We start from the raw sequence: 144,179 nt of genomic DNA, 5'->3' as shown, positions 1-144,179 counted from the left end.
AACATCAAGGAGGAAAATAATTTTTTAATTACTGTTGTTTGCTTCAATATGCATAAATTACATGACAAACGAATGCTAATAAATTGAATCTATTTAATTGGAATTTAATCAAATGTTTGTATAAACTGAAACGCCTGTTTGTCCATTACAAGTCGCAGTATTTCACGTCGGAGCGATCATTGTTCTGATTTACTGACGGCTGGGAGGATCCAAGCCAGGCAGACAACCAATCAATAACATCATCATCTGAAGTGACCTCCCTGCTCCTCTGCACGGGAAACCCCTTTATTTCAGAGCTGTCCCTAAAATGGGCTGAACCTCAGGCGCTGAAGCATTTAATATTACACAGAGACAGAATGGTGTGTGTGATGACTGGTTATTTATGGCAACAACATAAAAGACAAGGTTAAAGTGATGTGAAAATCCTTCAAAATAAGAGTTCTTTTATATTTTCTCTCAAAGGCATTTTCTAACTTTAAAACGGCTTTTAGTGAGCGTGAGTCAACATGTGGACAGAGGTTATCGTATCTGGTTTCCTTAAAATAAAAGCGAGGTGCAAGTCACTCCATGAACAAAGCAGAAAAAGATCAATAAATAGTGTTTGTTTGTGCGTGTGGGTGGTTGAGTGTGCCCGTCCGTCTGTGAGAACAAAGAAAGAAGGTCATGAATACAAAAATAAAGACTCCAGATGAAAAAGGCTCCATAATCCTGAAAGTGTAAGTGTCTATGTGATAATAATTTGAGGGTTTTTGCGTAGTACTGAGTTAGCATTTTCTCTAACAAGGGTCTGGCGTCCCCGCAGCCGTCAGTGGGATCCACGCTGGGCCCTTTTCGCAGTAATCAGCCAGACTGTCTTGCTCTAATTGTTTCCAGATTTGTGTGGGAGGTCAGAGCCCCGGAGTGCTGATCCTTGCCAAGTTTATAAACAGAGCAGTGTTTCCAGATGGCCACTGGCTCCAGACTGGCTAGCAGGTTGATTGGGACCAGAATAATAACAGGTGGAGAACAGACAATGAATTCCTTGACACTTTTCACCTCGCACACACTCGCAGACGCAGCGACACTCTCTAAAAACACACACGAACACACTTTCAATATGGCGAGCAGCAGAGACTCCTGACGCCGCCTCTGTGGTTTCAGCTCAGAAACAAGCAGATCTGAGGGTTTAACACCGGCAGGATGTACCGCACATTTTACAGCAGAGCTTGTTTGAAAGTTTTACACATGAGAATAAAATGTCGCAAAAAAATCTAGAAAATGTTGAATTTTGAACATTGGCCCCATTGCAACCGACATGTACCCCAACATTAAAAAATATTGACTGACTCTTGAAAAGATCTTTGAACAGAATAAAGCTGCAGACTTCTCCTTTGTGCTGAGTGATATTTTGACATTTTACAGTGTCTTTTTCCTGACTTGGCCCGCTCCCAGCTTTATGAAACCTTTCCTTCTTGTGGGGAACAAAGTCAGCTGTGAATTGCAAAAGAGCAGATTACAAAATATGAGGCTCCTACAGGAAGCCAGCTGCTTTTTTTTTGTCTGTTATTTTTGGATTTAAGTTTGTGAAATCATTTTGAATCTCGATGCCATCTAATTATTCATGTTTTCACATTCTGTAATTCCTTATATGTGTATTTTTATGCGTGCCTAAAAGCCAAAAAAAACCAATTCCTGGTGAATGTAAAGAAAATAAATGTGTCAGATACAATTTATGTATTATTCAAATATCTTCTGAGTTCTTTTGCTTTAAAAGTTGTCAGCTTTGGAAGAGTTACTGTTGCAAACTTTGTCAAAGCTGAAGGTTCAATGTTTTTCTAAGAATCCACTGTGTTCGCTGCAACACACACACACACACACACACACACAGTAACACTTTGAAAGTGTAGATTTCAGCAGCTCCGGTGAAGACATTCCCACCACCATCACATCATTAGCTCCACCATGTCTCTTAATGCCTCTCTCAAGTTTTTGTTTACAGAATCCAGCCCTTCCAAGGTCTTTGTAATAGCCTGAGAGGGATCTGTGCTCTGGAGAAGGAGGGGGGGAGGCTTTGAGGATGTGTGTGTGTGTCGAGGGAGGGAGGGGAAGGGGAGCTGCCTTTCATCGGTTTTGCTCTGCTACACTTGTTTGGGCCAAGGTTGGCCCCTGTTTTTCAGTAAGCGTACTCCACTCCAGATGTGCGGCGGCTCCAGAGTGGCTGCCATGTACAGTAAATCGGCATCCGAGGGCTCGTCAATCTGTGGGGTAGAGCGCTGCGGTGTCGTCAGCCCCAGCCACTGGTATAAACGGAAATTTGTACTGCTGAGCTCCCATGAGGCCTTGGGGGAGGTGGAGAAGGGAGGAAGGGGTGGTGTTGAAGGGGGAAGAGAAAAGTAGGGGAGGTTCAGGGGAGGATATTTGGAAGTGAGAACTCAAAACTGAAACTGATGAGCAGCGAGGGACAGAGGCTGTTAACGCGCACAAAAGGTGCAGCAAATGTCTGAATGCGCTCGTCCAAAGGGATAATGAGCTCAGTTGGCTCGGCGGCGGGACGGTAAATGAGCAGAAGAAGAATGACGTCGACGTGAGAATAAATGATTACTTTCGCAGGGAGATTTATCCGCTGCTGAAAATGGAGACATGAATGTGGAAGCAGGTCACAGTCAGGGTTTTTCAGCATGCTTCAAATCAAATCATAAAGCTCCAAGTCGATAAAATTATACAAAAGGTTCATAAAACGAGAGAAAAGATGATTCAACAAGCCTTGGAATAAAACAGGCCAACACAAAAAGGTTTTATAGAGCTCCTGCTGGGTCCAAATAGCTCAGGCTGGTGAACAGAAGTGGGAAAAAAACAGCATTTGAATATAGAAAATGCGGATGAATAGCAATACTTCAGCATCATTCAGTTAATATAAATACATGAAGCCTCAGTCATAATAAAGCTCTTTTCAGAGAGGACACAGAGCAGACTCTGGAGTGCCATCAGGGCAGACAGTGTTTCCCCCGCACATTCCTGCCTTTACATTTTCCCATGCTCGGAGCTCAGGCTCTGACTCAGCTCCATTATCACTGGGACCAAGTCATAGGAAAGCTGCTGATGACTTACAGAGAAAAGCCCTCATGTCCAGACTAATGTTTGAGCTCCGTCCTCGCTGTGGTTTCCTCCCATCTGATGTTATTAGAGGTCAGCCATGTTTCTGTCACACTGAGGCATGAGAAAGCTTCAGATAGCGAAGGAATTAAGTGGGTGACTGCTCTTTTCTTTAGTTTGAACCGTCACCTGTTTAAAAGTTTTATTACAACAATCAGTGTGTTCACATGCACTTAGATGACGAGGTTAGGACTTTTTGCTCTGTGTTCTTGAGCTGACCATCGGGAGGAAAAATCCACCAACAGATGATTTAGCATCAAAGTTAAGTGCCCCAAATTTAGACAAATTTCACATCACATGATAAAAAAAGAAAGAACAGTCTCTTAAAACATGACTGGATACATTGAATTACTCTAACTCAGATTGTAGGCTAGACAGACGGCCTTCTGCGGTACCATGATTTGTTAAACATCTTTTATACAGGAAACAATGTGGACATATTTGGGGTCGAGGATTGCAACAACACTGGAGGAAAGTAGGGTGTCCTCATATTATAGCTTATTCCATCCAAGGAAACTAAAAATGAAACAAAAACAAACGAGGATGTATGCATGTTGTAATTGCGTCTGTGTTGTAATCCATCCGTCGGCATGCCCATACCATGACCTTTTCCTCCTCGAAAGACCCGCTGCCCGACCCCCTGTCCCTGGCTTCCTTTGGGATCCCCCACACTCAACTCTGGGTTTCCCCCCCCTCTCGCCCCAGTAACGAGGCGAGGCGTCAGAGGCCTGATTATTTGCACTGACCCAGGTCTGTCTCCTCGGGGCGGCTGCCTCGGCACAGTCGCACTGGATCCCATTGACACGGTGCGAGGGAGAAGAAGGGGGGAAGAAAACAGACCCTGGCTCCAGTCAGGCGGCCCTCGTCGGCAGGTTGATGAATGTCCAGGACTTCACGATCTTTGCCACCCAAGCCAGTGGAGTCAGGCTACAATGAGTTACAGTCTCTTGGTTAGAAAACCCTCCTACCCGCCACCACGGCCGCCACCACCACTGCCCCCCCCCCTCCCCAGCCAGCCCACGAGCCCCACAGTCCCCCCAGAACCCGAGCTGGCCGGCCTCCCTCCCTCCACAAACACTGGAGGTCTATCCTTGACTGCCCCACTCCGCCACCTCCCTCGCCCTTTCAACTCTCGGCCCTGACTGCGTCGATTCTACCCGGTAACACACACTCACACAGGTTCAACCACAGGCTGGCACAGGTCCCGTCAGCATGCCATTTTCATTACACCACTAGCTGCTAATGGCAGGTTGCTGCAGCATCGACACATTCATGAACCTGACACCTGACTGTTGGAAAATATATGCGATAAAGTTGATTACACAACAGTTAGTTAGCCAAGTTATTTGATTGGCCGAAAGGCATTCCATGAGTGCTGATATAGAGTATAACAGCACTGGGACTTTTATATATATAAATACAGATCCATGAACTAATATGAAGCTGATGATCTACAGCTGGTAAAAAGTGTAGACTAACACAAAGTAGCAAGAGCACAGCTAAAGGTTTATGTGTAACCTATGGCAACCACTTAGGCGATGCGTGAGCCAGCTGTGTAGCAACAGCCAGTTTCAGTCAAGCTGCTGAACTAGTTGTGTTGGTGGAGCCAAATTAATAATTATACAAACAAAACTATAAGTATATATATATCGACTATATGCAGGTTGTAGGACTGTTATGTAAATATCACACACAAGAGATTGTTCTGATGCACTGTATATCCACACAGCTGTGATTATCCTCTATAACTGAATTACAGCCGTGCTGATATACAGTATAACAGCACTCCCTCTTGTGTGATATTGCTTTACTATATAGTTTTTCCATCTGTGGAAGCAAATAGAATATGTTCTGTCTTCCTGATGGTGACAGACTCCATTAGCCATCAGCCAAACTACACTAAATAATAAATGTGATAAATATTTTATTGTCTTTCTTTACACCTTACATCACGTCTCCTCGGCTATGTTCCTTGTAAATGTAAAACAGAGGTGAGGTGTGCTTAGAAAGGCCATAAAACTGAACCGAAATGGCAGGAGGAAAACAACAGCATTGTTAAGATCGGCCTCCTGCTGCTGCAGCTAATTGTGCTCCAGTCATGGGCTGTTCGCTGTCACAGCTAGCTGGAGGCAAGTAACTGAATAAGAAGCTCTCGCTCAAGTGTTTCTCTCATGATTTGCGCTCGAATAATGGCGGATGGTAGTGATGATAGTGGTTCTGCAGGAGGATGAATGTAATCACAGGCTTATAAAAACACTGTAGTGTTAGGAGACATTTACTGTCTCATGTGAACACAGTGTGCTAACATGAAGTCTGAGCAGGCTGAAAGGTTACTGATGGGATGGCATCAACAGAAAGACAGACAGCAGGAGTCATGATGAAACTGTACAGAGCCGAAGACAAATATGCCATGCCATTAGAATCGCAATTATTTGTTATTACGGCAAAGCACACTCATTATGTTACCCTACAATTGAGACTGGCAACACTCGTGGTAATTTGATGACGCACAAGTCGTGGTGCTTTTGGCTGCAGAGAGCGAGTCTGAGTGTTTCACACCATTTTTCCATCTCCAGGCCTGAAATCCCAACTGACCCCTTTAATCACAGCAGAATTTTCCCTTTTTAGACTCGTGTGGCCTTCGAACGTTTGTGTAAAGAGAAAACGTCGTATTAATCACACAGAGAAGTAATGAGGTGCCATCATAATTTTTCATTAGCAGGATATTAATTACCATTGAAATATTATTATACATACTAACATAAAAGTTAATGTAGAGTACTTAACAGGAGCACTGAGTCAACACTTGACCAATGTAGGGACACGCTTAAGTGTGTGTTCTGTATGGATGCTAATTCATATTTTGTGTATATTGCATTAACATGGAGACGATTTAATAAATATTGTTGTTTTAAGATTTTCTGGTCACACTTGAATCTGATTTGATTTGAGCTGGGTACTTAACAGCTGTTAAGTATAAGAAATAATGTATAGTGGGCAGAATTACACCTGAATTTCAATTTTAAATTCAATTTTATGATGAAAAACCTTAAAACCATTGCTGTGTGAGGTGCTGCAATCGCACTGACTCAAAACTTATTTTTTTTGTTGCTTTGTCTGTTAACTTTCGATTCTGATAAATGTGTCTAACTATATTTTAATGAACTCTTAAGTTGCCTCAAAGTCGCAGAAGCTTCAGCGCTGTGTTTTGTCGAGTTATTGTTCTGATAAACTGAAACATAATGTTAAACGTGCAAATGTTAGCTAGCAATAGCTCAACTCCCCAGAGAGCTAGGAGCTGTCAGTCACTTAAACATGAAGTTTGGTGACTTAAGCTCAATGATAAGTCTTGACATTTGACTCATTGCATTACATTGACCCACATTTTGAACATATTTTCAGTTAGCTGCTTTGTACTGTTTGCACATCGATTGGTCGATATGTTGCATGTTTTACACACATTACAACTTTTTTTTCATTAAAAAACACCTTTTGCATAGTTTTTAAATATAAATACAATGTTACAATTTCATCTAGCAGACGCTTTTGTCCGACGTACATCTGAGAGTTAATACAACACAAGCAACGATCAAGACAGGAGGGAACAACGTCAGTAAGTGCCAAAAAAAAGCTTCAAGTGCGATCAGACACTGGTCAGGCAGGGTTTTTTTTTAATTGTTGGATTTTATTTTATTTTATTTTTTTTACGAAAATGTAAGTTTTATTTGTAAGTTTCCTGATTTTTATTGGATTTTATTGGATTGAAGTGAAATTCCTTATATACAGAAATCTGCGACTCTGATGATATTTTAAAATATCACACAGGTATTATTCATGTTTTGTAGCCAAGGTAAAATGACAAATCAACAGTATGACATGTACTTCTGAAATGGATTGAACTAGATGTTTAAACTAACATAAAATGGAAGTAATTAAAGCTGCTTTGAGGAACTTTTGGTTCGTGTTGATTTTGGCGCCCCCTGTGGACAAAGCCGTATCCTTACCTCTTTGCTGATTTTGTCCTGTTCGTGCTTAAGTGGTGTTTTTTTAACAAAAAATCTCATCCTGCTTTCTTTAGCAGTCATATGTATCACTCACTTTCAGATTAACAAAGGCAGCGTGCAGTTAATCACTTTGTCTGACTCCTACCCCCCACCAGTCGTTTGAGGCATTAAAAATAACTATATAGATATAATTAGTCTTGACGCTGATGATTCAGTTTGCTTTGGTAGCTCATATAGAGTAATTAGAATTAATTTCAGTACTTTAAGTACTTTAGTTCAGTCCAACACTACAGAGTATGATGTCGCAGTGTCTTGGTTGGAGTGTTTCAGCACATCAGAGAGAAAAGAGTCAAAGGACTTGTAATCAGCTGACACTGTCGCTGTCAAAGGATTCTTTGAGTGGCTTTTCAAAGGAAACACTGTCCGCGAACGGTTCATCCGTCTGTTCCCTTTAAACCACGTCTTACTTCCGTTAAACCCCCCCGCTGGTGCAGGAGACATTCCTCACAGGACGGTTGAATGGCAGCCCTGTTGCAGGTCAGCCTCGGCGGCAGCAACAGGCGATTTACAGGGTCCCTGCTGTGTGGAGCTGTGACCTGGCCTCAGAGCGCTGCTCCCAGGTGACAAATAAAACACTAGCCCTCACAGGAGCGTGACTTCAGGCTCCACAATGCTAATGCAGTACAATGCGTCTAATTGTTGCCTGTTTCGGAGAGGCTAGCAAGATGCTCTGCCAGCCATTCACAGGATTACTGCTAATTGGGAAATAAACGTGTGGTAAAAGAGTCTGGGATGAGGTGGTTAATGTGGAACCTTCTTAATGGACACTTAGAGCTTATTAGCTCCGTTCTCACAAAGCATTGTTTGATCAGAAAGGCTCCTTCATTTTCTCTTTATGGTGTTCCTTTAAATGTGGTGGACTTTCTTAAAATGCACTGATTATTTTCTTTGGCGCCACTAAAACTTCACACAACGTTGCTGCTAAATATCAGTTTAATTATCTTGCCAATTTCACGTCATGCATTGCAGCTTAATTCATACATAGCATGTTTTAGTAATGGTCATGAACAGCTTTAGATATGAACCACAAATCCAGACACCAGCCTGGAACAGAAGCTTATCAGCGATGGCTTCTTTTGATATTAAGTGGAGCTGCTCCGCTGAGAGCAGACGTTATGCACTCACAGACTGTTTGTTAGAGCTTGTACACTAAAATAAACTTGGACTGATCGTACTACCAACACTTGAACATGAATATTTGCCAATATTGCAGGACAAAGCAGCCCATGAATTGTTGTTGTGTAAAACCCTGTTGGGTATTGGTACATTTGGTTTACAGTGATTTACCTTTAATCAAGTAGGTTGCTGGTACTGTATCTTTTCTCTGCCAGCTGTAAATTGGATCTGCATTGATCCTGTTCAAACACATTATGTAGCATAAGAGCTGAAATCCATAAAGTGTTTTTAAATTCATGCATCATTATCTGATCCCTCTGGAGCCTGTGGTTGAAGAAGCTCTCCACAACAAGTCATTAAGAATCATGGACTGTGCAGTTCACACAGCTACTGCTGTCAAAAATCATCTCTTAAAGGAAAAATTTTACAGTTTGGGGAGATTTTATTTTTTTAGTAGAAAAGCAGTGTCAAACCTCTCCTGAATTGTAAAGGGCAGGGGTTTAGACAAAATAACCAACTTTAAATAGAATATTCTTCGTATTTTGACCATGAAATTAAAAGAAGGGTTGGAAATTCTCCCAGTATTTTGTTCACCTTTGACCCTCACCTACTTGCACACGCCGAGAAAAAAAAGGAAAACAACTGAACTTTAAAGATGACCAAACAAAGCTTACCAGCAGCCTGTAGCTGCATCGAGATACAGCCGAGAAAATAAGGAAACAATTATAACAGAACTGGAGAATCTGCCCAAAGTCACCTGTGCAGCGACACTTTGCCTTCCCTTAAAGCGAGTTAAAGTTAAAGCGACAGTGTTTACATGCATAAAATATCAGTTTTTTGGCCCTTATTCCAAAGTAAAAAATATTCCCACAAAGCTGCATACAAGGCGAGTGTAAATGAATACTTCGATAACAGTCCTGTTTACATGCAGCTGCTTTTACTCCAATAAACCCTGGCCTCACAAGCTGTTTGCTTGTTGGGTGTGACCTTTACTTTTTCCCATTAGATGACTTTAGCACTTTGCTGTGTTGTATTAATGTTATGTTGAACTGATATTTATTGCTTGAATACTGATGTTCACTAGTATTAAGCACTAGCTCCAATGCACAGTGCTGAATAGAAACAATAATCGTACCAAACACGCATGTTTTCATGTCGTGTAAACAACCAGAGCAACACTTCCTATCATTGTGCACAGTCACTAGCTTGCTCTCAGTTGGTTAAATGCATTTCCGTCCCCTGTGTTTGCAGGCGCAGTTTCAAATTGCACTTTTTAAAACCCCAGAGAGGACAAACAGACATTGTAACAAACTTAACATTTGTATAGATATTTTATAGCTTGGATAAGGTTCAGTGTGTGGAAAAAATAAAAATGGGACCAAGTGCAACGGGATTAACAAATGTATGTACATGAAGCTTTTGCTCCACTGAAGAGATTATAAATGGCAGCAAACAAAAACATGTCATCTGCGTGGTGCAATGACGAGACTGTAACCTAAATTATAACATGAAACTTCAAACACTTAAAGTGACATATTCAAGACACAGATGTGTAACTTCGATCTTTCACCATATTCATTTTCATTACTCCATGTAGCAACAACTGAAAAATGGATATCGTCATTACTTTTGGTCCAGCACAATGCATTAAATCATTTGGAGTTTATATGATTTATTGCTTTGGGTTCATGTATTTTCAGAGGAAATAGTTTCCAGTCTGATCCAGAATGTAACTTGACCTAAAAATCACTGTCACATATGTAAAAATAGATAATATATAAAACATATTGCCACAATTTTGGAAGCAATACGTCTTGTTGAAATAACACTTTTCTTTTGTGCCCTCGATTTCAAGTCTGTGACATCAAATCAACAGATCTATCAGTCCATCAATAAGACAGATGGTCTATGAAGTGAGACTCACTCCGAAGCATCACACTGGTGTCTAGCTGGTACAATATGGTCTTCTATCGCTTTTTAGGGAGGCGAAAATGTTCCTGAAAGCAAATTTGTTGTAAGTGTTACTTTCTTTGGAAGTCGCTAAATCTCTGTGGGGTAACAACGATACCAGAACTGGCCCAGGACCAAATATGTTGTTGCTCCAGTAGCTGATAAGCCGTGTTCCCATTTACTCTCATTCATTAATCAACAGAAAGTTAAGACATGTTGTTGCAGTCACAGTAGCAAAATTCTCCCATGTTTTAAAATACTTTTTGGCTGCCAAAATGACAAATGACCTGTGTTACATATCAGTCGGTGCACCAGTGGCTCAAATCATTCTGGAGTCTGAAAACACTGATTAGATTGTGCCGATAAACGGTGCCAAAGGGAAATCTGATACAAAGACAACTCGGCTTCTGTGTGAGAAAAGAGTTTCATCATCTGTATTTTAAAATTTTTAACATACCACACTCTGAATCCTGTCGTTTGCTGCTTTTTGCTCTGCAGGAGGTACTTCTTATTTAACTTTTTCTGACCTTTTACTTTCCTAATAAGCTGCGTCTCAGTTTTCCTCCAAAAGGTCACTCCGGCGGTTTTGCATAATTTTGCAAATTGACTACAAGTCCCATGTAATTTACATTCTGCTGACCGTTTTCCAAAGCAAATCGGAGCTAACAGGACTTGAGTGCATTAATGTTGTTTTTGAAAATCAACTTGGAGACGTCTGAAACTTAATCTACCGAGTGAGCATTTGGTTTGCTCTCTCTTCTGTCTGTGTCATGTTATTGTTTCATGGTAATGCAATTGTAAGCATAGGCGGATTTATGAGCCAGTGTGGTGCATTCATGTGCTGTGGGACATCTGAGTCAACTGCTAAACAACAAACTTTGAACTGAAAGTAGCTTCCAATTACATTTTATCCCTTTCACAACGTTCATATTTGCCCTTTGTTTGTCTAAATTCAATTCAGACAAACAAAGCTTATTTTGATTTAAGAAGTCTGGACTACATTATTACACAACACGAATATAAGATAACCCTGACTCATAAATATTGTTCACTGTCACGCATTATCGGAGTTGAATTTCATATTGAGCTGAAATAAGTGGAACCCAATGGCTGCCTGGAGGGGCAGCAGTAGTGTTAGGTTTACATGAAATGTAGTAACTTCACTCAAACATGCTAAAACATGAATAATTTAACATTTAACTTTCAATAAAATCAATAATAATAGACGTTTGATGATTGTGAATTAGTAAAGGATCATGGAAGTGTTTTCATTGCTAAACAACAAAGAGCGTGGTGCCACCGGGGAATTGCAATGGGGGAGCTGGATTGTTGATAGCAGGTGCTAATGACATTTAATATTACTACAGAAAACAAGATTCATATTATCCTGGATATATAACTGAAATGTGCAGTTCTAAATGTAACGCAAAGGACAATCAATTCAGTACACAACTATTGAACAAAAAGTAACAATGATAAAAAACTACCATCCAAATCAAGTTAAAAAAGCATACATGGACTCAAAAAACACTTCAGCTGTAAGAACATACGACTGCACAGTGGCACGGACGACATTTCGCCATAATTTGCTATACCCGCTAAACCTGAACAGCTTTTCTTTTTGTCAGGTGCCATTCCACTTTACCACTAAGCTTGCTAAACAAGTTGTTAGCTTGCTAAACGGGTGTACGTTAGCCTGGCTAATCTTTGCAAGCAGTGCAGCTAGTTAGCGAGATAAACAAGGCGCTAAGTAGAGAACCTTGGTAGCGGCACCTTGGGCAGGGAGCTTGCTCACATCCAGGCAGGCAATTAAATTGCTATCAAGGGCCCTATGGGAATCAAGTTTGCAAGGTGATGTGCAAAAAGGTTGAGGAACAGAGACTGCGCAGGGTCCTTTGTAGTCACAGGGGATGGCGGGACTTCCCGTCTGCGACAGTCTCATTGGCGGCTGACAGGCGTTTAGATAGAGGTTCTTTAGGTTGTTGAAACAGTAACATACAACTCCTACTAGCCAGCAGCTGCCTGCCAGCTCTAGCTAACATTAGCCGGAGTAACACAGCACATGACAGAAGTCGCTTACCTTTAGCTCACGATGCTAACTTACAGTGTTCATGCAGCCTGTTCAGGCAGTCCTTTTCTTCATCTTTCACATCCATCTGTGGCTACACATTGTCTCCACCACGTTAACATTGCTGGAATTATCAATCTGATCGTCGCCGCCAACTTCATCCACTCTCCTTTGTGTCTTAGTGATAGAAATGTAAAGCAGTCCATAAACAGCAAATTAGCTTCAACACAGTGGAACGCACAAACTTGTTTTTCACTGAATCGATCGGAAACTTAACTTATAAATGAAACTGCTGGAGAAAATAATATTATGCTATACATTCAATATGACATGCGACAAAACGAAACAACCAACAAAATCGTACAAGCAGCAAAGGTCAAAGGTCATCATGACTCACATTACTGGAACTTCATAAATGACAATATACGTATGTTACTAATGTATTAAAATTAATTTATTATATTTAGCCATTATAGTTACTACTTACAAATCATTTTTATTAGTCAAAATACTAAATCCACCACTGACAATGAACTTTCAGGCTCATTGTTCTTTCAAACTTTTTGTTCTTAAAAAATTCACTTCGACTTCTCTCTTCTCAAAATATAAAACAGCTCAGGATTATAGTGAAATGTATCAGGAACATTTTATTCTGTTTTGCCTCCCTTAATAATTAGCCAATTTATCATAAAAACAAAGAATAAAACATGAACACTGTTATCTGGGATAATAAATGAACTTTCCTTTGATAATCTCCCAGATGACACTGGCTGTAAAACAGTCCAGAGCAGGCAGTCTGCTGGATCAAATGGGCAGGTTCTCAGCATGCTATCAGCACTGTTAACTCCGGTTGTAAACCAAACCTCCCAGGAGGTCAGAGGTCAAAATGTTTGGGCTTCAGAGAGACGCCATCGCCTGAGCGTGGCCAGGATTTAATATGAAGTCTGACACAAAGTTACTGCCAGTGAATTAGTGACCTTAGCATCCCCCCTCATATACTGTAGGAGGATAACACATAGGAAGTCCAGATGTAGATCAACATGCATTAGACACGGGGTATTATGAGGTTAAACTGTTTAGTTTTATACATGATGAGAAATTATAGTGTTGGTCTTTACTTGCCTGAAGCTTATGTCTACTATTCTGTTGTGTTAACAATGCTAGTGGCATGGCTTTATGGATATTGGTGGGTTGGCAAATAACAAAAAACAACTAGATTTTGTACAGACATTGATGATCTTTAAAGGCCGAATTGTACTGGCTGTTATGATCCTCTGACCTTTACTTTCAACATAAGGTTGATATTTTTGGCATTTGGGGAAATGTCTTAATATTATTGGATGAATTGTCATGACCTTGTGTTTTCATCTCCTTCTCTTTGTCCATAAATTTTAGTTTGTCCATTTCTTTGGTTTATAACTAAATACTAACAAATCTGACATCCCCATCGGCCCCATGTAGAAATTGGTAAACATCAAACCTGCTGCACATTTGCATGTTCCGATTTGCAGTGTGAGCATGTTAGCTAGCTGATTTTTTTAATGCATATGCCAAGACTGCAGCATAAAAGTTAAAGACAAAACACGCCAAAAACAATGAAACACATTAGATATACATTCATGTGTCAAAACCTTAAAACATTAAAATGCCTTCGCACAATTTGTACAAGTCGTTCACCAGTGTACTTATACAAGCTTTAAAATCAGGCAGCAGGACCCTGATGTTAGCTTTTAGCCTAATGTATGGCTCACATAGCAGCTAGCTTGATTCTTAAGCCACTCTTCCACACAGCAGATTTGACTCTACTTGCTTGGAACTGGTCTTTCTCTACTTTAAATCCACAGCAGATTCCTGCTCGCTGTATGCTAGGTTCTTAGCTAAGCCTCATAGAGAGGATGCGTGAAATGGCCATATGCTGCCTATTTTTATTTTTAGTACAACACACACAGACATTAGCTTTAAGTATAACTTATATAATCATGACCGTCAGCTACGCATGCTGAGTTACATATTAAAGACATGTATTTCAGATTTCAGTCTTTGCTAAGTCATCGCCGCAGACTGCTCCAACAAACTACAGAGTTGTAGGCGGGTTATGCAGTGAATGACAATTTTCTCAGACCAATCAGTAGTCTGCAATGATTTTCCTACACCTTTTACTTTTTCCTGAAAAAGTACAAGGTACTAGCTTCTATACAGAACCTTTTCTAATGGACCCCAAAGAAAATAGTTCCCAGTGAGTCAAGTCTAGTTCAGCCAAGGGGTCCTCTGACAACAACGTAATCATATTTAAAACATTATTAAAAACCATCACACGATAATTTTTGTTTATTTTTTTTCGCTGTGTAGTGAAGGGGAAGTCTTCATTTTCACTGATTTATTTAACGTATCATGTTTCATTGCTCTGTTTGGCTACTTGAACAAAAAGAGACATCTGCTATTACTTTACAACAATTCCTACAGAAAATAAGTATATGTACAAAGTGTACTTAGATAAACAAGTAAGATATATTTAGCAAAAAAAACACTCTTTTCTTCTGACCCTTCTCCTTTTGACCAACGGGAAGGAAAGGGTTAATTTCGTCCCTTGCAAAGTCTGATGATGCATTTCCTCTGATGAATAAGAAGCCAGTCAGAGAGGTGACGCTGGATGAATGAACATTATATCACATCAGTAGTGTGGAAATGTGTCTCCTCTGTGAGGTGTGCGTTAGGATTAACCGTGTTCAAACAGACTGGAGCGAGTGTGTCAGGCTGATCTCTGAAGCTGCACTGCAAGCTGTGCTGTGTTGCTCTCAGGCAAACTGAGGTGGAAAGTTAGTCTTTGTTTGCGGGAAACTGTCGATGATCTCACGGAATAACAATGATTTAAAATAGGTCAATTGGATTTTGGTGATGTTATATAGTGTATAAATTACTAGTTACAACTACAAGGCTTATTGTAGCTTCACAGTGACAACAGCTTAAGCAGCAGAGTAAATACCAATGAAGCGGTCATAAACAACATGCCTGAGCTGTTTTATGAATCCGAAGAAAGCAATTTAGACCGCGATAACAATAGATAACAAGCTTGTAACTCATTTTATGAAGTTAAAGGCTCCATTAAGTCAAACAGGAAGTGTTAATTCGGAGCACAATATGTTTTTTTATTGCCCGAGAGATAGAGAGATACTTCCACGATCAAGCTGGTAATGAAAACGCCTTCACACTGTGGTCAAACGACTACTCTTTCCTGTGTAACATCTAATTAAAGGTTACTTAAATGATTTATTTCTTGAAAGAAATTCTCAATAACAGCCAGATAAGAGTCTCAGAGCACCCTCGCCTGCTTCCCTTCTTGCTCTTCATTTGGCATGCGTTTTGGCAGCCGCCTCGATGCATTGCACTCCAGGGTGGTACAGATGATAAAGAGAGAGAGAGGCAGGGAGGGAGAAGGACAAACTTGGAAAGGGGAGGGAGAGGTTTGTTATCAGGAGCTGGGAGCCTTTACCTGATACGTGCACCTGCTGGTTCAGTGTGTTCTCACGGAGGACAAACCCCCCACAATGCTACATCTGGACACACTCTGAACATGGAGGCTAATTACTGGAGTATAACGCTGTTCTTGTCTGGTATCACAGAGATTTGTCCGCACAGCTATATAGAGGCAGGAAGCCTGATGTTCACACACTTGGAGGTCAACCAATCTAAGCATGAGACTTCCAGCCTAAGAGCCTAATAAGCATCCGGCCTGAGACACCAAATATGGAAAATAAATTCATACAGAGATACACGGAAATAATTTGAAAGTTCATGCAGAAACCTTGCACACTGTAGAAAAACTGTTTCACTTGGTTATTGATAACACATTTGTCATCACTGGTGAACCTGGATATTAGCTCTTTAATAGCTTTATTAGCTTTTTATTCACTTTTTAAACATTTATTTTCAAATTCCCTTAAGTTAAAGTGATAATCTCGACGATTTTCATTTAAATAAAAACATGTCACTATCTATCACTATCGCCGAGTGAGGCAACTCAATGGTGATTGAGCCTATGGCTCACTGATAAAAGCCTTTGCATTTGTAGTATTACAGACCGGCTGTCAGTGGCAACTTTCCCATAAAATATCACAAGCGGCGCCAAGTTAGTGACTATGACGTAGGGAAAAGGACAAAATTAAGACAAATGAGAGGCCAAGGGAGGCTTTTTCCTGCCGAAGCCAGCTACTGATCTGGCCAATGATAAGCCAGTGCAGGTAACTGAGAAGCCGGCTATTCATTTGACCAGGGCAGCAAGTCATGCATCTAACATAGCAACCCATTGGATCGGCTACTGGTCAGGCTGGTCATTAGCTTCCGAGGCTGGCGACTAGCACGCCGAAGCTAGCAACCTAATGGATCAGCTAATGGCTAGGCAGGTCATTAGCTTCCGAGGCTGGCGACTAGCACACCCAAGCTAGCAACCCATTGGATCGGCTACTGGTCAGGCTGGTCATTAGCTTCCGAGGCTGGCGACTAGCACGCCGAAGTTAGCAACCTAATGGATCAGCTAATGGCTAGGCAGGTCATTAGCTTCCGAGGCTGGCGACTAGCACGCCGAAGCTAGCAACCTAATGGATCAGCTAATGGCTAGGCAGGTCATTAGCTTCCGAGGCTGGCGACTAGCACACCCAAGCTAGCAACCCATTGGATCGGCTACTGGTCAGGCTGGTCATGAGCTTCCGAGGCTGGCGAATAGCACGCCGAAGCTAGCAACCTAATGGATCGGCTAATGGCTTGGCTGGTCATTAGCTTCCGAGGCTGGCCACTAGCACGACGAAGCTAGCAACCCATTGGATTGGCTACTGGCTAGGCTGGTCATTAGCTTCCATGGCTGGTGACTAGCACGCCGAAGCTAGAAACCCATTGAATCGGCTACTGGTCAGGCTGGTCATTAGCTTCCGAGGCTGGCGACTAGCACGCCGAAGCTAGCAACCTAATGGAACGGCTACTAACTAGGCTGGTCATTAGCTTCTGAGGCTGGCGACTAGCATGCCGAAGCTAGCAACCTAATGGATCGGCTACTGGTCAGGCTGGTCATTAGCTTCTGAGGCTGGCGACTGGCACGCCGAAGCTAGCAACCTAATGGATTGGCTACTGGCTAGGCTGATCATTAGCTTCTGAGGTTGGCGACTAGCACGCCGAAGCTAGCAACCTAATGGATCGGCAACTGGCTAGGCTGGTAGATTCTTTAAATTAGTCTATTTGTAATTAACACAGAAAGTATTTCCGAAAGGAAAGTGACCGTCAGCAAGGAAAATCAAGAGTTACAACTGTTACAGCTGGAGCCAACCGTGGACGTCACACATGCAACACTGTTTGGATATCTGGGAAGTGTGCTACCGAAATTACCTTTTATCGCCATAGGTGCCGCCAAAGAGAAGAGATCTTCGAGATTACCACATTAACCTTAATTTAAAAAATGCTTTTCAAAATAATTTAAACCTGTGTGCTTCTGATTCTACATTTATGCTGCATATCAGACTGAGCCTGCACACAGCAAATAAAAGGTACAAAACAACAACACTTGCCTTTTTGGTTTACTATCAGATTGTCCGTTTCAAGACTAAAACAAGACATTTCCTTTTTTGATGCTCACATTTTTTGGCGCTCACAAAAACAGAAACTTTTTTCCTTTTGTCAGATCGAATGGAATAATTAATGATCTGCTGATAACAGACTGAGTAAAATGAAAGACTGGAAGTGCAAGAAATATGTGAAACCACTACAAGGTAAGTATTTGCTTTGACGTCAACCAGGAGCAAACAGCTAGCCTGGGCAAAGCAATCTAATAAACCAGTAGCTCTAAAGCTCAGTTATTAGCATTAGCATTATCTCTTTGTTTTATCTTTTTCTACTTCTGTTTTTTATTTGTAAACATGTTTATTAGTGAGCTTTAGAGGTGCTGACAGAAGCAGGCTAGATGCTTCCCTCTGTTTTCAATCTTCATGCTAAGCTAAGCTAACTGAGTCCTGGCACTGGCTGCACAATTAGCATACAGACATGAGCGTGGTATCAAGCTTCCTAACTCTTAGCATGTTCGGAAAGTTATTATTTTTATTATTATTATTTAGTTATTTTATCTCATAGTGGACTTAACTTAAAGTCTAGCTCATCATTTCTTCATCTGTCTTAGTATCAAATAATATTTCTGTAGGACTGATTGCCCTCTTGTCCCTCCAGAGCGACTGCGACCGAGATGAGAGCTATTGTATGGAGCGCTAATGCAAACCAGATGTTAAACTTGTGTCCTCAAAATGAATGGGCCTATTGGGAAACCGAGGCGAGTCTCAGGGGACATTCCACTGGAGGCTAAGCTGATTGGTTCATATTGAAACAACATGGCCAAGATAAACTGGGATTTCAAGAAAAGGGGGTCTCTGGACGCTGCAGTCTAAAATAAATCGTTAGGGCTAAAGGAGGAGCTTAGCTCATCCTCTAAGGAAAACAGTGAGTTTTGCAAGTGAGTGACACACATGATGACTGTGGCGCCAGGCAACCTCGGTCTACGGCCCAGTTGTGGGCTGCATGGGAAGTGGAGAGCATCGGGGGCCATGCTTCTTTTGTGCTGATGTCACAAAGCTGCAGGGTATTACTTTTTCCAAATTGTTGTATTTATTTTCCCCTCACAACTCAACTGCTTTTGGCAGCAGGAAACTCGAGCTGAGATGGTTTTGTAAAGACAAAGATTACTGCTGTGATCACAAATTCAAATGCAGCTCATTTGTTTAATCTTGCATAGAGGCATCAAAGGTATCATGTGTGACTGGAGCTCTGCAAACACAGCAACATCTTGATCTGTTTACTTGTTAACACAATTGAGTCCTACTTGGTTCATGGCGCTGGGATAATGTATTGCATAAATATCAGTTTAAATCAATTTAGCTCCTTTGCTTCTTTTGCCAGCTGATTATCGTTTAATTCGGTTTTCATCTGAGAGCCGTATTTTTAAGATTCAAAGATTTATTTGTCACAATAAAACACAGTGTGTGCAGTTAAGTGCTTAATTATCATCTCAATAGATTGTGCACAGGGAAAGTAAATGAGAAAATAGGAGTAGTCTTTCTAACATTTTAAATGGCAGGAGGATATTTCATTGCACTTTTTATAAACAGGGATATTGAATGTCATTGAATCCCATCAGTATCAGCGTATGGTTTAGTCTGTGCTTTCACAACAAAGCTTGTAAAGTGGAAGTCAAGTTGTTTGCACCTCCTGTTTGCAGCACAGAAAGCCTGGCATAAAAAACAAAACTCTCAAGGTCACAGTAGTGGCATTTTAATTACCTCCAGCCAGTCATGGAGGTAATTGCTGGTGCCATGTCCTTCAGATATGTCAGGCTTTACAAAGAAAGATCTAAAAAGAGAAGCACGCTTCCACACAATAGCTGGAAAAAGCAGGAGTGCGGCGGTGCTTTCCTCTGTCAGTGGGCTGGTCGGCCTGTTTTGTAAGCACTTCCATCCTGTGAAAGCCCCTGGTAGACCTCCACCTGCTAGCTCGCTGCTAGCTCGTCTGCTGCAACTTCTCAGGGAGCAGCGAGCCAGCCTCTCCCCCTCATTTCACTGGCGCCAGCGCTCAATGGGCCCTGCACTTTGATTATTTGTGTTAACAGTTAATTTAGCACCACAGACACATGTGCCAAAGCTGGCTTCACTTCCTCATGCATCACCAACAAATGTGACTTTTATGAGTTCCTTTTCACAGGGCCACCCCCCCTCTCGGCTAAGTTCTCACTCTCCGAACCCTCTGCGGACTCCCCACACACATACACACTCACCCCTGCAGACACCATCTCCTCACCTCCTCTCACCTCTCCTCCCCCCTTCTCATTTTCCAACCTCCCGCCTCCTCTCGCTTATTTCGTGGGTTAAGCCTTAATCTCTTCCACATCTTTGCCTGCGAGAGTTATTTCTGGCTCCTCTGTTCCCAGTGTTTGCATTATCAGGAATACATTTTATGTCAATTTATTCGTTTGGTTAAATACCGCAAGAGAGTCGCTCTTTGGGGGATTTGATCTGCAGTTGAAAAGAATGCTTATCCCCCTAAAGAGGGTCCTCTTAACATTTTCTGACAACTTTTTCCATTTGGATCCAAGCTAACGAAAATAACTACTGAGGGGAATTAGAGAAATAACAGTTTCGTAACAGCGGGCTCACTTAAAAAGACATTAAAGGCCACCAAGTATCCACACCTTAATGCAACTCGTGAGAAATGAAGCTTTCATCTACACTCCTGGCCGAGGACGATCACTGAAAAGAATGAAGTGTTCAAGATATTAAGTCAAACCCGAGAACGTGACCCGCACTTTTTCAGTATTAGGCGACACAAGGATATAATCTGCCTTTATGAAAACCTCTAGCCTCAATACCAAGTGGAGCCACAGTCTAGTGGGTAGTGGGAAAGGGAGCTCAAAGGACTTTGTCAATGCCTAGTTAGCTTCGACATTGATACTTGCAGACTGGGAAAGAACAGTGCTGAGGGAGCACAAACTAGCCGCACACCGATGAGCTCATGCCAGGACTATGCAAGCAGAAGGCCACAGGAGCCATGGAAATATTTGGACATCTATTTTGCTCCCCCGCTTGTCTGTAGCGCAATACACTGCATCATCTTTTGTGGTCGAGAGACACGTTTTCAAGTGGCCAGAGGCAGAACCTTAAAAGGATGGTCTTGCAATTTTTTTTATTTTTTTATTGTGCGACTGCATTTCAGCCTCTCAGCAGGAGCAAAATGCGACCGCATCCCGACACCGCAGATTCTTCTTCATTAATTCTCCATCCGTGCCGTGTAGTCTATCACTGCTCCAGCATTGATTCAGGCGCAGTGGTCCATTATAGCACGGTCACTGAAGTGGTCACTGTCTGCTAGTATCCTGAAGCACTGTTATATGTGCTTGCGGAAACATGAGAGAATGTTATGTCATTGGTTTTTGCTTTAACAGGAGCACACAGGGTCCAGGTCTCCACAGTGAAGCAGCTTAGTGAGCTCACAGAGGTGTCAGTACATCTGTCACGTGGATTATAATTCATCTCTTAAGAGGTTCAAGTATTGCTTTAAACTTACAACAGGTAAATTAAATACCCAGCATCCCCCCTTCCATTGAGCATTTATGAGCAGTAATATTAAATGAATAATAAATGCTTTATAACACTATTGTAGTCGTAAACAGCAATAGCAGTTTAGTCCAAACCTGAATATCTTAACTACTTTGCTATGTTGTCTAACAATTCATAGTACCCACAGAATGAAACACACTGACTTTAATGTTCCGCTGACTTTAACTCTGGTGTCTTTGTGAGGTCGACATTTTTGGTTTTGAGTGAAATTGACAATAATTAAATTTAGGCTGCACACCATCATGTCCTCATCTTTTAGCAAGCCACTGGCTCTCCTCTTTGCCCTCATTGGGTAAAAATGTATTAATTGTCTTTTACTCTGTTTCATGACAGAACACAGACAAAATGTCATCCATATAAGCCCCAGCTCAACATTGTGTTTAGAGCCGTTTAATAAACGTCAGCAGCCAAACCCACTCAACTAAAGCTGTGACCACGGTCAACATCTAACTAGCTAAACCTTAGCATGTTTTTACTGCTATATTGTTAGCATACTGGTATTAGGATCAAGCTCAGTGCACTGCACTTCGTAAGCAGCTTCACACAATTGCTAGTATAATTATGAATTATAGGTCTTTTTAATTGTTCAAAGTAATGGTCAACAACAAGCCTATAACTTTTGACAACGGAGCAAACTAGCTGAGTCGCTTAGGCTACCTAAGTAGCGTATAAAGCTATGACTATGATATTTGCAATTTAAACCATTTGACACATTTATACATATATGTTTCATGCTTTTGACAATTTTATATGACTAAAATGAAAGCTGTTACATAGTATCATCACTTTTATTAAAATTGTGTGCATTTAATTGCTTTTAAAGTTATCAAACATTTTAGCTAACAGTAGCTAGCTAAGCAGCTTAGTAGCATAACTTGCCTGACGATAGAAGTTTGATAATTTGATTATGAAAATGACAAATGTTCAGTACAAACTTTAAAGATTACATGTGTAGCTTTAAGATAATCATTTTTAGCTAAATTATGGGGGACTGAACTCTGTTTCTAGACGTTTTTTGACTCAATTATCAAATAGTGTTGGTTCCAGGCATCTAATCATCCTACCTTTTTAGAACTTCTTTATATTAGGTTATAGACCATTTGTTTAAGGTTTATATGTTGTGCAAAAAAGCTAAATAGTGGGGTAAAGATAAGTTGCTGCTGTGAATTCTACTGAAGGCGACCAAACAAGGATATCACCTCTTAAATGAAGAACGGAAGAAAGAAATGTGCGGAAGCCAGACGAAAACTAATCTTCATTCGCATTCCTCTCACATAGGAAGGTGAGAGGATGACAAAGTCTATCCTCGGGGGGAGAAGTCACAGGGGACTGCTCTCAGAGACACTTTGCTGTCCTGGCTTCTGCACACAGCTCCGGGATTCCCTCCTCTTCCTTCCCAGTATTGTCTCACATCCTGCAGGGCCCGGCTCTCCTCTCTGCTGCTGCAATCGCTGCCACAATAGCATCAGCGGGCAGCGGGCACTGAGGGGTGACCAGAGGGACACCAGCAGTCAGCCTGACAGGATGTGACACACTTCTCTCAACAATTAATGAGTACAAAAGGAACCGGGCTGACTCGACATGACAGCTTAGCGTGGCACTTCAGGCCTTAATGGCTTGCTGAGTGGCATCTTCACACCCGGCTCGAACACTCAGAAACAAAAATGGCCAATGATGAAAACACGGAGGAGACTTGCTAGAATGTTTTATTCAACAGGAGGTTGCCGTCTTGAAAAAATGACTCTGTGATAGGATGAGAAAGTGATGAAAAATGTCATGTCTGGTGGTGGAAAGTAGCTACTGCCGTATTCAGTACATTTTTAATGTTGTACTTTTCATTTCAGCTGCAAATAATGTTTTTACTCCAGGGCTTTGGTTACTAGCTCTTGTGCAGCTTAAGATTTTACATACAAACTACACAAGGATATATATGGGTTAATATTAATCTAACAATTAATCTAGAGCCCATTTGGCTGCCTTTAAGTACACTATTTTGCCAATACTTTTGTTCTTCTGCTTTAGTAAAGTCTGACTACTTCTTCTATACTTGCTATACGGTGAATTTCAGCAAAGCCTTTGCCGTAAAAAAAAAAAGCAGCATTACTAATTTCAAAGCAAAAACCATTATTGGTCTGAAAAAACAAATTCAACAAACAAGTATTGATATTCTCGTTCCCCAGTGACGTCTCTGGCTTAAGCAAGTGAGCAAAAGGGCTGATTTTCTTCTTCCTCTGGCGTTTGCAGACTGTGAACAGCAGCTTTCTCAATATTAATAATAATATTACCAATGGCAGCACAGAAAGAGAGGGATTAGTGCTCATACTGCTGAATGAGAAGTCACCGCTTGGCTGGTATACATGTGGGATTTGACTTGACTTTTCTTTAAACACAGCAAATGGGAAGCCAAAAATCTTTTTCATTTAAGAGCAATTAAGTGGATCCCAGAATCACTGGCTCCAGCACGCCGCCGAGGCTTTTTTTCTCCTCCTGGTTTTATTACCCATTTCCTCTCCCTTGCGCCAGCAGAAGGAATGCTCACTTTTCTCTCACAAAGCCACATTTCCAACGCCAGAATCACACAGGGACCACCGTGATTAAGTGCAAGCCAGTGCTTCCCTAAACATGTGAGACATTATAGACCCCCCCTCCTCCTGCTCCTCCAAACACTGGAGAAGTGTTGTGTTCCAACATTTATGTGGAGTAATTAAAAACATCCACCAGTAATTTAATAGTTCTCACCAAGTAGAGACATGAAGTCTACACAGTTTTTTCTCTCTGTATAAATAACCTGGAATGCAGTGAGTACACACACAGACGATTCGGCCCTCTTTTTTTCCTTCTTCTTCCTGCAACATTTTGTAAGAAGCCCTGTTCTGTGTCACTGTGACCCCAGATGAGGTTTTGCAGTTACAAGCGACATGCTGACTTTTGTAAATCTCGTTCCAGATAGCGTGATCTATACATCACACGCTGACAGCACATTCATATCAAAGCTTTCCCATAACTTGAGGCTGACTTTCTGAGAGTCTCATAGTCTAACATCAGTGAGCATAAAAGTGACCTCGAGTATCCGAATGTGGACGGCTCTGCGCAGAGCATGACAATAGCCCAGAGAGGCGGCGGAGCGTCAGCCATGTGGTTTCAATCTGTGTCTCTTTCTCACAGCGACAGACAAGGCCATTCATTTATCTCACTGTAAATGCAGCACTTTAACACTCAGCAGACAGAGTTTTCCAAGCATCCAAAAAACCATCCATGTGGGTGATTAGCTTAAACAAACAGTGATATTGAACCAGGTTTTTTTCTTCTTAATAGATGGATAAAATACGAAAGGGAGAACCACATTCTCTAGCTTATTTAAAAGTTAATGTAGATCAGAGCAACATTTGATTTCAAGCCTGAAGGTGGCTGCTCACTGCCCAGACAACGCCCAACTCACCTCAACATTCTAAAGTTGGCAGTTGCTGGTTCTTTAGAATGTTCCGGAAACCAACTGCCAGACATCAACTGACAGGACGGACTTTTGTTGACTGCTTTTTCTAATTTAAGTTTTTGCTTTATTTTACGTACTGATGGTCCGCACGCAGGGAACGCACTGTCAGAATATTGCGGTTTGTTGGGAAAAGGCGGATATTGGTCTACGACTCCACCAAACCCAACTGGATTATGTTAAACTCCAACAACTCAATCCAACCAACACCAACTGTCGGGTCCGTGTGCACCGACAGTTGGTGTTGGTTGGAGTTGCTTGGCGTTTGTCTGGGCAGTGTGCAGCCACCTGACATGCAAGCTAAATCAACCAGCACGGTCTGATTTTTCTACCAAATCTCTGTTAGTATAATCTACAATGTTTGTTAGAAATACACATAAACTTGCACATGTCAATCTATTTCATACTAACAATATCAAACAACTATATATAATGTGAATGGGGTAACTCAGTAGCTACCAACCTCAGAGTTGCCCCAGCTCTACAGAGCATTTTAGCATCTTTCAGCTCATTGCTTAGATTTGGTTCAACTGGACTCGCTAACCACCCTTCTCAGTGTTGTTTCAAGCACGAGTGTTTAATAAAGCCACTATTTCAGAAAACAAAAAAATCCTATCCAACTCTTCCTGCTAAGCATCCAACAGCAAACAGACACAGTTAGCAAGGAGCTGATGAACATTGCTTAGCATTATTCAGCTAAAGGACGACATGATTCCTTAAGGAGATGCCAAACAGAGCTTAACGAGAGTTGATATTGGACTTAACTTCCCCAGGTGGCCAGAAACTAGATAATAAATGCATCTAAATGCTAATGTTACGGCATCTGACTTTTTGCTAACAGTACACCCGATGAGCTTTATAAAGTAATAACATATTAAGGTCGTATTTACATCTTGTTGCAGATCCACTAAGAAGCCAAGAAATCTGTTAATGCAGGTTTAAAGACAAACATCTCATCACTGAGAACAACCTCGTCACTGGTTTAAACCCACTATCGACCGCAGGGAGCTATCATTGAAGCATATAGCTCTAAATTGCAACTGCAGCATATAATATAGATAACACTAGAGCCGCTAGTATCTCAAAGACAAAGTTTTTTGTGGGATTAATACCAATAAGGGTACTAGTTCCTTAAAGTAACAATCTCAAACTTTTTCATTTAAATAAATGTCTGTTAAGTCACTATCTCTCACCGAATGAGTTAACACAATGGTGATTGAGCCTATGGCCCACTGATGAAAGCCTTTGCATTTGCAGTATATCATATTTTTATGGACTTGGTGTCTGTGGCGACATTCGCGGAAAAAAATCATGCGTTTTCCGTCACCCAGCAGTGGTTGGTCTGCCAGAGAGGGTAGACGGAGCTAAGCGGCTGCTTTTCCAGTCTCTGCAAGATTACCGGGTAAACAGTAAGCTACTATGGCTGAAAAAACAAAGAAAAGATCGATGACTACAGATACAACTTCAAATATCAAAAGAAAAAGAACAAACTCAATGCTCAGATTAAGTCAAAGAGTTTACAAACAAAAAACGAGGAAAATCAAGAGTTAGAACCATGACAAAGGAGCCAGCCATACACGACTGGTTAAATTGGGAAGAGTGCTCTACTAATTATTAGCTATCACCAGTGGGAGCACAAGAGCACAATAATTAAAATCTGTGAGGTTGTATTTTTAAGTTAAGGTTCTGTGATTCCAGCAACTGTATTGATTTAAGTTAAATTATTAGAAATCGCTGCAATTAATGGAACATCATCCTTGATAAAATTTGCATGCAAGTTACAATCATGTGTTTTCGGTATGTTTATCTTATAGTAACTTTATTGATGATGACACAACTACTTATTGAGTGGATTTGTTGGTAGTGTATTGACTTTTCACCGACACTTCTTCATCTTAAACAACTCCGGCATTTCTCAAACACATTTCTGTAGTTGTGTGATTTAATCTCATTTTTAAGTCACCAAACCTAAATTAAACCTTTCGTCACATTTGGTTATGTCTTTAATCTGAAACCACAGATTATACGGGCTCCCTTCTCTGTATCCTCCACATGTGAGTTATGACAAGGACTAGAGGAATGGTAACAAATGGGCTTTCTCAGGAAGACAGACACATTCTCCCTTAAGAGACCATAAAGAAGACAAAGCTTTTTACAGTATCAACAGACGCAAAACGTGACCCTTTGGCCCCGGGGGGGCAAAAGGTGAGCACTCTGGGAGCGACGGCCTGGTTCCAGCAGTCTGCCGGCAGCCGAGACGTATGTCCTCCTCTCCACATTCCTTCCCTTCTTAGATCACTGAACGGCTCTCCCTGGCTTCAGTCCCTTCAAACCCAAAGCAATATAACTCTTTATTTTTGCCCCGATGGCACCTTATAAAGAAACCAAAATAAACCGGGTGGTACAAGTGTAATAAACTCAGTAAGCCCCCAGTGTGAATTCAGCTGGTGCCTTTGTGCAGGTGCTCGAGTTTGAATTTCAGATTAGTCTGATGGGGCTGCAGGTTAAATAGTCAAGTAAGGATTTCCTACTTCCTTTCAAATGAGACTCTCAGAAAAAAGAGAAGTCATCGTGAGCAGAGGTTCAGAGAAGTCTGCTCTGGAAATACATGTGGTGAAGAAAGGGAATAAGCCTGTGTAACCTGGGGCTGTGTCTTTTATATTTGGGGGATGACTGTGCCGCTGAGTGAACTGGCTGCAACACAAGCCACTTCTGATTTCATATTCATGACTTCCGAGGGAGGAGAAGGGGGAAAACAAACAAAACACCAAGCAAAGGAGGAGAGTATGGCTGATGGAAGCTAGACCCATATAGTAACTGTCACATCTAGAAAGTCAGATCGTATCTTGCTCAGACTGAGAAAGAGCGAGGTCATCCTCCGCAGCAAACACTGACTCATCTCTCACACCCACATGCACATGCACACGTTGGAATCAGATAGCTTGCTCGCATTCACAGATTTAATGGCATCATAGTACAAGCACTGCCTCGGCAATCAATCAATGTACACAACCACGATATCCTCATGAGGACACGCAGGGACACCAGCAGAGAGCCTTTGTGACAGCGGCCTACAAAACAGCTTCCCTACAGCAAACTGCAAAAACACGTCACTTTTCTGAAGAATAACGACAGCGTGCACAAATGCAGCCTGAGAGCATCACAGCGGCGCTGCCTTTGCAGACAAGTCATGTCCTCTAAACAGAAGCTACTTCACAGAGACCTGCCATGGACAAGCATGAGGGTAGAGCGCCCTCTAGGGGACAGAGCAGCATTGGTTGGACATGAGGAGCAGTCAAGCAAATGCACATCAAAGCTCACTCTATGCAAATGTGGCTTGAAAATAGAAGTAGTTTAAAAAATGGTGACTTTTGATATGCAAATGTTGCAGATAGTTAATTCATACTATTCAGGGCATGCTTTCTTTCTCTATACAAGTTGCTGTATCACTTGAACTTATGCAAATGTTTAATATATATGCATATAAAGCACTAATGCAAATACAAGATGCCTTTGTGGTTGTGTTTATCTCCAAGTCAGCATTTTTTAGATTATATACAGTATGTTTACGTTTCTTCAGAGGGCATCTTTGAATCACCACTGCAGAGCTCTTGCCGTGCGTCTTACAGGGTGGGTCAACGCGTGCTCAATCCCGCCCCGACACAAGACAAGCTGCTGGGAGTCAGGCTCAGCTGCAGCCAGGGGAGATATATGGAGGTAGAAAACGGCCAGGAGGTCACTAACGTCGAATGTAGAAGCCATCGCAGTTCATCATTTTCAGTTGTGACACAGACAGACAGCCTTGAATGATTTTGAGGACACAGATTTATCACGAGGTGTGGTTGCTTACAAAGAGGTTCCAGCAGCTTTCAAAACATCAATCATTGAAATTATTTCACAATATTGGATCAATGTGACAAAATGGTGAAAAAGTGACATGATCTGATTGATTGGCAGCTGAACCGTCAATTGTCAATCCTTTCAAAATAAGAGGAGCCTCGTCCCAGTAGATACCATGTAAACTGCCCATATTACACTATTAGTCCTCCCTTACAGGCTGCCTACTCTCCAAAGCCATCACTGGATCAGTTTAGTCTTGCTTGTTTTAGGTTAAACAGGGATTGCATTTTTAATACAAAGATGCTTCAGCAATCTAATGTTTAGCAATAAACAATTATTTTAATCAAACAAACTGAGTGCACTAAGATAGATTACACCATCTGCAGTGAATTCCCTTTAAATGCCCATTTGGTTAATTAAACTTTATGAATAATCAAACAGCTGAAAAGCTACAAAAGGTCAGAGTCAGAGGGAACAGTTCCCTCACTTCTCACCACCACACTGGATATCTACAAGCAAATACTGTGCAGCGTTCACAGACTATTCAAGTAGGATAAGTGTAAAACATAAGGCGTGGATTGACAATCAATCATGAGGACTCAGGCGTGTTCCTCTGATTAATATAACACTAAGACTAAACTGCACGGTGGTATTTTGATTAGATCTTTCTAATGAGATGAAAAGTGCACAAGTCACATATCAAATATCTGCAGTGTGGTGTCACCCAGCAGCTTCATTAACCTGGTTTCCATTACAAGGCCCAACAGGGACAGAGAGAGCTTACTCACAACATAACACATGACTCCAGCTTCCAGCTACCAACACAAGTCAGCTGAGGCCCCCTTGTGGTGAGAACTGGGAGCTGCAGGTGTAGTTTGGGGGAGTCGAATAAGACTTGAGGCCTTGGGGTTTTTCGCAGACAGTGATTTTAATTTCAGAAAATCACAAGTTCATACACCTGCCATTTTCACTTGAAGTTAAATGCGAGGGTTTCAGAACAGAACAGGCTTCAACGTCTGTTACATGTCAAAGAGCTGCAGAACAGAAACATATTGGTATCGTGTCAAATACAGATATATATATATATATTTATATATATTTATTAAAAAAAATCTTCTTACCTTGTGACACTACTTTTAGACTACAGCCACAGTTCAATATTTAACAATCTGCATGATATTTCAGAAAACCTGCTAAGTTTGACTAACAACTCAAAAATGTGGCCTCTCTTTGACTAGGTATTAGTTACAGAACATGCCTTCGTACACATCTTGTTGTTTACTTCAGTGATCGATCATTTGAACATAAAACTACAGGGGCTCTGATACAGCCTCTGCGTGGCGTCATGCTTCCTTCTTCAAGCTGGAACAAGTTGAACATAAAAGTCATTGTCAAAGTAACTTTATTAAAGGCGGATAACTGTGATCTTGTAGTCTTGACTATCTACTCAGTGCTTAACTGCAGGGACATTTTCTTTTTCAATGAGCTATGTAATAAGAAAGTCCAATCTTGCTCTTGCAGATGATACTGTTGATGTGCGGAGTGAGCCTCTTGATGATTTTACACAATATTTCTAAGAGTAAGGTTTAAGACAGAGGGTCGAAACAATCCATAACGATTAAGTGCTGTAGGTTTGTCCTTCTGGTGGTTGTGGAAGCTTCATATTTTCTTTGCACAGCATTAGACGCCTTAACTCTTGAAGAACAATTTTAATGCTATAAGAATTCTGCCATTTTGCTAATATTGGTATGCTACGTGAATCCACCTGTGAGAGGAAACAAGAAAAAGACACCAAATCAGTCATTGTGACAGGACCGCTGACAGTGAGTTATTGCATGCATCCCATCCGAGCATCACAAACTGCAGAACAATTTTGGAGTCCTACAAACGACATGAGGCAGAGCAACACTCGTACATAAAGCTGTCAGATTTGTGATGACACTTACCACGCCATTGGAATTATTAATCCCATTCATGCTAATTTTTGTTACAAATCTAACAGTCGGGGCTGACTCGGGGTATCTGGGTCCACATTCCACTTTCAGGCTGTATATCCTGTTCTCATAAATGGTCTGAAAAAACAAGGAGTAAAATCAATGAAAGTATGTGTAATAATTTGTGTATTTTCTGTCTATTTTCCACTGGAATAACAGTCCACATGCTGAGCTGGCTGTGCTTACTCTCGCTGGTCCGATGATCATGCCTGTCCATCGTGTGAGAGTCATGTCTTCGTCATCCTCGAGGCCCCAGCTCACTGTGCCATCGCCTTCGCCCTTCTGCCCCTCTTCAAGCTCCTCCAACAAGCGAAAATTGCGTGGGACTGTAACTCCTTAAATAACATGATCACAATATGAATTACACAGCTTTGAAAGGATGACTGACGGTCAATATTTTTCCTACAGTTGACTGATAATACAATACAGATCCTGAAACCAACTTTAATTGATCTTACAACTACTAAAAACACAACAATAAGCCTTCATTATAACGACATGTGCACCGTTTAAAATCCCCCACAAACACCATCCTTCTACAGTCAAAACTAGAGCTCCGAACTTGTATGAAACGAGTGATATGACAGTCATCAGCAAATGAAAAAGTTCTGACACATTTGAAAAACTGTAGCTCAAATAAATGCTGTGAAATCAATTAGCCTTGAACAAAAAGGAACAAATATTTGCTTTCTTTTTTTCGACATGTACTTCTTCAGTAGGGATCAATGGACTGAGAGCCACAGGGTAGAGTCGTCAGAAAGCACATTGATGGTGCTCTATTCGTGGGATTCGTTAAAAGAAATAAAGAATCGTAAAAGACAATCTTTTTTCCTCTTAACCAGTTGGGGTTTTAAAAGTATAAGGACTTCTTGATCAACACAAATGAAAATCAAATGTTTATATGACAATCTCAAAAAATACCAAATGTGTGATGATACTGTCCGAAAAAGTTTTATGGAAACAAAAATAAAATAGTATGTGTTGTTTTTTTTTGTCATAATATGTCATGAGGTGAATGTCTTGTTTTTGACTGTTAAATGGACAAAACAAGCAACTCAAAATTACAATTTAAAAACTATTTTTTGCTATTCAAGACCAAAAGGTTTATTGATTCATCAACAGAATTACTGGCAGATAAGAAATTATCTTTTGTAAATCACAATGTACAACTATATAACAAGCAGAATATCCCTCTGAAACAATGTCTGACAAAACAAGACTTGTGAGAGATTTAGAAATTAAGACAGCTATTTTTACATCTCGATAGATTAAAAAATGAGGGATAAAAATATAAACTTGCAGACCTAAAATAGTTTTTCATTTTTGCTCTGAAATAGAAAGTGATTTTTCTCTGTTCATCAAAACTGATGCAGATAAACATTTATTTGGAATCATTACTTTTCTATTAAAGATGAATAAGAACCATAAACATGCGCAGCACAGGACTGGGTGAATTGACACAATGGATTGATGAGTCAGAACAACCTGGTCGATCTACTGTGGAACTGAATCTATGTTTAAATCTTTTCCTACAGACATTTACTAAAGTTATCTGTCACTGCTGAACATTGAAGCTCAATAACAAAACTCTGCACTCCTGACAATTCTTTGTAAACAGTCATGAGGTTTATACTGCTGAGTTTTACCAAATAGAACTGGGTACCATCCACACATCTTATGACCGGTGTAACAGCTGACTCAATAACAAGATCACTAAAAGTAGTCAATGTGTCCAGCTACTGGGAAAATGTTCAGACTTTGGCTTTACACAGCCTGACAGGCACTCAGAGGTGTAAATGATGAACCACTTACAGCTCATGACTGGAGGAGTGCTGAAGGTTGAGGGGACAGCACTTAAGTTAAACTGCTTGCTATTCATAATGACGACCCAGAAGACAAATTTACAGAAGGGGAAGTGAAAAGAGCTTTTTTTAAAAACAGGCACTGTGACTGAGACAGAAGAGACGCTGTGAAAACATCAAAATATCCCTGTCATCAAATCATTCATTTCAACTTACAGTCTCAGACAGTGTTTATCACAGTCAGCTACCACAAATCACTTTCAAAAATCAATATTTCACATCTAGTGTGCAATGGCAGCATTGATGAATTGTCTCTAGACTGGTCTATGACCTCACCCATTTTCACAAAAAGGCTTTTGCTGATAAGAAGTTAAAGATTTCCTTCTTAAAATCAAAGTGCAAACATGGCTAAGGGACAAATATACCTAGCTAATTTTAGCTCACCCCAGAGTTTTTGGTATCAGCATATGACAGCTGCCAAGTACCAATAAACCGCAGAACAGAAATGCTTCAGATACTAAGGCTGCACCACACTCATCATTAATCAACTTAATATTTTTTTAAGAGAGACGCAGATTATTTTGTCATCTACTAATCAAATCGATTCAGTGATGGCATATAGAAAGATTAGAAAGGGGAGAAAAATCCTAGAAACTAAAGTAACAATCAATTTTCCTGTTCTGTCTGACCTCCAGTCCAAAAATACAAAGATAATCCGTTAACTGTGATGTAAGAAAGTTACCTGGTTATCACAAATCCTCACTAATGACAAGCTGACTCATTAAATGTGACTTTGAAAAACTACTTATGATGGCAATCAATATATTAAGTTATATAACAATTTACAAATTAAGTGAATACATTTCATTCAGAGATAAGTTGATTATTAAATTTGCTGTTACTGTTGTACTGTAAAATGTCCCAGTCAACACATGGTCTCGGTCACATTTATTTTGAAATGCATAAAAAAAAAAAAACGTACATCAATATTTATCAGACTTTTTGAATTTACAAATAACTATATCAATATGGCCATACAACGTTTTCATCAGTCCGGAAGAGAGTACAATTTCAGTGCAAGCCCAAGCAGATGCACATTTTTAGGAAGTGAATACCTCCAACAAACGGGCCACTGATCTTGTTTGCATACGTTAGTATTGGTTGAAATATGCCTGGTTAGGAGCACTATTATGCATGAAGAAAGTTCAATTACTCAGTATGATCAGGCTCAGCTTCAGTTTGGGCCTCTCATTTATAATGATTACTTTTATTTTATTTTCCTGTATTGTTAGTCATCGCCCTGACCCTGTTCTCTTTTGGTACATTAAAAATAATTATAAAACAACAACGATAACGCTATAGCTATTTTTAAGTCTACCGGACTGTTTTCAGCTCATGTTATTTATGGCACATGTTACTTAAACCTTTCAAGGTTAAAATTAATCACCAGGTCGCGCCATGTAGTCCTAAAGTTTCGATTATGAAGTTTTATGAAGATTATGGTGTGTGATTAAAGGTAAGCAGAATTGGAAAATAATTATATTCGTGTAACAATGTTACTCTTATTAATTTCATTTGTTCTTTTCCACCTATAAGTCAGAGTTTTATTTTGGTAGTTTTAGAAACACGCTTCCTGCTGAGCAATCAGGCAGTCATTGGCTCCGACTATTTACTGAAACAAAGCGTGCCAACTATACCAACGTTTTATCAATCTATTACACTCTCGTCTCACCCTGTAGTATTTGACATCGACTTAATGTAAAAATAACAAGTTATTTTCTGCATAGATTCCTAGATATAAAAAGTAGAAATCCTTTAAAAAAATGACAGTAACGTTAGGGAGTGGAGTGCAACCGAGAGCGGCAGAGGGACGGGTCCCTGTGCTGTAACATTACTGTCACGGTCCTGCTGGTATAATGTGCTGGATTTAGTACAGTCGCTATCCCAACATAGCATTTACCTATATTAAATCATTCAGGTAAAAGACTAGTGTGGGGGGAATCTTGTGCCTGGACAGTCTTCGCAGATATTTTTAGATTTAATTCACTGAAGTGAGTTGCCAGCCGGACACATCGGCACGAGCTGCAGCGCGCGCTGCTGGAATATTCTAGCAGTTAGCACAGCTAGCTGGCACCGTCTGCGGTTGTTTACAATTTCCATATTAACGACCACTTACACACCCCACAAAACATTTACATTGCATTTTAGTACCTATGACGTTTACTTTGCGAATCAGCAAGTAAACACAAACAAAAGCTATGCTTATTACTCGAGCTATTTCAGCTAACTCACGGGGCTAGCTACCGTTATACGCTAGCTTAAGATAGGTTAGCCAACATTTGCTCCATGACATAGATGGCTCCCATGAAGATCACTGCTTTGTCGAGAGAAAACATTTGCGAATAAATGCAGTTCAGAGCTATTCCGTGAACATTTTCAGTGAGCAAATAGACACATTTGCTGATGGAGAAAACAGCACGGCCACAGCCTCGCCTGTACTTTGTGTCGCTATACTTGTTAGTTTTAAAGCACACAAACCTGAGGAGGCCGCCATCTTCTTCAGCCGAGTCCAGAAGCACACAGAGATGTGACGTCACGGCGGTTAAAACCACTGCAGGCTGCTCGGTTCACGCCTCAACTTTGCTTCTATGAATTCAGAGAGACAGTCAATACCACAAATAACATTAACTGACTCTAAGCCCATTGAAAACTGATGTTTCTGTTTAGTATTAACTGCAGCAACTTTAAAGTGAAATAGCAGTTTTTCATGGCATAGCCTGTACACTTTCTGCTTTTACATCACTTCATGTAAACTTTATATCTCTTTTCTTTTAATGGAAATTACACATTTGAACTCTTCTTCCCTTGCTATGGGTGTAGTTGGGTTCAAAGTTCCAATAAGGTAGAGGTCAGCAGCTTTTGAAGTACAACTGTAAGGCATGGATGTACTCAACGGTGCAGGTTTAAGCAGAGAAAACATGCTAATGTGCCTTTCCAGAGTAGAGGAATGTGACAAATCATTTTAAAGTGCATGACCAGTGGAAATAATGTAATAACATGGCCTTCCAGTAGAGAAAGTGTGATAATGTGCCCTCTAGGGTATTTAGTGGAGGGAATGTTGATGTTTATCAGAGTGCTGTTTATGATGCACTTAAATGGAGAAACATGGTGGAGGGCCCTGTCGTGTGTCCTCCCAGGGGAGAAAAGTGAAACAGTTAACTGAGTGAGGGTTCTTATGAGAAAATGATAATTTCATAAACAGTAATTAGAAATGGGTTTTGTAAAAATGAATTACCTTGTACCTAGTAGCTTATCAAGGTTAATGGATTCACTAAGAACTAGCTAGCAGTTAAAAAAGGTACATAACTGTTTGAAACACTTTGTGACTGTAACAAGTGTTTGCTGGAGACCGGAGTACTTATGGAAAATGTCCCAAGAAGGCATTTGGGTTTGAATAAAGGTTAATTGTGACTATAAAAATGGTAACATTGTCATTGTAAGACTGCAGCTGCCAAATGTTGTGGAATTCAGCTGGTGGTGAAAGAAAAGAAGCTTTAAAGTCAACACTTTACTTTTAGATCAAGTTTCATTGGTTTGAGGAAACATGAGGGTCTGGCCATGGCACAGTTGAAAAAAAGGTCAATTCATGGTTTCAACTGGAGATTGTATCTCCCAAAGTCTGGCTTTGTGACTTTAAAAATCACTTGAGGCAAACCGGTGGGATGTTAAGAATATAAACCTCTTATTCCCACCTTTAAGCTCTCAATCTCACTGACCCACTAGAAGGTTCAGAAGTGCAAACTCATGTCGTTGCAACCCTTTGACATCTTTCGAAGTTCCTTTTGAGAAGTGAAACTTTTCTATATTCCTAATATGTTGGCATAATAAGTTATGAAGTATGGTGTAGGTATGAAGACTACATATGTAGCGTCAGCAAAGAGCTAGAACAAACTGGAGCAGAACATGATATACTAAATAAATACTTGTACATTATACTGCCAGAGGGTGCAGTTTAAGTTTATTTCAACAACCTTTGAGACGCTTGTGGGAAAACTTCAACTAAAACTTAGAACTACTGAAAAAAAAGACTATTTCCAGGCAGTTTCAGTGAGCAACATTTTATTTTCTGCTCTATTAACAGGTAGTCAATATAAGCTACAATGACAAGTCAACCCAGCGGAAATAAGTACTCAATTTCCCAGAGTATTTAGACACCACATACAAAAAAACATTCAACTTTGCTTCAACTCAAACAAGAGAACAAACTTTCTGTGATAATGTACAAGTAGAAAGAAAAGAGCCGTTTACATATCATAGAGCACAGAAACAGCAAGAGCATTACTTGATAGGAGGCAACAACCTAATGAAACACAAGCACTTTTAAATATTATCTCTAATAATATCCTGAATGTGTTTTCTTTTCTTCATCACAGGAAGAGTCATGTGGTTATTATTCATCATGTCTTTGTATCCCAGGACATTCAAACATCTAATACACCAAGAAAACATCTGCTGGTTCAATCATACAAACTTTTTTTTTTTTACAGCATGAGAAAATAGGTCGACGCAGGGAAGGACTTAAAATTAAGGTCTGTACATAATTGCAGGGTGTGCCTTAGGCGAGGAGACGAACAGTCTTTCCAGTAACAGTCAAGTAATCCTCGTCGGCAAGAGATCGGAGAGCCTCGTCGAAGAGCTCTTTGGTGATCGCCTGGAAACAAATGAACAAAGGAGAAGTCATTAAAGGAAGTGGGTTGTTATTGATTAACATGCACAATGTATAACTTATTTGTTGTTGAAAAGATTGAGATACTCGCAGAGCTTTTGGTTTGCTTTAATTATATTGTCAACATTGTGGTCATGGTAAATTACAACCTCGTATTTGGTTTAAAAACGTTGTTTTTCTGATGCATGAATCCACATAGCCACAGCTTTAAAGGCTGTCTGCTCTTCCATATTCACTGCCAATATCTGACACACCAATATCTAATGAAGCATTACTGTATCTTACACCAAATTCATAGACTAAATTAATTTTAAACAAGACTAGGTCAAAACCTAGTATGTGGCTGACCGCATCAGGTCAATGTGCGCTTTTGAGGGCAATGTGTTACAAGGACTGTCCTTATGAGGCAGATTAAAACGTGTTTGAAAGCAGGTGTGCGCTGCGGACGTAGGTGAGGACTGCGGAGGAGCAGCCCCGCCTACTGCCCGAACAAAATATCCAGAGCCGTATAGAGAGAGAGTCGCGTCAGTGGAGGTCCAATATGCTCCATGATCCGCCATTGCGATGTCGCAACTCTCTCTCTCTCTCTCTCTCTCTCTCTCTCTCTCTCTACGGCCCGGCCGTCAGCCAAAAATGAAACTGTACCATCTCAGAAATTGAAAATGAAATTTGATCATTTGATCTCTTTTTCTGATACCAAAAGGTAGTCGAATGAAAGTCAAATAGCATATTTACAGTTTCAGACTGTCCTCTGAGGTCATCCAGCAGCTGCTGGTATTTCATGGCAGGTGTCTTTCCCTTTGCCTGGATCAGTTTCCTCAGGGCCTGAGCAACCTCCTCCTTACGCTTGCGGGCGGTGGCACTCATACCTGGAAATAAAACATGAAAACACATTAGGGATCATAATAGATTCATCTTCAGTTTATTTTGATTGCTTGTTTAGGTCAACAGCTTATGTATCCTGTTTCATCCTACTTTGATGTTCACATAAACATCATATAAAGTCCCATTATAATAAGATTTTAGACAGCGCATCCCTTTCAGTATTAATTCTCTCGCATCACATATTTCCTCCATAAAAAGTTTCTATTATTCTAAATGCCTTTCACAGGTAAATATTCAGCGTTACAAACCTGTTGTGAGAATAGAGATGTCAACAAATCCCGTTCTGGGGTCAGTGGCCGACTGTTTGAGGGCCTCTCTGTGCAGCCTCTTGGCCTCCTCCACGTCGATGGTCTCCACTTTCTCAGAGAAGCGCACTTTGGCGTGGGCCTCTGCCAAGCGGATCAGGGACTCCAGCTGTCTGGGGTAGGCGGACACCATCCCACGACCACTGCCTATCTTCCTCATGTCCACATAAGCCTGAGGAACAACATGCACAAAGGTCACCTTTTTATTAAATATTGCGTGGTTGTTTAACCCTAAAATAAACCAATGAGAATCCTTATTTGAAATATTCAACACAAGACAAATATTTTGTGGAAAGTCTTTGACAAACCTCAATGAGGGCCTGGCTGGCCTCCTCACTCAGCCTTGGACTGATGTATGTCCGTGCGTATGCAATGTAGTCCTTCAGCACGGTCATGTCGAGGAACTCCTCCTCTATCTGCTCCTCGCTCTGGTAGTACAGAGACACCAGGTGGTGGGCCAGCCTGCGGTCGTAGGCCTCATCTTGAGGATCCAGCATCAGGAAGATGAGGTCGAACCTGATGGATGACAATGTTTTGTTAGATACAACCTAACGTATTCCTTTTGATAATGAAAGACAGAATCATTCTATATCAGGTGTTTCAGAGCGATTGTTCTGCCTGTATGTGCTCACCTGGACAGAAGGGTGTGAGGCAGCTGAATATTCTCAATCGTGGTCTTTTTGGGGTTCCACTGAGATTCAATGGGGTTAGCAGCAGCCAACACAGCCGTACGAGCGTTCAGCTGGCAAATAATTCCAGCCTGCAAAAAGAGATAAAAGATAAGAATTATCATCTATCATCCTTTTTAAGTTAAACAGGTTTAATCTCCTCATCTGTTTTAACTTGTTGAACCCACCTTTGCAATGGAGAGGGTCTGCTGCTCCATGACCTCGTGCAGCACCGAGCGCGTGCTGTCGCTCATCTTGTCGAACTCGTCGATGCAGCAGATGCCGTTGTCGCTCAGCACCAGAGCTCCGGTCTGCAGGACCAGCTGCCTGGTCTCTGGGTCCTTCATCACATAGGCGGTGAGACCCACAGCGCTGGAGCCCTTTCCCGACGTGTACTGGCCGCGGGGCACCAGGTTGAAGACGTACTGCAGCAGCTGGGACTTGCTGGTGCCGGGGTCTCCGCAGAGCAGGATGTTCACCTCTGCGCGGAAGTTTCCCCGGCCGGTCTGACTGAAGTCCTTACGGGTGCCGCCGAACAGCTGCAGGAGGATGCCCTGGAAACAGAGGGGGGAATAAAAACTATGATAGATAACAACTCTTACAGGCATCATAATGGTAATAATAACACCTGTGCTTTTCCTGCGATGACGAGGTAAAATGTCTGCTGTGAAAATGTCTGTTAATCCAGTGAGCCAGTAGGCATTAAACAGGGCACTGGAATTAGCACACCTACTTACCAACTTTACCTGGTTTCCCTTTTGTAATATAACAAGATATCTGCCATGACAATCAGTGCACATGACTGCCCTAAAAACATTTGTGTTACTAACTGATTTTGCTTCCACACACCTTCTTGATGTCCTCATGCTCATAGATGCTCGGTGCGAGAGCAGAGGAGAGGCGTTCGTAGACGTCTGGTTTGGCTGCCAGTTCCTTCAGGGTCTGCACTCGGTCCTCGGTGAAGAGCTTCTGTTCGGCGTCCTCGTCCATACCGTGCAGACGCTTCTCGTCCGTCTTACGGAAGTGGATGGCATCGATATGAGTTTTGTAAACAGACTTCACGTTGTTCTGACGCGGGTTGACGCGCATGGGCACCGCTCTGTAGACACCTGCAGGGACAATTAGGAAGCTGTTAGGATGTCTAATGAAAAGGGTGAAAACGTGGACCAATTAACTGTCCTTGTAAGTATGAGCTCTAGAATAACTTTGATAATCATTAATTAAAGGGATAGTTCAGTTTGTTTGAAGTGGGGTTAGACAGTTATACGCCTGCACCAATCATTTTTCTGTTGAGGATTAGGCGAAACCAACGCCGAATGATCCAGCTGGACTCTTGCTTGCTAGCCTAGCTTCTGTGCCGGCACTCCTTCCAGTTTCTAAACACCGGGGCCGTGCTGACCAGCATCCACTGTATGTAGTACACTTACTGTTGATAAGTATCTCATTCAACGCCACTTCAAACAAACCGAACTATCCCTTTAAGTTAAACGGCAAAAGACTTGGTGGCCCAGGCTAGGGATGCACCGATACCGATACCAGTATTGGGCGGTATCGGAGCTTAAGTACATGTACTCGTACTCGTAAAACTATGACGAGTACCGCACCCGAATACCACTTTACGGCTTGATGTTAGCCTCCTGTTAGTTAAGCTGGTAGGCGGAGGATCACAGTTGCATCATTATGTCTATTTACTTTGCTAGTCAGAAAGTGAGGAACATCTGATGAAAATGAAACATGTTTTTAAAGTCGTTATGAGAATTGTAATGATATTATTAAGTACTCATATCGGTACTTGGCAAGTACTCAAATGTAAGTACTTCTACTTGGTCTAAAAAGAAGTGGTATCGGTGCATCCCTAGCCCCGGCTTCTCAACTTTGAGGTGTATAGCCATAAAATAATTCAACTATTCTAACAATATAAACTCACCTTTAAAGCAAAATTTTGAAATTCTCATTTTAGCTTTTAAATTCAGTTGTTGAGATCGTGGAAATCTCACCTGTTATGTTGATACGGTCTCCCGGCTGCACCTTATCCACCAGGTCATTATGAGCGTAGACGATAGTTGTGTGAGGCGTCTGTCCAGCCGGCATGTCTTCAGGAGACTCCTGAATTTTAACCTGTTATAAAACAAGATCGATGAATGAACACATTTCATAATCACTACTTAACATATTCCAGCATAAGGTGTCATTGACTGTCACCAATCTGCCCCCGTTACCCGCCCCCCTGAACCCCTCCGACTCTCACCATCTGTTTGTCTGAAAAGACAGAACGATTGTGAACGAGCGCCAGGCTGTGGGTGGTGTTGCAGTGGCGACACACAGCCGGCTCAGCAATGCGCCCGCGATCCACCTCCACACGGGTGCTGAAGGCGCACACCTGGCACTGGAAAAACGCCTCCTGCATCTCAGGGATCAGCTGCGAGGTGCGGATCACCATGCCGCTGATAGTGATCAGCTGATCGATGTCTGTGTGGGCAACACAGAAGGCACACAGCAGCTTTAGCCTGAAGCTGATATCTCACATTTTGCCAAAGCCAGGAACAATATTCACAAAAATCCCACACTAAATATGGGATGGAATATCTGGGTATGGTCGTCCTAATAAGTGTGATTTCACTTTGCAGACATCCGGTGACACGGGGTTCATTAGTGAGTCCACACACCTTCTGGGTTCAGGCTCCTCATGTTCCTGGTTTTCAGGGCGTTGTAGGGGCGGACCTGGATCTGGAACTCCAAGATGGAGTCTGGGAAACGCTCAAAGAACAGCTCGTTGACTGCCATGTCGAAGGTTGGGATGACTTCCTGCAGAGGGAAAAAAATGCTTGTCACTGTCAATAATCCACAGGAGACTTAAAGTATTCTTTAAGGACAACTTTACTTTATCTAAGAATGTATATGAAAAATGTGTCCAAACTGACTTGAAAATACTAATACTAAAAATGGGACATTACCTGTGGGTAACAGATGAGCTGCCTGTAAAGTTCTGCATCGAAGGACTGCACATGCAGACAATTCACACTCAGCACTGGATCACCAACAACGCTGATCTGTGAGACAGAAAGATCAACGTTAGTCGGCTCACATCTCATATTTTCTGTGATGTTTAGACATAAATCATCATTGTATGGTGGCAAGAGTCTGACTTAAGAATAGAGTGGCCTAAAAAGTACCACTTGTAGCCCTTTCCCATGGAAATTAGCGCACTGACGCAGATTTTTTTCAGACCTGTGAAGATCTACTTATAAATGCTGATTGTCTCTTTTCCCATTGCCAGTGGAGTATACTCCTTTCGGCCTCTTTTCTGCTGCGTCACCGTTTGATGTCACACACGCAACCAAAACAGGGTTAGCAAACAGTGAAGCTGTTACGGTGGTTAGGTCTTTATTAGAGCTATTACTCCTTCAGTCTGTGTATCAAACTCCCTGGTCTGAACACAGATTGTAGCCTTTGCCACTAAGCAAAAAAGCCGGGTGTTAGCTGTTTTTTTGACCAGTGGGAAAGCAGCTTTAAACACAATGAATAAAACAAACGAGTACACTACCTCTTCCAGCTTCTGCATGTACAAAGGCTCGTTCAGGTCCAGACCAGCGTTCTCATCTTCGGTGGACGTTGGGTCGATGAATCTCTGAAGGAACCTCTGAAAGCAAAATGAAACAAAGAATGTAAACTCTTCTAAACTAAGAATCACGAATATTTAATAAAGTGTAAATGAAAATTCATACCTGAAACTTCTCCTTGCAATTTCCAACATTGACATCAGTCCCCCAGATCACCAGTCTCTGGCCTGCGTTTGCCTCGCTGGCGACGGTACCGTCAGCAGTTGGCTGCAACATAACAGGAAAAAGTTTGTCAACATCATTTTCTTTACTTTTAGTTTTATGCTAACTGTCTTCTCCGTGTTTATTCAATTACAATAAACGACCGAGACAATCTAAACAACGTAAATATTTTTGACTCCTTCACTGACCGGCTCAGACTGAAGATCAACTTGTTTTGCCTTCCTGACTGACCCCAGATCAGGACGCTGTCTGGCTGGGGTGCCACGCACTCCACTGCGCGGGGTCCCTTCAACCCTGGAGCTGGGGGTCCCGTACATCAGAGGAGAGCTCATGTCCACTTCATTAGGTTGGACTGTAAAAAAGAGACCAAGAAGATAAAAAATGTCAATCAATTGTCAAATCAATTGAATAAAAACAAAATCAAAACAGCCCAAATTCTGCACACTTCACGTGCTCTGTACCTGAGGGACGTGGGCTAGAGAACAGAGAGGTGTCCTGAGGGGCTGCTGGACTGAGGATGTCGGTGGCCGGGGAGGTGGGCATCGGCATGAGGTCCCCAGCGGAGGAGTCCTGGCCTCTGCGCCTCTGAGAGGGAGGGGAGATGGGACCCTCACTGCTGGCTGCAGATACACATGACAAAAATAAGTTATTAACTGTATATACAGACACAGTTGTGGAAACTGTTGAGGATACAGGTTCTTTACATAAGAACACAGAAAAAGTCAATTGAAAGAAAATGAACGTACGTGTGGATGGGTTGGTGGCCCTTCCACGTTTGCGGCCAGGAGTTGATGTTGGGGAAGACATAGTTTCTGGAATATCTAAACATTAAATGGATAAAAGTTAATTAATATGAAGCAAAAAGAAAGGCTGGTATAATATTTACCTACAAGTAACACAAAAACTGCATTTTCTCATGAAGGCTTTTTAACATTACTACTTGTGGATTGACTTCACTTTCTGATGAGGGTTTTATCGAGAAGCCAAAACTTATTTGACAATCTCAAATGTTTCCCTGCCCACCAAGAGCAAAATGGAAACTTTGTTTGCCCTGAGTAACATATCTTTCTTCAACTTTCAGAACCCCCAATTAATGAAGACCCAATCCTGTGAGTAACATCAAAATGAGATATGTTAATACTTTAAATTTAATTCACATCAATGTATTTATTGTATGAATAAAAACATACTATTGTCCAATTATTTGATAATGATTAAGAGTTTGTAGGCTTTGACACCAGTTTTAACAAATACTCTAGTTCACCATTAGGGATTTACTTTGTGTCATATCATAAGTTTTCCATAAGCTGCAATTAGCGGACTCCTGTTTATACTCTCCCCTTTAACACTCATGCTATGAAAAATACCAATAAGTTACAGTTTAAAAGGGAAACTACTGTCTACTGGCATCACTCAGCCAACTAGAAAACTGCCTACCCTTACGAGTTAACAAAACAATAAATTTACAATCAATTATTTGGAATAAAACTTCACTCACGTCTTTTATTCTTACTTCACCGTTACTTATAACGTAACTGTTCAATATTTGGAAGTTTTTGCTACTTTTTAAGGCTTCTGCTCAGTTGACAATAACCACCATTTGACATGTGGCTGCAGAGGAAACAATAAGCTGCTCTTACATGCACTGTTTGACCTAATGTAACGCTAACAAATGATTTTGCTAATAAAATTATTGATGCGCAATCAGCAATAAACGTGTGTTATAACCGAAACATTGAATTAATCAAGCGTATCAATAAGTTAAGAAACCATAAGTTCAGTAAATTAAGTGTATTTTACCTCTTCTTCTGTGTACGTCTGAGTGCTGCAGATCTGGCGCGAAACTGCGGGTGACGTAGATTTCGCGGGGAACTTTGGACCAATAGCAGGCCAGGAGAGAAATTTACCTTCCGGGCGATTGCTTCCGTGCAGAGGGGGGTTCATGTTGGATTTCAGCCGTTGTGACTTTAATTAAACATAATGTCGTGTCTTAATACATTACATCAATATATCAAAACACAACAAAACTACCTATCTTCTCTATAATATTCTTAAAATACAATGTGCCGTCATCCGCGTAGTCTCAACGTTATATATATCCCCTGAGCTGTTTTGGTTTGGTCCGACAGTAAAAGACCTTTTTTTTTCCCTCCCCATGCGATTCTTTATTGAAAAACTTAAAAAATACAATATTAACAGAAACCAATCCTAAGGCTGGGAATCCTTAAATATAAATAAATTGATGAAATAAGTGAGATTAGAATATTAATATTTACACCTAGTATAAATAAATAGGCAAATTACCAAGTTAAATAGTTTTATACTTACTAAATACTGTAAATATTAACAAATTAGTTAAGATGATAAAAGATCAATAATATATATATATAATGATATATATAGGCTTGCATCTCCAATAGTAGTAGTATCATTTTGTCTGTTTGCCTGTTTTAAAAAAGACTCAATTCTCCTTTTTCATCCATCATGAGCGATAATTTAATACTAAAATTATAATAAATGTAATGATAAATGATTAAATTGTATTTCATGACATTGTTAGCCTATGTTATGTTGCATTCCTTTAGCTTTATTTGGTGAAAACTATGTGCTAACAGAGTCACAGGAAGTTTTTTTATTTATTACTTAACCTTTGCTGCAATTGCGTTCATTGACCACCAGGGGGCGCAGTTTTCATTTGAAACGGGCTTAGACAGCGGAAAAATACAACAAACTTCCTAACAGGAAAACACAGGAGCGTTTCCGAGAAGTGTCTGTACATGTGTCCCTTAAGGGGGCTGTTAAATGATAAGATAAATGTACAGATAAGAAACATATTGTGCGTCACCTTACAGTGTCATCGACCACATTCAATTCATCAATGTATCTATCTATCCATCTATCTCTAATATAATATCATTGTATTATTAAGTGTACTAATGTTAATAGAAGTTTTTCTGATATATAAAAAATTCTATAAAAGACATAAAGATACATTTACAACTCTGTCTATAGTAAAATGTAAATTAAGTTAATAATAAAATATTCGTTCTTGCATGTATGTTTAATGTGCAGCAACAGTTTGGCTTGTGTATAGCTCTCACCTGTGTATAGCAGGCATAGTGTATGTTTAAGTTTGCTTGCTTGTGAAACTTGTAATCTTTGTTTAGGTGTGTGTCCGGTTTGGTATCCGTCATGATAGACATGATAAAGATGACATAATGATAATGCTGGTTTTGTTTAATATCCAATGTTAAATAACATAAAAAGCATACATTTATGATAAATAAATACCTGTAAGTTGATTGATCAGTGTTAAAATACTTGTCCAATAACACTGATAACTTTTAATACATTTAAATCAGTTCATTTCCCTTAACCTGAACTGTCAGATATCACCATTCAGCATGTGTGTACTACTATGAATGTAACGAAGGCTTAAAAAGAGGCTATGTTGCTTTTGCTTTAGGTTGTACATTGGACCAGTTTTGGGACGGTCGTTTATAGGCCTGGTGACTGACGGCAAATTAAACCTCAAACATAAATACTTAGTGAAAGGTAAATAAGAAATAGAGAAGTATGTATTGTAAATGCATCACACACTATTTTGTGTATTTCACCACTTTTGAAACCGGTGGTGGAGAGCAACAAACTACATTTCCCCAAATACTATCTTTAAGTTATATTGTAAGCTAATGTACTGGAGTATTTCCAATTGCTACTTTATACTTACATTCTACAACATCTCAGGTGGAGATATCCACTGCATCTATCTTACTTTTCGGATTAAGATTTTTTTTAAAAACAAGGTCAGTTCATGAAATATTATGTATTGCTGTACAGATAATACCTTGCTCTATCCTTTAACGTTATGAATTCAGAGGCTTCTTTTCCTAATGGAGTATTTTTACAGTGTAATATTGCAACTTTTACCTCAGTTATTGATCTAATTACATTAATGGAGCTTGGGAGGGGAGAGAAACTACACATAAATCCCAAACACCAAGAGCCTTAAGTATGTAAACAACTCAGAACCATTCATACAATCGTAGTAAGGAGTGGGTGGCACGAGCAACACGCCCTTCTCTCCTCAAATGGGAAGTTAACGGACACCACGTGACCCCCGTTTTGACTTGACTGGCTCGTGAGAGGGCGGTGCGTGTGACGTCAGCGCGGAGACGATACAAAACACTCCGCGAAAGTACAGATGCCTCAGAGAAGTGACAAGAAGTGATTCAGAGTTTGTGAAATGACAGGACCCCTGACAGTCAACACCCACGGATAAAAAAAGAAGCTTAAGAAGTTTTTTTAAGGCGCCTTCTTTGAACGAAAGCGAAGCCGCTACAGAGTGACTGTGTGCAGAGAGCTGTCACATCTGTGGGTTACACTTTACCAAGTTTATTTCTTTCATAACCCACGTGGACAATTCATCAGGGTTCATGTGTGACATATACAGCCTGGACTCTCATTGCGTGTCTCCACAATGCAACATGAGTTGGGCGATGGAGCCTGCTAACTTCTACGAGAGCAACAAGCTGGGCGGCCCGCAGCAGGGGCTCTGCAAGCCGGGCAGCAGGAGCGACACTGCGGGCGAGGACGGCACCATGATGGAGCTGAGCACCGCTTCTGCAATGTACGACGACGAGAGTGCCATCGACTTCAGCCAGTACATCGAGTCCATGACAGCCGTGCCCAACCTGGAGCTGTGCAACGACGAGCTCTTCCTCGACCTGTTCAACACTGTGAAGCAGGAGAAGGCGGATTTCTACAACATGCAGAGCTCCGTGCTGCCAGGCAGCATGCAGCAGCAGCAGCAGCTGTCAGCCGCATACACAGCGGAGAGGAAGGCGGACAGCGGGTTGGATAAGGGGCCGTACAGTGCTCCTATCAAGCAAGAGTCCGACTGGAGTGACAGCGACATGTCTTCATCCCTGCCTTCCCAGATCGAGACCTGCGCCCAGACCTCTGTCAGCCTCCCCACAGGGCAGCCCACTCCTCCAACCACCCCGGAGCCTGTCTCCAGCGTCAGCTCCGCCAAGTCCTCCCCGAGGAAGATGGGAAGGGAAAAGGGGAAGAAGTCGGTGGACAGGTTCAGCATGGAGTACCGTCAGAGGCGAGAGAGGAATAACATTGCAGTGAGGAAAAGCAGGGACAAAGCTAAGATGCGCAACATGGAGATGCAGCATAAGCTGATTGAACTGAGCTCTGAAAACGACAGACTTCATAAAACTATCGAGCAGCTAACCAGAGAGCTCACCGGCCTCCGAGATTTCTTCAAGCAGATGCCCAACTCGTCCTTTGCGGGCTCCTCGAGTGCAGAGAGCCGGTGACAGATTATTTACTCTGTGGACTGAGTTTCAGGAGACATACCTCAACAGACATTTCGTTTTTTACCATCTGTACCAGATGTATTTTAAGCTTACCATAATGGCACTGGAAAATATATGTTGTTGCTGCCATATTTTTTGTGGGATTTTTCTCCGTATTAAATTATTTTACCACTGCATTTACATGATGTTATTATACCTGATATGGTACATGTTTTATAATTCCAAACTTTGTATAAGAGCCAGAGCATGATCTTTTATATAGTTTGTATGAAACCTTGAAAACATTTTGTTTATGGAATCTATAATAAAATCGCTGAAAAGGTGAAGAAACATTCTGGTCTGTGAGTAGTCTTTGCACATAAAGGTTTTGTTGAGGGAGATTGTTCACAAGAAAGTGCAACAGGAAATAGAGAGTAGAGTCAGCAAAAAATACAGCTTTATTGACAGTGTCAGTAATCTCACACACAGAGGTAGAGTGGTTGGGTGGTTGGTTTTAGACCACTTAGAAAAATGTGTTTACAGCCAAGAGACCTGTTCAAAAAGTCACAACCCATCTATGCACCACGTGGGCTGCTTTGACAGACTGCATGCCACTGGTCTACCCTTGGGCTGTCAACTCCTGCTCTACAGGATCACATATCATTAACACAAACAAGACCTTGTCTTCTTGCAGTCCTGTCGACTTCAGCACAGCCTGAAGCTGTCAGGGAGGCCTTCAGAGGGGGTTTGAGGACAGAGGAGGCTGCAGTGGCTCAGTCCAAGGCCTAGTGTGCAGATCTGTGGAGCCAGCTGAAGCCTGAGGATTGATATCATTAGCCTACTTGTCCTGACGGCAGCTTCAGAGGCAGATTTCTTCCAGGCCGATCCAGAGGGCAGGTTTCCTGGTGACGACTCGGACGTAAGCGGCGAGGGGGCCCACCTCTTTTCCCAGGACATTCTCTACATCGTAACCTAGGAACTGAAACAGACCCAGCATCAAAAAGTCACCTGGCACTGTTTAACTTCTTATTTAGATCTTCCACTTCCTGCACACAAAAACATACTTTTAGATTTTTAACCTGATTATGTTTGAGTGCCCTGACCTTTCACATTGGTCAGCAGTATTTCTGTTTATCTAACAATTTTTTGCTCCTCTAATAATAGCTTTTATGCCTAAACTGTTTGCAAAGATTATGAGAAACTCCACCACCTGCAGGCTGTTGAGGAGATTCATTGAGCTATTCAAGGTGTAAAAACTGCTTAAAAAGAAATAACTAAATCCAGGAGGTGGAGAAGGATTACGTCAGTATTTTGGCAGCAAATTCCTTCAACTGTATCAGTGACCACAGGACTCAGGGATTTAAGTGTTCAATACAGAACAAGCTGACAGGAACAGATGACTGTGCTTTCATGACTTATTGACAGAAGATCAATGCACCGTGTAGTCCAGCCCTTAGTTATGTAACTGTTTGTAAAAGCAAAACCTACCTCATTACCCTGAAGTGCTGTCGTGTTTAGGATGGACATGATTGTCTTTTGCTGCAGCTGTCGGAGACATAAAAAAGGTGCAGAGGCATTAATGACTTTTTAATTTACAAACACAAAAGAAGATCATACTAACATACAGCGCTCGCTCGGTAACAGACCATGGACAGGGTTAAGATATCAGCTGGCTGATAAGAAGAACTGATAAATTTATCAGTTTGACTCACCTAGTTTTCTGATGAAGTAACAGCAGGTTTCCAATAATAAAACTGCTATTATAATGCTGTAATCATTTTTATCCTTTTATTGTGCAGATTATGAATTTGATCATGAGTCTCACTATAGAAGATTACCTAGGGAGCATGGAAACATTCAATATCTATATATTGGTTTATCTTCTTGCTGCTGTCCTTTGTTTCTGCTTAAAGCTACAGATTGACGTTAAGGGAAAACGTTTGGTTGCTTTCTAAGAATAAGATGAATAGATCAACACCACTCTAAAGCCTGCACCATAAATAAAGCTCTAACCAGCACCTGGTTGGCTTATTTTAGCATTAAGACAGGTAACAGGGGGAAACTAGCAATGATTATAACCTCCATATGTAACAAACCATCTGTTTAAATACCATGCTTCTTTTTACAATAGTAGGCACTAACGTTGCCCTTTAAATCATCTACTTTACATACAGTGTGCGTATGATATGGACATGTTATTTCAACGTAACCCTGAACTTTGATACATACTGCACTTTCCATACATCGCTTGCAGTCTGCAGCACGTCTGTCAGTTCTCTATCTGAAAATCAGTGGGTGTGATGTAACTCTTGCTGCAGAGGGTCAAAATAGCAAAAGAAAGCATGCTGGCTTGCATACAGTAAAATGCTTGATGTAGTACGTTTGGCATATTGCATTTGGCAAGCATGCATTGGGACAGACTTTCAAGGGAAAGTAAAAACTATGCATGTATGGGTAAAATATCATCAGTGAGCTTTAGTGGTGCTGGATGGAGGATTTTATGTTCCAAGCTTTGCTTTGGATAGAGCCCGACTAGCTGTCTCCCTATGTTTCCAGTCCTTGTGCTAAGCTAAAATAAGCTAAGTGGCTGCTAGCTTTAGCTTCATATTTCCTGCACAGATCATCTCACATGACTCTGCACTTTTGAAGCCTGATTTGTCATACAGGGGAGTTTAAAACACACTGCACACTGTTTCTCACCTTAACCTTCAAAGTGCAGTTACTTAAAGAAGAACTCAGTAACACTTCAAGTTGAATCTTCATGTCGGGCTTGTCCACCACTGACTTACAAGCAACACAGTGGAAGGTTTGACTGTGGGGAGAAAATAAACACAAGTTAAGATTTCCCATGATGTGTAACATTATGCTGATTAGACTTGAGTACTTACTTTGTTTCTGTGAGCATTTCTAAGTTGTCACTCCCACAGTGACTGCAGGCAGGCCAGGAGTAAGCAGTGCTCTCGTCCACACCAACTATCACCCCTGCACGAGGAAAAGAAGTTGTTAAAAATACTAAACAACTTTAGGAAACATCAATGCACACTGCAGCTTACCACATTGCTTCACACTCTCTAGTGACTATGAGCGTCTTTCTATTATTAATCTTATTTACATGTTGACTGGTAAAATTAAAAGTATTGACGCATAACTGCAAGAAACGCTGATGGTGATCTACACTTTAGGTTTCAAAGTGTGTGAATGTTTGTGACTGGGCGGAGATAAACACGTCCCTTTCATTTTATCTGAGATCAAGTGATAAAAGCAGCAGAATACTCCTTGCCTTCACACCATCTTACTTAACCAGAGCTGCTTCTCTACAAACACAAACACGGGGCCTTCAGTAAGATACTGAATTCAACACTGATAAATCTCTCTCGTAAATTCCGGTCTGAGCCTTTTTTTCACTGGTAATTTCCAGAAGATAGTATTTGCGCATGAGTGCAAAAGATAATAAGATTGTTTTATTTATTTTCAGCCACCTGACTAAACATGATCGACCAGAGGGGCCTGAAACAAGAGCGTTCACAGTGTGATCTTTGCCCTCGAGTGTGACATGCAGTCGACAGATGCAGATTTTTATCTGATCTCAGCCTCTCTTTTCTGCACCACATTTTTATTAGTGGAAATAATCAAAGAAAGCAAAGCAATAATTCAAAGCAAAGACCTTTGATTGATGCTTTAAAGTTGCAAAACAGTTTCGGCACCATTATCAGCTGTGGCACTCATATCTGATGTTAATAATACTGATAATGAGAAAAAGGATCCACACTGACTGAAACTGAGAAGAAACAAAGCAATGTTCCAGCAAACTCAATTTAGTGTACCCTCCCTTGATAGTTAAACCCTTATGGGGAGCAGGCACGTTAATTTCCCTGCGAGCTGACATGGGAATTGAGAAAAATCCAACAAAATTTCATGTGTTTTTCTTTCATAACAATGACAGCCTGAGGACACTGAATAACAAACAGCAGAAAGCGATGCCTTTAAGCCACATCAAGGCCTCTTGCTGAGCTGTAAACTGGTAGATGAAACAAAAACAACAAGTGGTTTTCCTCCCATGAGAAAACACCACATCGGGCATGTTCTGCAGGAATCGTTCAGATGAAAAGAGCTACAGGGAAACCACAGGGCTCAGTGAGAGGGAGGGAAACTGACCTGTGAGAGAGCAGAGGGAGTTGGGCGTGATCTCAGGACTCAGAGGATCCAGTCTCACAGGTTGGGGCGAGGGCTTCGCCCGGGGCTCAGACAACGACTGTGAAAGTAACTCTGGCCTGGCTGAGGACGACTCAAGGTTTCCCTCAGGGTCCTCAGAGCACATCTCCACGACTGACTGCTCCACACACAGGAGAACACCTGGATTTGAAAATAGAAGAATGAAAAAAGAAATGGGCATAAACAATCATCCATAAACCAAGTGATCAGACCCGTTACTTCAGTAAAAGTACCAGTAGAACAATTCAAAAACATTTCTTTCAAAATGAAAGTCCTTTATGCAAAATCCTACAAAGTACAGCCCCCTGATGCAGCATTTTACTTCAACATAGATCATCTCATGACCCCTGAGATTTACCTTGTGGCCCTTTGGACGGGCCCAACCTCTCTGAGAACTTTACGTTACATACGTTATGTTAAAGTTATTTGAAAAAAGAGCTGCTACAACAATGCTTCGGCACACATCAGTATTGAACCTGCGACTACAGTTTTTTTGGCCATTTGGAGGCAGCTTAGCCCTCCTGTCGTGTTCGTTTCTCCCCCCTTACTTTGGTGTTCCCGGTCAAATTTGACCGGTCTGTTTATCTGCTCTTACTTTAACACAAAATCTATCTATGTTGTCTTCCATTTCTGAGACATCCTCCTCTATCTCTGGTCAATCTCCTCTTCAAGTGGTTCAAAAAAAATATTGAGTCTGAAACGTGTTGTCCTTGTAGGAGAATGTGTGGATGTGTGGGTGTGAATGGGGATGTTTTCCATCTGATGGATGAACATAATCTACTCACCCATTCTTTTCCTTTGGCGGTCATTTTTGACTGGGAACACCACAAAGTTACAAAGTTGACTATACTATTCAAAATTCAATGAAAGTGGTGATCAGCAATTTTATATATATATTCTATAAGTTCAAAATGCCTAGTGTGGAGGATATCATAAGACCTTTAGGCAATGAAATGTAAAACACAATATTTATGAGTGATGAAAGTTGTAAATCGGTCAGATTTGACACGAACACGACAGGAGGGTTAAACAAGAAGTGAAAGAAACATTTACAATTAATCGCCTTTTTTCTTGATATGGAAAACTTGCTAACAGGAAGCTGCTTAATTACAGAGGTTACGGAGCAACATAAGCACGATCAAGTACAATATTAGCTCTTTTTTGGCTCCATTTTTGGCTGAAAGCAGCTGCTTGCTCCAGCTGAAAAAAACACGAAGATGGTGTGAATATAACATTGCAGGAGAGCTGAAACTCATTATAAAAGTCTGTAAAGTAAAGTGGAGATGCAGATTAAAGTGAAATTTCTCTGTAGATTCATAACTATAAGCATACAATTATACCGTAACATTGTTTTCACATCATCATTTGCTGTTGATTTGATGTTGGCTGCTGCTATAACACTCAGCCTGCTATAACACTCAATAATCAGGGACGTCATATTGCAGGACTCTTACATTGTTGTATTGGCACTTTTACTGGGTGATAGTAACAATAGCTCTCAAATAAATGTAGTGGAATAAAAAGTACAATATTTTCCTCTGTTGTGTCTTAAAGTTCATGTATAAAGTAGCTGAAATGTAACAACTAAAATACCACAGAATCGTATTGGAGTTAATGTATATATTTACTTAACACCACTGTTAAGGTGATGTGTGCACAAAGCCTTATAGAATAGATGAGACAGTGTTTGGATGGCATGTAAGGTCACAATATAGTTCTACCATGTTCTTTGATGGCATCTCTGAACGACATGCGACAGGTAGCGGGGGAATTTAGAGCTTCGAGGACAGAGGAAGTGAGCACACAGGAAGTGTTCACACACAGAGCCACTGTTCGCCCGCACGGCCTCTCGGGCTGCTCCTCCTGAAGACTGGGGTCTGTCAGCACCAACCAAACCTCACCCTGGCCTACATCAGTGCTCTGAAATAGAAAGAGGCACACAAAGAAGAGAAAATCTGAGACAAAGGCAAATAGACTGACCTAGAAAGAAATAGCTTAAGGAAACATGCAATAAGAAAAGCTTACAAAGCACAGGTTTATTGCAAATTGTCATTTCTGTCTAAAAAAAATGTGCTTTGACTTTGCATTATTCATTAAACAAGCTGCACACAATGCTGGTTACCTGACAGAAACATTAAAAAGTGGATCTGTGTTTGAGTTGTGCGAGCATGTGGCAAAGTCCACCTCTTTGTTCCGGGCAGCTATCTCACCACGGTCAAAGTTTAAAGGTCTCACCAATCAATGGTAAAGAGCGGCTGGGCCTCACACAGATTGTCATACACAGCGATATGAACGCTCTCTCTGCGTCAGAGCGCAATCTTATCAGTTTGTTGGTTTAAATGTTCTGAAAAGGATCTCTACTGATACACAGATTATCAGGTTCTTCTATCTGAACTCAATTAAAGACGTATTTTTTAAAGGAATTAGAAATAGAGGTACCTTCATTATTCTCTTGTATATAACAGATGCAACAAAACTGCAGCGACAGGTTTTCATGTCACTCTGAAAGAGGAAAAAGAAAAACAGGGTTTAGATCAGCCGATTTGAGTTATCAAGATCTGCAGCAATTCTTTACATTTTCTGTTCTGTTCACCTGCAGAATGTCGCGCAATGTGCGATTAGTGTGGGGAAGGTAAAGCGGGGACACAGTCTGCTCCTCGGTGAGTTCAACTGAGCTCTCCTGACCAGACAGCAGGTAGCAGAAACTCGGGGCAGGACCTGCAGGTCGACATTCCTTTAAAGACAACACATGCTCGTCAGATCTTTACACACACAAAGCAACATTCATACCAATGTTTTCTTAATTTGTTTGTGTTTTTCCTGTTTTTGTTATGCTCGATATTTGTGGTGAATTTGTCAGTTTGCCCATATTTCATTTCTTTGCACTGTTCTGTTGTCAAATGCGTAAATATGTAATTTTGTACATTTTACTGTCTATTGTCTTTTTGCAAGTGTCTTATTGTTGCGGTGAGTTATGCTCTCAGAGCCATCACACTTCCCAGCCCTTTAACATAACTGTGTTCACAACTTAACTTAAGACTCTAATTTGGATGTTTGCAGTGATTGTACGTTTATTTCTTATTTCAAAATGGCTGAAAGTTAAAGGTCCCCATAGTCCAAGTCAAAAACTCATCAGGACACCTATAAAGCAACTGCACATAGAAACAATGTTAGGCTTTTTATACCCCTTTCCCACCAAAATTAGCGCGTTGACGCAGGTTTTCAGACACGGGTAGACCTGCTTATAAATGCAGATTGTCTCTTTTCCCATTGCCAGTGGAGTATACTCCTGTCGGTTTTCTGCTGCGTCACCGTCTGACGTCACAAACGCACCAGAGACAGGGTTAGTAAACAGTGAAGATGTTACGGTGGTTAGGTCTTTATTGTGTCTATTACACATTCAGTCTGTGTATCAAACTCGGCGGCAACAAATTTGGAACGATGTTCGAGCGCTGCTTGGTCAGAAACGGGCGTGAATGTGCGTCATAGCATCGCGCCGGTAAGGGGTTGACCCGGGTTTTGTGTTCCCAATGCCGATCGGAGCTGAGGCGATAATTACCCAGGTCTACTGCAGAGTTATTTGACCCGGGTCTGAATGCCAATTGTAACCTTTCCAACTAAGCTAAAAAGCCGGGTGGTAGTGGAGAGGGGCTTTAGTGACCATTGATTACTGTTCTCATCATCGTCAACCAATAAGAGATTGTACGAGGGGTTAAGAACCAGGGACTCATCTTTCTACATTGCTAGCTAGCTATGTAGCAACATTTATGAATAATGGAGACGCACCAATAGCAACAATCATCATGAACATTAACACAGCCCAACATGAAAGTACACAAAACCTGCTCTAAAACTCTAATATGTGTTTGAATGATGAAAACATACGTATACCTATTTCTCTCTGATAGAAATAGGGTGCTAAATAATCCTTTGACATGCTCCAATCTGATTTTTTAGCTAGCTAGCTACAGACAACTTGTTAGTGTTTTCGTCGCATTTTGTTACGACGACTGCTTTCTGTTCCAGTGGGCGTGGCTTTAAGTGTGTGACACGTTGCGCTCGTTCTTTAAGAGCTGAAAGGATTAGAAAATGTATTGACAAGTGGATGAGCAGAAAATGTGCAGAATTTTTTACAATCACTTAATGATAAAAGTAAATATAAGTGATCATTTTCTGCTTCATGTGTTAGTAAATCTCAATTTGCTTAAATGAGGGTCGCAGGATTTGGTCTGACATGACAAGCTACACATACGCTTTAATGGGCATTTGTCACGCAACAAATCCATCAAGAAAATTGGCCAAGAAAGACAATTTAATGAAGAACATAATCATTGGTTGCACCTCTGATACTTATATAAATATAGGAATAATTCCCAGACTGAGTAAGAACTTACAGTCGACATACTGGGTGTGTTTCCATGATCTTTAAGAGGCATCACTGGGGGCCACAGACTGTCTATCAAACTGAAAAGCCTGGAGCGCCTGAGAGTGAGACAAAAAAAGGGGAAAAAAAGGGTAAGAAGGAGGGGGTGCAGAAAAGGGGTGAAAGGAGGAGAAACCACTGAATAAGGCACTTTGAGGGAGAGCTCTCAGAGCCAGTTTCACTTCCACTGAAGCATGAATCTGTTAGGACAGAGCTTGCTTTAACGTCACCTAGCATTGACAGAGAGCATGCTCGGGCTGGCAGAGCAGACACACACAAAAAGTGTTTTTACAAGCAGGTTCTGAGATACTGAAAGGGTGGGAACACAGCTCACACCCCGTGTAAATCACAATATCATTGTGGTGCAAAAAATAACAAGGTTTAGAAAAGCAATTACAAGGGATTTTTACAACAATGTTTATAAAGTACCATCGCCATCTTTCACCACAGTCTTTACCTCAGTGCTGAAAGATCGGAATCCGATCTCAGACAATATGCATCTATGTAGTTTAAGTAACACCAAACTGATACTAGAAGTAACGATTAAATAAACAGAAGGGTAAAAACCCATCTTGCAACTCCAGCAGGACGAGACAAGTCAATCACTTGATTCATTGTCTCTTTTCTGAGAAGTACTTGTTTAGTTTAGGGTGGCCGGTCAGTGTTACTTATTCATCCATGTGCGCTGTCATATCAGCCAGTGGTTAACAACCTGTTAGTCAGCCTGTAATCACAGGGTTTCTTTGTGTGGAACTGGTTCTGCAGCCCATTCAAGCCAAGTGACGCCTGCACGAGGATGAGTAACGACAAAACTAACAGGGCTCATTCAGCGCGGTGCGATACTGAGCTTATGTACTTGTTTAGGAAATGTGACAGCACCTTTTTAAAGAAAGAAAATGGACAAAGCACAGCTACACATTTATAAAGGCTTGAGGTCTTTACCAGAAGGACAATATTGAGAGGAAACACTTCTGGTGTCAAGGTGGCTTTGGATTATTAGTTTATAAACCCAACGCTGCTCACAAACCTTAAGTGATAATCTCGAAGTTCTCAGTTTCGTTCTCTTTGGCGGCACCTTGTGGAGATTAAAGGTGATTGGGGTTACACTTCCCAAACAACCAGACGTCCACGGTTGGCTCCGGTTGTAACTCTTGATTTTCCTCGCTGACGGTCGCTTTCCCTTTTAGACTGTTTGCCTTCATCTGAGCGTCGAATTTTTCTTTGGATTTTCAATTATTTTTGAAGTTGTATCTGTAGTCATCGATCTTTTCTTTGTTTGTTCAGCCATAGTAGATTACTGTTTACTCGCAACACTTGCAGAGACCGGAAAAGCAGCCACGTAGCTCTGCCTACCCTCTCTGGCAGACCAACCACTGCTGGCTGATGGAAAACACATCACTAACTGGACGCCGCTTGAGATTTTTTCAGACACCCAGTCTGTAATAATACTATATACTGCAAATGCAAAGGCTTTCGTCAGTGGGCCATAGGCTCAATCATCACCTAATTCAGCGATAGATAGCAACTTAAAAGGCATTTATTTAAATGAAAATCTTCGAGATTATATCTTTAACTATTTAAAGACTCTCCTTCCTCACTCATATCCTGCACATCTGTACAGTTTTTAATCACACCTGTTGTACATATTTTGTATTATACGTATTGCTTTTTATAATTTTTATTCTTATTGCCTATTTTTTTATCTTATTCTATTTAAGTCTTTTACATATTTTTATTCTCGTTCTGTGTTAATTGTTCTGCACCAAAATCCCCAAAACAAATTCCTTGTATGTGTAAACCTACGTGGCAATAAACCCCGATTCTGATTCTGATTCTTGCTGACAGTGAGAAGAGAAGATTGATACTACTCTTATGTCTGACCACTAAATATGATGCTTCAGTTATTAAAAAGACAACTTAGCTTAGCATACAGCCTAGAAGTCTCTAGCCAGGCGCCTTACAAAGGGAAAGAAATCCATCTACCAGCAAATCTGAGGCTCACCGATTAACACATTACGTCTCGGTAAAAAAAAAAGGTGTAAAAATTACAAACTGTAGTTAAAAAGGGGTTAAATGTCAAACCAGTTGGCTTTCTTGAGTCTTGTTTTCACAGGGAGGTTAATCAGTGAGCTTGAGTTCTTCTGGTTGTAGCATATTTACAGATGTATTTTCAATCTTCTCTTCTAATGCAAGACAAAGTAAATAAGCATATCCCCCAAAATATCAAACTGTTATTTTCTTATTAACTATTTAAGGTAGAGATATTTATGATGATGTTAAGAAGTCCAATATTTACTGATTCTAAGAAACTGAGAGGGGGGGTGAATGCCTTATTTATCCCAACCAGACCCACGTGCTCCTTCCACTTGGGCGTATAAGACAGCCCATGTGCGAGCACTGAAGATAGCCCGTCACAGTCTGACCACAGACAACCTCCAATGACATTATAGGCCGTGGTGGCATTGAAAATACCAAAGATGTAAACATACCCCCAGCCCCCGGTCTCTAAATGTTCCCATGTCAGTTCATCTAACTGCTTCTAATCTGGGATCCTGACTATGGAAACTCACAAGGGACACAGAGCGTGCACCTCGGTATCACCTTACATGTAAACAAAGTTGCACTGCTGGCGGAGCAGCTAATCAAGTTCATATGAGCTGCTCACATTAAAATCTCATTGTATTGTCAGAGTGGGTGTTGATGTTTGAAAAGGGCATTTAAGGATAAAAAATGGGGAATTTACTGCGGTTTACAAAACTGGAAATTCACACATTAGGCACTAAACTATCCATCCACATGTGCTGGATGATTTAGCCTCAACAGCACCAGGCTGCACTTATGCTACTTTCCTAGCATTTCATATGAGGACCTGTCTCTCACAGGCTTTTACCCAGGGCTAAGCAGCGAGATAAGATAACCTTGTTGAAGTTTACCCATGGCTGTGAATTCAAATGCAGGTGAAAAGCTACTCAGGCTCAAAGGGATGGAAGATCGAGTGTGCTGGTCTCACCTTTCCCTTGTGACCCGCTGCACCACTTTAATGCCTCTCAGCACACAGGTGTTCCCCTGCCACATGTGCATGTACTGGTGCAGGCCGTCCTTGCAGGTCAGGAGGTGGAGCTGGACCTCGCTGAACATCCCGTAAGTGTCCTGAACAAGCACACAGAGCCTGGGGAAAACAAAAACAACAAAACAGCACATGATGAGACAAAATTAGACTTAGGTGTGATTCACTGATAACATTTAAATCTTGCTAAATACAACGTGAAAAAAAAAGAGTACGCTTTCCAAGTTTTAACTCCTACCTGTCCAGATTTTTCTGTTGTCTATTGAAATATGAAGAATAAATGTAAAAAAAATTGATATTTACTAAAAATCATTCTCTTTTCTTGTCCTGAAACATATTTTTAATTACTTATCTTGAACTGGAGGGCAGTTACGTAACTGTTTTCAATCAATTGTGATTTCGGGGAACGACGTAACCTCACCCATCATGTAAACACGCACTTGACCGTTAGCATGTGAGTCACAGCAGCCACAGTGATAAAGCACTGTCGGCACCAGTGTCCGATCGCACTTGAAGCTGTTTGTTGGCACTTACTGACTGTCTTGATCGCTGCTTGTGTTGTATTAACTCTCAGATGTACGTCGCTTAGGACAAAAACGTCCGCTAAATGAAATTGTAACATTGTATCATTGATAGAGAGAGGCAGTGGCAACAGTTAGAAAAGCATCAAAGAAGCAGATGTGTGCTTGGCTATCAAATACAAGTTATATTTTATTAGAAACTACTTTTTTTATGAGCGTCCAACATGGGTAAGGTCCCTTTACAGCTCTTTATAGCGCTGTATTTGCTGAGCCACACACCCTTTGAGCATCCTGACTAACACCCTCATGAACAGCACGAATAAGTCACATCACTTCAGAAAAAGACGCTAGTTTTATCAACACCTGGATCTTTTTAAAAGGAGCAAACAAAAGATGTGATTATTTTCAGCCTACAAAGAAAGAAGAGAGGCATTCAGGCACACTGGGTACTTAAAAATCCACTACAATAAATGAGGCAAAAACTAACAAAGACTCTCAATGTTTCTTTTACCTTTAAAAGGCAACATAGGAGTTAATTCATTATGTTTTTAGGATCTTTTTCCTTTGTATGCTGCTTTTGTCCTGGCTGCACCTGTGTCCTATTGATGCTGGGTGTGCACAAGTAAGTAAATCAATGAGCAATTAAGCAACAGATCTAAATAAAGGGGTTGAAAAGACAACTGTAATAACCATTTTTAACCGGAATAGTTGTATTTTTTGTTTGTTTGATTCAAATAAAAACTTTTTTTAAACTACCAATTTATACAATTTGTAGGAATAAACCACCGCTGCTCCGAGTGGCACATGAACTATACACAGTTAAGGCCTTAGCGCTGACATTTGGAAGTGTTAATGCTGGTGGCCGGTTTGACAGGCTGCTGCTGACAGTAAAGACCTTTCGCCTACAAACTTGTGCGGGAGTGAACCGATGTGTAGTCCTGCACTCTGCTGCTCCCAGTGAGCGAGGAGCAGGAACTGCTACAGGCTCCAGTATCTGAACCCGTCAAGCCCAGACACGGCCCTGTACCAGCCCTGAGAGTAAACAGTACAGTTCATATCCCCTGGTTAGACAAGCAACGGCCAGGAAAGCAGAGGAGGAGGAGGAGGTGGAGTAAAAACACAGGGAAGAGGGAGGAGGACTGTCAGCGTGCCCATCATGCATGTGCATGCATGTGCACATCCCAGACATTGGGAAAGTTTGTAGACTGTTTTCAACCACCTGATTGGGCCTATAAATGTCCTCTGTTGGTAAACACCGTGTCTGTCTGTGTTTGTCTTGAGTGACCTGGAAATAGATATCTAAATAACATTCCTGACATTACTTTTGTGGTGTAGGTCAACACTTTACCAAGATTATTCTCAGTTGTTTGCTTTATTCACAACTGAGACCTGAATACGTCTTGTATAAACATAAAAAAATGTTAAACATACAGAGGTGAGATAATGTTGTTTTCTGTAGGTTTTATGTTTAGAAAGCTGTAAACATAAGTGCATAGGTTCAAGATGTAGAGCAAAGTGAACTGAGCTGAAACATCGGATGGTATTTATCAACCCTGGACACTTTGTTTGTCCAAGTCGGAGAAGAAAATGCCCGAGGAGAAATACAATTCCTGAAAGGCAGACATGCTCACATACTTTCAGAGCAGAAAAAGGGCTGCTGGAATGAGTGATAGGCTACCGTCCTACACTGAACCCTGCAAGAAACCCATTTAACCCATTCTACGACTACCTATCACTTATTTTCATTTTAACTGTTGATATTGTTTTCACAGCAGCAACCGGTCCACCTTTTGATAGATGGAACCAGCAAACTTTCTGCATTTCAGCTGACTAAGCAATTAATGATTTAATCTCAAGCCAATTAGGAGTTATTCACAAATAACGATTTTTTTTTGAGCATACATCACAGCACAGCAAGAGTATTAATGAAATTGTTTAGACATGTTTATACATGCTGTATTTTTTCATTCTATTCAATAGTCACAAGTAACGTCAGCTAATGAAACACATGTTAACCTTGAATAAAATAGCATATTATTCTGGGTTTGAATCCTGCTTCAAACATTATACATTAACTTTACATTTACTCAACAACATATATTACATGTGTATAGTCGTTTTTGTGCAAGTCAATGCAAAACATTTGTATTGTCCCTTTAACTATAACTACGGGCACATAAAAACACTGCATACAAATAAAAGTTGGAATACAAAATAATAAAAAATGCATGTTTTGCCTGCTAGTTGTTTTTTACAAAGTGTACGGCTTTGATTTTGCACAACATATCTGTATTCTCTGCAACCTCGGCTCTCCACACAGTGACTACGGAGGGAAAATAAGTTTGTACGGTGGCTGACAAGGGCAATCGCGCTGCAACGGCCTGAACTATTTTCATTAGAAGGAACAGGCTGCAAATTCAGTAACGATGCAAATTCAAAAACACATGCAAAAGTGTAAAGCCCCCTACAGGTCTGAAGCTCTTCTGTTGTGATGACTGGCATCATAACTGAATTTGCAGACTGTCTCTTCTGATGGAAACCGTTTGGGCCGCTGCAGCGCGATTGCCCTTGTCGGGCGCTGGTTTAGCTCAGTTGGTAGAGCAGGCGCACCATGTACAGAGGCTACAGTCCTCGATGCACTGATCGCAGGTTTGACTCCCGATCTGCCGATCATTTGGTGCATGTCATGCCCCACTCCTCTCTTTAGCTGTGCTATATAATAAGAGCAAAAGAAAATGCATTATCGCTGCTCAATATAGAATAAAACAAATAAAATATACTGTATTTTGTACTCAATCCAACTGCTTGACACCTGAAGTACTCTTCAATAAATAACTCAACTAGACTAAATCGATAAATCAATGTACGAATCAACAGACAGCATGTGCACAGCTGCTTAAGTCATGTCTGGTGAGAATTTATAAACACTTTCACTTTTAGTGCTGCTTGTCTGAACTTGAAAAAACCTCATAAGAAATCTGATATGACACTTGACAGATAGAAAAGACAAGGAGTGAAGAGACTCTTGGTGGTACCAGCTTGACAACAACCCCCTCAATCCAGTTCCTCCTTTTAGCGGTTCACAGTCCCACTTCCTCAAACTGCGACCCCTCACCCCCCCAAAAAGAATCTCTGCCATTGGCCAGTTTCAGTCACAGGCCGTTTTCAGGAATTTGTTATTGTGAACCATCACAGAATTCTCAGCAACTCAGGTTTTCTTCCAGGAACTACGATCCACTGAGCCTGTGCAAACACACACACATGCTCCTTCACACACACACACACACACACACACACACACACAGTCACACTGTGTGCGCATGCTAGCCCACGCACATGCACATTACTTGGCAACGCAGTAAGTAAGTGACCCACACATTAAGAATACAGCAGAGAGGCCTCATTGGTAGGGGGCGGACAGGCGGGATTCCTTCCTATGTGTTGTCCACCAATCGGTGCAGGCAGAGTGATAAACATGGTTGTAACTGGATCCTTGCAGCACATTGTGTTCCCTCTGCACTAAGAAAAAAAACAACTAGCCTCTCCTCACTTCCTGCAAACAGTTAATCTTCTTGTTTATTCTAGTGTGGATTTACGGGAAGTTAACATCTTCTTCAGGCATAAATATCATACTGGCGTCTCTCTCCCCTGTGTGTGTGTTAACGCAGAGGCTAAACAACAAAAGGATCAAATAAGCACACTGACCAGGGGAGTGAGTCATCGAGGCTGGGGACACAACGTTAGAGGTACAAACTGTCCTTGTCTTTATACAGAATGGGGCCAGTGGGCTGCCAAGTAAACTACCCTACTCTCCACAGAGCAGGCATGCAGCCTGGAAAAGTACTATTAACAACACCATGTGCTGAATGTTGTTATTTCTGTGCAGCCATTCAAATCAAAGCCTCTCATAAAATGTATTAAAGGTGTACACACTTAGTTACTTTAGCACCTTATTACATTGTAGAAAAAAGGTGTAATACAGAAAAACTATAGAAAAAGGAAGGCAAATAATACAGATTCAACATAGAAACTTCCAGTTCAAATCTGTTCCGATAAGTGGGCAGGGTCACCCTGATATTTTGAACTCAAGTCCTCGTGATAACCTCATAACCTCTTCCCCGCCTCCATCCTTTCACTACCAAAGAAGCCTGTTGAATCTGGTTCAGTTCTAGAGAAACAGAGGGAAAAGCCGGAGTGTTTCCGGTCAGAGGGCGGCGTTTGTTTACCAGCCGCAGAGGCAGCATGGCAGGAGCGAGTGTCATATTACAGCCGATGCTCATTTAGTCAGTTAGCTCGTCAGCTGACCGGGGCTCTCCTCGCTCCACCACAGAGTGCCCCTTCAGGCCGCCCCTCTCACAAAAACCGATACTTTTCTTTTATTACTCAGCAAAGGACAAAAACAACACGCCTGCGGAGGGCCAGGCAACTACAGGTCATGTTTGCTGGATTTGCTTCAAGTAGAACATTCAATGACTCATTAACAATAACAAGACCACTGGAATAAACCTCCAAGTCATTTCAACAACACAGGAAGCTTTGAAGAGCCAAACTGAAAGACTTTTTACAAGAATTCAACCACTGTGACATTTTTGTCCACGTCACTGGATAAAAATCTGCACTTGATTTATGATTAGTTTTTGTTTTTAAAAAAAGGGAATAGCTGGACTTTTTAAAGCTGCAAGAATCAATATTTTTAAATCAATAATGAAAATAAATACAACGATGTAGCCGACAGAAAGAGAATTATCATCAGACTTCCAAAACTTTACTGTATGGTTCACTTTCAGAGCTCTCATCGGCTCCTTTTCCAATCACCAAAGGAAGATCTAAAAAAAAAACATTTTATGCTACAGCCAAGCAACAACAAGCTGGTGAACAAAGCCGAGAATTACAGCAGTGAAATGTCCCTTTAAAATTAGGTGGAGACCAAAATAGCGCTAAAAAAAGAGTGAATATTGGACTTACATTCGGCAAAACACGACTCTAAATAAATGACAATGTTGCTCCATTCTCAAAAACTGTTAACAGGCAAATAATGGCTAGCATTGTAGGCATAACTTTAAGATACTAATATGTCAGTGAAAAAAATCAGCTTCCGCTAACAATTATTTTCATTATTTATCGATAAAAGAAGAAGAAATAAATGTCTTGTCTTGTTGACAAACACTAACGGCTGGACCGCACAGGATCCGTGTCTGCCGTGTTCTGTGTGCTCTGCGGTTCTGGTCCGTCAGACAGCGCATGCCCGACCCCACAGGAGCCGTTTCTGGACCAAAGCGCAGCGGAGCGCTGGCCCAAGAGGTCACACGATCGCGGGAGAACGACAGTATCGTGCAGGAATTGTAAAATCACATGATAACGTCAATGTTAAAACAGAGCAACACACAAACAACAGATCGGTTGATTATCTGCTCATTCGGATATGATTCTGTGATTTTTTTTGGTTTCATTTTGAAATGAACTGATGCTCAATGCTGTTTTCGTGTCTGACTTCCTGTTTGGATTGATTGACGCGTGCTTAAAGCGGCCTCCATCGAAAACAGACTCTGGAGTCACGCTTCCGGGGCACGTCAGAGACGGAACGCTGCGCATGCTGTGGAAACATGAGGATTGAATAGAGTGGGCGTGATCACATCCGGAACAAGGCGAACTCAAACCCTGTGGGTCGAGAAAAAACAGAATTTTTGGTTTGTTTGTTTTGATTTTTTCTCATATTTGATATTCAAAGGCATTTAATGTCATAAAATTGACTCATTATTTGAGATCCATATATCTGACTCTTTTTCAATACAATGTCTGGGCTCCACCTTCAGATAAAGAAGCTAAAAGGTAAAACTAATCTGAGACAAATTTCATGCAACAGCACATTTTTCGTCACACTAAGACTGACAGGTTTGGCATTTGACACGCTAGTAAAATACACTTGCGGTTTCCTTTAGAGCATTAAGGTAATGTAAGCTGTTGCAAACCTGTTCCACCCAGCGGAGTACGAGTGGGCACTAATTCAACTCTGGGTTGCTGGTGCATGATAATTTTTAAAAACCTCATGTTGTCTTTCCAGAGAATTGGCCAGAATCACTCGCAGAGGGGCTGGATTCAATTAGAAATGTTTGTGTCCTTTGTCAAACAATGCCATATGGCTGGAGACAGCATGAGCACTTTGTGGGGCCTGCTGCTCTGTGAACAATAGCTCGACCACTGAGACACATTGTACAACAGAGGGGAAGCATGCAAGGCCTGAGACCAGCTTGCAATTTTCACAAAAAGACTAATTCATACTGTGGGAGAGAAACAGAAACAGCAGATAAAATAGGATTTTTTCCCCCCCAGATTATTTTCTGGCAACAAATGACAAACCAAAGGCTTCTATCAGCGGGTCCACTAGTACCTCGTTCTGCCTTTTTCTGCAGGAGGAGCAGCTGAGGACGGCCTGAAAGGGACTCTGGGCTTCAGGATGGACACAGTGGAGGAGTCTGGCACAGGGACGGAGTAAACTCTCTGGACCACCACCTCAACGTCCTGCCCCACAGAGCCAGCCTGGCCGAGCCCCTCAATCGCTTCCAGGAGAGAAAGGCAGTGTCTTGTCAAAACTCCTGAGCCCCCAAAACTGCACAGAACGTCAGAGGCTGCAACCTGAAGGGAGGAAACAGAGGAAAATTAGACTGAACTCAACGTAAAACACGTATTACAGCACAGAGCAGAAAAGCGATACTTTGTTTAAAATCATATTTAAAGTAATAACTTCGAAGATTTTCATTGAAATAAATGTTAAGTCAACATTTATCACCGAGGTGATAGAGCCTATGGCCCACTGATGAAAGCATTTGCATTTGCAGAATTAAGGACTGGGTGTGTTTGGTGACATTCACAGAAAAAAATCACAAGCGGCGCCCAGTTAGTGACGTGTTTTCTGGCTGATCCAGCAGTGGTTGGTCTGCCAGAGAGGGTAGGCGGAGCCAAGCGGCTGCTTTTCCGCTCTCTGCAAGTGTTGCGAGTAAACAGTAATCTGCTATGGCTGAACAAACAAAGATCGATGACTACAGATACAACTTCATAAATAAGTGAAAATCCAAAGAAAAAGAAACAAATTCGACGCTCAGATGAAGGCAAACAGTCTAAAAAGGAAAGCGACCGCAAGCGAGGGAAATCAAGAGTTACAACCGGAGCCAACCGTGGACGTCACACATGCAACACTGTTTGGATATCTGGGAAGTGTGCTCCCGCAATTACAGTTTATTGCCATAGGTGGCGCCAAAGAGAATGAAACTGAGATTTTCGAGATTATAACTTTGATGTAAAATTTGTATTCAAAAAACGAGACATCAATTTGGATTTTGAAAACTGCAATGGAAATAATTTACTGTTACACCAATCAATTAAAGAAAAAATAATCAAAGTTAATGATGAAAATATTTATTAGCCGCAGCTTTATGCTCAATTGACATCCTCCAGTAAGACAGATTTCTACTTTCTACAGATAGATTTCTATTTTCTATTTTTGTCAAAGTAGTAAACAACATAACAGGGCTGCAATTATATCATGTGTGATTACTTTTTTGATTAATCTCTAAAGGTGGCTGCTCACTGCCCGGACAACGCCCAACTCACCTCAACATTCTACAGTTGGCAGTTGCTGGTTCTTTGGAATGTTCCGGAAACCAACTGCCAGACATCAACTGACAGGACAGACTTTTTCTTATTTTATTGCTTTATTTTGCATCGACGAAGGTCGTGCGTATGGTCCGCACACAAGAATAGGCTAGTTGTCAAAGGAACTTAATCAGAATGTTATGGTTTGTTGGGAAGAGGCAGACATTGGTCTGACTTTCCATGACTCCACCGAACCTGACTGGATTATGACCCATCAGTTGGTGTTGGTCGGAGCTGGTTGACGTTTGTCTGGGCAGTGTGCAGCCACCATAAAAGTCCAAAATGAAATTGAGACGCTGTCAGATGTGGCTTATTTTGTTCTATTTAACAAAACAAAGGGATCTTCAAATTTAGGAAATCGGGCGTGTAAGTAAACCAACCCCAGGTATCATATCCCCACAACAGAGAGTGAACATACCTGTTGCTGACTGATTAAACACTCCATCGAGACCATTTATTATTCTTTGTTCAAAAATATTGTGAATTGAAAGTAATGATCCTGTTGGCAAAATGTGTTGTTTGCATAGTTGCATCTGTTTTGTATTATAAATTCATGAGGAATAATCTATGAGTAATACATTTGTTTAGAATGTATAACTAATATTGACACAAGCCTCCTAACGTGATAATTCCATATCGGGTTTTGCAGATAAACAACTAACACTGAGGAGATCTTAATGGACGACAGCCAGACTGCTCTGCACACAACATACTCGAGCTGTCCAAGGTGTTTATATTGAATCTATTAGACTGATTTGATTTTCTGTCGTACAACTGGGAGGTTTAAAACAGCTTGTTTAGTGTCCTTTATGATCTCACTGTGCAATGAATTTAAATGAGGAATTACATGTAAGACACTTGACACTAATGCTATCAAAGCACACACACCTGTTCAGCATCGTTCCCCTCTGAGGTTCCTCCGACCTCGAGCAGTCCAAATGTTTTACACAGAGGATACGGACCGCGCCTCCCTGCTGACAGCAGGCCTCCAGGACTGGGCATGTTGGCTGCTTTGGATGCAGAGGAGACTTTCTGGCTGAAGTGTGTGTTTAGAATAATATCGCAGCTGAAGCCCTCGATAGAAAGACTTTGCCTGTGAAGAGACAAAGTTCATGAGTTTTAGATTTGGGATACAGAAGTTGTTTCAGTGCTGTTTTTACATATATCCTTCTATAGAAACACTTTCTTTTTGCATGGTGCAAATAAATGATGAAATTTAACATTTTTAGGGTGTTAGGCAATGATACAGTTGTTGTGATCAGCCTGATGAAAGCAGATTTTACAGTACACTGAAAGTAGATTATTGCACAAACGTCAGGGGGCGAGAGCTCGAGACAGTTTGAATGTCAGACTCAGATAAGGTACCAGCCACCTCCGCAGGTCTGTTCGCCAAGTACCACCCAGCACGGAGTACAAGTTCATATACGTCCTCCTACCATGCAAGTGAAAATACACAACGGATGCACTTCGTCCTCTTAAAAAGACACATTTTCCATGTAATTGTGGTTCTCAATAGGGCTACACCTCACAGCGCGGAACAGCTCGATTAAAAACACTTTCCAAACGTGACATCATGTGTGGAAAAAACTTCAACGCCCGTCTCAATCAAAGCTGAGCGTATGGTGACGAAAAACACAGAATGAATGCAAAGACTGCATATGTGTGACCTGAGGTAACCTGCTAGTGTTTAATTTTTCCATGACAGAACCAGCTTAGATGTCACTCATCCGTGCGTGCCAAGAGGGCGATGCTGAAAAAGTCTGGGCAAGTAATACAGCTCACTAAAGTGGCATAAATATGTTTTTATTATAATGAAATTAATGATCGCACGTAATAATGGGTATAGGAAAAATGACACCATCTGGGTTTAGATTTAACGCCTAAAAGCCTCACTCCCCCCCCTTAATTCTGCCACCAGGATAATGAGAGCTCATTTTACAGTAATGGAAACGGCGTATGGGGAAAAAACACCAGTAAACACTAATTTGCAAAATAAAAAGAGCCCCGTTGATGGAAGAGGGAAGAAACACAGAGAGGGAAAGTGTTAAAGACTGAGGAAAAATGCTTTTACAGAGAGAGCTTCAGGACTTTCAGCGGGCATTTCCTCTAACGAAACCTGCATGCTTATTAATACAACAGGGTGATGTACTCTGCTTTCATCACAGCGTTTCTAGTTCTAATTGGGATTCTTGTTTCTAGGGTTGTAAGAAATATGCATCGATTTAATGATCCATGATCCAATCTCATCAATGCAAAGGGGAAATATCAATCCATCTTTTCATCTTCACGATAAACCTTTATTTTGAAATTCTAAATAATAATGGCTAATCTGTGTCACCATCTTCAGTAAGTTCTGTGTTAACCATAGGACACTGAAGTGCATTTAATTGAATTGAAATGTTGTTGTGACAGGCCTAATGATAAAAGCCAATATTGCACTGTTGTTGAAAGAAGCAACATAATAGTGATGTGTGAGTCATGAGTCAATCGCTTGAAACGAACAACTCTTTTTACTGACTCGGGAGTCACGAGTCCTCATCTCCACTAACACGTTCACTGACTCACCCCTCCTTAACGCTACCTGCCACAGCAAACTACGAGTTCGAGGCGAGACCACCGTATAAGCCTCGCCCTTTGAGACAAACAACCACTTTGACGCTGGTTTCAAGTCAGTACTCAATCGACCGACTGACACAACCACCCACCCGCTCACTCCTCTCCCAACCCGGCAGGCCACAAAGCACTTTTTCCGCAAACAGTCATGACTCGCCTTATAATAGAAATTGATCAATTAGGATCCAAAAACAACCGGAAGGTCGAGATGTGCTGCACGATTAAATTTAATCTCCATTAATGTAAGTGGAGTGCTGTACGGGAGTTAGCCCGATCGGGCAACAGAAGTCTCTTATGTGCTATATGGGCGCTCGAGTGACTCGAAAACCCGACTCTCTTTGTGCGCGACTCATCCAAACTCGAGTTAGTAAAAAGAGTCGAACCTCCCATCGCTACAATATAAGGCTGTATCTTCATAAAACCAGTCATTTAGCACTGTAGTTGCTTCTTGCGCTGGTGGCTTCAAGGAAAACAGACAGTGATCCAACTGTCTTTTTGACATCAATAATAGCACTTGGAAACACTTGGGTGGTGGAAGTTGAAAAGTTTTCTGTTTCCACTTCAAGCTAAATGGCACACACCTTAAAGATACAGAGCCTGAGAACAGAAAAACCTGAATAATAGCCGGGTAATTATAAGGCAGCTTGTTTGTGGTAAGTCTGAATTACGACTTAATACCTTCCACAAGTGACACGGATAATGGTGTGATGATTGCTTATCATCACTGACTCAGAGCCAAGAGCACTGTGTGACTGGAACAGCCGTGCGTGTCGCAGCTCGTCTCAGACCTCGGGTGATAGTCGAACCAGAGGAATCAAACACACAGAGCGGGAGGGGAAAAGCTAGGTTTGGGCGTGCAATGAAAACAGGAAGACTGAAAATGTTGAGGAACTAAATTATTATTAATCATTGCAGGATTTATGATTACTTACTAAGACAAACTGCAGGCTAATGTGACCTTTGAAAGGGTTATAAAGTTACGTTTTTGGGTGTTTATTTAATGTTTTGATCATTTTGAAGGCTGTACTTTTGAGTTGTTGAGCTGTGCTACATTAAACTGACAGCTGATTTGAATATTTAATCTACCCTCATTGATAAAAATGGCTTACTGTTAACATTGATTCCTACGAATGAGTGTTAATAAGTAATAGCTATTGATTGATATGAAAAATGTACAGCACACACAGCAGATAGAGGATGACACAGTGACACACACATCTGTACACTCTTTGCATAGTTAGAACAACATCCGGGACAGTCAAAATAAAATATAATGTCCTGATGTTATCTTTACAGAGGTAGTATTTATTGCAGGGTGATTGTCCTTGAATGAGTTTAATTGTACATACAGTCCTTGGCAGACGCTTGGATGACTCATCCACTCAATCAACTGAGAATGAATCCACTGTTGTTGTGACAGGCAATAATCACACACATCTGCTTGTTACACCTTGAAAAGTGCTTAGATGTTAAACTCAGGCTAAATATGCAACATAATATAAACTAATTTGTTAGTATCTTATTTCACAATGGAAACCTGATTCTAAAAATCTGTATTTATCTGACAGTGTAGTTAACAGGGACAGTATAGCTATATGTATTAATTACTTTTCAGATGAATACTGATTGTTGAATGTACTGACTGCCTCTCATGTCTTTACTGACAGAGGGAGGACAGTGGGTAGTGTTGGAAATGTTGTCATGTTGGAATGAGAGAATGGGCGATGATACACGGCAAAGTGCCAAGGGTTAGAGTTGAACCCGAGGCATTGAGGACTGTTGCCTCTGTACACGGGCTGCCGATTTAACCGCTGAGCGAAACTGGTGTCATCGAATCTGTTTCTAAATTATAATGCAATTTTATATATTAAACCACCTACCCCCTATCCGAATGGGTCCAGACCGCTATCCTGATAGGTACAAGGCTGCTTGTCCAACAATGGAAGTCAGCTCACACCCCATCAGTCCCTGACTGGCATAATCGACTTGCCAGGGTGGGAGCATATGAATGGATCTCCTACTCACTGCTGTGTTGGATAGATCAGAACCACTCAAAGTGGGAAACATTTCTTCTCTATATAAACAGCCCTTAAATACAAACTCAGGGCGTAGCCCTCCTTCTGTATGTCGTCTTTCTTGTGTATGTTTATTAGGTCTTAAAGGTATAATCTCGAAGATCACAATTTCGTTCTCTTTGGCGGCACCTAATGCCGATAAAAGGTAATTGCGGGAGTACACTTCCCAATTTAAACAGACGTCTATGGTTGGCTCCCTTTGTCACAGTTGTAACTCTCCATTTTCTTCGCTGACGGTCGCTTTCCTTTTTAGACCGTTTGCCTTCATCTGAGCGTCGAGTTTGTTTCTTTTTCTTTGGATTTTCACTTATTGTTGAAGTTGTATCTGTAGTCATCAATCTTTTCTTTGTTTGTTCAGCCATAGTAGATTACTGTTTACTCGCAACACTTGCAGAGAGCGGGAAAGCAGCCGCTTAGCTCCGCCTACCCTCTCTGGCAGACCGACCACTGCTGGCTGATGGAAAACGCGTCACTAACTGGGCGCTCCTTGTGATTTTTTCTGCGAATGTCCTACAGACACCCAGTAGTAATAACACTATATACTGCAAATGCAAAGGCTGTCATCAGTGGGCCACAGGCTCAATCACCATTGTGTTGCCTCATTCGGTTATAGATAGTGACTTAACAGACAGCTATTTAAATTAAAATCTTCCAGATTATATCTTTAAAAAAAAATCAACACAGCATTTTTTTCCCTTATTTCATGTATTTATTTATTCATTTTTATTTAGTTTACTTTTCTTGCTGTTAAGTTGTTATGGTTTTCAGTTTAAAGTGATGTATTTATGTACTCTATTTTCCATTGTTTGTTGTGTGTTTATACTTTTATGTCTGGTCAAAATTTCAATTTAAAAAAAAAATCACCTACTCAGATGAAGATGAGGGATATCGCTACATCCATGTTGCTGGATGAGTTTGACTGAATAATATGATGTTATTGTATTATCATATATCATTTCAGATCATCACAGCATGTTTTGTTTCTTTTCTCTTATTTGATTGCAATACTTATAGATTATTCTTTATACGTATATGTACATCTGGTTTGAATATAAACAACTGTTTGGGTTGACTCTGCATAAATACTTTGACTAATTTAATTGAAATGAATTAAACTATAAGCAGTAATACAGTAAGTAGTAGAAGAAGTATATTGTGCGAGTGCTTTTTCCAGTTCTTAATATTTGCCATGCTTAAAACTGACTTCTCTAAACTTCTAAAAACAATCACTCATGTTATGATTTAGCCTGATGGGATGTTTATCAGTCAAAATCTGAGCAGGGATCAGTAAGCAGTGAAAGCCTTACTGTTGTGTTAGTAGAGCGGAACGTACTGTTCACGAGAACAGGTTCAAAAGCCGTACAGGAAGTGTGACCCTATTGTGAACAGGTGAGTGGGCCGCTGTCATCATCAGACAGGTAGCCGTTCTAAGGAGTGGCCCCGGCTGCTGCCGTCACAGCTCGTAAGTGAATAACCCCTGCAGGTATTTCCGCTCAGGCCTCGGCCCACTCACAGCGAGGCGTGGGAGGTGGGAGGAGCGACCTACTCACTGCAGGAATTATGGGGGAGGTTAACCCCTCGAGAGTCACACCGGAAACTGACGAGAGGAATTTTACCAGAATGATTCTGGTCAAACATTTCCGGGTTTTTCCACTTTTGGCTGTTTTGGCTGTAGAAGTGGGATTAAGGAATATCACTTTGGAGAACATTAAACTTGCCATAACTGTTTTGTTAGGATTTAAGGACGTTTTATTGAGTTAGAATATGATTGATTTTAAATGTAGACCAGCAGAAAAATATTTAAACAAACAGAGGATTTAAGGACGCCTGTACGGATGAAAATATTCTTTGAAAGAGTAAACGGGTGTGTTTGGTTGTGGCTTTAGTTTTTCTTGTGATTTCAGGAATACAATACAACAGGAAAGGAGAGGTGCTAAAAAGCCAGAGACACTCTCATACCGCCATGTGTTTTCAATCTCAGCCCTTTGGCTCCCTCCACTCTCTGCTCCCAAATGCTCCAGAAAATAATCTTACTCTGTTTTTTCCCCCGGCTTGCTGGAAATGACCTAACGACTGCCAGGAAGAGGAATGCGAAGCATTCCCTGGAGCTGTTCGTGACGTCGGAGCGCTGAGGAGGCCCCTGCTCTTCCGCCAGCTTGGATATTCCAGAGCACACTCAACCCAAACTCCCAACAGCTGGAGTCAACTGCTGCCTCGCTCCAACTCCAAAACAATCCCAAGAACACACACGCCCCCACCTCCCACCTCCTATCCTCCCTGCCCAGTATATGTTCCTCACATCTGGGGCTTTGCAGCTCAGCTTTGTGAGCTGAGAACACTCTTATACTTACAACCCAAAATGATTATATTTGATCCAAACAAGACAAATATCTTTCATTTTAATCTTTTTTTATGTCAATTTTCATGTGTAGAAATCACTCATAGTATGCCTCCTCAGCATTTTTTGCAACATTCTGAAAGTATTTGTCCAGCATGTAGTGAGTCAATGTTGTGCACGTGTAGTTTTTGTTCGCCGGCCAAAAGATAATAGAGTTAAAAAGCAGGGAAATGCCAGAAAGGTTTCACTGATCAGTCTGATACGTATTTAGTTTCACCATGCTGTCATTGCTATTTTAGATCGGTTACATGTTATACCCTTAAAACTGAGCTCAAACAATTAATCAATTTCCTGATTGAAAAAAAAAAAAAGATCAGAGTTTTTGCCCTGTCACTGAAGTCTTTCTGTGTTTGATATCACTGTAAACTGAATGTCTTTGGGTTTTGGTCAGCTCTGACTATTTGAATATGTCATGTTGGACTTTAGGATACTGTGGTGTGCATTTTTCAACGCTTTCATATACTTAAAGGCGAGTTCAGAGTCTGTTTGAACCGAACCCTGGAGCGCTTGTCCCCTCTGTGTGATTGTTTAGGTAGGTGTGAACGCCAGAATCAAACTCTGGTGCGGACTAAACAACCGGACAGGTCCGCTAGAAAAGATGAGTCTCGGTCCGTTTCCAAACGAACCACGGTCCGGTTTGATTCTGTTGTGAACATAAATGGACTTAAAGAAGGACCAAATACAGGACGCAAACCAAAAACGCTGTGCATTGTGGGTTGTTAATGGGTGCTTACTCTGGCAGAGACAGACAGGCAGCAAGGCAGCAAGATGAGTAGAAGACAGACGTGGAGGAGCGACGAGGGAATAGAAATGGAGAGAGAAAACACAGAGGTATTCAAACTGTTCAGGGAGAAACTAAAGGAGGATGGAACTGATCGAACAGTGGAGCAATGTCAGATAAAAGTAACTCTCCCTCTCTGTTTACTTCAGGGAGTTTCCCACATGGAAATTCTGACCAATCAGAAAGCAGTGTCCTTGCGCATCAAAACTTTTGGTCCACTGGTTTAAGCTGCTGTGAGAACACAAACCAAATGCAACATTGTAACAATTTGGTCTTTGATTTGGTTAAAACAGACGTTAGGTGTGAAAAGCACCCTAAGACACCTAAGAATATTTTCTTCAGATTCATAAATAATCAAAAATAATCATCAACTGCAGTCCTACTTATTATAAAAGCTTGCAAATCACCCTCAGTTGCATTAGACCCTCTCCCAAACCCAAGCAGTTGATATATTTTAAGACATGCAGCACACAGCATGTCTTGTATGTCACTGTCAGGTCAACTCTCAGTGTATGTGTACAACTTTTTGTAATATGCTTTTGCTTGTATGTTCATGTGTTAAACATAAATCTTCAGCCGATTAATGTGTCTATTCTGCACATGCATCATTGTGCACAGTGAGGGCGACACATCCAGATGAGGAAACAGTGAAGAAAACACATTTTATGTATCGCATTGTCTCACCACGGTGGGTATATGTGGATGATATCTCTGGGTGCAGGAATCAGCTGGGCTGCAGTCTCTCTGTTGAACAACACCAGCATACGAGCGCTCTCCCCAGGGACGGGGTCACTGTGCTGGTGGCCCTCTCTGGGGGGCTGCTGGTGCTCACAGAGCGCCAGTTGCATGCTGCACTCCTCCTGAACCTCCAGCACCTCCAGCACTAGTTTGCCAGGCCTGTCCACTGGAGAGCAGAGCAGAAAACAACAACACAGATGTTTGAGTGTTTGTCCGTTTCAGTGTGTGTGTGTGTGTGCGTGTGTGCTTGTACAGATTGTACTCATGCTCTCACGGACTCTCGCTCTCTGTGGGACTCATTATGCGTTTTGTGACTAGTTCAGTTTTAGAATCAGAACAATTTGCACTGCATATCTGTCAAGCTTTTTCTGACTCAGGCTGAGTTGGATATGAAATGCAGTGAATCCCACTGGGTGAGTGTGCAAATGTTTGGAATTTCACCATGGTGCTGACTGTGCTCTTGGCCTGAACGATAAAGAGAAAATAACACAGAGCAAATCAGGAAAATGTCCAGAAACTGTAAATCAAACCAAGATAATAAGACAAACTTGGCTGTATGTACATTATTGGTGATTGCAATGAATTGTGAAAAGTGCAGCACGAGAGCACACAGTCGGTGCAGTTCAGTGTTTGTGCACGTTAGCGATGCCTGAGAGTGGCCTGAGGGGGAAGTTTAATATGACTAAATCATAACAAAGGGATCGCTAGAGAGCTGCAAAGTTTTAACATGCATTTGCCCAAACATGAATGTTAAGTGCTTTCTTTGCACTCAGTGCATTTACGTCACAGATCACAAAATCATCAGAGCAACCGCCAGCAGCAGGCATAAGCTAAGAAAGCACTCGAGTCCTCTTGCTGACCTGTAATGAGCTGATAGTTCTCAAGAAGAGCTTTTTGTCAGGAAATAATTCAAGGCCTGTGACATGCACAGGTGAACTTACATCACACATAGAAACCACAACAACATTGATAAACAGGTGTCTGGTAACAGTGTTGTTATTGTTAAGAATTTCTCAGGAAGCGGGACGAATAAAAATCAATGCAATTCTACGAAAAATCACAAAATGTCATGTTTTTAAGTTTAATCCTTTAATTGAAAAAAATCTAATAAAGATTAGACTTTAAAAAAAAGAAGAATTCAATTCAATGTAAATCTCAATGCTAAGTTTAACGCTACAAACACTAAATAAACCAAACCACTGACTGACCACAGACTCTAACTTGTATCAAGAGTGTTGTTTTTTTCCACAATCAACTGTCACTTTTAAGTCACTGCTTGTGTCCTATTATGAGGAGACACTTAACGAGAGAAACAAAGTGGTTTTGTTCACCACGGAAAGGAAAATAAGACCTAGGCAAGCAGTTTCCTGTCACCTACATACTGAGTTCACAGTTCAGAGGCACAGCGATCAACCTACTTCCTCCTCACGGCCTCTCAATGCTGTCACAGACAATAAAAAAGACAATGGCTTCATCCCACACACAAATCAAAGTTTATCATTAAATGTGATTCAGAGGTGAATGCGTATGAGGATCGGGGGGTGGATCACCTGTTGCTGCTGATGTGTCAGAGACGAACTGATGCCTCCAGAAGCTAACGGCTGACCTCTGTCTGCACTGGAGTCGATTCAGCCTCTCAGCAAGACCCCCACTGTGCAACAAATACACACACACACACACACACACACACACACACACAAAGGCACAACATTTAATTCTACTCAATAAACCCACGAAGCACACAGAGCTTGAACCAAAGCACATGCAACATGTGAGATTTTCTGATGCACAAAAACACGCTGTCGAAGACAACAGATAGCCATCTGACAGGTTTGGGGGCCTTGGAAATGGCAACGACATTTAGCACCCACATCATGACACCAGGTGTCCCTTTTATCATCAGTTCTGCTGTGGAAACATCACCGCCAAAGTCATCTGGCAGAAAGCATAATGTCTATGATCATGTTTGCTCCTGTGATGAGGCAATACAGTGAAACACTTGATATGTACAGTAGTGTGAGGAAGGAATCAGCTCACGTGACCGATCCACATTAGCTTCTTCATTTATGTCATAGTAGAATTCTGTGTTTGATTCTCTGTGTAAAAACAAGTCCATTCAAACCTTTGAAATTTCCTTTTCTTTTTGGCGGAGTCTTCAGGAGTCTTGGACTGCCTGTCGAGCGGTTTCTGAGGCGTCTGCAGCATCGCCTGAGCAGATCTGACCCAGTCACTGACTGACCTTCTGCTGCCCTCACCAGTTTGGAGAAGAAAGCTCTCAGAGCCCAGCCTGCTGGAGGCCTCGGTACCGCCAACAGGCTCTTCGTCGGACATGTAGCCTGAGATCTCTAGCGCTGTCATCTGCAGACAGAAGTAATTATTATTATATTTACAAAAACGTAATTTGACCTAATTTTGAAATATGTCACGTTTCATTTCAAAGTGTTACATTAGAGATAAAAGCAAACACTTAATATCAGGGGGTGTTCAAAAATGGCCTCAGGCTTCAGTAAATTTATAACGAGTCATTAAAGATGGGATAGAATGAATACAATGGGTTGATATGGCACACTGATTCGCTGTCAGGCTGATTAATTCACAAGAAACGCAACACAACAATCCTTTTTGCTGTCTCACTGCTCGCTACACCTGAGGGAAGCAGCTCTCATGGAAAAATCCACATGAAACCTGAGTTCCTGTCATGTGCAGACAAGACCAGCATACCAGGCTCTGTCAGCCAACGTGCGTTCTTATTTGAATCAACTTGACCCTGCTAGGCGGGCTGCCAGCAGACGTCACACTCTAACCAGCTCCAGAGAATAAGGAACACTATGTTCCTGGCCGCCGCTCAAAAATGTTTTCACCCTGCGCTGAAAGCATTGTAAGTACACACAGCTCTGCGCAGTCTCGTCTACTCGCATGTTTTCCTGAACAAACAGTAGTAAAAAGATGTTTATAGCCCCGCTCTGTTGACACGGCCCTGATCTAGCTGCAGCCCTGACGTGGTGGGAGGCTGTTGACCCTTGATGTTAGCGAGCAACACGCTTCAACCTTGAAATGCAAAGTCGGCCTTGCAGCTCCGCCTGTCCACTTCAAGCACTGGTAAAATGGTACAGAAATCTGGCTGTTAGACATGAAGTGAGTCAGCCGTACATTTATCTGGAGTCATAAACTTTGACTTGGACAGGGATCTCTTCCTCTGTGTCCCGTTAGATCCGGTTTGGCAGTGTTTTAGCATGCTTTCCGGGCAGAAGAGAAACTAGGTTGTTATATTTCCGTTCTAATTCAATCAAAACGTGCTTATGTAGACTGAAATATCACGTTATAATGAATGCAAGTAATCTATGTGCCGTCACCGCGACTGCATATGCACTTGCACTCAAATTGTCAACCAAAATACCACATGCATACAAGCAGCTTCACCATATATGAAAAACTGGGACCCTTAAAAGTGTGTATCTGTCATCAGCCTCTGACCACAAGCCTCCTGCTCGCTGATCTTTGACCCCAGAGAGCTGATAGCAGCAAATTAAAGTGTGACAAAAGGAAGTAGCAGGGTCTGCGGGAGTGATGTTAATCTGTCTACAGGCTTCCTCTCACATACAGCCTGCAAACTCACTGGTTACTTACTTAACCCTGTGCTTTATAATATGATTAACATGAGTTTAAGTGGCGTTACTCACTGTTTTACAGTAACCTGATGACTCAGATTATTACCTGCTCCAACCAAGGCCACGCTATCTAGTCAATCATCTCAGTGATTTGGCCACGTATAGCTGATCAGTGCCATGGTGTTAAGTGTGCTGCAAAGCGACCAGACGCTGTGTGCGGGCTTGAACCTGAACACCTTCACCACCACTCCTTGTACATTCTCCCCATGCCAGCCTTGCCTTTAACAAACACAGAACGCTTTCTGAGAGCGAGCAGAACAACCCGAGTCTCCTCAGCGTGCAGCAGGAACCAAAACAGGCTGACTGCAATCACAACAAATGTATTTGTTGATTAACATGCCTTCAAGTGAATCACAGTGTGTGCATCTTATTGCGTACATTTAAAGAAGAAATGACATTAGCAATTCAACAATTAGTCGATTTATCAATTAGTTAATAGAAAAATCATCACCAACAACATAAATCAGTTAATCGTTTGAGTAATTTTTCACAAAACAATGGTAACTTCTTAAATGGAGATTTCCTTCCTTTCTCTGTTTCATATCAATAAAAATGAATATCTTCGGGTTTTAAGATTCCAAGCTGACGTCATTGAATGTCTCAAAACCTCAAAAACATTCAATGTACTCCAACATTACCCAGAAAAAGCAGTGAATTCCTACACTTAGGAAGGTGGAACGATCAAATGTTTGGCATTTTGGCATGAAAATTATTAAGTAGAAAAAAAAAACTCAATTTATGTCCTTATAAGCTGAGCTGCAGCTCTACAGTGTTTTGATTTCCATAAATAACTCTATTAAAAACTAATTATTTACACGTTTGAGTTCCAGAGGATTAAAAGCAGCTATTCCCTTCATCATCTCACATTACAAACTGCTTTAATGACTGCTTCGGATCAGTGAATAATTGGCAGCACACTCACTCAGTGTTTTATTGCTACCTCAGCTTGTGAACTTTGACTGCTTGGAACATGAGTGCACGGTGCAGCATTGGTTTGAGCCTGAGAGGCCCTTTCAGGACACGAGAGCATGACAGCTACACTCCCCCTGCTGGTAACAAGGCTTTATACACACATACAATACAACTAACTAAAACAAGTGAATAACGGAAAACTTGATTGTGAAGCTCATCAGATTTTTATAAAGACAGCGAACAGAATTTATCTGGCATCTCAGTGGATTCGAGGAAAAGTACAGACTTGAGTCACTACTTCTAGGGAATAAGCGTTCACTGACCGTCAAATGATCACTCTAATTAGAAACATACTTTGGGCTCAGTTTGCTATATAAAGTTACAGAGGCTATGTGGCTCCATCTAGTGTTCATTCAAGCACATAACATCCTTCAGAAAACCAAGCCAGGCAATATGCTGGACCTCAAAGTCCAGAATTCACTGCTCTTGCATACTTGCTGACCTTGAGATGTTGTAACCTATTTTGTTTTAACACAATTTTTATATTGCTCAAATCATGTAGGCCTGAAATAACCGATTATGAAATATGTTGACATTTAGGCGATAGTTGTAAACAATATGTATTATATTATACAGTATTTCAGCATGTCTATTAGAGGCTAAGTGGGTTGGATATTTTGCAGCAACAGAAAATGTTAGTAAGAGAAAAGCTCACTCACAATCTTCGGGTTATTTGGAGGTAAATCTTCTGGTTTTTCATCACAGGACTCCGACTCACAGTCAGAGATTTGCTGCCCGCTGTCCTTTTCATCCTCTTCCTCACACTCATCAAGATCGCTGTCTGTGTCAATAACAGGAAGGTCGTCTAAAGCGAGAAACAACAAGAAATGTTAACTTAAACAACATGTGTAACTTAAACTAACTTTGTAACTACCAGCTTTTCCCGGACTTTCGCACAACATCAGCCTATCAATGAATGGAGATGGCTCTGCTGTGAGTCTTGTCATGGCAACTGAGACTCAGGAAAAAAGCTAGTAAGAGTTAAAAAAAAAAAAAAAGAATAATAATAATACTTTCAAGTTTTTGAAAAAAACCTTTTTCTGATGGTCAGAAAAAATTGGCCAACAAAAATGCATAAAGCTCACAAATTTACCTGCATGCATAAAAAACAACATTTCCCTGTTTTACAGGAACTTATCTGCAGCTATATCTTGGTCAGGTTCAGCTGGAGTCTCGGCTGATTGCCTGACAACCTCACAATGACAACAAGACTTTCTAAAATGACTAAATCAAGAAATATTCCTATTTATTCATATTAAATGTACAGATAACAGTAGCATTAATCTTCTTATCTAACTCTCTACAAAAAAGCAAATCAGTGCACTTCCCCAAATGCTGCACTTCTCCTTTGGTAGTATTTTATAATGTTACAAACCCGTTGCCCAGATCAGTCATGAATTTTAATACTCGAATGATACAATAATCCAATAATACCTCAGAGTCATGACTGTGCAAGTAGCAACAGACAGACAGCAACTACCTTTATCAATGAGCATGCGCAGTGCTCGAGCAGGAGCTGAGGGTCTCCCTGGTCTCTGAGGATGTTGTTTCTGCTCTTGGGTCTCATCATCAGACTGCTCACCGTCGCTGGAGCTCCATGCAATGTTCACTGCGTCCTCATTACAGTGGATGGCACTGGTGTGCACTGGGAAAACAAAAGAGTACATAAGATGATTGTTTCATACTATGAGGAAGAGAAGATGAGAAGCCTGTAAAATTTGGACATCATCATGAGTAATGTCCAGAGTTGAACAGCTAAACCCTCATAATACTCACCTCCTAATCTTTCTCCTCCACTCTAAATTAAGAATAAATTAATGTCTAAATAGAGAAAAGATCAAAATAAAATAAACAATGAAAGAATAGGTACCAAGATTAAGAATCAGACCAAGCATTCAGCAGTTTCACTACTTGACTGTGTTTAATAATCTGTGGTACTGTATGGTTGCTTTTGTGTATTGAGGTTTGATACTCAGCCCTAGCTCAGTCCAAACATGAACTACATAGATTGTGATTGTATAATTAAACCGATGAACAAATTACCTAAAGCAGCGGACTGTGTCAACTTTCTTATGTCAGACAGTTTCCTTCCTGATGACTTGAGGTTCTGCAACAACAAAACACCACGAACAATGTCTGAGCACTAGTGTAATAATGCACAATAGTGGGGAAGGTAATAGGAGTGTTGATCAGGTACCCATTAAACTTTATCAACCTTTATCACAGGAGACTCCAGAAAGCTGTCTCCACACTTCTCCCAGCTCTTGGCAGAGGACACTGATGAGAGTGATGTTGGTTCCCTCGCTCCTTTTATGGAACCATTTTCCACATCATCCGGAAAGAAAACACACTTTATATCCTTGGAGGATCGTTTACGCTACGAAAATAGAGGAAGTGGAACAGTGAAGGCTTGGGTGACAAAAAAAGTTGTCCTTACTCAACCCTGAACCTCACTGATGGCTGCCCTGCATCACGATAGTTATCCCGGGGTTTACAGCCGGCTTAATTTACAAACACAGATCTGTTGTAATAATAAATACATTATCTGACTCATTTAATACATGACTGACAGGTAAACTCCAATGAGCTATGGGAGAGCAGGGGTGGACAGCTTTGGCTGCAGGAGCTAACTACCTGTAGCTTAAAGTTAGCAGGCTAACTGGCTTGTTAGCTTGTTTTCTTACCTTTCTTGCAGACATAGCGAAAAAGTTTAATATATTTGAGCCACTGTTATAGTCTGTTTGTGTCAACAGGACGCTGTCTAATCAACTCTTTTTTTGCCCATTGTTATGCAGTTACGGTTTGCCGGTCGTCGCTACTTTACTGGTTTGCTAACTAGCTATAAGTTCATAGCTGACGTTCATGCTGACCGCGGTGAAGTTAGTTTTAAGTTGGATATTTCACCGATTCACTCGGCTTTCCCCAGAGTTGGTAGAGGGAGGACGGTTAGCTGAACTCCGACCCCTCGCACCTAACAGGCAGAGCCTGCCTTAGTAATCAATAATTTACTGTTAAATGAACACAAAACCGAGGATTTTGTAATACGTGAAGGACTTGCCCATACAAAAATTAGGATTAAAAAAAAGAGGCCCTAAAACATCTAATTACACTGAATTGTATTGCTTGTTCTACTTTCTATTAATATTTTTTAATACAAAAATTAATGGATTTTTCCCCAAATAGATTCCATGTCATGTGATCTAGTGTTCTTACATCAATGTCAGATGTTAATTCTCACCTGGACAAATGAAAAACACCTCCTCTGTCATTGATATGAGGACACTAGGTCACATGACATGGAAGCTATTGGGGGAAAAAAACATACTAAGAGTTATATATTATATTATATTATATTATATTATAATAATGAAAAACAAGAATTTAAAATTAGTGGACAACATGTACCCAGTTTAGATGTATTTTTTTAATCCTCATTTTTAAATGGGTAAGTTATGGACGTATTATAAAAACCTCAGTTCTGTGTCCATGTAACAGTAATTTATTATCAACTACCAGCGAGAAAGCGTCGTTGGCTACCGGGTGAATGGCTGTCCAATATCCAACTTCAAACTAACTTCACTGAGGTTTAATACCGACTGTTGCTCAATCTGAAGAGGGGTGTGTTTGGTTTTTCAACAACGTGGACCGGAGGCAGCCCAGCTTCTCATCGAAAATGATAGCCTGCTTGCAATGATGGAAAGAAACTAAGTACATTTTTGACTAGTTCTCTTTAATAATAGTACTTAAATTCAAAATTGTTCCCATTTCTACTTCTTTATACTTATAATTTTGACTTGTTAGAACATGACAACATTATTTTGAAATCTGCTGTATAAATGTTTATTATAATATTGTTCATTGTTACTGATGTTTTAACATTTAAGCATTTACAGCGGTAGTTAATTATAATTTTGAGGTAACTGTAATTTACTTAAGTCTTTCAGTTATATGTTACTTCATTATACTTCTCAGCTACATTTTGGAGGTCAGAAATACTTTTCACATTAGCACATTCATTTAAATAACTTTTAGTTACTCTGTACTTTGCTGAGACAAATTCAGAATACAAAACATTAATCAATTTACTAGTTAGGAGTTGTTTGCAGAGATTAAGCCAACTGGATTTTGTTGTTAAAGTTGTTAAATCAGCTTCACCTTAACCAGCTGCTATATTAAAGTGATCTAATCCAGTAATATAATCAACACTGTACAAAAAGTATTTAGTGTGCTATTCTGCATCATGTGTACTTTAACTTTTGGTTTACTGAGTAAATTTTAATACTAAAACTAATGTAATTACATAGTTTTGAGTTAAGGATTTTTTTACTTGCAACAAAGTATTTCTTCACTACATTACCCTTTAAGCTTAGTAAAAGATTGAGTTCTTCCACCACTGAGCATTTCACAGTTAAATGATTTTTCTAACATTTAATAAGAAATGTAGCAGAAAATGAAATTACTAGTGTAGCACCACAAAATTCCCCTAGAGTGCAGCAGATGAGAAAATGTACTAGTAGTAATAGTGACTGATTGTAGATTAAAATATCTAATAATAACACAAATATAACTCTGCCTAAGAGTACTGTTACTTTTCTTGAAGTACATTTGCTGATTATACTTTTGTAGCTTTAAATTGGGTGAAAACAGCATTTAAGTAGATTTAGTAAGTCATGTGAGTATCTCTTCCAACACTGCCTACTTGTGTGGAGCATTCTCTGCATATGAAAACAAGTATTTCAAAATTATAATATTGTGAAATACTTTAACTTTATATCTAACTTGCACACTTTCTTTACTAATGCAGCATGTTGTCTAGCTGTGTGACTACCTTAAGATTTTATACTCTGAACACCTCAGCAGTAGTTGATATTTACAGCATATAACTTGTCACTGGGTGACATCACAACACTCCAGTGAACTTAAAATGTAATTTTATTACACCAAATCCATCCGAATCTCAACAACTTTCAAATAGCAGGTTAAACATACAAAAAGCTCACTTAACATACTCGGTTTTTTTATTAAATATGTAAAAAGCAGGTCAAGTTATTCACAAATAAAATGCAAACATGCAACACTTTTTTGGGGAATGCATAATGAGTGGGACATGAAAAAAAACATTTACCATTCATTAATTATTGACAGTACATGTTTACATTCCTTTTCATTTACACAATTATATATGACTAAAGCATTATGGTGCGCTGCCCAGTTCAATATTAGTAAATGCAATATTAAGAAAGAGGGTATACAATGTACTTACTGGAATATAGCATGGCAAATTACTCAGTGAACCGACTCCCTAAGACCTGTGGTTTAAAAAGAAATGCTCCAAAACAAACGGCTGAAATCTGAACAGACCACAACCTCCAGCTGAGGCTTAAAACATGAAATGCTGCATCATAATAAGACTAGTCCACAATAACGTTTCTTCCTTCCCTAGTTTATGGCATACAAAGTAAACTATCACCAAACCACCTTGTATAATGTGAGTAACACATTGTTGAGCACGCTGATTATCTGAAATCTTGTAATTTGTGTGTGGATAGCTGTCAGACAGTCATAAGTTGGCATTATACTACATTTTATTCACAATTCATTGACTGTATTGTCCTCCTTCATGAGGATGCAATGCAGAATCTTGCACTATTTCTAAGGCTTAATAATAATAATAATAAATATGGTGAGGGTCTATGGACAGATTGTCCAGTACAGAGTCAAATGTCAGTGCAACTTATGGAAGGAGGTTAAATAAGAGCCACTACGAGCCCTTACAGGGCTTTGCTTATTGCATTCTTGTGATTAATATTGTTGATATGCAAAATATAAAACAAAATTAAATGAAAAAAAGGACAGAAGCAGGGAAGTTAACACTTGCACTGACAGATAACAGTTACCTGTCTAAACTTCAGCATTTCATCACATCTACTGTAGATTCTGAATCGACTTTCCACCCACACAGTCCTCGGAAACTTCTGTGATGGTCTGAGCTTGGAGGTCTTCTCCACAAACCTGCCACAGCAGTTCACCAAAAGTCACAAAAAACATCAAAACAGTGAGAAGAGGAGAGATACAAAAAATAAAAACTGTGATGGTGCTTGCATTCAGGAGGTTGCTTCATGTGCTCAGTCTCTGAGAGAACAAAAAAAGAAACCATGAGGAAAATTAAAATCCGTTTAACAGTTCTCACATATTAAAAAGAGGGTGTGTAACTGCGGTGAGGGATGATGATGATGGCAGTCAGTATTCGTCCTGTTCCTCCTGCTGATCATCTGGTGCCTCCTCGTGAGCTTGCTGGTCCACTTCCTGTCCGTCACCCTCAGCCAGCTCTGCTCCCTCCTTAAAACAGGGCACACAGAGAGCTTAATACGAGTGCTACTAAAATATGCTCCAAGGCGACCTCATTTGATTACGCACAAAGACTGACTTCTTATCTCTTTCAACCGCACAACAACTTCCACATGATTTAACCACCAGGGAAAAAAGCATTCACATATTTTACGGGTGAACACACAGCTGCAAAAACTTATCTAAGTCTGGATACAAAAACAGCCTCCAGGTTATCTGAATCGTTTCAAATCAATCTAGAGGTCAGAGACTAACCTGTTCGTCTGAGGCGTAAAGGACCTCCATTAGCCTCTCGACAAATGGGGCGTTTTCTTCCCCCTGTTCCTGGCACAGCAGCTCCACCTCCCGCAGCTTGCTGAAGTAGTAGTCCCTCTCCTTCTCCACGCCTTCCAGTGCCAACTTTAACGTGTTCACCTACAACAATAACATTCAGAAGGATTAGTTTTTGCATCGATATGAAACAGGCAAAACAATGTGGACTTAAGTTGCAGTCCAAAGGCAACAGATAAGTGGTCACAAGATCAACATGACAACCAACAGATGAGTCGCGCACACACTGATGTGTATTAAACGAATTAATCTGTTTAGGTTTTTTGCCAACTGTTGTCTGCAGAAACAAGTTGATAACATTAAATTGACAAATCAGTTTGATAAAGTAAACTTGTGAGCAAGCAGTTGCATATTTACACATCCAGCACTTGAGGCGAAACGTTATTTATTTATCATGTTTTTGTCACCTTGGAGAATGTAAGTCAAAGTGATGATTCGCCCATTTGACTGGTAATAATTACTGGTAATAATAATGACTCACTAATTACCGGTGGCAGATTTTTGACTCCACCTTTTAGTGTCTGCTCAGCTCACCTGGAGCCTCGGCTAAGGTGATTCAAATCAGTACCAGGTAATATGCATGACTTCTGCAAATGGAAAACCCATATGAACACTTCCAATTGAGACGACTCTACTGGTGCCATACCATGCAGATCAAATGAGGCACATGTTCACCAGCTAGTCACTAACATTGTCTGTTTGGGTCATTGGAGCTCTTTGGCTGTAAACAGCTGCCAGCTGTGGCTGAAAAAGACACTATGAAAACATTGAGTGTGAAGTTGTAGGCTGGACGACTAAACAATGAGCTGAAAGCTGAGAGGAGCTGCAGGTTCTGCTGATAATTGCTGATTCTAGCAACTTTGAATTCTAAAAGTTGCATAAAGTGCACAAATCACATCTAACTTGGGAAGTCCAGAGGAATCTGCTTTATTGATTTTTCTATGGATTGCAACTCAATCTCTTCCAAGCATTGTTTACATAACCTATTGATCTATTTAGTCATGTGTCAACACATATAGTTTCAGGCTCACTTATTTAAAGGACTCCCATGTTTAGAGTCAGTACTTGTACATATTGTATACTCATTATTTACTAATGGCTGTTGATGTATAATATGCACACCTGCACATACTTATGTCACTAAAATTTAAGCCAAGTGAAGTGTAATAATTTGCTTGGACTTGATTTTTACTTCATTCATATATTATTTATTTTGCATGTCTTATGTTTGTTCTACATTGGATCAGAGAAAATATATTTAACATATTTTACATCTTTTGTTTAAACCTGTCTTTTGTGCAAAACTGCTCACGCTCTGTCAACTTGCAAAGAAACGAAGGACAACAGAATTTTGAGTCTTTCCACAAATTCTAAATTAAATGGATAAATAGCTACATAGTGACAGTGCAATAGTTGTTAATAGTTGAGGGGGGGAAGCCACTGGGCTTTCTTCAGGCACACTAGCACCGAGCCAATCCTAATACTTGGCTCTGTGCGAGTGTGCCTGAAGAAAGCCCAGTGGCTTCCCTCCTTAACTTTTTAACCTTCAAGAGCACCTGGCATTCAGCTGGAGTTTCACACCTTGCTACTGTGAGCACCCGGTATCCCTCAAACACCAAATAATGATGTAGATATAGTATACCAAATTAGAGTAGGAACAAATGACACATAATTGATTCTGTCAACAAAGCCAAACTCTACCACATTTATTCAACCAGCTAGCATTACATGTGTGCAAGCCAGTTCCTATCATGAAGGGTTGGCTTAAAAAGCTGAACTAGTCTGTGTTTTAAGAGATAAATAAACTGGCTACAGAAAGACCTAATGTAATTTTGCAGGTTCTGTAAAAGCACTCTGCCTCTCTGTTTCTGCCATCTGGAGTGTACTCCATTAGTCGCTTAATCAATGGAAACCACTTAAATAATCAATTAATTGCTCTTGTCATATCTTCAAGTTAAATGACAAACACAACATGGCTCCCAAATACCCCTTTTTGTCCTACATGACAGTAACTGATTGTCTGTGTTTTATATAGTTGTAAGTAAAGTAATAATTAACTTCGGACACAGTCATTGCTGGAGTAGGAATGTGTGCAACGTAAAGGAGGCAGTTTAGTGCTCTGATAAAAAAAAATGGATGTACAACAGTCAGTTTGAGCTTTTAATAAACCCACCTGCTCTGTAAGATGTGTGACCTGTGCGTCCTGTTCTTTCTCTCCTTTGGCAGGAGTTGTTGTTGCAGGGATCTTTTTGGCTGACGAGGGTCTGGATGTTGGTGTTGAGGACTTGGGTGTTGTTGAGCTTGACCTTGATGCTCCTGCAAAAGACAAATTATTCGTGAATTGAACTGATAGTTTAAGAATAATGTCTGCAAATATTTCATGTATACTTTGATGGCAAAAGAAGCTTCCTTTCTGCAGCACACAAAGCTTACCTGCAGTCGGAGAGCTGGCTGCATGGTGGGACTTCTTTGGCAGGTTGAAGATCTGCTCACCAGGGTCAGGTGGGGGAATGGCATCCTGACCCTGTCTGGCTGCAACTGGGTCATAATCTTTGCCATCGTAATTGGCATCGAAGAACTTCTTAAACCATTGGATGAAATCAAGATTGTCCTGAAATCTGCCTTTAACCAGTTTCTCCACAGGAATAATCTGAATAGATGAGAGGGGAAAGAGATTCAAAATATAAATTCATACAGTTTACTCAAGACACAGACCGTGTAGAGCACAAGTAACAAGGCCAACTTACAGATACCTCGAAGAAGATGAAAGTAAGGTTAGGCAAACTCACCTTGTCCACATTCATCCTTTTGAAGGATGCCTGTAACAGTTTGAAATTGTGAATGTACTCGTGCTCCAGCTTAGCTTGAAACTTGACCTTCTTAAGACTGATGCAACCAGGGAAGAGCAGATCCATGAACTGGCAATAGGCAGCTCCTAAAGATTAATAAAGAAAAAGTTATTTTATTACATAAGCCCATTCAAAAAGTATACCAAAAACAGAATCCAGAAACTGAGCACCTTTTCTATGTCCAGATCATTGACCTTGTTTCTTTAAGAATGAAACTTTAAATGCACATTCTTGGTAACTTGGCCAACATTATCTGAAGCCTAATTAGACCTTAATCCATTTGAAAAAGAGGACACCAGCTCAAATAGGGTTTATGTGACTTATATCTGATGGCGCTCACCCACTGGCAAGCAGAGAGAACATAAGAAGTCATCAAAGAAGTAGATTACAACTTAAGAAAAACAGGAGGGGCCGTGTGTGATTCTGTAGTGACTGAAATTGGATTACTTGGTCACAGCAGAAGAACAGGGCAGGCTACAGGTTTATTTATAGACAACTCTCTGCCAGGGAGAGGTGAGCGTGTTGCCACAGGTTGCTCTAACTGCCAGCTTACATGTATTTGAATCCTCTACGGGTGAAGATGTAATCTCTAAAACATTCTCTGACACATGAAGTACAAGCTGAGGGAGGAGGATGAGATAAAAAAGGGATGGGTTTTTTCCTGTTCTCACCTGAAGAGAGCTGCTCCACTTTCGTATAGTTTAGGCAGAGAATATCGTTAACCCAGGCAGTGATGTCATGCCTGCTCATAGTCTCCTGGGTTATTGAGGTAGAATATACGTTGACCGCCATCCCCCAACTGCAACAGAAGAACAACAACACTTCAAAATATGAGCTATGCATCTAGAATAAAAGGTACTGATCCTCAAACCTCAGGGTTTTTTTTAACCAAAATAAACGTATATACTTTTAAAATAAATTGATTTAATGTGTATACTAAACCTAAAGCATAATAGAAGACATAGATGAGTATCTGTATCCCTTTAAAAGACCAATAACATTTAGAGCAGTTGAACAAGCCTAATCTTACTCTAATGATGTTTATTCAAAACAAGCCAACAAACCGGCTCATATTACATTCAGTAATCCCGCATTAGATTTCTCTCAAAGCCGCACAGCAACATTGAATCAAGTTTTTTTATTTTTTTATTTAACCACATAGCCAGACAGACTTACAAAGAAGCACAAAAATGTACTAAAGCCACATGCAACACCAAACCTCTAATCTCTGTATGTAACTAGTAGTAGCATCTTTACGAGGTGAATTAACTGAGTACAGTCAGCACTCCAGAAAACATGGCAGAAAATTTTGATGATTTCCGAGAGCCATGTGACTTCTTCACGTTTTTTTTATCTGGCCAACAGTCGAAGACCCAAATATATTTAAAATAAAATGGAAATGTTCACATTTTTTAAAAATATTGGACCAGAATATTTATTTTTTTACAGCAAATCTACTACATCTCACATTCCTACATATCTGTACACTGTGTTAAAATATACTTTAATGCTACCGTAATAACCTAGACAATTAACCCTTTGCTGCATGAAGATGAAAAGTAAACCTGTTGTATTTCCAGCTTTTAACAGATTGAAGTAAAGTCTCACATCAGACCTCTTGGGAAGTTCAGAGTATGGTGGTGCTATATAAATATCTTGGTTGTAGCTAGGGCTGGGCGATATGGCCAAAATCCTATATCACGATATAGGATTTTTAATATCTCGATAACAATATATAGTGTATCACGATATATCTTGTTTTATGATGATCTAATAAATAATTAGTCTATATGAAATAAGCACATGGTAAAGTCTATTTTTGCATAATCCTGTGTGAATTAAATACTTAAAATAATAAAAAATAAATAATAATAATAAAAGTACTGAGTTTCCGTTTTCCTAGTCCTTTTCTGCCCGTTAATGTCCATGTTATTAAACAGCACTTTCCTCTGTGGTTCGCTCCAGGTTCACTCCCACGTGCAAGGATTAGAACATAAAGCGTTGTCAAAATAAAAATAGCCGTAATGCGGTTCAGCCGCTGGTTTTGTGAGATCACGATAGAGAAAACACTTACGATAGACATCTGCATATTGTTTTAACGATATATATTGTCATCGTGCCAAGCCCTAGTTGTAGCAGACCTTTTTGGCCCCATTTGAATTTGTACGTGGGATGCATTAATTAGATTTTACTTTTATGGCATGTTGGATGGAAAAACACGATGCAATTTCACATAAATGCTCCGGCGTACCTTCAGCACATGCACAACGCATATGCAAGTCTTTCGACAACACTGAGTGCATACCGCGTGCCAGAAAATTGTATCAGGGAACTGAAACTTTAATCCATAATCCAGATTAAAAAGTTACACAGCTTGGCTACAACACAATGAGTAACAGCTTAGTTAAATTTCTTAACCCTAGTAAATAGAAGAATCTCATTCCAAGTACCCCCAACACAGCCAGATATGTTAAAGCCTTCCCAAGTTTATTTTGACCAATTTTTAATAGCAATTTCACTGATCATGATGAGAATTACAACTATTTATCAGTTCTAAAAAAACATCTAGTTTGCAATATTCCTGCACTGCAATTAACAGGGTCACTTCATAATTTAAAGACAAATCATCTAAACTACAGAGTTTGGATATTAGCAAGGTATTACTCAGTAATATTCATATACATTATTTGTATCAATTCCTAAACAAAAATTACGACTTAGGTATAACCACTCAGTTTACTTCATTGATGGGCTGCATTAAAACACCCCTCTTATTAGCTTTTGGCAGCCACTGATGTGCTATTAAATCTAGCTAAATAATCATCATCGCTTTCCATTCCTAGCTGACACCAGGCTATGCAGGATAATAATAACTCTTCAGCAGTAAAGTTGGGCTATCACAGCACAGCACTGCAGGAGCAGAGCCTCGGTTCACTGATTCTCCGAGAAGGAAGAGAGGAAGGAAAGTGGGCCAGCCGATCCCATGTCAACAAAGCGGATGTATGTGCTGCTGCTAGCATGCTTTGTTAGCCGGGCAGGGATAGCCAGGGCTGGGCTGATGGCTCAATTCATACAGAGGAGGGTGTAATCAGGCTTGTGTAGCAACTCGTGAGGGGTTTCACACATAAAAACAGCAGCCAAAACATACATACACCGTGATATTTGGTGGTTTAGCTGCGTTTAGTGTCATGTCACGATGGGAGTATTTTAGCAGCAGCAGGGGCGTCTGTCGGTGTATTCCTGTCATTTGACCACCACTCCTCCAAAAAATCTGCTTGTGCCACTGCGCACAAAATAATTTTACATTTAACTCGTTCCAGAAATTATCTTTAGGAAGTGGAGGTAATGCACCAGATTAAGAATAAGACGGATTTATGCTAGCTTGAGGGCGATTTACGCCATTCAGAGAGCTAACATGACAGGAGAGACAACAGGGGGGAGAAGAAACAGCGGATGGGTGCAAAGCAAAACCAACACACGACGTGGAGGAGGACCAGGCCAGAATGCGGTTCTGTGTCTGCAGCAGTGTCTTGTCCCATTTTATGTTTTTTGCGACATAAAAATCAAATGCGACGTTGCTCTGATTTACCTGTAGGCGCGCTCTCCCCGCACTGTATTTTTCCTGTAAGGAATGATGTTGGATCCGTTGTCCGGGACGATGTCGTTGTTATTCTCTCCATTTGGGGAAAGGGCTTGGGTGGGACCGGGCATTTGGGTCTCTAAAATGTGGAACAGATACTCTGTTCTCTGTCTGGCCGGGAAAACAAAATAAAAAACAACAACAGGAACGATGCAAATGCTAAGAAAGTGCCGCACCTCCGGGGCTCCTTCCTTCTGTCTGCTTATTCTTCACAAATCTCTGCCCTAATGACGTCGCTGCACCCTGTACCACGTGACTGATGGGACTGGCTGCCTGTTCCTTATGGTGGGCTATTTCAGTACTCCAAATTACATTGATCACTTGCGTGCTCAAAAGGCATCATCATTATTATCATCATCACGGTCAAATCAATCAATGCTCGATGCTTCTGAGATGCAGATCATCTTTTTGACAGGGAGGCCACTCATCAAATACTCAGAGACAATACCCAGTCATCTGTGGAGTATTACATTGATTAACAACAAAAGGAAAATGCAGCCCACCCAGTTTCACCTTCAAATCTTTTCATGATAATTAGAGTTACTAGGCACTACAGCAGCCAACAGACGTGGGGGGAAACAGAAAAGGCGTGCAGATCCTAATAGATGGATGGATAATATGAGGGAGTGATGTAAGTTTTGATTACTAACCATATTAATGAATCAATTAAAACATCCCGATTTAAAAAAAGAATAATTAACAATTCAACTGCTCCAACTGTAATGTCACTTTAAATATTTTAGGGATGCAATGACTGATAAATTATTTGATTAATCAGTTGGTCGAGTGATAGATTAGCCATTAAATGAGTCCATTCTTTATCAGACTCAAATTTTTTTAATCTTTCCATATTTAAATATTTCTTTAAAGATAAATAACTGTCTTTTTGTATGGACTGCTGGTCTGACCAAAAAATGAACTGTAAAAACCAACAGGTAGATTAAAGGATAATCTATTGGTATACTGCTTAATGTATGGATAATAAAAAGTAATTCAATAGAGAAAAATGCCATTTACCAAAGCCCAGGGTGATCTCTTCTAATGTCTTTTTTTTGTCAGATTAACCAGCACATACTTATACTTGAGAATCGGGAACTAGTGTATTTTTATATATTCAAAAAAATTAATAATATATCAACATGGCGGCTAGTTACTTTTCTGTCGACCAACAAATCAATCAACTCATAATCTTTTTTGCATACTGTAGGGGTGTATCAATATTCAGTTCATACAAGGATCTTAATTCAATACGCATGATACTTAAAATGTGAACAATGCAGTCATGTGGTTACTAAGCTATCTACTGGATGCCAAATATGTTGTTTTGAAATTGTAAACCACAGCTTTTGTTTTGTGTTGTGTATACCACAGGGCAAGCATTCTGAATAGGTCATAAAACGAACTACAGTGTTCATTTCAAGCCTAATTCAAAGGCGAATTCTCAACTACAACTAATTTTTCCTGTATTGAAATTATGGTTACACCAATCTGATACTACTAATACTGAATTGGATATTGGACCAATACTGACACAAATAGCTGGATAGGGAAATGGTGACAAAGGAGCAAATCCATATATTTAAATTATATTTACACGTCTACATGTATGTATTATGTCATGTGTCAGTAGGCTACTGAGCGCCATTTTGCTTAGAGGACCAAGGAGGGAGCTAATGTGTCAGCTATTGGAGGTAATTCACATTTGTGACACCAACAAGTTTTGCGGCTACTTGCAGTATGTGCAAAGCCAATTTTTCTAAGGGTGATGCATCTGAAGCACCAAACAATAGAAAACAGCCAGATAAACAAGCATCTTCTAAAGCATCATGCCAAAGAACATGACTAGTTCAGCCCCCCCCAAAATGGGCTGATTTAAAGAAGTAGTTAACTTAATCTGGTGCTTTTCAAAGTCGCAGGGAAACCTCCAAGTTAGGGGTTCTGACATTCATTGTTCTGGATGAGCAACCCCTGACTGACACTTGGGCTATCTTTTATATTAGTTATCATATTTTTTACATATATATATTTCTAATTTTTACATGTTTTTGTAAAATGTTCGAGAAGTGATTTTACGTGAAGCCTGATGATTCTTTACACAAAGCATAATCTCAGTGTCCTCCACAGAGTGAGGCACATGGTTCATGGCACACGGCCTCACACTGGTAGTGGAAAGGGCGTTCATAATGTGGTTCCATATCATTTATACAAAAAAACATTGATCCATTTTGTCATCTTTAAGATATCAACATATCAGCCAAAATACATATATACATACAGTGTTTGTCATTTAAATGTCTGGAAGAGTTCAGTAATAAAAGATGAAAAGTTGTTTCTTGTTGATGTAAATTAAAAAGGACCTAAAATATCTTCTCATACAAACAAAGGCCCCTGAACTGAATCTGATCAAAACCTCTCTGTAGCACACTTTATTACATCAGCATCGTTGCCCAATGAATCAATATATCGTATCATGATGTAACTTGTGATTTACACCCCTGGTTGAGATCTTGACTTGGATATAAGTCAATACCCAAATTCCAGGTATCCAAACAGGAGTAAAAGAAAAAGTCGGTTTGGTGTATCCCGGATTGAAACAAAGTTGAAAATTTGTCAATTTGTGAATCTGAGAACATGACAGAAATCATGTATCATTACACCCCTTATATTAAAATATCCGTATGTGCCGGTAAGCAAGGTCAACCGTTTCTGAACATGGTTAGTAATCAATAAGAAGTTACTGTTTCTAACAGGTTCTAACAGGCATGACGGAAAACTAACACAGCTCTAAAACAGCACTGGAGCACACTATGAGCGAAATACAACACAGCTAGGAAGTTTTAGTGCAGGAATTTTATGCCACAAGTATGCACATCCATTCATAGTTCCTGGCAGCGAAGATATGGCATTTCTATAATTCTGTTAAGTTTTTTAACTGCCTTGATTATTTCTCTGCTGTTTTCTTTTGCCAACTATTAACGTACTAATTGTTGTGTTGCTTTATTTTAAGCAGTGCATTTTTGCTTTGGAGAGTCCTAGGCTAATCTTTAAGGTTTTTCTGTTGACAGTCAAAGCTTGCAAAGAGTCATTGCAAGTTGGTTAATGGTGTGTAAATCGTTTTGAGTTTTTCTGGTCAAAATAAGTCTATTGCTGCAACCTCTAGTTGTAGTCTAGTACATCAATAAGTCGTTAACTATTAACTTAAATGAAAACTGTTTTCATAATACATATTGTTTGGAGTCATATTTCTAGTCAAAAATAGTTAAAATTTCAATATTCAGCTCCTCAAATGGTAATATTTCCTAGTTTCTTTTCTCCTCTATGACATTTGACATGACAGTTTTTAGTTGTGGACAAAACAAGAAAATTGAGGACGTCCCCTTGAGCTCTATAGTGCCATCTTTTAAAAGCCTTTCACAGGGCCTTTTAACAGACATTTGGCTCTCCAGTGTAAACTTACACTTCCAATTGTAGTTATTTTACTGTCAGAGGGGAAAATGTCCATCAATGCTTTTAAAAACTCTTAGCTGGTCACTATCTATGTGCTGACTTAAAACTGTTCCTCTGATGCCACCATCAGGCCAAAGTTCTTTTTGCCTACAACTTATGAACCTTTCACAGAGCCTATAAACTATGGATTCTATTAAACAGATAAATCTGGTATAGATAGTTGTGTGAATGAGTAAATCATTTGTTAATTTCCAGCTCTGACTTGCCGTACCAGTAAATAATATTTTCACACCACTGTTATGGTTTATCAACAGGATTCCCATCCTCCATATGCAGCCCAGATTAAGTTGCTTTCTATGAAATAATAATGAAAGATTTCCATCAAGTCATCACTTTGAAGTATCTACAACACATACTCCAAATTCCAATAGTGGAGCTATTTATAGTCACATGTCAGTAAAGCAGTTGTATGTGCCACAGACTGTAACTTTGACTGTAATGATTCACTCCAGCACTGAAATGCGTATCAAAGCTAATCTTTCAGGTGTTTTCATGATATTAGAAATAAATCAAGGCAGTGGTATAAAAGCAGATTATCCATGTAAAGTGCGGTTATATTGGAGGTATATATATTCTGAAATACCATCTTGACTGGGTCAAAAGTTCTCTTAAGTCTTAACACAAATTCCTGCAGAGCCAAGCGCAAGCATAACCAAGCGCTAATCTCATTAAGTGACCAAACTGTGCACACTTAGAAATGTCTCTGCCAAGAATCAACAGCATGCAGCTGCACATTTATTCTACAGCAATGCTAAAGGCCGTTTCAGACTGGAAAGTGACAACTGCAGCATCACTGTCACACAACAGCAAGCACAGAGATCAGCTTTGTATCCAGTGGCGAGCAGGAAAACTTCAGGGGCTGCAGGAAAATTGGAAACTCTGTGATTGTTCATGTCAGGGTTTGAGCTGCTTTTAAGAGGTCTTTCAAAAATGTTTTGACTTTCAAGGCCTTTTATCATTACATTACATTTGTAACTGCAACTGTGAATAATAAGGTTTACACGATGAGCTAAGATAGTTGTCCTCATGATGATGGGTTTACACCAGATGTGGAGCTGAATGGAAAACTTCTCCCTTTTCATTTGGCCACCCATGTCAGTAAATCTAGCTTTGCTCGGCTTTTGATGTGTGCACAAGGAGAGCAGCATATATGACTACAGGAACTTTTAATTTGAAATAACGCAAGATTTTTGGTTAACATGGGGGAGTGTGTAAATGAAACACCAAATTATGTGGAAAACAAAGAATTTTTTTTCAGTTAGTACAATTGAATACAAGCCTTTTCCTAACCTTGAAAACATTATGGCGAAAATTAAGCATTATCCAAAATTAAAAGACTTTGTACAAACCCTGTCACATGGACAACTACTGCATTCTTCATACTGTGTCACTACTAAGTTGGGTGACAAAGCCTTTGCAAGGCTGCAATTGAGATAAACATGCCATTTCCCAGTCTGACAGGCCTCACCACAGAGCATGCATGTCGTACTCAAAATAAATGATAAGAATATGAAGCCTAAGCATGAATTGACTAAAAATCAGGCCATAGCAAGAGAAAAATAAGAGAGACAAAGAAACCTGTAGAGGGATTGTCCTCCTTGTGGCTCTTAACAAAAGGCTAGCATTCATGTCCAAAAATGAGAAAAACCAAAGACATATCTTCAATTATTTTTACGTTGATATAATGGATAACGTTGTACTGAGTTGCAGCAAAAAGTTTAGTCAGGTTCACCTTTTTTGCCGGACAAGCCCGTGTCTGAAATGAATGAAAGGCAGTGTGTCTGAACACAGCCTCAAATTGTTCTAAGACTGTTGAGCTATAGAAAATATGCAGTGGGCCTGCTTGCAAGGGAAAGAATGAAAATAACAAAATGTCAGCCAAATTGTGTCCACTGCTGTCATTTCAGGAAAGGGTGACCACAACAAGCGTAGGTAACATAGCAATGTTGCGTTTTGTATTTTAGTGTAATGCATTTGTTTTAATTGAGTCGGGTAAGTGGGTTATAGGTCATATCAGGTGAGTGAGCATGCAAGCAAGTCTGGCTATAACAGCTGCTTTGACTAGCTTAAATGCTAATTAGCTTGCTCTCTCCTGTGTGAGGGTGGGGTAACATGTTGGCAATGCACAGCTGGAGGATGATGATGGTTTAACTTTACAGTCTCTACATTATGCTGTACGTAGGCTACAATGAATCACTAGGCTGCTGTACATAAAGTCATTCCATTAAAGGAAATGCAGAGCCTTCTCTTGCAGTGGGTAATCAAAATGGGTGGATGGGTGGGTTGTGGGAGCTCCACCCTGCAGATCCACCCATCAACATTCAAAAAAATATCAAAGGAGGTCACAGTTATCCTGAATTGCAAGATGGACCGGTTAAGATTTTTGCTGGTGCTAACAAGGAAAATGGTTTTAAAAGAGTCAGGGGTATGCAAAAACTGTTTAAGAGGAGAGCCAAAATCTGACACCAATTAGGGCAGGGAGGTCCAGGAGGGAGGAGGGGAGACTGATCTGTTAGTCTTTACATTGACATCATTTAAACCATTCCTGACACGTAAACATTCCTTATATACAATAACACAAGTGGAAAGTGAAAGTTTGTAATTGCTATTTTTAAAAAGGGCAATTTTGCACCCAAGACAAAAGACCGAGGAGGTCCAAATGACCCCCTCTTCTTCTCCTCTGTCCCCAGTGCACGTCACTGCTCAGAATCACATTTAACGGGCGCACGAGACAATTTTAGCTAATATCTGAGATTTTCACTCAGTAACAAAGCAGCTAGCTGCAGTAAATGAAGCTAACTCAGCCTCGTGAAAGGAATGACAGTTTCAATGGGGGAAAATGAATGTTAGTGCAAGCTAATACACAGTCAAACAGGTCCGGAGCGAAAGAAAAGAGTGTTTTACCAAACCAGACGTTACTTACAGTGACAGTGGTACGTGTTCAGGTAACCGCCAAGTTTACAGACAGCTAATTTCGCTCCTGCCAACACTGTCAGACCAGTGACAACCGACATATGCCCTGACCCGGGGTAAGTAACATTACCGTACGAGCCGCCGACACACACGTTAATTACGCTCCGGTTTTTGCATTTACACACCATAATGTACGCTTCAAATTAAGTTACACAGTGGAATAGTTCCGCAAAGCAAATGTGACTCACCAGTGAACTCCGATCCGCAGGTTACAAGGTGTTAAAATTTGCTGTTTTCCGGCTGAGTCACCCCACCCTCAAACGCCCATTCTCGCAAGACGCTGAGTTGAAAGCGCGCAGCTCATTGGACAATGCTTCACCGGTATAGGAGCTGATTGGTCTGTCGCTGACATCTGTCGTGGATTTGACCAATCACGTGTTGATGCGTTGATCATTCAGAACATCTGACAGCTTCTCGTCTTGTCGATATTTGTAACATCAAAATTCCCTACAGAAAATCTTATTCATATTCATACAGAGCAAAAACGCAATTCTTTCCGCCACCTTCTAAGATTATTTTTCTTCCGAATTAATTTTAATATAAAATTTCAGGAGCTCGTTGAAAAATAGTAGTCTTTGCTTCCAGTTCCTTAAATGTGTAAATTATTTGCTTGTCTGTGTTTTGATTGTTCTTTTTGTCAAAACAATCCACTATACATTTTCATTAGGCTATTCATGATTTATTTTCACAACACACACTGAGACTTGACATTAAATAGACTAAACCATTAATTGACAAGATACAGTAATGAGTAATACACGTATTTGCCTCCATTGTACCACGTGTACACTCCAGGATCAGATTAACTAACCTATACATTCTTACTCTCCTCTTGGGATAACGGGTCTTGTTGAGCCAGCAATTTAAAGATTCATGGTAAAATAATCTTACTTACTGACCAGAATTTAATTCTGCACAAAGAACACAGTTTGCACAGTGGAAAATACATTGTGCAAAGTTTGTATCTTTGATTTAAAAACGGATGTTTAGCAGCCGAAACTGCACTACTTATGATTTGACACCAGGGGGCAGTCATGCACTCGATAAAAGACAAAGGGTATCATGGAGACGCTTTCTATAAAATTCATCACTATTAAAGCTGCTTTTTTTTACTCTGCTGACAGAGGAGGTAAAAAATAGACCAGATTTGAAAAGAAAAGAAAAGAAAAATCAGAACATTTTAGAATTGTGGAATTTCTTAATTTTGATTGTGGTGATAGATGTTGTAAGTCTAGCTTATAAATACTTATGTTAACAATATATACCATAATATATCATTTTAAATAACTAACATCAGTTAATTCACATGCTCATAATATTTCCTGAGGGTGACAGCAAAATTCTTCCTCCTAATATTCACATGAGGTTCAGTGCTGGTTGGCTGCTTTTATGTTACCTCAGACGGAGGGCCTATGTGATGAATTATAGACAATAGGTTGAGGGCAGCCAACAGTGCATTTATGACAGATAATAAATGTGCACTGCTAAAGCAAGCCAATTGAAGTGTGCCGTTCTGGAATGGAAAAGAAAGAGAAAAGGAGTTCATAGGCAAAAAATGTGATATTGTGTCAACACTTTATTATGCATCACCACCATGCAAAATCAATGCTATGAACTTGCTCAAAAATCAAACTAGATATATTTCACACATTTATGATTTTTAGATTGGCTTGCCACTTTTTCTCAGAGTGACTAAGTCACGCACACTCAGAAATACATCAAGAGTGTATATGATGGTGTGCAAGGCACACAGAGAATTCTGTGTGAGAGCATTGGTGCTAACAGATGAAACAATGGCAGATGATTTGTGGTCAAACCTAAATTCATAAACCATTGTAGTAAACACAATTTGTTCACTGCCCTTACCAGTGTAAACCATTGATACTGAGTGGTTTGGAAGTCTCTGTGTTACATCTAGAACCAATTGATCTAAATCTGATTCACAATGTATTTGTAGACAGTGTACATATTTGCAGATCAAATCCCTCTACAGACATAATCACTTCATAGCATCAGATTTAATGAGTTAAACCTCATTTGTCCAGTGAATTGAACTAGCATTGCTTCAGAACAGATGTGTTTTGTTGTTAGCTACATGCTGCATTGACAGCTTGAATGAGTTCCTTTAAGAGGTCATCCAATCAGCTAAGGCAGTGTGCATTGTAATTATTCATGTATCAAATAAAACAAATGTGTCTGATTGGCCTGCACCAAAAACAAGTCAAAAAACAATACAAAAGCCACTCGACGGCGACAGTAAAGAATCTAAATGTAACAGTGGTAAAATCTGTCTGAGTTAGACATTTACAAAATATTGCAATTTTATCATCTAAACTTCCAGTCCAACTTAATCTCAGGTTTATATCTTAAATCAAATGACAAACAAACACTTAATCCTGGATCACTGTTTTCATAAAACATTAGAATTTGAATCATGTTTGCCACCCTGCACTAACAGTGCAGTTGTACATTTGCTTGACAACTCATATAAAAAGGCTTAAAATTAAAAAAAAATTCCCAAAAGTCATGTGGTTTTTATGGCACCAGTGGTATAATAGACAGCTCACTAATTAATCTCTTTACATCAGCTCACAGTATTACCTTAAATATGTGGTTGGTTAAAAAATATATCTTTACATAACTGTATTCTATGGTTGGATTCAGCCATTTATGCAACTTAAATTCTTCATATCTTCAGTGCTCTGTTCTGTCGGCCCAGTGTTGTCTCATCCAGTGTCTTCTACTATTGTTGCTTTTCATATTGCTCACCTGTTAAGAAAACAGAACATGTTACTTACATCTACTGCCATGGATTATTCAACATACAAACATCATATTGTTTATTTTGGTTACTTGGATGACCCTTTTGCCTGGTTTTAAGAGACCCAAATATGCTTCCTCTGCAATGTAAACACGTTTGTGATTGCTCTCTGTCATATGGGCTGTAGCTTACTCCAGTTCCTGTTTTGTTATGATTATTTAAGTTTCCCTCCTGACACGATTAAAGTAAAGTAAAAATTCTCAGCTTTGATATATATTTAGTTTGACACGTTTTTCCTACATAAATGTGCAAAAAAACCAAACGAACAAAAACCCGGAAGCAAATCCTTAATCAGGCCTTAGCCCCGCCCACCACCGCTGCTCGCGCTGGAATTCAATGATCACCGGTAAAAGAGCAGAGCGCATCAATATGGCAAGCGTTGCAAGAAACATGAAGAGAGTTAGCCAAACATGTTTGTGCCAGTCAGCCACAGATGCGGAGCCTGTCATGCACATAATTCGGCGACAAGCAGAGGTATCAGAGTGGTAAGTGTTACAGAGTTAGCATCTTTGTTTCTGTTGTTTGCTAGGTCGTTAGCCTGCAACTGGCAGTGGCTGTTGAGTGGTTCTTAAAAATACAGTAATTCTGCTACGATATTACATTGTTTGGTCTTACTTTTGTTAGAAAGTATGAGGAAGTTCCAGGTCGAGTTTTCATTAAAAGCTGCTCAAAACTTTTACTATGCCAATATCATTGCTTTTTACTGACTAATGTCACATACACACAGCATGCTTTCACATTTTTAAGCTATGTTAAGCACTCAGTTATTCCGTTTTTTTAATTTGATAATGTAAAACCTGATGACAAAAGGTCCATCCAAGTTTCAGACACTTGCCAGTCACCTGGACGAACACAGTCACTGCTGCAGAGTCACCTGTATCACATTATGAGCAATACAAACACAGCACAGAGTTAGAATAAGCACTGACAAGGAGTAATCAAATAGTACATATAACACACAAGATGCCACTTTCTGCTTCCAGCAAAGTCTCGGAAAGCTCGAACTCACCATGCACGTTTTGTCCGGTTCCTGCCTATGCTTCATCAGCTCCTCCAGCTGGAGCTGGTCCTCCAGCTGCTGCTCCAGGTCGTTCTCAAAGCTCTCCCCAGCAGCGCTGGAGCTCCTATGGCAGATAGCAGGCAGTTTAAAACATGCATGCAAGATCTGAGGTTTTACTGAAACTGGAGCTAATGTGACCAAGACCGGAACAAGTAATGAATAAATATTTCTTCCAAACACAAAGTACAGTTTAAAACAATGCTGAAAACTAAAGTCACACCAACTTTTTATCTCTTACAACATTTATTACATATGATTCAAACCAGTGCAGAAATGTAGATGGCCTTATGTATAAAGTATTTGGCAACACAACTGAGAAGCAAATTCAAGTTTGAAAATATTTCACAGACTCCAGGATTAGGTTTGCTCAACTCAATGATTCAACCAAACTCAGCAACTCATATTCATTCATTTTGAGCTTGCAGAAGAATTTCATTTTGAGCTTGCATTTCTCAAATTTCTCTCCACTTTTAGACATTTCATCCTGTGTAATTGGAAATGTAGCTTTCCCCAAACTGCATTGCCACGATGCTGAGGAGGTAATGGTTCATTTGAAGTTTGAAAAGCTTACATAGAGCTTGTTTAATAACATCTGAAATGTATGGAAACTAGTTATGCCCACACTACAAGAAGTATTAGTTATTGACTGTAAATTATTTTTTTTCTTTTTCTTATTTAAGTTTTATTCAGTTTTTTCCAATAGTCCTTATAGTATTTGTTACTAGTATTGTAAGTACTTTTCTTTCTTCCTCTTTAAGACAGAGTTAGGGGTCCCACTGGGGTTTTGGGTTGAGGTGAATGCAGATGTTGGTATAAGTAAAGTAAGTATATGTAAAACCCATTAAAAACATTTTGATGAGCAAAAGGTGTGCCAATGTAGTTTCTTAGGTTTAGTAGTGGAAAAGGATGAGCTGGGAAATTGTAGAAGAATCGTTTTGAATATGGAGGGATGACTGCCAGAAATGTATTGTGAGGCCATTTAAAGGTGACAATTCCTACACTGTATGAAATAAGTACCTTGGTTTATATGTGAAGAGGGGATCTGAAGAGTTTGTGGCCAAGAGGTCACCACGTCCAAAGTCTGAATCTACGATGCTGTCAGTCTCACTTCCACCCTCTGTGAAACAAAAGGCATTTTAAAGCAACTGTTGCGTAAAAATAAGGAATGCAAAGGATTTTTTGTTAATTTTATACCTGAATTGAGTTCTTTAACCAGTGATGACATTGTGTTGGTGATGGAGTCAGCAGCAATGAGTAAGTCATTCCTCAAATTTCTCCTTGGACCTTTGAAAAGAGAAAAAAAGTAGTTTTAAAATTCAATTTATGCACCATATCCGAACATATTTTGTAAACATATTCATAAGAAAATTCCTTCTTCTGTGTGCTTGTGTTACCCTGAGCAAAGGCCTCCTGAACATCCCCTCCCACGCCCATCAGTGAGTCCTGAGGTGTGTGCGTCGGGGTCGTGACGGTAGAGTTGGATTGGATTGGTGTGGGGATCGGCCGGCTGATGGTGTGGCTGGGGGAAGAGCGCGGAGAGCCGGGACCCTGAGTCTGCAACACACACAGACACAGTTTTACTGTTAACTAGTGCCGCTGTGTTGGCGTTGTTAACAGAGAAACCCGAAGCATTAAATGTGTTCCGGATAAAAGGGTTTCTCATCAAAGCAAAGCTTCCCACAGCAACGCAACAAGTGACTCTTTTCATTTTAAGCTCAAATCACAGCAAAGAAATCAAACTCCAAAAAACAGCCGCAAAGTCCAGCTCAATAGTTTTTTTTAAGGCAACGGAGAAGCTAATTTGTCCCAAAAGTACACCACAATATTGTTGTAAGGAACATATGTTACACACATGCTAGAAATGTACACTATGTGGAGTCCTAATGCTGCATTTTCATATTAGTATTTTTGTAGTACTCAACATGCTGTTTGTGCTGTTATCCTGTGAACACTTAACACTTAAACTTAAGAATTACAGATGCTCTGTAGTCCTTAAAAACATTTTGTAGTTACAAAGTTTCCACCTGATAACAGCAGAGTATATAAATCACACAAGTTTTAGTGTCTTTATTCCACAGTTTCACTTACAGCTTCTCTCCGTTCCTCCTCCAGCTGAAAAAAACCCAATATTTTATGACTCGTGAGTATTTCCAGAAAGAATTTAATCAGTGTTTCCTCCAGGACGTGACAAGCATGTGGCATCCTCATGCAAGTTTAATGGATTAACATTGATCCTTTTAGGCTAATTAGATTGATATCCTCCACACTTAAGCCGGTATAGTAAGCAGTTTATGTAGGCTTTGAGGAACTCCCGTCTTGTTCGCTGTAAAAGATATTCTCGCACCAGAGGTTATCCTTCTTACAGGGGAGTAGACGTGTTGTCTTGTAAGGTGCAATGGAGCATAATCTCAAACTCTATATCTTTAATTGTTTGTCTGGTGGTATGAGATACCTTGACATAATAGGTAATCGGGGGCATTGTCACATAAATTAAAAACTTATATTCAAAGGGGACCTTCTTAATGATCCATGTGTTAACAGAACAGTAGCACAAATACGCCATAGGAGCCTGCTGTCACTCAAAAATCAAGTGCTTAGTCTTTGGACAGAACTTTACATCAATGATAAAAATATTTGACTTTAAGGCCAATATGTTTCAATTTTGATCGGGAGAGAAATACGCAAAATCACATATTTAAACCTTTAAGTCAAAATCATGAAGTATATTTGTGTATGTACCGTTGAAAAATGTCTTTTTAGTCTTAACTGAGCTTTACTTTTTAAGGTTAGCGCCCTCTGATGGACATATTCGGTAATTTCTCACGTTTCCTATTCTGCAAGTCCAGCGTTGTCTTTATTTTAGTATGAGTTATCACCTACAGCTAGGAAAAATATGTAAAACACAGCAAGAGGAAACAGAATGTGCAGTAATATTCAGTAATACTGAAGGCGTCTTAAGTGTCTGTGAGCCGCGTGAGCACTGTGAAGTCTGTGAGATGAGCTGCACGTCTATAGTACCTTGAGAAGCATCATTAGCTGCTCCAGCTGCACCATGAGTTCCCTGCGACTCTCCTGCAGAGTAGACATTCTTTGTTCAAGCTCATCTTTGCGTTGCCTAACAGAGGAAACAAGGTGTACAATGTGATGATACCATACATACAATTATAATAAGTTCTACCGCAGCCTTTACAAAAATGTCAGTTTTAAATGCTCTGCATGGTGCAGCATTAAAGCAGATAGAGTTACCTGAGAAGTCGTAGCTCAGCCAGCAGGGTGGGGTTCTGCTGGCCCTTGTCAGGAGGTGGCTGGGAGGCCTCCTCGTGTTGGAGGCGCAGCCGCTGAATTTCCAGCAAGATTTCTCTGAAAGAGGCACAAACATACCAAATTACTTTACCAGGTTATTAGATTTTTCATATGACCTAGGGTCAACAGAAAATACAGGGTGTTTTGTGACTGTGCAACGCGCACTTTGAGCACCCTCTTAGATCTTACTGGTAGCACTGTCAACACCTGACAATGCTTAAAGGAGCAGTGTGTAAGATTTATCTAGCAGTGAAGTTGGAGATTGCTTCCAAATAATGACTGCCCCCTTTACCGTCTCCTTCCAACTCAGTCATTTAAATTTCCAGCAGATACTGAGCAACAATAGTTAGTGTCCACCTGATGAATTAATTCAGCTGGTTTTGGTCTCCACCAACCCATAAGTGAGCCCATAAAGCTGTTACTCCTGTCATTTTTAAATAGTCATGTGATCCATTGCTTACTTAAAATATTATTTAAAGCTGCATTAAATCATAATACTTGCTCCCTGAGCTTCTTTTAATGTTAAGGTGGATTTTTTGTTGTTGTGTAGTTTAAAAAAGAAGAATAGAGACAAACAGAAAAGAACTGAACAGTATCAACCAATCAGTCGTCCCTCACCTGTTCTTGCTCTCGAGCTCGGCGATGAGCTGCCTCTGCTGTTTGTTGGCATCCAGAGAGCAGGGGAGGTCTGTAGGGATCCTCTGCTGCTGCGCCTGTCGGTGAAACCAAGCAAGAGACATCACGTGACTCGGCTTTACCTCGGGATGATGTCACCCACTACCTTATCTCATATCTCACAGGGAGGGAATAAAACAGACAAGTCACCAGCCATCCATCAAGGCCAGATCAGAACATAAACAGGCCTACAAGTCGGGTTAGAAATGATCACCACCTGTAAATCCCTTCATCATCTTTGCTGTAACAATGACTGAAACCCCCAAAGGTAGACGAGCAGCGTATGTCAAACCGCCTCATCATAAATGTCTCATATGCAGTATATCTCACCGCAGCATCAGCAGCCAGTCTAGCAGCATAGCGGGCAATGAGACTGTGCTCTTCATCTTGATGGTTACTGCTCTCCAGCAAACTGATGAAGAGGAAAATAGAGATGGGGGTTACAACATGAAACAGTCAATACACAGTTAAGCAGACACAGAAATAAAGCAAGAAATCCGTCAAAGTTTAGTCAAAAGTCGGATTAGTTCTTTGTCAGGAAAGCTTCATAGGTTTTACAGCAGAGGCCCTCGTAATCATGCTAAGCTACTTATGTAAAACCATAAAAGCAAGAATGCAGATGGGTTATTATGTAAAAGTGAGGTGAAGTAATCATTTGCTTTGTACGTAAATGCCAGGAGGGTAACTTATACAGTCTGATCGCAGATACAGTCAAAAATGAAATTTGAAAGGACACATGCTGTAAAAGCAGTCAAATGCACTCAGACAGAAAGACTTGGGGATTCAAAGACATGAACAGTATCAAAGATATACAACCAACCTCCAACTTGATGTATCAAACATTTTACTAATAAGTTTATGTCTCATTTGCTGGTTTCAAGTCTTCACAGTATGAATTTAATTGTGTAAATTAACTATTGTCCCATAGAGTAAAATAAGCAGCGAAGCATATGCTTTAGGGCGCGGCTACATTTGATAAACTACTTTTTCATATTGTTTAGTATGAAGCCTTTTTTTGGCTGACCGCCGGGGTCAGCCCTACACATGGGTCTGTATGTGACTGACTAAGTAACTGACTGGCTGACTGAGTGAGTGACGGTACTTTCAGAGCCGTACAGAGAGAGAGTTGCGACATCGCAATGGTGGCTCATGGAGCATATTGGACCTCCACTGACGCGAATCTCTGTCTATACGGCTCTGGGTGCTTTGTTCGGGGAGTAGGCAGGGCTGCTCCTCCGCTATCCCCAACTATGTCTGCAGAGCGCACCTGCTTTCAAACACGTTGTCATCAGCCTCATAAGGACAGTCCTTGTAACACATGGATGTATGCACCGTGCTAACCAAGCTAGCACTAGCATTAGCTTATAGCTTAGCGTTTGCTAACCCCTCGCTTATGTCCAGCTGCACCCTTTCACACAAAAGGGTCACTTCAGGCTCCAAAAAACCAAGATGGCTCCCTGACAATCAAACTTGTAGCTTTAAAACAGGAGTCTAGTATAAAGCGGTGGTTAATGTCACTATTTCACTTTTTATGTACAGTGTATGTTTTTTTAAAAATGTTCAAGATTTAATGACCCAAGCTCATATTTGAGGTTACTTAGTTGTAATAGATATAAGGTAAATAGAATAATTATATAATGATTCGTTAAAAATAAGGTAATTAATATTATTATTTTGAGTGATATTATTTTTATGCAACAAATATGAATATATAATATCATGTTGTCAAAAACAACAGCGGTTACGTTTTATGTTTGTTTATGTTAAGTGACATAACAACATAATATAATGTGACATTTGTTTGTTTAAAAGGGGTTATAAGGATTCAAACATAACCAATACAGTTTCACGTTAGAAAGATAACCCTTGGTAAAACAGCATGAGGTGTTAGGGGAGAAACAGAATAAGGTTGGGTTAGGGGAAGGATCGTGAGGTGGCAGTTCAGCAATGCACATAGTTTCCACTGGTGTTTGGCAAACACAGCACCACACCAACTAACCATGTGTTTGGGTTGTTTTGTAGTAGATTCACATAGAGGCCAATCAGAGTATGTTCGTCTGCAAGTCTATCAGCAACATCGAGGTTGTAGTTCAACCTGGAACAGTGCAGGGTTTCACAAAACATAAAACATTACATAACACAGGTGACAAAAGAAGAGGGACAAAGAAAGAGAGATGACAAGAGAAGAGGAGGAGAGTGGCTGAAAAGCAGCCATTCATGGATGGCTAGAGAGAAACAAGGCCTTATTATATTTGGCAGAGACGCCGCTGATGAAGGCTAAGAGCTCGATTAAGGACATGCCCCCCAAAAAGGTCTAAAGCTACATGCACTGTTTACATTCTACAAGCATCAATCACTCAGTGCTCTGTTATTAAAACTATTGAAAGTCATTATTTTTGACTCAAACAATCCACCCCTCAAGATATGTCAAGCACACCAGCTCCTGTATTTTAGGAGGCCCTCCAGCTGCATAGCAAAGTCCTACAGCAGCCATCACTACCGCTATTATGGAGGGTCGATGAAGAATTATCTGTGATCGTAAAATAGCTCAAAACAGCAGCAACAACAACAAACGCATAGTCAATCCACACAGAAGAAAATGCACAAAAATAAGGGGCTTTTTTGGTCTCAAACCCACTTAAGGTTAAACTGTTGTGATAGTTTCCTTCTTATTCCACTCTCTGGCCAGTTAGCTGGAAAAATGTATTTTGGTGTGTTTATCAGCAAGCTAACAATCATGTAGCTAATATAGCAAAGTAGCTAAATCTAATCAAAAAACACTCAACTAGCACGTTCAGCATTTTGACCTCAAATTTATGGCTAGCACTGTTATGTTTACATGTAGCCACAAGCTAATGATTAGCAGACCCCCCACCCTCCAATTTACAAGCTAAGGGGAATGCTACTCTGCTTGTGAAATTGTGTTTTCTGGGACTCAACATAAATCTCCCTCTAAAGCTATGGCTAATGTTTTAGCGAATAGTTACTTATTACACATTCAGCAGACAGAGACAGTCTAGTACACTTTTTTGGCTCTGTTTTGCATTTTTTCCCAACTCCTGAGAGAAATATTTGGCTTTTTAGCTGCTAATTTGCTCTGCTTGTAGGATTGGTTACCAGGCAGATATTCAGAATGTGGCAAGGGCAATTTAAATGCAATGCTTAATCACCAGACCGCTCATGTAACTTTCTAACATTTTTAACTTTAAGAAAAGCTTTTATAGGGAGGAGTGTTGCAAATTACCACCCACTACAAACACAGTATTTGCTTCTTATAGGTGTTTGTCTATATAAATAGATAACTGTGAATTCCAGCTGTTTCAATTCAAACCATTTTTAGAAATGTAACTTAATATTCTCAATAGCTAATGAAGCCTGGAGAAAGCATGTATTACTTATCTCATCCTGTGCAAACAGTAACAGCAATGTCAGCTGCTCTGACTTGAACATCAAGAATAATGTAAAGAGCACCAATCACTCAGCACATCATATGTTTTTCTATAAGCCCAAAGAGTTATGAAAGGGACTAGTGTTCCCTAAAGAAACACTTTCTTGTGCAGGTGCAGAGGAGCAAAAAAGTCCTTGATAGAGAAGTCAGGATCAACAACACCTTTATCTCTCAACTGAAAACGCAAGTTAATCCTAGTTCATCAAAACAGGTCCATTTTTTCCAAAGACATCAGGAATGATGAGCCTGGAAATGTATACCGTTTAACTGCAACAGCTTTAACAAAGAGGAGATTATGGGTAGAATTTAAAGAGGCTCATATTAGAAACCGTATTTCCCATGAAAAGATTGTAATAGACAATCAAAAATAATTGCTAATGATCTTTATAATGCATGCTAATCTAGCGTCTTTTAAATAGCCCCTTGAGTACAACAGCGTAAACACCACCAGAAGAAAACTGGTTCACTAATAGTTTCCTTAGGACAGTTAGCACTCTAGTTTATGCCCTATGATTATTAACTATATTAGTCCACACATGCATTTGAGCTACAAAAGGCATTAACATGTGCACACCTGTGTCACTTACCCTTTACCTTTAAACAGATGTGGAGCAGCCACAGTCAAGGGCTTTCTTATCTCAACATCATTATTCCTGCTGTAAGGCAAACTTTCTTTTTACATTCAGCAGAAGAAAACCACAGAGAAAAGAAAAGCAGCACAGAGATACACAAACACACACACACAAATACACACACGCTTTGCAAAATAAAGGCAAGGAAATAAAGACAGTGTGGGTCACAGAGTCCACAGGGCATGGGGCCTTTAGGGAGCATGGCAAATTGAAAAGATCTGCTGTAAAATCCAGGACATCCATTGTTACGGCTGTTGCACTCACTTTTTGGTGGAGTAAGGGTTCCCTGATGTAGGCATGGAGTGGGAGAGTGCGTAGTCATTGGTGAAGTTCACTGGTCTTGGTGGCCTAGACAGGAAACAAATTATTTTTTATTAAATCCATAACTGAAAAGGCTTTCTTTTTTTTGGTTAAAGAGACAGGAAATGATCCTCGCTTTTTCTTTCGTCTTTCATACTTTCAATGTTATGGGAAAAAATCTTGGTCGATGTCCTGCTGTGCATTTATCAGGATGTGGTTACAAAGTCAGATATGATTAGTTCTGTAGGGTGGGGTAAACAGTAAGAACATGCAATGAGTGGAGGACTGAATCTGTGAACAAACACACCAAGGGTTTAAAAAAACATGAACAATAGTGACTGTCAGTAGGCGAGGGAGGATGGGACTTGACTACACTGTATATAATTAGCACAACACAAAGGACTCAAATCTACAGTTACAAAAATGAACACAGTGATTTTGTCATGTGTTAGATAATCAAAGCAGACTCACCACGTATCTCTGAGGAAAGTACAGAGCAAGAAAAGGAACAAAAAATGATTTATTATCATTTTCTCAATAGTGCAAAGACTACACTAAATGTAGATTTAAAAAAATGCATCAAAAAAGGAACATTTATATTATTAACTGGAATAATCTTTTGAAAAAACATCATGTGCTGCATTTTGACCTCAGAATGATGGCTGTATACTGGTAGCCACTTGCTAATGATTAGCAGAGCTAAAGTGAACTAAACAAACATGGATTTGCTAATAAATATGAGCTTGTTGTTTTCACGTAGCATCAGCTTGCATTATGTGGTCAGATTCTGGGTGGTAGTTGAATGTTCACTATGACTATTTAGTCAAAAGCATCAAAAACTTCTGTCAGTTTGAAAGTTGGTGTGGCTAATATATTAGCAAGCAGTTGCTTTTTACACATCCAGCAGGTTTTTTAGCTCTGCATGTCTACCAACTCTACCAAATATTTGGGTCTACGGCTCTGCTATGTTCACCAACTAGTTGCTAACTTTGTCTGTTTGCTACAAGTATTTGATTCCAGGCAGATAGGCAGTTTTGTAACCAGGTATTAAAGGTATGAAAGCAAGCTAATCAACCCTGGAGGACACATCATCTAAAAGCTCTGTATAAACAGTAACTGCAACATCGAGAATAACGTAAATACATATATCTATAAATATTCAGGACAATATTATTGACTGGAATAATCTTTAATAATATATATCAGTATCTGAATATATTTCATCCAACAAGAACAAACTTAAATATCTAAGAAGTATTCCTTTAATGTCTAAATTAAAGGGAAACAGTGTTAGTTTCGGGTGAAATAAAACACATATCACAAATTATATCATTATTAAATATGTGAACTAATTGTTTTAATCTGGTACCAATAATCAGATTCCTTTGGCTGTTAAATTTAGCCTTCAATTTGAGGGTAATCTTGTACAAAACATAGCATTTTGTCCTTTTTATTTATATACAGTTTTATATACCTTTTAATAATCAGCACCAGAGTCCTACAGAGTGCGTGCTTGTGAAGACTCCTCTTTTATTATTTATAAAACAAAACATCAGTCAGGTCCAGGAAAAGGTAGCAGCAGTGGTGCAGACTACAGTCATTCCCAAGGCTATAATTAAGCCTCATTGATCAGTTGACCTTAGAGATTGACTGGAATCACTTCAGACACAGAGGCAGCAACAAGATAATTATCAGCTGAGGGATATAATCAAACATTTTAAAGCATCTGAAGAGGCTCTCTCTCTGTCTGCAGGAAGAAGAAAACAAGCAAGAAGATGGACTTACACAATGTGAGCTAGGTTCAGAGGTTTCTCTGGCAATTCGGGGAACATGGGGTGAAGAGGCTCTCTGCTGGATGCACAGCTCAGTGACTTACTGAGGGCATGGGATAGCTTCTTAGCAGGGGATTTCTGGGGGAAAAAACCACAAGTGATGAGCTTATTCTGAGCACACAGGGACTCTAATTTCTTTTCAAAACATATGTCGTCATTACAGCGATACTGTCACCGGCATGGAACAATCAGCATCATCTTAACACTGTGGTGAATCAGAGCAAAAATAGCCACAACGAGTGGTCCAGAGCAGACACACCTCCCTCTCCTCCTCCTTCTCCTCCTCCTCCTCTCCTTACCCATGACGTATACTCCTTCATTTGGTGCTGGTTGCTATGGGAACCGCTGGCATGCCCCCTCCAGAAGCAGTCCTGACAGAGCTGGTAATTATGACATTGCTGGCAGCGGTAGCGGAAGCCCATCATACTCTCAGTATGGCAGTAGGAGCACTCGACCGGGTGAAAGACTGCAGGGAGGAGGGGAGGGGTCAAACACACACACACACATACAGATGGACAAACACATGCACACAAACAGCTGTTATTGTAAAACCCTGATATTTAGCACATTGCAAAGAGCGGGGGATTAATTTCCATTAATTTAGGGACAGATGTGCAATCATTTCACATTTCATTTTCACTAAATACACTCACAGCAGTACGACGCTAGCATGCTGAATTTGTGTAAGCATGTTGGTGATGATGACCGCATCACAAACACATGCACTCATACACAGGGTGTGAGGTCCCTATGGGTCTTCTTCACTGGAGGTGTGTGTGTGTTCTTTGTATCTCTCTGCTTGACTGATTGTGTGTGTGTGTGTGGTGACTCAAGATTATGATGCAAAGCTGAACTTTACAATCCCCCCAGCCCCGCCAGATTCATCCAGTTATCCATATCCATAAATATGCTGCGTGGTGTCTTACCGTTCTCTACGTTGGCGAGCCGATGCATGAGCGGCAACCACACCAGACACTGAGGGGGCGGGTCTGACATCAACGTATCCAGGAATGTATTAAGGGAGACCTTTTTCTGTTGACGTCGGATGCAGAGGAGAGTGAGATTTAACAGAGAAGCAGAATTCAAAAACAATCACACATCCTCCTTATATTACACTCACCTGCTGGGTAAAGCATGTTCTGGCAGCCTGTTCAGTGTAACCAAAAGAAGGTCCCTCAAACACCGCCATGGGTAATTTAAGAACCTCCCTCAGAAATTGGTCAAACTGCGAGTGCACCATTATTCCAGCAGAATCGGAAAGCTGTGAAAAAATATCTGGCGGAGGAGACGTTATACAAATGAATCAAACTAATTATCAGTTGCCACCACAGTGGGCTAATTACAGCATTACGCAATGCAATTATCCCACTTATTTGTGAAAACAAATCAAAGTAAAGCAGTTATTCTAATCAATTGTTATAATACAGCAGCAATACAGCACTTTTTTTTCTGTTCACGAGCCACGACTGCTCCCACAGACTTTGTACATTATGTAATAAACTTCAGATAATGAATAATGAGTCGTCGCAGCCCTGAAGAGTCAGGCTCAGCAGATATAGATGATACAGACAGTAATAAGTTTATATTATGAATTCTAAAGCAGGACATTACTTAGACCATAAACTGAATGACCTTTACAAAGACAATTAGCTGATTTATTACAGGTAAAATGTGCAGTTTTCCTTTCATTTTTCACAATTTAAAGGAAAATAAGGATTTGTTGTGTTGCTTACATCTTAATTTATCCAGAATTTTCCCACCACAGATGCTCGCTAGGGCCATCTTCACAACAAAGATGGATATCTTGCCATGGCCCTCCCTAAAAGGAGAAAATACACAGTTGCAGATTCTTTAAAAAGAAGCTGTCAAGACCTATGAAGTCAACGGTTTCTCTAAAAGGCACAACCTTTTAAAGGAGTCACAGCGATCATCATCTTTTAGCATCTATAAAAAAAAAGAACTTATACACGTTGGGAAGTAATAAAGGTAAATAGTATTTACACACCACTTGTGCAGACACTCCAGAGTCACATTTCACACCACATATTGTAAAAACCTGAGATATGAAAGTAGGCCAACCGCCGTCTGTGCTGCGACGTGTTACTCACGGGTCATACGAGGCCAGCAGGAAGTTGAGCAGCAGGTTGATGGAGTGATCCACGTTGATCTGGTGGGTGGTGGGCATGCGCTTGTTCAGCTGGTAAAAAAGGGTGGACAGCACCACTTCCAGGCGAGCCACGGAGAGCTCGGCGTTGAGGTCCATGGTGTTGATGCCGTTCTCTCGGAAAGCCTCGATGACATTCCAAATGTCGACTAAATGCACTGAAACGCACACAGGAAAAATTAACATAAACTTGATATGGACGATTATGAGCGTAGAGATGTAGTTAATTGTACATCATACTCACAATTGCATTTTTTCTGCACAAATCTGAGTTTGCAGGCTGTCCTGTATGTCGATAATCGTATGGAATCCAAATCTTGAGCCCCTGAGGAAAAAATATTTGACGTGAGTAACATCCTGCTTCTTTACACATTAAAAGTCTATTTTTATTTCAGCAGTTTTTTTCATATTGTCATTTCCATTCGTTGCTTTTTATAATGCCACTTTTCCCACTGATGCGCCTTTCAACAGCACACTATCAAATAAATATATTATTAAAGTGTATTTATGCTGACTTTGATGCTTATTTTTGCCACTTTTCAAGTGTGAACAAAAGACATACTCAAACCTTCTCTGACGTAGGATATTGTATGGAACTGGGACACAGCTTAAGAATTTGTATTATTTAATAAAATATAGGGAAACATGACATCTTTATGACATTTGCGTAACATTAAAGTTACAGAATAGACTTTGCCCTTGTTATGGTCAGTCAGGTTTAGATCACACCGAACTGAGGCCCTGAGCACTTACTCATCTCGACAAACAGTTGCCTTCTATCTGCCATGTTGTCACCGCTCCGCTCGCAGTCTTCAATCATTCTGATCAAGAGGAGAGAGAGTCATGTCAGAGCCTTTGAACACCTGGTTTCAACAGAGACAGTTCAGATTACAGCGTCGTTCAATCACGGCGTATGCTCTTCAGCTGATTTATTCTGCGTAAAATAAAGACCAAATTGAAGAGTCGCAGATCATTTTTAAACATCTGTGTATAATGAGTCTTTAAACACTCACCCCATGACTAATGTATTTACCGTACTGTAATAATATTATACCCATTTCATAACTCACATCAACACCGTTTCGTTTCCCTTTACACAAAACATCACTGTTTACATATTTATACTCTCCCCCAGGAATACTTATGAACAGCTGTCACCAAGAATTGGCCATCACATAATGTTGTAGCTGCAATTACCAAGGCAGGATTACGAACCGTGCAAACCAGGAAGCTGCCTGAGGCCTTGGACCTTTAACAGGCTCCAGGTTCATTGTGTGGCCCCGCCCCTCTTAGTTACTGTTACTAAGCTTTCCGCTCTTCCTCAGCCCATATACAGTTTGTTATGATGATAGGGAAAGATTTCAACCAAGGAATTAAGGTATTCAGTTATTTTTGAAAGTATAGGTATACGCCTCTCTCTCGAGGATTTTGAACCTTGCAATTGACCTTTCTTAAGTGTCCGCTGAGCTGTCTGCTCAAGGTTTCTGCCGGAAAAAAAGGAAGTTTTTCCTTGCCACGGTTGCCAAATGTTGTCATTGTTGCCAAGTTCTGCTCATAAAGTGTCTTGAGATAACTTTGGTTATAATTTGGCGCTATACAAATACAATTTGATTTGATTCTACTACCGTATCTTAAAACGGCACCAGCGCAATAGTGCTGAGTTTTTGGGCATCGGACATATAGCTTCAAGTAGCTGACAACAAGTACTACAGTCTCAGAGGGGCAAAGGGGGACACACATCTGGCAAGGCAGAAGCAATGTTCAATGTAGACAATGTAGTCTAGTCATTTAGTGTCATTTATTTGGAATCAATTTGTGTCTTCATGCTTTGTAAATGGAAGTATACATTGCAGATACAGTATATCCTCCCATTGCATACTTTAGTCCTGGCTGTCGGCTTTTTGAAGCTGTATTTCCTGACATCTATAAAATATTCACTGTAACATCAAATGGAACATTATTTCTTTTAGTCTTGACTAAGGACCAGTAACTACAGGGGTGGGTCAATTAGCAAACCTTGCTAGGTAGTACTGTATGTGCCTCTAAAACACAATATAAACTGAAATGACAGGAGCATTAAACCAAACCTGCATTATAACAAAATATATCTCTTAAAGGGGCCCTCAGTTCAAATACAGTAAAAAAAAAATGGGGTCCCACAGCTCATTTTGCCCCAGGGCCCGGTAGCAGGATAATCCGGCCCTGCTAGTTACATTAAAACTTCACATTTTCAGTTGTTTTAAGTACATTTACAAATTAAATGTAGCACACTACAGTGCTTATCATAAATGTGAGGGTGGGGGACACAGAAAAACTTAAGTAAGACAAGGACAAGACTTTCAAAGTGGCAGAGCAGCAGAGAGAGTGCTCACAGCATGCCTCGCTGCACACTGTCCGAGGCAATCTAATATACCTAGTCATGTGGTTTGTTGCCATGGCAGCAAAGATCCCAGCCGTTCCATTCGTAAAAACATAGTGTTAGCCCCCCCTCAAACACACACACACACACACACACACACACACACACACACACACACACACACACACAACACCTCCCACTGCAGACAAGCAAAGTGTATATGAAAAAGTTTTTTCACCTCTTAATATCTTTTATATCTCAACACTTTAAAGCAATCTGGCACTTTTTGTGACACCCATCCAGGCATGGTGTTTCAAATTATTTTGACAGTAATTGGTAGACCCAAATATTATGCTGCTGAGACCAATGGTGTGGAAATTAGAATTCACCTAGTTTTAAAAAGCAAACCACAACAAACGTTTTACTCTTTACAATCCTTCCTCTGATTATATACTTTAAATACAGTCAGGTATGGAGCTCTAGGAATCTATGAAATCCAATTTAAGAGTGAAAGATTAAGCTAATAAGTTAACCTGGATTTACAGAATCAAGTGCGGTATTTGAGTTAATTACCTCACAGCATAGCGCTACACTACTACAACACTACATAACTAACATTTGATGGCAAATTATTATAATAAGGCAGAATACAAGGTCCAAAAAACAATTAATATTGTAAACTGCATTTTAGGGTTTTTATTGTAAAGCAATACTGAAACAGACAGATCCTGCAGTTGCACACATAAATGAGTGTCATTATTTTTAAGGCAATGATGAATGCACCTACAACAGTAAAGAGCAGTTTAAGATAGCCAGTACTGGCAGCCATTAGTCCAATGTCATCTTGAAAGTAATGTGTATGCAAGCCCATTCATCACTTACACAGAGCATGAATGTAAAAGTGTACAAATATATTCACTTTTTTATAGATTAACATTGATATCCTTTGCACATCCGAGCAAACACACCCTGAGTGCCAGCTATGTGACCTTCTGCGCTCTGTTTCCAGGCTCTGAAATAACACAGATTGATACAATCTAGTGCAAGAGCAGATATTAAACCAGCACAGCCGATATGAATGGTCGGGAACGAGATGAACATACCTTTCATAAAGCACCATGGTTGTTTTTCTTCACCTCTCCTATCCTTAGTTATCACAACCCCAAGTCCTCCTTCTATTGAAACACTACACAAACTCCATCAGGGAAACATGACAACAAAAGCATCCCAAACGAACGAGGCACACTGAAGATATCTCAAATTAGAAACTGTCAGCTAGGACACAGCCTGTGCTGCCTCTATCTTTAACTACAAATGAGAAGGCTCCACATTCTTGAACAGCTTTACTGGCTCTCTAGTTGCAGACCCCAAACCTCATTCCTGGCATGAACCCAGCAAACATTACTCTCTCCCTGTGGCACTGTCACACTGGCAGCATTAGAAAATAACTGCCCTTAAAAGAGCAAATCATCGCGTAACATTAACGTTAAAGGAAAAACTGGTGGGGCAGCCAAAAGCAAACCGAGGGTCTCGCAGTAATGTCTCTTTAAATGTTGCTCTGATTTCTGTTGGATGAAACTGCATTTTAGCCAGCAGCAACACAAAAACAGCCTTATTAGTGTGTTATTTACATTACGAGTCTATTTCCGTAGCAGCTCGATAAAACATAGTGGACAGTGCTGTTACTTTATGTCCTCCTTGGTAAACAGATCGCAACATTTCCAAACACAAGCACTTACTTGAGTTACAGCTCAATCTTGTGTTTGGCCAGCTCAGTACAGTACATCGCAGCTGTTAGCACTGATTGGCCAGAGTTATTTTTACATCACGAGACTATAAACTACACTGGCATCCCAATCCCATCCCCTGACAGGAATAAAAAGGCTGCGCCATTGACTTAAGGTTAATCAGATAGAGCTGAGTGAAAGCCAGCGATGTTGTGCTTTAGTGTAGGTATAGTAAAACGGCTTTCTCTTCCTGTCTGGTACCAGCCGGTGATGTCTGCTGGGCCCTGTAGTCTGTGTCCCCTGCTGATGATCACCATGGTTTCAGCTGTGAAAAGGCCAAAACTTTAGGAGAGAACAGCTACAAATTTTACATGGCTGGTGCTGTGATTTTGTTTACAACACTGTTTTTAAGTTCTTAGCACAAACTCAAAAGGGGGCATTGTTAGAGTAGCACAAATAGTAAGAAAAGAAACTGGAAGAAATACAATATGTTTCCTGTGATAGCCAACACCGAATCACATTTGCATTTCAATCACAAGCATGAATAGAGATATACTCTTGGGCATAGACAGTGTCCCTTTGCCCTCTGAATATTAATAAAAACATAAAAATTCCACCACAGCAATAAAGCAAGAAAGGCAACAGGCACCTTCTGCTACACACTCAGCTCAGGCATCACCTGTCACGCCACAGACACCTGTGTGTACGAGAGACAAAGAGCTCATTGTAACAGAAACATCTGATTGCAAACACGGCTCCCGTTCACATGTTTCTATCAGCAAACACCCCCGTTTCCATCGCTGCAACTTCATCGTAAAACTCATTTCACCCCAAGTGACAAACTAGGTTAAGGTCGCTCCTCCACCGCTTGCCAGCCTCCAGCAGCTGCAGCAGTGCACTTGCTCAATACTTACCAGAATTTATTTCGAGGCATGTCACACAACATCACTGTTTTCCATCCAGGGAACCCGACAGCCGGTCGTGTCCTGCGGTGCGATCACGGTTTCTTTGGTGTGAGGTACTGCATCACTGCACGAAGCGGCCGTTTGTTGTGCCGCTTCTCCCGCAAACGCTTGCTCGTGTAGTGGAAATTTTCGGGTAGCGTACTGGCTGAGCTGAACACAAGGCAGCGTTTGCCTCCAGTATGTGGCCTTCGCGATGACGTAATGCGGAATCTCTTCACTTGCGTCAGTGTGCTGCGCTGCAAAATGTTAAATTTTGATACGAAAAGGGGTGAAAAAAAAATCTAAATAAGAAGATGACTGATATATTTCACAGAGGTGTACGTGGAAAGTTGCGTTCATTCGCTTTTTTTAAAGCATTTTGAAGCTCTATGAAGATGACGTCATCGATTCAGTAAATCTTTGTGAATGAAAACAATATTCATCCAAATAATTACATTTCTTGCAGACATTATTGTTTGTCTGGCATAGATATATACACAGACAGATAGATCAAACTAGTATATAGACTAGTATATAAAAATTGTGATTGTTGTACATTTGTTTGAGGGCCTTTGTTTCAAATTTGCACATCCAGAGAACTGATGTACCATAATGATATAAAACACTAATAATGCATCATGTAATTGTCATTTCAGGGAACTGATCCAGCAGCAAAGGTAATTTATTTGTCTTTTTACAAAGTAGTGTTGCACCCTGAAATGTATGCTGTAATCACTGCAAGACAGGCATATCACTATTTATTATTTTTTAATATTTAAAATACATAGAATAAAATCTTTTTTACTGTATGCCTATGACTTTACATTGTAATAATTCTTTGGTGCACTGGATTGTAAAACACATGCCCTCAGTAAATAATATATTTTTTTAATTTGATCATATTGTTTAATTTTTGACCCAAAGTAATTACAATCAGTATAACATTGCAGAGATTTATGGGTTGCGGTTATAGGGCTTTTTGTGTTTGCAAACATCTAAAAAAACGGGAAATTCCTCATTAAAAGTCATATAGTTTGTATATCATTTTTGAGTGAGTTGGTCTGTGTTCTATCTTTAATAGCTGTCCAAACCTTGTGCCTCAGTTTCTAAAGGAACTTTCATATTATGTGTAATAATTTCAGTGCTGCTAAATGAGAGCACGAGCCTTCATTGCTGCTCTTGAACGTAACTCACTCTCTCCAAGCGCAGCCCCTTGTTGCTAAGCAACCTCCGCGGAAGATTGACAGCAGCAACTTTAGATACTTACTTGAAAAAACTTTAATGAAAGGCAACTTTTTTTTACAGGACAGCTGCGGCGTTGTCACACAGAGGAAGAACAATTACAAACTTCAAGACAGCCAACAGATAGCTGGCAGCCATTGTTGTGTTAATGCAAGTAAGTTGATAGCGAGACATTTTTCGCTTTCACTTTCTGCCATGACAACGGCCCCCCACCTGCTCATTAATATATCATTAGCTAAGTTAATTAACCGTTAACTTAACGTTAGCTAAGAGAGCGACATCCGGAGATGAGTGAAGGTATCAGTTGCAACTTTAGCTAACGTTAGCTACCTTTGTATTAAAGATTAACGTTTCAAAACTATACTCTCTAGCGTGAACGTGTACATAAAGCAGCCAATTAACGGTTGTGTTTTCTCCAAATACATTTCTGGATAATGTGAAATTTGCACGCGACGTCGACGTTTCCACACGACGGAGGAAACTGAACAGGTGTCTTTTTTTCCCTCTTTTTTTAAATCCTGACGGACAAGTTTAAGTGATGCCAGACGTTGAACCGCTCAGATTCCCATCAAGGGAAGGACGACCTAGTCAGCAAGGTGAGAAGAGTTTTCCCAGTCAACATACTATTGTTCAATAACTATTATTGTTATGGTTTCCTCTATGCTGTTACATATTGATGCATTCCTCCCTGAAAGAACTTGTTATTTGGTGCAGTAAGCGTCATACTAAACAGATGATGCTACAGTGGTGTGTTTTCAAAAATACATGAAATCTGATGGCAATGCTCAATTGCAACAGATGGACACTCAAGAAAATAGATATCCTTAAATATCTTAGAAAATATAGACAGTTTAAATGCATCAGTTTGTCTTGACAGTTGTCATAGCTAAACACATTGCACAATAGAAATGATGGAACTTAATTAATCCCCAAGGAAATATTTGTGCCAGGTTGCTCCAAAGTTACAGTACAAAAACGAGAAATATGAAATAACTCAAATATAAGCGAAATAAATAATATATTTGAACAAGTGTATAGAAGTTAAATGCCAAGAGACAGTGCCTAATATAATAAGTTATATTGCACAGGATAGTGAAAGATAAGTCATTTGCACATAGTAATAAATAAGAGATCCTTCGTGCTCCATTTTTCCTTTTGTTAAACGGGGAGGAGTTATACAGTCTGATGGCCACAGGTAGAAAAGACTTCCTGTGGCATTCTGTGGTACTCCTCGGTAGTCTCAGTCTACCTCTGAAGGTGCTCTGGTAGGACTCCAGTGTGGTGTGCAGGGGGTGAGAGGTGTTGTCCATGATACAACATCAGTTCCCATGCGTTTCCTCAGCATCCTCTGCTCAGACACTTCCACTAAAGGCTCAAGTTCCACTCCCAGGACAGAGCCAGCCTTCCTGATGAGCTTACTGAGTCTGTTAACGTCCTGTGTCTTCAGCCTGCTGCCCCAAGTTAGTCTGAACATGATTACAAATTGTCGCAAGTTCCCCCTGTTCACTCTTGTTAAGAAAGAAAACTTGCCAAAGTAAAGCCTAAACACAAATCTGTTGTCCAGTCAGTGCTTAAACTGGACTTATTTTTAGAGTTAGGGTAAGTTATTGTAAAATGGGGAATAATATTAAAATAGTTTAATGATAGAAACATTTAACTATCTAAAAGCAATAGAGAAATATCAGGTGAAGATGATTGGCTCTAAGTTTCACATGGGCCTGCTCTGTGGCTATAATACACCCTGCCATTATGATTTAGAGCTTATTCAGCCCACTGATGACATATTGCCTTACCACCTTCCTACCCCACTCGATTCTATCACTGTGTATTATTCATCTAAACTGCTCAGCAACAGATGGCTTATATTTCGGGTGTCCCTGCAGTTTTTCCTCAACTGTTCTTGTATTGATCTGAGTCAGCTCAGTTGCAAGCCATTCTACTAATTACTAAAACCTCGGGACAGGATTACTCAGACGGAAAAGGTTCAATAGTCCCAGATAGAGTTTGTAACTGACCTATTTCTTATCATTTATGGTACTTCTTTGTCTACAGATCCCTTACAGTTTTACTGCCACAAGGTAGTTATTAACCTGTCTTGCTTGGTGCAGGCTGTAATGTAAGAGCCTATAAGCTACTGAACACGTGATGCTTTCCTAAAAAGATGGCAGGCATCACCAGATGTCAACATGATGCCAAGACTTTGGCATCATCTTTAGTGTGCATATGCTTTCTTTTCTTTTCATGTCTCTATAGTTTTGTCAGTAATGCAAAACTAATCAAGGTATACTTGGTGTTTTCAATATGAATTTCTAAATACTACTCAATCTAGTTTTCAGTGGATGTTTCCTACCTCCAAATGCCTCCTGAGGTTATGTGGATTATGGATTGTGCAGCATCATGGTGTTCCTATATTTTTTATAGTTTTATTCCTGTAGTCTTTTATTTTTATCTTTTTCTCCTATTTCGGACTGTCTTCTACGTGGATCTGTGCAATATGGGTTATGTGCAATACATGTTTGTGGTCTTTTCAAGGGCATTTACTCTTGTTAACATGTGGATTGTGTTGGTTTCTATTGTTTTTAATTTATTGATCCCACTATAATGGGATCGAGGTGTGCGCAGCATTGGAGTCCAAGACAAATTTCCTCAAGGGCACAATAAAGTGTATCGTATCGTATCGTATCGTATATCACTAATTGAAGTTTTGTGTTTTTTTAGGGCTCAAGGACCAAAACTTCTGTTCCATTCATTCACTCATGAACAATTTGTCACCAGCATCAATTTGTTGTTCAATGATCTTAACATTTTAAATTAGGCCATGCTACATTTACTTGTGATTGAGCATGACATTTGTTTGTACTATAATATACACTGTAATATATGATATATTTCACAGACGTTCATATGAAAGATTGCAATCTGCAACACTGGTGTTTTTTATACCCTGTTCGTCAGCCAGATGGCATCCTTTCACCACTAAGAATTGGGCCCTTGGGTTTGTCTTGAGATGTTCGAAATTGTTGCCTCTGCTCCCCATGCAAGCAGAATCAAACAAAAAGTAAAGAATCACAGAGCATCTTTCATAGCCAAATTACATTTTTGTAATTACTTTTCAAAACAAATGAAGTTGGGTGAGTGTTCCAACAAAAGTCTGTTGTTTTAATTGAGGGATGGCTCATCAGTTTGTAATTTTTTAAATATTTCATGCTTTTTATGCTATAATGTAAAGGACAAATGAATAAGGATTGTTTTTTATTGCTTCTCAGAAAGTTTGTCCACGGTAAGTTGGATTTACAGATCTCAATATTTTCTGTTTCCCAAGACCAAGCAGATCTTCAAGCTGTCTGCTCTGGTAGACGTCGCACTTGTGCTTTGCTCAACAGTCCCTCGCCGTATGTCAACAGTGTTATTTACCATATCCAGGAGTTGAAGATGACAGTGGAAAATTGGTGTCAGCAGGTAAACTGATATGATCAGACCTGTGGAAGATTGTAAGACAAATATCAGATAAGAGAGAAAATCTATTTGAATGTTTTAATGTATTTTGTCTTGTATCAGTCTGGAAAATATCAACCACAGATCAATCAGGACAAGCACCATTACAGCAAAACCTTAAGGTGAAGCAATCTATTGTTTTTATTTTCTAATTCTTTTTGTAACAATCAGTACAATGTAAAAAATAACATGAGTTTAACCCCTTTTAACAGATTCCAGTCCAGAGACTCAGATACAGAATCAGTGACATCTACAGAGCTGTTTGTTGAAGGCATCGCAATCAGTGCAAGAGGTAAACTCATTTTGTTCAGATATACAATAAAGTCCTTACTCAGACTCTCTACATGTTAAAGAATAAGATTCTATCCAGTATGCTAATAATATACCAGTTTATGTTATCTGAACTTTGTAGTCGGTCCAGTTACGTTTACATAGCTTTGCAACTATGAGTTTCCTTCCTACTGTTTGAAGATGAAAGTGACGACACGGTTAAATACTGTGTGCAAATCCTGTGAAGTTTTTCATCCTCTAGAAAGTTGTACATTATCGCCACTACTGAAGAAAATAAATGATGTCCTTGGAGAGGTTGTGTATCTGATCGAGCGGCTGGAGGCTGATAGGCAGTATGCAGAGGAGGCTCTCCACAAAGAGGAGAGAAGAAAGCGCTTTTTGGAGAACAAAGTGGACAGCATCTCGCTGTGGAAGCAACAAGAGCACTCTTTTGTTGTCCAAAAAGGTCAGTGCCTTAAAGGAGTCTTGTTTTCTCCAAGACATTTCAGTCTGGTGAAGTATTGTAAGGCTGCTGTTGTTCAAAATGAATAAACTTTCTAATTAATTTTTTAATATTGTTTTTTCCCAGAGCATGAAGCTTGCATTAGAGACATCACTGAGCTGAAGTGGCAGCTAAAAGTGGAACGAGAGAAACTCGCAAAGGCCCAGGAGAAACTGTCACACACTGAGATGTTGAACCAGCAAATACACGAGGACATCAGCTTTGCCAAAAAACAAGTTCCCATTGTGACGGAAAACCTGGGCCTCCAGAGAGGCATCATTAGTCAGATCAACACTGCACAAGCTGAGGTAACATCTAATTTAGCTTTGTTTTAAATACTTTGATGTTTAAACTTTCGTAGCCAGAAAGGCTGGAAACTTAGGTTTGCCACAGAGATAGTTAATAGCTCTGTCTTTAGTTGTAGCTGAATAATTATTTTGGCATTTTGCAAGAATTAATCAGTGAACAAGTGAGAGTTTTTTGTGTACACAGTACAGTTGTGTCAAAATAAAAAATGTTGTTGATGAGTAATTTTCCAGGTAGGAAGAATGTGTTGAAGATCTCACAGATTTAAATCTCTGGTCGTATACATTTGGGTTCATAACTATAGTCCCAACACAAAACAAAGGTTTTAAACACCATTTCTGTGCATTTTATACATCAATAAGTAACCACGATGAAATGAGCACACTGGCTTTGTCTCTCCTGCCCGTTTGCTCTTTTCTAACTCTGTTTTTAATCCACAAGTGGCATGGCGCAAGGGATTGCAATGTTTGTTGGTCTATTGGTCCAGTGTTCATCCAACACTTTGGTCCAGACTGAAATCATTTTAACAATTGACCGGATTGCCATGAAATTTGCTCCAGACATTCACAGTCCCCAGAGGATGAATCCTAATAACTTTGTTTAATTCCCTGACTTTTCATTTGGCTTTTCTGCTTGTTAATTTCTTTTGTCCAAGTCAGGATGCACCCAAAATCTAATGACCCAATTCAGCCTCGGCTGGACTTTGAGTTTAATGCCTTCGTGCAAATACGACATGAAAGTGTGCCAGTAGAAAGAAGAGTGATGGGTGAGAGGCAGAGGGGTCACATAGAACAGATCACCTCTGGCACCAAACTATTGCAGCTTTAGGCTTGTTTGCTTTAAAACTAACAGCCTTTCTGGATTTTTTAAAGATTTGCCAGCATTTATGTAGGAAAAACGTTTTGGTGAATATTTGTCTTTTGGCAGTTGATTACTGTAGGTGTGTGACTATTTAGTTTCAACAGGGTATGATTTGACAACAGGACCGTGTACTCTCTGTAAAATTAGCACCTGATTGAAATTGTTCACAAATTACATCTGAGGAAAATAATTTCTTCAACTTCTTTTATCAGGCCGATGAAGTTTGCTCAAAAACACAAATTGATCTCCTCCTTATTAAGAATGAGTTAAAAAAGATGGAGCTGGAAACCAACAATGAAAGGACATCACTGGATCATGTGCTGTTGTTAATGAAGAATCAGCTGGCAAAAAAATTGTGAGTATCACTCCTATATGTAGTGAAAACAAAGAGGTTCACCTTCAAGGTGATACAACTGACACAGGAGACATCTGTGGATTGTGTATGTCATCTGTGGTTTCTTTCAGTTATCATGCTCTGTTGCAGATTGTCTTGTAATATTTAAGAGTATCGTGTTGCTTTTGTTGCGAGACCAACGCCTCCAAATGCAACAGCATTGTATTATGAGTTAGCGTGTGATCTCAACCTTCAATGAGCACTGGATTTCAAAAACTGCCTTTAATCCACCAACTTAATAACATAAGACAAACTGTTTCATGTCCAGGGAAGATTTAAACTCACTGAAGATGTTTGAGATAGATCTATGTGCTGAAACAGACGATGCTGAAAGGACAGTTGCTCTTACAGAGGAAAATTGCGCAGCCATAACACAACGTATCCCTGAAATGATGGATCTCCAGAAAACTGAAAAAGACCGGGTAACTGACATCATCCATGCTTTGATATTAAAAGTTTTTTTAATAGGACTTTAAATATTACAAGTCGTGTGTTTCTCTCTTTTCAAACAGATCCTGGAATTAAAACTTCAAACTGAAGAAGAAATGCAGAGGAATAAGAAATTAAAAGAGAAACTAATTTCACTGCAAGAACACATTGAGAAAACTGTACGTGTTGTCTGTAGTGTTAAACTGCCTTTATTATGTTGGTGCTGCTTTGGCTACAAATGTGTGTCTTGATAGTTCATTGGGCAGTGCATGGCACATAACTGCCAGACTATGATTGGACTCTCACTGCAGCTATGCATGCTAATAATGTTTGAATTCATGGCACTGTAAGGTGTTTTGCGTGTGCATCCACGCAGTCGCTCACTATATGTTATGTTATCCACAGAGACTCAGTGGGGAAGCAGAGGTTTCCTGCATAGAAGAGCAGCTCCTTTCAAAACGTAATGCCTTTACAGGTCTCTGTAAGGAAAACGTGGAGTTTGAACAGGATGTAGAAGACTACAGGAAAAAACTTTCAAAGAGGTACACTGTCAAAGCAAAAACATAACATAAACTGCCCCATCATTGGTATTACTCTATATAGAAGTGTGTTTACGGTCAGTTCTCTGTGTGTTTTTTTAAGCGAGAAAGCAGTGAGGCAGATGCGTGAGGAGAGGAAGCAGATGCTCCAGAAAATCATTGACAATGACGAGCAGTGGGAAAAGGCCAAGGAGGAAGTGACCCAAGTTGTAGCCCAGCACAGTGTCACCCAGACTAAACTGGAAGAGCAGGAGCAGCTCACCTTCATGGAAGAACAGAGGGCCAGGGTCAGTGACGACATATGTACATGTTCACTGTATAATGCATGGGTCACGGTTTGTAAGGAAAAAGTGAGATGCCAGATGCTTTCTCCAGTGTTCTTTAGTTCTCGTTTTATGCTCTGCAGAAAGCGATTGAAAACCTGAGGAAAGATCTGACGGGTCAGATGACTGCCCTGGAGCTGCTGAAGGTAAATTCATGAGACGACTCAAAGTCTTCACTCTGAACGAGAACATTTCACTCAGTCAGAGTGGGAGAAAAATCAAAGTAACTTTGAATTGAAACCTACCTACCACTGTTTTTATAAAACGTATTCCTTCTCTGTAGAATTTTTTTTAGCATACAGCTTTGTTGAAATGCATAGAGAGGTTAAGTTTCACAAAGCACAGCCTTTTCGGAAAGGTAGTTTCTTTTAAGAACACCTGTATTCATATGCATAACATTGTAAATACCCACTCCAGTTTCCTGTTACTGTTTTACCACCTATACATGTTTTTTCAGTACTGACATTCTGCCTTTTATTTTCTTTTGCATCAGAGTCAGTGTGCAAATTTAAATGAAGAATTGTATCGACACCAAAGGAGCTCAGAGCTAACGAACCGAAAACTTCAGAAAGAATTTGAAGATGCGTCCTCAGCAACAAAGGCTCTGGAGACAAAAGTTGAGGTACCGATAAAGTGCTGTCATGATAATTTCCAATACAAAAGACAATTTATAAAAGGTATAAGTCAATTGCATTTGTGACTAATCTTTGGTTCATATAGAAAATCAAGCAATTGACAGAACATTTGGAAAGGATTCACTGTGAACACAGGAACACATTAGTCAACCTTGACAAGGAGAAGAAACTGAAATGTGAGCACCTGAGAGCTGCCCAGGTAAGAAAAGAAAAATGTGGCATAAAGAAATTCTTGTTAGCACTTTAAAGTACACCTAGTTTTCTATTTTTTTCTGCATTAATGCTACAATTTTTTTTTGCAGGATTTACACACTGCCACTATAGAGAGATACGACAACACCCTCTGCAGGATCAGTGACCTTACGAAGAAGTGCGAAGAATACCAAGATGCTTCAAATAAAACGGAAAAGATAGCTGAAAGCATGCCAGAAGTCATAGCAGAACTTCAGTAAGTTAGTCATAGATAAGGCACACTTATTATAACAGTATATAATAAGAAATGGGATATTATTGTTGAAGACAATTCACCTACTCTAGGAGTATATAATCAAAATACTCCATCTTTTCTCCAAAAGTCTTGAGTATTGTTTTAATTATATTTGTGATATTGAAACATAATGTTTAGTATTAAAGTATGAATTTCTACCAGCTCCCCCACCAATGCAGCGATCATATATTCATAATATTACAAAATGATTGAGGAAATTAATACCATCTATGTGTTTGATTCCTCCCTCCAGAAGTGTCTTTGATGTGTTGGAATTCAAAAACAAATCAGCTGCTCTCATAATGAGCACTTTGCAGTCTGATATTAATAACTGCCAACAACGAACACAGCGATCCATGCAGACACACACCGCTCATGTTACAGCGAGACAAAAAGAAATGGAAGACACTAAGGTAACAACGCATTGTTCGGTATAACTGTCTGTAAATACATGACTTATTGTTGTGTCAAATACTGTGAGACAAGCTTTAAAAAACATCTCATTGTTTATTTGTTTGTGGATTAGTGTCAGCACATTGCTTGTCACAATACTTCCCTTAAGATGCAGAGAAAAGAGCTGCGTGCAATTAAAATTACAAGCCATGGTCAATCTTGTTTAAGTGCTTTCCCCACAATGACAACTCACTGTTGTTATAGTCTTTTGTCTGGACGAATTTGATGATGCGCGTCGTGGTGAGACGCAGTGCATATTCTGTTACCTGTAGGCCAACATTTTACATAGCAATTTTACTGTAAGCACACACTTTAAGATATCAAATAAGCATTTAATCTCAGGATGTTTTTGTTTCACTGTCAGAAACAGGCTGAGGTAAAAACGTGAGCATACTGTGCACAAAATGGCATGTATTTGAACCCTCTTTTGTGAGAGAAACCCCTATTTATTGTAAGGTTTTCATCTGCAGGATTATCAGCCCCAGCCAGAGCCTCTTTGCTGATGGGGGTTTCACATGGCTTATCTAATGTGAAATCGCCATGTGGTATATAGTTTCATTAAACGGTGATCAAGAATGCATTAGTTCAAAACAAGAAAAGGCAATGGAGCTTAAGCCGCCATGCATCCAAGTGCAGCAACTTTAAAGAAGTTGTTGGCGTGAGACAATTTAAGAATTAGAAGTCTTCCTCATAGACACAACTCCCATTAGCCAGATAAAAGTTAGTCATGCAAAGAAGGGTTTAGTCTTTTCACTCGACGAAATAAGATGATATAACAACAATACTCCTCTCCAAATAAAAAGATCACAGAGACTGAAGTTGTAAGGAAATTGGTCACTTTAATCGTTGCGGCCGATATAAAGCACACATAATGTCTGCATTAGCATAACATAATAAGCACAGTGTGCACTCAGAAATCACAGTGCATGAAGCAGAATGGTTAGACACTTTCAAATATTCTTATAAAGGAGATTTCTTCTAAAAATGCTGACCTAATACTAAAACTCTTATGTGCTCCTGTAGGTAAAGGTCCTCTTTATTAGAGAGCCATTCTGCTCAATATAACTAATAACCGGGTGGGAATGTTATGTAGCTGTATTATATAAATGTGTAAAAATTACTATTTAAAATATAATAATATAGCATCAAGGTGAAATAGGTTGACTTGCGTCATCCATGTCTTCTCTATTCAACCCATACATACATGAAAAAGTGTCTCATCTTTCATACATGCACCTATTTTTTTATTTGATCAGGGCCTGTCGTATGGTGAGCACAAAGTAAACAATGCAAACTGCCGACGCTATCAGTTTCTTATGGGCAATGAAGTGTAATTTGTTCCATTTACACTTCACAACAGCATCAGATGGGCTTTGTCAGTGCTGCATGGAGTAATTAAACCTGAAATCAATAGCAGGCATTTGTCATGTTTACAGCCCCTCTTTCTGCTGGGTTAAACTCATCACTTTAGTGCTGTTCTGTTTTACTGCAGAGACACACTTCATTATGTCTGCAGGTAGAGTTGAGATATTCGCCAGCAACGTATCCAGCACTTGGGAAACAGTGTTCACATGAAGAGGACATGCAGAAAAATGCATATTCAATTTGATTTATTTTCTAGAAAGGTGTACATTGTTGTATGCTTGTTATTTATATTACCTTAGCTAACAGCACAAAAACAGTAGCATAGTAGTAGTATAATAATGTACACACGCATAGCAAGTCAGTGATACAACTAAAGTATCTTCAAAATGATCCGTGTGGAGTTACTATTCAGAATGTGCAGTACTGTAAATTGATTCTCCAGTTCACCATATAAAGTCCTGTCATGGGTATCTGTCCATGGCAGATTGTGAGTCATGAAAACATTGATCTATGTGATCATTCAACGTGCATCTGTACTGTACCTAATGCAGCCTCAGCAGTTATACTTCTGTGCCAGCGTAGCTGCGGTCGACTACAAACATGTTGTCAAATGGCATCCTACCACTGCTGATTGCTCATGTTGTAAAATTCAAATTTTAAGTGAGAGTTTCTAATCCTTGTTACCTTTTGAGAATATTGGTGACAGCGAGAAATACACAAATCAGATACACCTGATTGGTATCAAGGCAGACACTAAGCCTATTTATCGGATCGGGTATCGGCCATGAAGAGATTGATCTACATTAAATAAGGTTTGTTCTGAAAGTCAGTTGCATTAATTGAGTCACAGAGGGACACCTGCTTAACGAGAAAAACAGTGATCCCTGGCCTCATGCTACCCTACATAAAAACAGTATGAAATACAGACTTTTATTTTGGAAATACCAGGAAACCAGTGTACTTGTTGTAGGTTTGTACATTCTGCAGCTGACCGTGACTTGCTTGTGTCTTGGTTGTTAATTAATAGAAGCTGTAAACACAATATTTTCCTTTCTTAAACCTTCTGTATTAATGTTTGTGTAGGATGCACTAAAAACTGCACTGCAGGAGAACAAACAGCTTGCAAGCGAGTACGAAGGTCTAAAGAAGATCCTCTTGGAGGCCAAACAGGAAGCAGTATCCTCATTCAGGGACAAAAACCACGCTGATGAGTCTTTCCATTATTACACACAGGTACAATTTATATAACCTTGAGTTCTATATTACTCTCCCTCACCCCCTCTGTTTTTAATTATGTTTTATGACTTAGAAATGCTCCTCTGTTATCTTATATTCCTTGTGTTCTATTCCATGTTCTTCCTACTAGATAGCTCCTCTTTGCATGGGCAGTCATTGTAAGAAGGTTTTAGTTTTGCAACCAGCGAGGAGGTTACTGCAGCAATCTAATAATGATGAGATAACTTGAGTGGAGGAGGATGATGGATGTGACATAATGTAATGATAGCTATGTAGTTTTGCCTCCAAGGGGAGTAAAGAGAGAGGTTGATGGTACATGTAAATACTTTACCTTCTACATCTTTTTGATTATAGTTTTTCTAAGGTGGTCAGAGGTGAAACGTTTTATTATGGAGGGTGTTACAAATGTGCCTCTGCTTACAACAGCTCACACTCCATTTATTAGGGAACAGCAGCAAACACGTTAGGATCAGACAAAAAAAATGTGCTTTCAGTGGTAAAATAGCAGCACAGGTCTTGACTAGTTGAGGGAGACAACTCAGCAGCATTTTACTGTTTAATCTTTATCGTTTTTGACACTGTTTAACTGCAATAGAATCACACACGACAAGCATAACACCAAGAAGAAGCCACACTGCTCCTGCAATGAAAAATACATATTATTTGTTCCAAAAATGACTAATACCTTTACTTGAGCAATTCCTCATCTAACTGCATGAATGTTATCAAGTGAAAAATGCATGCAAAAATAAAATCCTGTGGACAGGATTTTCCACGCTCATGATCAAAGCCTGATTTTCTTTTACTCCGGATTCAGCCTTCACCATTTTTGTTTGTTTCAACTCTACACTTCTACAACAGCAGCCTCTCGGCTAGTGTTTTATGCCTGAATTTAGTTTTTTTTAGAACAAGCTTATGATCAAACATGTTTCTGAAATGTAGATCCAGTCCTTTCACATTTAATCTGATTTATCCAGGAACATTCAAGCCCTCTTTTTTTTCCTGTTCCAAATGCACAATTATCCTTAAAATGTTTGCATTTTATGTCCCACTTAGTATAAATATTACACAATGCAATTGCCCTTAATTTGTTTGTAACTGGAGGCAACAAGGTAAATGCATTTAACATTGTGAGGATCATTTGAGAGATCACAAAATTAGTGCATGTGTGTGTGATGTCTCACACCAGTCATTTGTGTGTACAGAAAGCCCGTAATCTCTTTTATTAGATTCAACTGAGGGACACAATGACACCTTCTCTTAAGTATCCTTATATAGAAATATAATCCTTACAGCAGGCATCCCTGACATACAGTTCAGGTGACACATTTAAAAGAACCCTCCTTCTGTTTTCAAAACAACTGCTATACAACCTAAAATCCCTTAATTATAAACTGGCAAGAAGTGTCCAAAACCCTACAAAAAGCATCAAAACATGGAAACCTAAAACATTTACATTTATCTAGAACTGGGGTTCTCAAACCTCTCGGGGCCAGGGACCCCTTTCACGGAGGACCACCTCATAATCGTGACACCGATTATGCACTTTGCACCTTTACATGCCATTGGAACTATTTATATTGTGAAACTTATCAACCTTAATACTTCAGACCTGTTTCATAGTGATTAACAGAAAAACATTTCAACTTGAATCATGTTAATACCACTTACATACTTCAAAACAGAGGCTCATTTTATTCAAATTGCTTGTGGACTCAACTTGACAGCATTTGTACTTTTCAAGTAATTGACCTTAAAAGCTTTCAGAAAATGAACAGTAGCGAGACAGGAACAGGAACGGCTCGTTGAGACCTGAGTGAGTTCAGTGATTCATGACAGATTGACATGATGTGTCACAATCATGTCAGTTTCTATTGGTCCAAAGCTAAAGTGGGTGGGACTAATGGACACAATATGCTTGTTTCATTGGCACAAATGGTCCTCATCTGTAGACATGCAGTTTTTAATGATACAGCACAATTTAATAATTTATTATAAGTTTAGCATAATTATTTCACGGACCCCCAGGCTATGGTTTGCGGACCCCCAGGGGTCCTAGGACCCCACTTTGAGAACCACTGATCTAGAAGATGAGGCCTTATAATATGATGCTAAACTTTTACAAGCCATCACAAACAACCCATAGTTGAAAATATGTTAAAACACATGTTATAGTTCCACCTTTAAAGCAGATTTGATTAACCCTCCTCGAGCTGTCACATTGAAATACAGCTATTAGGTGGAACATCTAGTGTTGCTCCTTTATCTTGTATTAAATGTAACTAACTGCGTACCTTAAAAATACTCGGATAATGGAATGTAACCAAGTTCATATACTTAGGTACACATTTGTAGAGGTTGTACTTTACTTGAATATTTCAATTTTATGCTACTTTATATGTATACCCCCCCAAAAATTCTGTGCTTGTTATTCCACTTTTTGTATTTTTAGTAGCCAATTTATTTACAGAGGAAGTTCTTACACACAAGATTAAATATATGAGATTATAGAACATCAGTCACTGCCGTAGATAAAACTACCCAACAGTTTTAAAACACTTTGCCCCACCTTGAACAGCTGCAACAGTGAAATGCTATTTACATATTAATGCATTAGGGATAATAATTTAATAATGTAATGTATAATGGTATAAGACATACATGGCATTTTTCTCTCCAGAATGAGTATTCTTTATACCTGAATTACCATTAGCTCAAAAAAACGACATACATTAAATTACGTAACATTTAAAAGCCAGACTTTTCCTTGTAATAGATTATTTTTGTACTGCAGTCTTACTACTTTTAATTAGTAAAGCATCTCAGTCATTTTTCCACCACTTATGATAGATGGATAATGTGTTCTAGATTTATTACCACTGTCACCCAGGACAGGTGCGACCTAATATCCATCATCAACACTTCTTTATTGCACAGTTTGGAGATCTTTAGCTGCTTGCATGTGCTAGTTGTAGTGTTTTGCCAAATGAGCACATCACAGCTTTAATATACATGTATGTGAGATACAGATAATTCCATTAAGTCAACTGTTTAATTCAGCCACCCAATTTAAAGTGTTGCATATTTTGAGGTATGCAAACACCTTGTATTTTTGGAGTTAAGGAAGTATGTCCTATTTTGCACTTTTAATACAATTGATTGATTATTTATTAATTGTCCAATCATTCACAATATTCTTTTTTTATGAGAGTACTATGTAATGTAATGTAATAAGGATATTAATTAAAAATTCAACAAGTATGTACACATACAAATAGGCAAATTTCTCCTTTGTTAATGAAAAAACACATGATTAATGAGCATCTGATGGCACTTGCCAGTATGTGCCTCTTGTAGAAATCCTCTATATTCTACTGTACATGTAAGCATTGCTTTGTTTATGTGGAGGCTTTCAGCACTTGGGTTTAACAGGGTACACTATAAAGAGCATTCTTGTTATTGTCTTTCCTTCAGGAGCTGATGACTGAGCTAATTCGCTTTAGTTTTCAATGCACTGGGGAACACATTGCCAAGCAATGATAAGCTTTGTAGGAAGAGCAGAGAGATGGAGGGGGGAAGAAAAGCAATGGCATCTATCAGAATTTAAACCTCTTTGCTTGAAACTGTGTTCAAATAATAAAGCAAGCAGCATGTCTTTCCAAGAGACTAGGAATAATTTCTGGTTTCAGTGGGGGGTTCATGACTCTGTGTGTATGTGTAAAATATGTCTTGAGGGGATTGGTATAAAGTTAAACTGGGTGAAGTAGAAATATTTTACTCATCAGCTTTGCAGTCACAGAGTTTGCCTCGGCTAGAACAAAACTGCTGAAGCATTTAGAGAAAATTAACCCCCCATCCTGGCAGCCAGATGTGACTGGATTCTGATGAGTGCACACGAGTGGGCAGAGAAACCAAGAGACTGTGAAATTCCTGTCAGGCCCGTGTACTGCAGAATGGGCTATTGACTGCTTTCTCTATTCCCCTCCATCATTCTTCTTGAACACTGCCATTAATTTCCTCTCCTGCCTTACCAATTCCTTTTCTCTGCCTTCTCTCCCTCTAGCTCTCTTTGTTGCAGAAGAGGATGCACAAAGCTTTGGTGAAATACTTCAAACAACGCAGCCTCTACAGCCAGGCTGAACTGGACCGGTGCCAGGCTCTTTCTCAAGAGACCGACCAGAAAATAAAAACAGCCCAGGTATTTGTACAAATACATGTAAAACAGGGCGACAAACTTCACAACTGCCACCATTCATTTAAATGGTAAATCCCTTTATTCAACTTTTATCCCAGTGTAGGTATTCTACCGGATGGGAGCGTATTCTGTTGCATACTACAGTAACTCCATGTTATGCTTGGCATTGTTTGAGCCTCATCCGGCTACTTGTGTCTTCTTTGCCAAGCAAGGGCAGCCAGGCAAACATCCACCCAGGCTTTGTGCCTCGCTGCTATGGTGGAGTTAAAGACGCCACTCTTACATTACAGTCTATACATTCAGTCATCAGATCACAGACTCGTGTGATGGATGATGCGTCTGCTAGAGTGCCTATGCGGTGACTCCGTGTCTGAGGCTAGCTCTGCCTCTCCAGACAACTCTATATACACAACACCCTGTGTTCGGTGACATTGCATTAACATTTGAACCTGTTTAGCAGGGGCATTCTCAGCTTTTACGGCTAATTTGGAGTGAGTTTATCAGCCACGTGGAAGATATCTTGTGTTACAGACTTTTCTTTGTGCACGGAGTAACCCTCTGCCTGTCTTGCACAGAGTTGCAGCATGTTCTGCAAGGTTGAGAAGTAAGGATCTTCATTTAGAGGATAATCGGTGTCTAATCTGTGCTGTGATGTGAGATGAGGTCAAAGCGGACGGAGAGACAGTGATGAATCTTTATGAAAAATCCTGTCCAGCATTACCGCAGAGCCAGGTGGCATGCAACCATGCTTTAAACTACTTTCTTCATCCTTTTTACTTCTTCTTTATCCGCTATCCACGTGTGTCAGATGCAATCATGTCTTTCTTTGTAAAATCCCTTTTTTGTTATTGTTGGTTCAATTGTTCAACAAAAAATGCAGAAATATTCAAAAAATTGATTAGAGGCTTTTTTGAGGGAGTACCTTGTGAAAATACTATTAAGTGGTTTCCTTCTCAGTTCCTCCTCCTCTGACTGCTGACATGTTTTTTTGATGGGTCCGCTCCAGACATTACAGGGAGCAGCCATGTCTCACTGGCCCAGCCTCAAAAGGCCCCAGCAGATCACAGCTCAAGGCAGGGAGGAGTAGGGCACAGGGGGAGGAGCTATCAGAGAGCTGCAGAGTGTGAAGGACAAAAGAGCTGGTGTATTCAAGCGCACCACACCGTCACCCGTCACAGCTCAGCACAGGGTCCATCAGAGCAGGCAGCACTCACTTTAAACAGGCTCCTCGTGAACAGTCCGGCTCAGAGTCTATCCTCCAAAAAGTACATATATAGAAGAAAAGAATAAAAAGCTTTATAAGTTTATAAGCAGGCGTTAACTTACAATCTGCATGATTATCTAAAAATTAAAGCAATATGATGATTCACATAGAAATGCACCAACAGTAACCAGAAGGTGCTAATGCACAGGGTATTTCAGTAGCTTAGCACTTAACACAGAGATTAACAATGTCATGATACACAGTTATTAGCACTGTTCCCACTTAGTATGAAAGAACTGTAGAAATCAAAAGTGATAACTGATACCGGTTGTAACTGAAGTTAAACCAGGCTGAATCCAGACGAGGCCTATAGTAATCCATCATGTCCACTTAACCCCACAAGCAGAACATAAGCGAGGTCAGGTTAGCGCTTTCACGGCTATGGCGTGCTTGATTCAGAAGCAAAATGGCATTTTGCACAAAAGTAGCTTAAGGGGAGGAAGGCCGGGGAACCCTAGGGTGGGTGGGTGGATGTAGGTGGGGGTGGATGTGGGAGTAGGGGGGGGCGGCGGGCTGTCATCCTGTTACACTCCTGCCAGAACTGGCAGTTCAGCTTTGTGTTCTGCAGTTTACACTAGGGATGGCATAATTGACAATGGCTAACAGCGGAGAGCAGTGCAGAGCCTTGTTGAATGGCCAGTAATGATTGGAGCAGACGCCCACTGCCCCAGTCCCCGGGGACAGTAATCCAAGATCCTGTTGCTGATATAATTGTTAGTCAGAGAATTTCTGCATGGCTAGGCCGGTTCAGATTCCCAAGCTGGTTGACAGTGCCAGGCAGTTTAATAGAAAAACTGGATGCTGAGGTTTTTAAAACAGAAGAGCACTGAACCTGGACGCGGTTCACCAGGAGCCTCTTGTTCTCCTTCCTCACAAAAATAAGAACAAGATGGTAACTTTACTCTCACTATAGTAGATCCACTATTAGCTGTGAGTGGGATGCACAAGTTTGTATCACTGCCTTTGTACAAAAACAGCATTTTCTTAATTAGCTTGTTTTCATTTATTGTTTTTGTCCCTTTCTTAAACAGGGAGGGTTGTCAGGAGGTATTCAGCTCATCTCTGCGTTCCTCCAAACCTTGACAGATGACTCTACTACCAGTGATGATGTCGGGGTGAACAAACAAGCCCGTCCAGATGCTGCTGGATCGAATGAGTAGATGCCTTCAGTTCAAACAGCAGTGTAATTGGACATTCACCTGTACCAGACAACTTACTTACCCTAGCACGCTTCACTATTCCCCCCTCTTTACTTGCAGCAAATCCATAACAATGAAACAGGTGACTTTCATGCTGCTGTCAGGACTGATCTAATTTTAGCTGGGTGAATGATTGCAATTGGCTTTGCCTCATCAGATAATTAATCTATGTCACCATTAATTGGAAAAGAGAATAATTACAGGCAGTGTTGACAGAAATTCTACGCTTCTCCAGATTCCAAGATCTAATTACAACTAGTGAAACCCTGTGACCTTAACTAGCACTTAGTGCACCTTGGCCACCTTGACCATGTCCATGTGAAGACCACTGTCTCATAAAAGACCCTGTTTTTGTTTCGCACTCTGCACTCCTTCACTCGCCCCACTCTCTGAAAGCTGTCTCCCTCAATCACTTTTCAATATTCAATCTTAATTTTGTGGAAGTTTAGCATTTTCAATGAGCTGGAGATGAATGATTAATGAATAAATTTAAATGCTTCATTTTGTCCATGGATCATTAGTTAAGTCCTTTGTGGGAAGGACCTGAGAAAGGAGTGAAAATTATTGAGACATTAGCCTGAAGCAATCCAGGGGTAAATAGTGTGCACAAAAGGATGTTGTGTGCGCACTATCCACTGGCTTTCTAAAGAACCCTGGGGAAACGGTGTTTTCAATTTGGAATCTTAACTGAATCACATTTAGTTCTTGTAGAAAATTGATTTTTGTTCCATCATGTTTCGACAATGTCATACTAATGGTACACAGTAATGCCTTTTTCATACAGACTTTTAAAGTTAACTAAAAGTGTTCATGGATAAACAATACAAAATCTTTTCAGACCTATTACATATTTTAATATACATTAAAAATAGAAACAAGTAGATAACAATGCTCACACAAAGGATTATATATAGGGTTGATTTAATATTGCATTCCTCGTGATTCCAAGGTCAATGCTTTGAGACTGCTCCTTACAAATAAGTGTTGCCCTCTCCTCCTGTCTGTGTGGTTGATAGAGAAGCTGTTGTTTGTCAATACACTGGATGGCTCTTCTACTCATGGGGACAGAAGGGGGCAGTGTGAACACAACAACTTAAGAAAGACATAATGCACTACAACATGGTCTAGACTAGTATCTGTAACCTAGCCATAGCATTTAATCTCAAATTAATTAATTATGATTATTCAGTCAATTAGACTTTTTAAATAATTACGCTGGAAAATAAAGTAAGTGTTCAAACTTGTTTTGTCTGTTTTATGAGTTTAGTTTTTTCTGTAGCCTTGAACTTAAACACACTATATCATATTGTACAAACATGCAAACATAATGGCACTAACTCCATACCTTATATTGACTACTTGCAAAGCCATGATGCCACAAGATGTCCAAAAGCACCTTGAAGAGAAAAATGTTCAGTCCGTCTAATATTCCTTACTGACTATATGGCAATATCTCAAATGAAGGTGCCTCCCAGATACATCTATCTCCTCTCTTTGCATCTAATCAATCCCCTAAATAAATGAAAGTGAGCCTCGACTGGATGTCATCACATTTATCTGCAGGCATGCCTCAATGTGCACACACCTTAATGCTGCTCCTCTAAAGAGGGTGGACTGTGGAAGTACTAATGGGACTACTTGACAGCTGAGATGTATTTACTTGTATGTTAGATGTTTGTTTCAGTATGATGAGGATGGAATATACAGCACAAGTCTCACTGTGATGTGATACATCTAAGCTGCTTTAGAAGATTTTTTTTGTGTAGTTTGGTATAAAAGCAGATTTTTCAAGAGACATGTTGTGAAAATCTGATTTACAGGCAGCATGATTCTCAATTTCCGCCTAGCGCCACCATGCAGACGATGGGCCCGTTTCGTTTGGATTCACTTCACCGGTTACTTCTGATCGCTGACGTGAAGCCAAGTGAATCAGAGCAACGTTCTGTCTTCTCAAGCTAACCAAAATTCTGTTTTGAGATCTTTTTTAAAAACCAGGGAAATGGAGGTGTCCGCTCAAACCGTCCTGTCTTTGTTCAGAAGCAAGTGGAGAGTTGAGCCATGGAGCTGATGGAGTCAAGGAAAGAATGTGAGTGGAGAGAGGTGCTACTGTGTCTAAAATATCAATGAGGGAGATGCTGCCAAGTTTTGGAGCACACAGGAGGGAACAGGTCCTCTGTTAACATAGAGTAGACTAGACAGCTTTGCACTGCTTTATATGGTAACTGCAAATATATTTAATCTTAGGGGAAAATATATTTTATTTTAACAAAACTAGTTTCAACACTCTCTTCTGTTCATTCCCTTCAGTATTCATGCACTGCAGTAGGTTATTAGGGAGTGTGTGCCTTTAAAGTTTAGGCGACTACAGCATCTGTCATTCAGTCATACTATACAGCTTAACAATACACTGGAACGGTGTGTGTTTGCCCAGGTGAGTCTTTAATGTGGAACTCGGCAGAAAACATGCCAAACAAACTCATCAGTATAACAATACGTGTTCCTTGTGTTTCCACACTCGTTTGATTTCAAAGATATTTATCTTAACAGGATAATAATTTGTGAAAGTCTCTGACATTTGTGGCTAGCTAGCATGATAATAAATCCGTGGCTTGGAACATTTTTTAGTTAATTAGAGTCAATCAATCCAAACTTTGCTCACTTACCGGTGTGAAACCGGAGTATAATGAGC

The 144,179-nt window shown here is 40.2% G+C and overlaps 7 protein-coding genes across 15 annotated transcripts; 2 read left to right on the top strand and 5 right to left on the bottom strand.

Annotated features, from left to right (window-relative positions):
- Positions 1 to 29,706: 29,706 nt before the first annotated feature.
- On the bottom strand, positions 29,707 to 35,170 carry ube2v2 (ubiquitin-conjugating enzyme E2 variant 2). Its single transcript, XM_069684510.1, has 4 exons — positions 35,132 to 35,170; positions 30,978 to 31,126; positions 30,744 to 30,869; positions 29,707 to 30,562 (listed from the first exon to the last, which is right to left on the bottom strand). Exons 1-4 carry the CDS (start codon positions 35,145 to 35,147, stop codon positions 30,416 to 30,418), a joined length of 438 nt encoding a protein of 145 aa, XP_069540611.1. The 5' UTR covers positions 35,148 to 35,170; the 3' UTR covers positions 29,707 to 30,415.
- Positions 35,171 to 36,710: 1,540 nt separating this feature from the next.
- Positions 36,711 to 44,792, bottom strand: mcm4 (minichromosome maintenance complex component 4). Its single transcript, XM_069685169.1, has 17 exons — positions 44,760 to 44,792; positions 43,706 to 43,780; positions 43,421 to 43,579; positions 43,148 to 43,311; positions 42,903 to 43,004; positions 42,722 to 42,817; positions 42,132 to 42,227; positions 41,844 to 41,982; positions 41,426 to 41,646; positions 41,175 to 41,295; positions 40,027 to 40,286; positions 39,366 to 39,731; positions 39,142 to 39,269; positions 38,818 to 39,025; positions 38,453 to 38,681; positions 38,055 to 38,188; positions 36,711 to 37,304 (listed from the first exon to the last, which is right to left on the bottom strand). The coding sequence occupies exons 2-17, from the start codon at positions 43,764 to 43,766 to the stop codon at positions 37,209 to 37,211; spliced, it is 2,580 nt and encodes an 859-aa protein (XP_069541270.1). The 5' UTR covers positions 43,767 to 43,780; positions 44,760 to 44,792; the 3' UTR covers positions 36,711 to 37,208.
- Positions 44,793 to 47,184: 2,392 nt separating this feature from the next.
- Positions 47,185 to 48,616, top strand: cebpd (CCAAT enhancer binding protein delta). Its single transcript, XM_069685575.1, has one exon. The coding sequence runs from the start codon at positions 47,396 to 47,398 to the stop codon at positions 48,284 to 48,286; it is 891 nt and encodes a 296-aa protein (XP_069541676.1). The 5' UTR covers positions 47,185 to 47,395; the 3' UTR covers positions 48,287 to 48,616.
- A 114-nt stretch (positions 48,617 to 48,730) lies between these two features.
- On the bottom strand, positions 48,731 to 84,216 carry spidr (scaffold protein involved in DNA repair). The gene is made up of 20 exons (XM_069685110.1): positions 84,068 to 84,216; positions 83,599 to 83,760; positions 83,427 to 83,490; positions 82,864 to 83,028; positions 82,043 to 82,188; positions 78,866 to 79,101; positions 78,294 to 78,394; positions 76,690 to 76,909; positions 69,027 to 69,231; positions 66,877 to 67,121; positions 59,911 to 60,069; positions 56,872 to 56,959; positions 55,071 to 55,211; positions 54,917 to 54,979; positions 54,199 to 54,397; positions 52,421 to 52,618; positions 51,154 to 51,247; positions 50,966 to 51,077; positions 49,754 to 49,810; positions 48,731 to 49,244 (listed from the first exon to the last, which is right to left on the bottom strand). Exons 1-20 carry the CDS (start codon positions 84,080 to 84,082, stop codon positions 49,125 to 49,127), a joined length of 2,790 nt encoding a protein of 929 aa, XP_069541211.1. The 5' UTR covers positions 84,083 to 84,216; the 3' UTR covers positions 48,731 to 49,124.
- A 2,081-nt stretch (positions 84,217 to 86,297) lies between these two features.
- On the bottom strand, positions 86,298 to 101,275 carry mapre2 (microtubule-associated protein, RP/EB family, member 2). Of its 2 annotated transcripts, XM_069685014.1 has the most exons (8): positions 99,636 to 99,655; positions 94,500 to 94,629; positions 91,582 to 91,709; positions 90,851 to 90,996; positions 90,495 to 90,711; positions 90,235 to 90,377; positions 87,987 to 88,145; positions 86,298 to 87,722 (listed from the first exon to the last, which is right to left on the bottom strand). In XM_069685014.1, exons 2-8 carry the CDS (start codon positions 94,619 to 94,621, stop codon positions 87,624 to 87,626), a joined length of 1,014 nt encoding a protein of 337 aa, XP_069541115.1. In that variant the 5' UTR covers positions 94,622 to 94,629; positions 99,636 to 99,655; the 3' UTR covers positions 86,298 to 87,623. The 2 variants fall into 2 exon arrangements, with proteins under 2 accessions (XP_069541115.1, XP_069541116.1); XM_069685015.1 differs by lacking the exons at positions 94,500 to 94,629; positions 99,636 to 99,655 and adding an exon at positions 101,219 to 101,275.
- Positions 101,276 to 102,586: 1,311 nt separating this feature from the next.
- dtna (dystrobrevin, alpha) lies at positions 102,587 to 122,441 on the bottom strand. 8 transcript variants are annotated; one of them, XM_069684038.1, is made up of 24 exons: positions 120,728 to 120,790; positions 118,019 to 118,086; positions 117,510 to 117,590; positions 117,210 to 117,423; positions 116,835 to 116,920; positions 116,222 to 116,376; positions 116,028 to 116,133; positions 115,401 to 115,567; positions 115,055 to 115,179; positions 113,741 to 113,749; positions 113,234 to 113,317; positions 112,925 to 112,993; positions 110,889 to 110,984; positions 109,220 to 109,301; positions 108,833 to 108,927; positions 108,158 to 108,271; positions 107,930 to 108,026; positions 107,000 to 107,023; positions 106,306 to 106,465; positions 106,106 to 106,195; positions 105,929 to 106,028; positions 104,861 to 104,975; positions 104,687 to 104,725; positions 102,587 to 103,799 (listed from the first exon to the last, which is right to left on the bottom strand). In XM_069684038.1, the coding sequence occupies exons 1-23, from the start codon at positions 120,742 to 120,744 to the stop codon at positions 104,708 to 104,710; spliced, it is 2,172 nt and encodes a 723-aa protein (XP_069540139.1). In that variant the 5' UTR covers positions 120,745 to 120,790; the 3' UTR covers positions 102,587 to 103,799; positions 104,687 to 104,707. The 8 variants fall into 8 exon arrangements, 7 of the variants coding, with proteins under 7 accessions (XP_069540139.1, XP_069540137.1, XP_069540142.1 ...); XR_011309604.1 differs by lacking the exon at positions 113,741 to 113,749 and having other exon boundaries at positions 104,649 to 104,725; XM_069684036.1 differs by lacking the exons at positions 113,741 to 113,749; positions 120,728 to 120,790 and adding an exon at positions 122,266 to 122,441.
- A 1,634-nt stretch (positions 122,442 to 124,075) lies between these two features.
- Positions 124,076 to 141,451, top strand: LOC138612230 (coiled-coil domain-containing protein 178). Its single transcript, XM_069685548.1, has 19 exons — positions 124,076 to 124,133; positions 126,860 to 126,996; positions 127,096 to 127,154; positions 127,245 to 127,324; positions 127,565 to 127,768; positions 127,892 to 128,112; positions 129,184 to 129,326; positions 129,634 to 129,787; positions 129,878 to 129,973; positions 130,200 to 130,336; positions 130,437 to 130,620; positions 130,740 to 130,802; positions 131,150 to 131,278; positions 131,377 to 131,490; positions 131,594 to 131,739; positions 132,032 to 132,191; positions 134,680 to 134,829; positions 138,896 to 139,030; positions 141,323 to 141,451. The coding sequence occupies exons 1-19, from the start codon at positions 124,076 to 124,078 to the stop codon at positions 141,449 to 141,451; spliced, it is 2,499 nt and encodes an 832-aa protein (XP_069541649.1).
- Positions 141,452 to 144,179: the final 2,728 nt, after the last annotated feature.

This window comes from Semicossyphus pulcher, unplaced genomic scaffold, assembly GCF_022749685.1.
Source record: "Semicossyphus pulcher isolate SPU_LCO1_2020_fin unplaced genomic scaffold, fSemPul1.0.p SCAF_7, whole genome shotgun sequence".
NCBI lineage: Eukaryota > Metazoa > Chordata > Actinopteri > Labriformes > Labridae > Semicossyphus > Semicossyphus pulcher.
The sequence above is the reverse complement of the archived record's forward strand: the minus strand, read 5'-3'. Positions and strand labels throughout refer to the sequence as shown.

Bases quoted from the DNA above. Each gene is read 5' to 3' on its own strand.
- spidr (XM_069685110.1), bottom strand. The intron at 82,189-82,863 runs GTAGTTGCTGTC...TTCTCGCTTTAG, and splicing joins GCGCATGCTCATTGATAAAG to ACGACCTTCCTGTTATTGAC. The intron at 78,395-78,865 runs GTTTGAATGGAC...TTTGTTGCACAG, and splicing joins AAGAAAAGGAAATTTCAAAG to TGGGGGTCTTGCTGAGAGGC.
- LOC138612230 (XM_069685548.1), top strand. From the start codon at position 124,076: ATGCCAGACGTTGAACCGCTCAGATTCCCATCAAGGGAAGGACGACCT. The intron at 129,974-130,199 runs GTACGTGTTGTC...TGTTATCCACAG, and splicing joins AAGAACACATTGAGAAAACT to AGACTCAGTGGGGAAGCAGA. The intron at 132,192-134,679 runs GTAACAACGCAT...ATGTTTGTGTAG, and splicing joins AAGAAATGGAAGACACTAAG to GATGCACTAAAAACTGCACT.
- mcm4 (XM_069685169.1), bottom strand. From the start codon at position 43,766: ATGTCTTCCCCAACATCAACTCCTGGCCGCAAACGTGGAAGGGCCACC. The intron at 43,580-43,705 runs GTACGTTCATTT...GTGTATCTGCAG, and splicing joins GGCCACCAACCCATCCACAC to CCAGCAGTGAGGGTCCCATC. The intron at 39,026-39,141 runs GTGAGCACATAC...GTCATCCATCAG, and splicing joins CCTCACACCCTTCTGTCCAG to GTTCGACCTCATCTTCCTGA.
- ube2v2 (XM_069684510.1), bottom strand. The intron at 30,870-30,977 runs GTAAGCACAGCC...TTGTTTTTTCAG, and splicing joins TGATCATCGGACCAGCGAGA to ACCATTTATGAGAACAGGAT. The intron at 30,563-30,743 runs GTAAGTGTCATC...TTCCTCTCACAG, and splicing joins TTAATAATTCCAATGGCGTG to GTGGATTCACGTAGCATACC.
- dtna (XM_069684038.1), bottom strand. The intron at 116,921-117,209 runs GTGAGTAACACG...TTCTCCTTTTAG, and splicing joins CTGCTGGCCTCGTATGACCC to GGAGGGCCATGGCAAGATAT. The intron at 106,029-106,105 runs GTATAAAATTAA...TTTGTTTCACAG, and splicing joins GGTTAAAGAACTCAATTCAG to AGGGTGGAAGTGAGACTGAC.
- cebpd (XM_069685575.1), top strand. From the start codon at position 47,396: ATGTGTGACATATACAGCCTGGACTCTCATTGCGTGTCTCCACAATGC.
- mapre2 (XM_069685014.1), bottom strand. From the start codon at position 94,621: ATGCCCGGTCCCACCCAAGCCCTTTCCCCAAATGGAGAGAATAACAAC. The intron at 88,146-90,234 runs GTGGGTTTATTA...TTATTGTTGTAG, and splicing joins TCACACATCTTACAGAGCAG to GTGAACACGTTAAAGTTGGC. The intron at 87,723-87,986 runs GTTAGTCTCTGA...CCCTGTTTTAAG, and splicing joins TTTACGCCTCAGACGAACAG to GAGGGAGCAGAGCTGGCTGA.